This window comes from Schistocerca cancellata, chromosome 9 (genome assembly GCF_023864275.1).
Source record: "Schistocerca cancellata isolate TAMUIC-IGC-003103 chromosome 9, iqSchCanc2.1, whole genome shotgun sequence".
Taxonomy (NCBI): domain Eukaryota; kingdom Metazoa; phylum Arthropoda; class Insecta; order Orthoptera; family Acrididae; genus Schistocerca; species Schistocerca cancellata.
This window is the reverse complement of record NC_064634.1, coordinates 132,629,527-132,773,705: the sequence shown is the minus strand read 5'-3', so window position 1 is coordinate 132,773,705 and position 144,179 is coordinate 132,629,527. Positions and strand designations below refer to the sequence as shown.

Sequence of the window (144,179 nt, the reverse complement as noted above, 5' to 3'; positions counted from 1 at the left end):
TGACAGGGCACTGAAAGACCTGAGTCGAAACAAGGCCCCGGGAGCAGACAACATTTCATTGGAACTACTGACGGCCTTGGGAGAGCCAGTCCTGACCAAACTCTACCATCTGGTGAGCAAGATGTATGAGACAGGCGAAATACCCTCAGACTTCAAGAAGAATATAATAATTCCAATCCCAAAGAAAGCAGGTGTTGACAGATGTGAAAATTATCGAACTATCAGTTTAATAAGTCACAGCTGCAAAATACTAACGCGAATTCTTTACAGACGAATGGAAAAACTGGTAGAAACTGACCGCGGGAAGGATCAGTTTGGATTCCGTAGAAATGTTGGAACACGTGAGACAATACTGACGCTACGACTTATCTTAGAAAATAGGTTAAGGAAAGGCAAACCTACGTTTCTAGCATTTGTAGACTTAGAGAAAGCTTTTGAAAATGTTGACTGGAATACTCTCTTTCAAATTCTAAAGGTGGCAGGGGTAAAATACAGGGAGCGAAAGGCTATTTACAATTTGTACAGAAACCAGATGGCAGTTATAAGAGTCGAGGGGCATGAAAGGGAAGCAACGGTTGGGAAGGCAGTGAGGCAGGGTTGTAGCCTGTCCCCGATGTTATTCAATCTGTATATTGAGGAAGCAGTAAAGGAAACAAAAGAAAAATTCGGAGTAGGTATTAAAGTCCATGGAGAGGAAATAAAAACTTTAAGGTTCGCCGATGACATTGTAATTCTGTCAGAGACAGCAAAGGACTTGGAAGAGCAGTTGAACGGAATGGACAGTGTCTTGAAAGGAGGATATAAGATCAACATCAACAAAAGCAAAACGAGGATAATGGAATGTAGTTGGATTAAGTCGGGTGATGCTGAGGGAATTAGATTAGAAAATGAGACACTTAAAGTAGTAAAGGAGTTTTGCTGTTTGGGGAGCAAAATAACTGATGATGGTCGAAGTAGAGAGGATATAAAATGTAGACTGGCAATGGCAAGGAAAGCGTTTCTGAAGAAGAGAAATTTGTTAACATCGAGTATAGATTTAAATGTCAGGAAGACGTTTCTGAAAGTATTTGTATGGAGTGGACGATTAATAGTTTGGACAAGAAGAGAATAGAAGCTTTCGAAATGTGGTGCTACAGAAGAATGCTGAAGATTAGTTGGGTAGATCACATAACTAATGAGGACGTATTGAATAGAATTGGGGAGAAGAGGAGTTTGTGGCACAACTTGACAAGAAGAAGGGATCGGTTGGTAGGACATGTTATGAGGCATCAAGGGATCACAAATTTAGCATTGGAGGGCAGCGTGGAGGGTAAAAATCGTAGAGGGAGACCAAGAGATGAATACACTAAGCAGATTCAGAAGGATGTAGGTTGCAGTAAGTACTGGGAGATGAAGAAGCTTGCACAGGATAGAGTAGCATGGAGAGCTGCATCAGACCAGTCTCAGGACTGAAGACAACAACAACAACAACCCTGTATATTCACGTCATACATAAACACTTCCAAGAAAATAACAGGTTGTATCCTCGGTTATACTGACATGTGACCATCGCTTTAGAGTAGTGGGTTCCATGAGGGCGGGACCTCCCAACAGCGAACATTCAAGAGATCTAGGGGGGTTTCTGGTTAATGGATAATTTGATGAGTGGGAGGGTTTTTGGGGATGTTGATGACAAATATGCCATATAGACACCACACTAATATCCATCTCTGATGTAAAGAAACAACTGAAGAAGTTGGAAGCAAACAAGTCGCCAGGACTGGATGTAATCCCAGGTCGGTTTTGGAAAGAGTACTCTACGGCACTGCCCCCTTACTTAGGTTGCTGTTGTGTACATAGTTCCATGTAGTCAGCACGTACACAACTTTCCCACTAGAGCTTGCCCCGCTAAGCACAACAGCACAGGCGCAGCACTCGTCCGTCTCCGCACTACGAGATGGCGCTGCCATAGAGACAGACCAAATTCTGCTTTCGCCGATCCGCGTATTAATATGCAACGCAGCCAATGAGATTGCTGCTAATGTAGAACCTTTTCTCCTCGCGGATCACACTCGCGCAAAGATTCATGAACACGCGAGGTATTATAACAAGCGTACAGACCTCCAATTAGTCAGTCTGCATTTGTCTGCATCAGTCTGTACCAGTCTGCGTATTAATATGCAACGCAGCCAATGAGATTGCTGCTAATGTAGAACCTTTTCTCCTCGCGGATCACACTCGTGCAAAGATTCATGAACACGCGAGGTATTATAACAAGCGTACAGACCTCCAATTAGTCAGTCTGCATTTGTCTGCATCAGTCTGTACCAGTCTGCATTTGTCTGCAACAGTCTGTACGAGTTCTACATTTGTCTGTACCAGTCTATAGTCAAGTTTCAGTCTGCGCCTAATAAGATTACCATATTCCTGTACATAGCCATGAAGATAAATGTATAGACACTTTTGTCAAGTATCAGAGATATATGTGAGAATAAGATTAACGTACCAATACCAAAGGAACTTCAGATTGTCAATTGTAAACAGCATCCAGAAACAAGTTAAGTAATGTTTATGCTTGTTATTATTTTAATAAGTGTGTGTGAAAATTAATCAAGTTCTGTTTAAAGTTGGTCACCGTCAATCTGCTACTCTAAGCGTGCAAGTGGCATTTCTATCGTCTGGCCTAACAGCAGAAGATACACACGCCACGATAAGACCACGAGACATACTGCTGACACTCGCCTACTTCTTTAGAGTAACAAGTCAAATAATCTGATGGTGTGTGTACTGAAGGTCTTACAGTACGCACACCACAGTTGCATTTATCGCGAACCTCTCGCCCAGCACGAAGACCCAGGCGACTGCAAAAATGTGCAGGTGTCTCAAGTATACAAGAAGGGTAGAAGAACAGACCCACAAAATAACAGACCAACGTCCTTAACATTGGTTAGCTGTAGAATTCTTGAACAGGTTCTGAGATCGAATTTAATAAATTTCCTTCAGACGGACAAGCTTACATCCACGAATCAGTGTGGTTTTAGAAAGAATAGTTCGTGCAGAGTTCAGCTTGGCCTTTTCCCACATACACTGCGAACCGTGGATGAAGGTCAACGGCCAAATTCCATATTTCTACATTTCCGGAAACCATTTGGTGCTGTGTGCCATTGTACCAGGTGTATAAGTATAAACCGCAATTTCCTTATAGATGGTGCTAGCCGTCAGTGTAGGGACAGTGAGACCGCGTGTGCAGGGTCATGTGCTGCCTGTAATGGCTGACGACGAATGTCAACATACAGTAACCCAAGTTCCATACATCGGTATCTGTTTCAAACCCAGAAACATGACGATTTTTGTACCTACGAACTGCGATTTGCGGGCAGCGCTGGTTTTCCGTTATCATTTGATGAAAACTGCTGCAGAATCGCATCGAATGTTTATCGAAGCTTTCGGCGAACATGCTCTTGGGAAAACACAGAGTGGTTAAAAAAAAATTCAGAATTGGTGATTTTGACTTGAGAAACGACGAGTGCGGGAAACCACCGAAAAAGTTCGAAGACAACGAATTGCAGGCCTTATTGGATGATGGTGACACTCAAACTCAACAGAAACGCGCGGAACAACGGACTGTGACGCAGAAACCGTTTCTCTTCGGTTAAAAGCTATGGGAAAGGTACAGAAAATGGGAAAATGAGTTCCGCATGAACTGAATGAAAGACAGCAAGCAAATCGAAAGACCGCTTTTGAAATGCTGCTCGCCATATACAAAGGAAAGTCTTTTCTCGATCCAGTAGTGAAAGGTGATGAAAAATGGATACGTTTTGAGAATCCTAAACATCGCAAATCATGGGTGAATCCAGGCAAACCATCGACATCCACTGCAAGACCAAATCGCTTTGGAAAGAAGACAAAGCTCTGTGTTTGGTGGGAGCAGAAGGGTGTCACCTATTATGAGCTGCTAAAACCTAGTAAAACCGTTAACGTTGATCGCTACCAACAGGAAATGATCGATTTAAATCGAGCATTATGTGCAAAACTACCGGAATATGCAAAAAGGTAACACTAAGTCATATTGCTCCATGATAACGCCCAATCACACACAGCAAAACGGGTGAGGGAAACACTCGAGGCGTTCAGGGCATGCGGCTTATTCTCCAGAGTTGGCTCCGTCTGATTATCGTCTATTTGCATCACTGCTCTCGCTGAACAGCGCTTCAATTCGTATGAGAATTACGAAAATGGCTCGCTGACTGGTTCGCTTCAAAGGAAGATCTGTTTTTGTGGCGTGGCATTCACAGCCTGCCGGAGAGGTAGGAGAAATGCATAAATAGCAATGGATATTATTTTGAATAAAATATTGTTTATCAGTTTCAAACAATAGACGCGCACCTATGCAACAAAATTCCGGTTTCATACTACTACAAATGGTAGATTGTTAATGAAGGTACGAGCATGTGGAATAGGTTCACAGATATGTGAGAGGCTCGAAGACTACGTAATTTATAGAACCCAGTACGTTGTCCTCGACAGCGAGTGTTCATCAGACAAGGGTATCCTCAGAAGTGCCGCAGGGAAGTGTTAGGACCGCTATTATACCGACATTAAAGATCTGGCCGTCAGGGTGAAAATCAGTTTGCTGTTGTTTGCCGATGATGCTGTAGAGTACGGGAAGATGTCGATAGGAAGATACAAGATGACTTAGACAAAATTTCTAGTTGGTGTGAAGAAAATGTAAGTAATATGGATAAGTAGGAAAACCAAGCCTGTAATGTTCGGATACAGCATAAGTATTGCCCTGCTTGATACAATCATGTCGTTAAATGTCTAGGCGTAACTTTGCAAAGCGATATGAAATGGAACGAGCATGAGAGCATTGTGGTAGGAAAGACGAACGGTCGACTTCGGTTTATTCGGAGAATTTTGAGAAAATGTGGTCGATCAGTAGGACGCTGGTGCAACTTGAGTGCTGCTCGAGTGTTTGAGATCCACACCAGTTCAGATACAGGGAACAGCCAGATTTAAGGAAACATCGAAGCAATTCAGAGATGAGCTGCTAAGTTTGTCACTAGCAGTTTCGAACAACACGCAAGTATTTAGGTGCTTCGGAAACTGAAACTGGAATCCCTGGATGGCATGCGACGTTCTTTTCGAGGAACACTATGAACAAAATATAGAGAACCGGAATTTGAAACTGATTGCAGAACGATTCTACTGCCGTCGAAATATACACTACTGACCATTAAAACTGCTACATCACGAAGATGACATGCTACAGACGCGAAACTTAACCGACACGAAGAAGATGCTGTGATAAGCAAATGATTAGCTTTTCAGAGCATTCACACAAGGTTGGCGCCGGTGGCGACACCTACAACGTGCTGACATGAGGAAAGTTTCCAACCGATTTCTCATACACAAACAGCAGTTGACCGGCGTTCCCTGGTGAAACGTTGCTGTGATGCCTCGTGTAAGGAGGAGAAATACGTACCATCACGTTTCCGACTTTGATAAAGGTCGGATTGTAGCCTATCGCGATTGCGGTTTATCGTATCGCGACATTGCTGCTCGCGTTGGTCGAGATCCAATGACTGTTAGCAGAATATGGAATCGGTGGGTTCAGGAGGGTAATACGGAACGCCGTGCTCGATCCCAAAGGCCTCGTATCACTGTCAGTCGAGATGACAGGCATCTTATCCGCATGGCTGTAACAGATCGTGCAGCCACGTCTCGATCCCTGAGTCAACAGATGGGGACGTTTGCAAGACAACACCCATCCGCACGAACAGTTCGACGACGTTTGCAGCAGCATGGACTATCAGCACGGAGACCATGGCTGCGGTTACCCTTGACGCAGCATCACAGACAGGAGCGCCTGCGATGGTGTACTCAACGACGAACCTGGGTGCACGAATGGCAAAACGTCATTTTTTCGGATGAATCCAGGTTCTGTTTACAGCATCATGATGGTCGCATCCGTGTTTGGCGACATCGCGGTGAACGCAAATTGGAAGCGTGTATTCCGTCATCGCCATACTGGCGTATCACCCGGCGTGATGGTGTGGGGTGCCACTGGTTACACGTCTCGGTCACCTCTTGTTTGCATTGACGGCACTTTGAACAGTGGACGTTACATTTCAGATGTGAGATGTGTTACGACCCGTGGCTCTAACCTTCATTCGATCTCTGCGAAACCCTACATTTCAGCAGGATAATGCACGACTACATGTTGCAGGTCCTGTATGGGCCTTTCTGGATACAGAAAATGTTCGACTGCTGCCCTGGCCAGCACATTCTCCAGATCTCTCACCAATTGAAAACGTCTGGTCAATGGTGGCCGAGCAACTGGCTCGTCACTACACGTCAGGCACTACACTTGATGAACTGTGGTATCGTGTTGAAGCTGCATGGGCAGCTGTACCTGTACAAGCCATCCAAGCTCTGTTTGACTCAATGCCCAGGCGTATCAATGCCGTTATGACGGCCAGATGTGGTTGTTCTGGGTACTGATTTCTCAGGATCTATGCACCCAAATTGCGTGAAAATGTAATCACATGTCAGTTCTAGTATAATATATTTCTCCAATGAATACCTGTTTATCATCTGCATTTCTCCTTGCTGTAGCAATTTTAATGGCCAGTAGGGTATTTCGCGTGACGGCCATAAGAATGAGATACGAGAAATTAGGGCTCTGTCGGGGGCATACAGACAGTTGTTTCTCCCTCACTCTATTTGCGAGTGGAACGGGAACGGAAATCACTAATAGTGGTACTTAGTACCCTCCGCCAAGCACCGTAAGGTGGCTAGCGGAGTATGTAAGTAGATACAGAAATATCGAAAAATTAATATCACTGCAATAAACTCAGGTCTCTCACTAATAATGTAATATTAATTTTAGTAACGTATAGTTATTAATCATTTTAATCAACACGCCAATATTCTTAACATCCTTTGATAAAGTTATTTATAAACCACGATCTTTTTTTCTATACATAATATCCTTCACCCAATAGGAACGCGATAGAATCACAACGGTGGTATGCCGCGAGAAAGCTGAAAAATTAGGAATTGGCTTATTGACTAAAATTTGGAAGTCTCTGTGGTTTTTGTCTGATAAGCGGGGCTGCAGAACAAGAAAGTTCTGAGATTGAGTTAAGTCCTTGTGTTTAGGCGTCTCAGCGCAGTAACTATGGCAGCAGCTTGAACTAACAAACAGTCAGTTGTGGGAAACTCGTTGATTATGAGCAATCAGTTTTATGTAGTGGACGTGCAGCCGTAGTGTGTCAACGTCGTTGAGTCACAAATCGCAGTGGAGTAACAAACTAACATCTCTAAATCAAGTATTTAAAACATTCCACAGAATGTTTTGAAGAAAATAAAAGCGCGTGCAAAATTCGTCCCAAGGAGCTTGAATAGTTCAAAAAATAAAAAGAGACGTGTGGGTGCCAGCCACGACTTGATTGAAATGCAAAACGCGGACAGTTCTTTTCGGGAAAAAATCGTCATGGGTGACGATATTTGGTGCTGTCAGTACCAACCTAACACAAAACGACGAAGTGCACATATTCACAGAAGGGCCACTACTTTCACGACATAACCGACATTCGAGCCAGTGTGACATGTGATTCGAACAGCATTCCAAGGAAAGAGTTTTCTGGCAGTCTCGCGTGTTTATATGAACGTTATGTCCATTTTCCTCGAGTGCGTGGAGACTATGTAAAACACGTGAAGCATTAAACGAGTATCTTGACATTTTTAAAATCTATTTTGGACTTATGAGGTATGCTTTGAATTTCTAGGGTCGAAGATCAGTTAATAAGAAATGGTACACAATAATTTTTTGTCACAAGTCATTGACGAAATCAGTAAAAACAACCGAAAACGTTGCATGATTCTTCATCACTGCAAGGCCAGCTCTCACTCAGTACCTCAAACTAATCTCTATTTGACGGATAAAAAACATGGAATTAATATTTCATTGCCCCTATTCACCCGATATGACATGTAACAACTTGCTTTTGCTCCCTTACCTCAAGCAACAAATGCGTGGACAGAGATTTTCTTCACTTCAGGAAGCTCCTGAAGCCTCCCAAAACCATGTTTATTTAACGAACAAAAAACATCAAAGTAATACTTCATCGCCCGTATTCACCTAATTTAGCACGTAAAAATTTGTTTTCGTTTCCTTATGTCAAAACATTCATGGAAAGAGTTTGGTGATGGTGGACTCTATAATATGAAAATGCAACAAATGATTTCCATACACATAAACAGTAATAGGACTTCGCAGTAAGAAATTTAGATGCAAGATTCGACTTACAAAACCCAGATGTGTATACGATGGCTTGCAATCGACACGTCAGCAAACCAGTTGCATCCCATCATAGTTAAAAAGCTGAAAGACAAAGAAACTCTGTGTATTTCATTAGTAAAGAAATAAGGACCAATTACTTCTAAATAAAAACATAAATGAACATAGATAACAATGAATGCATTGCTTTCAGATGTATTTCTAAAGCCTTAATCTTGCCTCCATTTTAGAACTGAGCAATCCGCTACTGCGCTGCACGAACTCACACTTTATGGGCCGCATAAGGCTAACACCGCTGTGAGCACTGTGCCGGACCGTATCTCCATGGGCTCATGGATGTACTGAGAGAACCGGATTTCACACAGTCATTGTTTAAGAAATGCATGTTGATATACCACCTTCAGAAATCTTATAGTATGTGAGCATAAGACGTCTTCCAAAACCTCACAGTTGGTCGACGTTAATGAAGTTGTTGTTGTGGTCTTCAGTCCAAAGACTAGTTTGATGCAGCTCTCCATGGTGCTCAATCGTTTGCAAGCCTCTTCATATCCGAATAACTGCTGCAACCTACATCCCTCGGAATCCGCTTACTGCATTCATCTCGTGGTCCCCCTCTACGATTTATAGCCCCCCCCCCCCTCCAAATTCCCTCCAGTAGTAAATTGGTGATCCCTTGATACCACAGAATGTGTCCTACCAACCGATCCCTTCTTTTAGTCAGGTAGTACCACAAATTTCTCTTCTCCCCAATTCTATTCAGTATCTCCTCATTACTTGCGCGGTCTTCCCACCGTATCTTCAGCATTCTTCTGTAACACCGCATTTCGAAAGCTTCTATTCTGTTCTTGTCTAAACTGTTTATCATCCATGTTTCACTTCCATACATGGCTACACTCCGTACAAATACTTCCAGAAAAGACTTCCTGACGTTTAGATCTATACTCGATGTTAACAAACTTCTCTTCTTCAAAAATGCTTTTCTAGCCATTGCCAATCTACGTTTTATATCTTCCCTACTTCGACCTTCATCAGTTATTTTGCTTCCCAAATATCAGAACTCATTTACTACTTTAAGTGTCTCATTTCCTAATCTAATTCCCTCAGCATCACATGATTTAATTCGACTACATTCCATTATCCTCGTTTTGCTTTTGTTGATGTTCATCTCGTATAATCCTTTCAAGACACTGTCCATTCCGTTCGACTGCTCTTCCAGGTCCTTTGCTGTCTCTCACACAGTTACAATATCTCGGCAAACTTCAAAGTTTTTATTTCTTCTCCCTGGACTTAAATTCATACTCCAAATTTTTCTTTTGTTTCCTTTACTGCTTGCTCAATACACAGATTGAATAACGTCGGGGATAGGCTACAACCCCGTCCTACTTCCCCCTCAACCACTGCTTCCCTTTCGTGCCCCTCGACTGTTATAAATGCCATCTGGCTTTTGTACAAAGTTGTACATAGCCTTCGCTCCCTGTATTTTACCCCTGTCACCTTTAGAATTTGAAAGATAGTATTCCAGTCAACATTGTCAAAAGCTTTCTCTAAGTCTACAAATGCTCTAAACGTAGGTATGTCTTTGCTTAACCTATCCTCTTAGAGAAGTCGTATGGTCAGCATTGTCTCGCGTGTTTCTACATTTCTCCGGCAACGAGACTGATCTTCCTCGAGATCGGCTTCTACCAGTTTTTCCATTCTTCAGTAAAGGATTCGTGTTAGTATTTTGCGGCCGTGACTTATTAAAACTGCTAGTTCGGTCATTTCCACACCTGTCAGCACCTAGTTTCTTTGGAATTGGGTTTAATATATTCTTTTTGAAATCAGAGGGAATTTTCGCTTGTCTCATACATCTTGTTCACTAGATGGAAGAGTTTCGTCATAGCGGATCCCCCAAGGATATCAGTAGCTCTAACAGGATGTTGTCTACTCCTGGGGCCTTATTTTGACTTAAGACTTTAAGCGATTTGTCAAATTCTTCACGTTGTATCATATCTCCCTTCTCATCTTCCTCTACGTCCTCTCCCATTTCCGTAATATTGCCCTCAAGGTCTTCGGCCTTGAATAGACCTATATACTCCTTTCACCTTTCTGCTTTCCCTTCTTTACGTAGGAGTGGTTTTCCATCTGAACTCCTGGTATCCCTCTTTTCTCCAGAGGTCTCTTTAATTTTCCTGTAAGCGGTAGCTACCTTACCCCCAGTGATATACGCTTCTAGATCCCTGTATTTGTCCTATAGCCATTCCTGCTTAGCCATTTTGCACTTACTGTCGATCTCGACAGTTCGTATTCCGTTTTGCCTGCTTAATTAATTGCTTTTTCTGTTTTCTTCTTTCATCGATTAAATTCAATATCTCACGTGTTACCCAAGGATTTCTACTAGGCCTCATCTTTTTACCTACTTGAGCCTCTGCTGCCTTCACTATTTCATCTCTCAAAGCTACCCATTTTCTTCTCTTGTATTCCTTTGCCCTGTTCTAGTCAATCTTTACCTAATGCTCCCTCTGAAACCCTCTACAACCTCTGGTTCTTTCAGTTTATCCAGCTCCCAACTTCTTGAATTTCTGCCTTTTTGCAGTTTCTTCAGTTTCAATCTGCAGTTCATTACCAATAAATTGTTGTCAGAGTCCACATCTGGCCCTGACAATATCTTATAATTTAAAATATGGTTCCTGAATCTATGTCTAACCATTATATAATCAATCTGAAACCTTCCGGTGCCTCCAGGCCTCTTCCACGTGTATAACCTTCTCTCATGGTTCTTAAACAAAGCGTTAACTATAATTCAGTCATGCTCTGTGCAAAATTCTACCAGGCGGCTCCCTCTTTCATTCCTTTCTCCCAATCCATATTCACTACTACTTTTCGTTCTCTTCCCTTTCCTACTATCGAATTCCAGTCTCTCATGGCTATTAAATTTTCGGCTCCCTTTACTATCTGAATAATTTCTTTTATCTTATCATACGTTTCCTTAATCTCCTCCTCATCTGCGGAACTAGTTGGCATATCAACTAGTACTACTGTGGTTGGCGTGGGCTTCCTTTCTATCTTGGCTACAATAATGCATTCACTGTGCTGTTCACAGTAGCTTATCCGCATTCCTATTTTTTTACTCATTATTAAACCTACTCCTGCATTACCACTATTTGATTTTGTATTTATAACCCTGTATTCACCTTACGAGCAGTCCTGTTCCTACTTGCACCAAACTTCACTAATTCCCACTATATCTAGCTTTAACCCATCCATTTACCTTTTTAAATTTTCTAACCTACCTGCCCGATTAAGGGATCTGACGTTGCACGCTCCGATCCGTAGAACGTCAGTTTTGTTTCTCCTGATAATGACGTCCACCTGAGTATACCCCGCCCGGAGACCCGAATGGGGGACTGTTTTACCTCCGAAATATTTCACTTAAGAGGATGCCATCATCATTAAACCATACAGTAGAGCTGCATGCCCTCTGGAAAAATTACAGCTGTGGTTTCCCCTTGCTTCCAGCCGTTCGCAGTACCAGCAAAGCAAGGCCGTTTTGGTTGATGTTACAAGGTCAGATCAGTCTGTCATCCAGACTGTTGCCCCTGCAACTACTGAAAAGGCTGCTGCCCTCTTCAGGAACCACAGCTATCTCTGGCCTCTCGACAGATATATCTCCATTGTCGCTGCACCTACGGTACGGCTATCTGCATCGCTGAGGTACGCAAGCCTCCCAACCACAAGCTTTCTGCTTTACAAGATGGCCAGCTTCAGAAGATAACAAAAGCATAAATGCTAATTGGGATGCAGTTAATAAAGCTTTTAAGAGTGTCTGCAGAGAAAAGCGAGAAAGCTGTGATTAATACGATTTTGCAGTGCCTGTGTTGTTCAGAAATACAACGCAATGGTCCTTCACACAAACATGCATGTCGAAGAAACAGGCACTGCAGCGACTACAGGCATTGTGAAATACAGTAAATTCATTCGCAGTTGCGAATATGGACAACCATCAGCTATATAATGGAATGACGACAGTTAAAATTTGTGTCTGACCGGGACTCGAACCCGGATTTCCCTCTCATCCCGAGCGGTCGCCTTACCGTTTTTTTTTTTTTTAATCTCATTTTGTTCGCTTTTCTTCGTTGCATCTGCTCGGGGCGGACGTCGTAAGACGTCCAGTGAAGTTCGTTGTCGATCGATTAACTCAGTTTTTTTGTTACAGAGGGCACGTAACCCTCTGACCGAACACGCTGAGCTACCGTGTCGGCTTACCGTTAAGCTATCCGAGTACGACTCACGACCATGCATCTACAACCTGCACTCGAACGTTCATATGTATATTCCCGTGCAAGGGAGACATTTGAATTGTAAGTCGCTTTGCCCGGCGTCGGCAGATAAATGTGATGTTGTAGTCCTTGCGTTATTTTCGTGCATGGTTTTTCAGAAATACGATGCAATATACATATGAATGTACGAGTGCAGGTTGCAGACAAATGATTGACGGCATTTGGAAGTTTGGGTCTGACCTGAGTCGTGAGCGGATAGCGTAATAGTGGAAATGATCGTATGGAATTGTTGGCCGGGAAACCCCATGCGGGGGAGTTCGGCCGCCGTATCGCAAGTATTTTTTAGTTGACGCCACTGCAGCGACTTGCGGTTCGATGATGATGATGGCGGACACACACCACCCTTCCCCTGCCGGGAGCGAACACGGGCCCCGTGCGTGGTAGACGGAAACGCTACCGCTACGCTACGAGGCGGACAGCGCAGAAGTGAGGCGACCGCTCGTGATTAACGGAAAATCCAGGTTCGAGTACCGGTCGGTCACAAGTTTTCATTGTCGTCATTCCATTATACAGCTGATGGTTGCCCATATTCGCGACAGCGAATACATTTCATGTAGCTGTGATTAAATCCAAAGCAACAGGGATATTGCAAAAGCTTAGATAAAGATACTGCCCTAATAACTACTCGCACGGTAGCGTTCTCGCTTCCCGCGCCCGGGTTCCCGGGTTCGATTCCCGGCGGGGTCAGGGATTTTCTCTGCCTCATGATGACTGGGTGTTGTGTGTTGTCTTTAGGTTGGTTAGGTTTAAGTAGTTCTAAGTTCTAGGGGACTGATGACCATAGATGTTAAGTCCCATAGTGCTCAGAGCCATTAGAACCATTTTTCTAATGACTACAATATAGTGGAGTGTTTTTGAATATTTCAATGCAGTGAGTACAACACTGCAATCAGAAGAATTTGACATATCTGCAGCAGTTGAAGTTAATATTTCACTTCTTACTTTCATAGACAAAGTCCTTCGAAGTGTACAAAAAGTTGGGGGAGAGAAAACTGAAGACTACACAGCAACTTGTACAAATCAATGAAACTAAAGAGAAAGGTGCGAAGGGACGAGAAAGTTACTTGATGACTCAGGCTCTGAGTCAGAAAATGAAACTGTAGTTTGAAAATCTGATGGTGACATACTGAAGACCAGTTAGGTAGTTGTATTGGGCAGATCATCCACACGGTTCAATAAGCTTCTCGGTGTTTACAAAGAGAAGGTCTCGTTCTTAACCAGTTTGAGGAAAATGGACACTGATGAGGTCTCTAACCCTGCAAAACAGCTGCAGCATTTTTACGCGGAAAATATAGAGGAGTCTTGTGGAAGAGAATGTGTACGTCTCAAAAGTTTCCTTTTGAGCTCTGGATATGAGAACGGTCCTTCTTTGCCTGTCTTAAAGAAAATCCTAAGAGAGAAATATCTCTTTGATATTTATCCAAACCTCAAATCGGTCTTCAAATGTTCAAATGTGTGTGAATTTCTAAGGGACCAAACTTCTGAGGTCATCGGTCCCTAGACTTACACACTACTTAAACTAACTTATGCTAAGAACAACACACACACCCATGCCCGAGGGAGGACTCGAACCTCTGGCGGGAAAATAGGTCTTCAAATTTATTTGTGCGCACCAGCAACGAACTGCTCTGCTGAACGATCATCCTCAGCTCTTGGAAGAGCTAAAAACTACTTGCTTGCTTTTCAGACTCAGGAGTGTTTGAGTCACCTGGCTGTACTAGCAATAGAAAATCATCTGACTGTGAAAGTGGACTTTGGGAATATGACAAATGTATTTGCTGATAACAGGGCAAGAAAAAAGACATTGAACTACTGACTTGTCTTTGTTGATGTATTGATCCATTTTCTCTTTTTTTCTACGGTGTTATCCTTCGTGTGTTTGTGTGTGTGGTTAATAAAGGCAGATGTTTGGCGCCTCCATCCTGAATTCTGGACACGCTGCAACCAATCTTTCTACTCTGAACTCAAGGTTCATTACCCTAATTCTATACAGCATTTTCCACTTTAAATAGTACACACCTATTTTAAATAACCTGCTTACGATTTTGCTGACAAATGTTTTTCAGAATTGCTGAAGTTTATTGTTTGGATTGGGGTGGGGGGCGAAAAAAATTATTGGGCCCATAGTGTAACATTACCTAAATGCGGCCGGCCTGGGTGACCGAGCGGTTCTAGGCGCTACAGTCTGGAACCGCGTGACTGCTACGGTCGCAGGTTCGAATCCTGCCTCAGGCATGGATGTGTGTGATGTCCTTAGGTTAGTGCCGTTTAAGTAGTTCTAAGTTCTAGGGGACTGATGACCTTGGCAGTTAAGTCCCATAGTGTTCAGAGCCATTTGAACCTAAATGCGGGGCTACACACAACAGGTTTAGGAAATAATTATGGAAATGCTTATCAATTTCCTATGTGATATACGAGGCAAGTTCAGAAAGTAAGTGTACCGTGACCATAAGGGGCGGTGACTTCCTTGTTTTTTTACGGTTGACAACACTGACTGGTAAAGGGGGATCCCCTGACCATAGCGAGCATCGCAGGAATACAGTAGTACGTAAAGTCATGTTGTAGAGTCCAGATGCGTGAAAGCACTGCCCCAAAATGTGGAGAACTTGTCTCTACTGGCAGTGACCGAGCGCACTGAGCACACCATCTGCAAACTGTGGCTCATGTCAGCAAGGAGGACACCTACCGCCTGGGTTCAGGGGGCATCTCGGTTCCTAGAGGCTGCTATCCTGTTGTCTGCTTTTGCTAGAGACAGAAACCTGGCTGAAACCAGATGTTAATAGCAATGAAATTCTAAATTCCGATTGGACTGTATGTTGCAGAGATAAGTTGAAAGCCGGAGGTGGAAGCGTGCTTAAAACGCTAAAAAATACGTTAGTATCTATTAAAGTTAGCGCGCATGTAAATGCGGAGTAATTTGGGTGAATTGTTAAAGGGGGGATCAAATATAGTCATTGGATGCTCATAGGTCTATAAATCCTCTGGCTCAGAAGTAGTAGTGGTGGAACATTGAAGAGGAAGCCTGGTAAATATTTCGCGTAAATTTCCTAGTAATGTTATAGTATTGGGTGGAGATTTCAACTTGGCCAGCTATAAACTACAAGACTGGTAGTAAAAGCGGGCGTAATGGACAGGGAATGATGTGAAAGTCTTCTACATGCCCAATCCGAAAATTACCTCCAGCAGCTAATCAGAGAACAGACTCGTAAAAATAACGTATTAGGTATCCTAGTCACAAACAGACCCAAACGTTTCGACTTGATCTGTGTAGAGCCAGGATTTTGTGAAAGAGGAAGGGGGGGGGGGGTGAGCGCGATTTGGTAAAGGGGACATTAAAGAAGCTCACACACACACACACACACACACACACACAATTAAACTCGCAATTGGCCGGCCGGAGTGGCCGAGCGGTTCTAGGCGCTGCAGCCTGGAGCCGAGCGACCGCTACGGTAGCAGGTTCGAATCCCGCCTCGGGTATGGATGTGTGTGATGTCCTTAGGTTTAATTAGTTCTAAGTTCTAGGCGACTGATGACCTCAGAAGTTAAGTCGCATAGTGCTCAGAGCCATTTGAACCATTTTTTGAAACTCGCAATTAAATATTTCTTTATGTTAGCAACACGATAACTTCATTTTGTTGGCAAACGAATTAAAATTCGAATTTAACGAATTGCTTGTTTGCCAACAAAACACAGCTCAGTCTTCTCAAATAAGTTTCATTATCGCATAGCAGAAGAATCTTAACATTGGGTTGATTGACTTATGAAGTTAAACAGGTTAAAAGCTCTTTTGACAGTAGACACATTTCTTCTACTACAACGTTATATTTAAATTTACGACTTATCTGAAATCGAGTCCGAATTTCTTGAACACATGAAAGCGTCCCAAATTCTTTAATCCAATGTCTAGTAGTATTGAAGTTCCTCTGAATTCATTAAAGTTCTTCAGTTTCCCTAAGAGATCAAGAACTTTTTTTTAAAACTATTATTTCAACACTCATTTGGAAACTACAGTATCTAAATTTATTTATAAACCAAAACGGAATACAAAAATACTATCGTTTACACTGAGACATGCATTAATTTCAACTAGACTTCTAAGGCATGTGACGTAATGAATGAGTTGTATTAATGCATGATAATATAGTTGTGTAGTCTTCGATGCTAATGAAGTTCTCTACAATGTGCAACATACGTTGTCGTTGATATGATGTTTATTTATAAGTATGTTAGAGTTGTGACTGTTGGACTCACTGTTTCGAGGATACTACGAATTGGACATTTCACAACAGAACATCGTTCAGTAGTGAGCCATCTTTATGCAAAGATACATAGTACAAAACGACGAACGCTAGCCGCCTTCCAATGCAGGTACGGCTTTTAGTGACGGGAGTCTCCAAGAGATGTTGGCTCGCCTTCGATGCAGTTCTTCTCATTTAAGCAGAGAGGCTGCATTCTTACGGGCATTCGATTCTCTCAGGAGAGAAAGCAGTATGAAGGAACTGGCAAGTAAAGGACCAGACTTGATATTTACCTAAACTGAAAATTGGAAACCACGAAAACCATTTTTAAGGATGCCGGCGAATGGAATGGAACCACTTCGCCTCACGAACCCAGCGATTTGCTAGCTCTGCAACTCAAGACGCAGAGCTATCTCGGTCTGGAAAAACTGATTGTTATACGTTGTTCTCAAATAAAATAAAATGCTTCACAACAAAAGATGGAACTTTAGATGTTTTTTTCTATATTTGTGCATGTCTCGTCACTTGGTAGTGCATGAACGCGTACACATTTTAAGAAGTAATTGTGCACGGAATTCATGGCTTCAGTTATTATGGTATTATAAGAGCATAATTAGATCTTGGGTGAAATTGGGTGGGGGATACAGGCTCGAACGAATTGAAACAACCCGCTGAAAAATTCTTTTTTCAAACGAACAGACAACAGGTCGTCCTGTCATCACATACCCCTTCCGCTCTCCACAAATCCTTTTCCATCGATCCGAATTGGAACAGTTTTCCATAATCGAGTGCCACCTTGGTGGCCACATTGGGCGATATTACGCCACTTGGGCTAATAATGATCTAACTTTTAGCAAATTTTTTATAGAACTGCGACTATTTCCGTTGTATCAATGCGTTTTTTGGGCGACACGGGCACTGATGTTCACCGCTCCACTGCCCTGTAAAATATTGCTACCAAATGTTCTACCAGTCTCCAAGTAACGACTCCAGCGCTGACATTAAACTTCTGTAGACAGGTTATTAGGCAACTATAGTCGTTTTTTTTTTTTTTTTTTTTATTAGGCTTCTGAATGATTTGACGTCGCCCGCCACGAATTCCTCTCCTGTACCAACCTCTTCATCCCACAGTAGCACTTGCAACCAACGTCCTCAATTATTAACTGGATGCAGTCCATCTCTATCTACCTCTGCAGCTCCATCTAGCGCCTTGGAAGTTATTCCCTGATGTTTTAAAAGATGTCATATCATCCTGTCCCTTCTTCTAGTCAGTGTTTTCCATATATTCCATTCCTCTCAGATTCTGTGCAAGACCTCAAATTACGACCTATATCAGATACTAGTAGATTTCTCTTGGCCACGAATGCCCTTTTTGCCGTTGTTAGTCTGCTTTTGTTGTCCTACTTCCTATGTCCGGCATATATTACACAAATGGCCATTAAAATTGCTACACCAAGAAGAAATGCAGATGATAAAGGGGTATTCATTGGACAAATATATTGTACTAGAACTGACATGTGATTACATTTTCACATAGTTTGGGTGCATAGATCCTGAGAAATCAGCACCCAGAACAACCAACTCTGGTCGTAATAACGGCTTTGATACGCCTGAGCATTGAGTCAAACAGAGCTTGGATGGCGTTTACAGGTACAGCTGCCCATGCAGCTTCAACACGATACCACAGTTCATTAAGAGTAGTGACTGGCGTATTGTGATGAGCCAGTTGCTCGGCCACCAATGACCAGACGTTTTCAGTTGGTGATAGATCTGGAGAATGTGCTGGCCAGGGCAGCAGTCGAACATTTCCTGTATCCAGAAAGGCCCATAAAGGACCTGCAACATGCGGTCGTGCATTATCCTGCTGAAATGTAGGGTTTTGCAGGGATCGAATGAAGGGTAGAGCTATGGGTCGTAACACACTGTTCAGACTGCCATCAATGCCAACAGGAGGTGACTGAGACATGTAACCAATGGCATCACGCCGGGTGATATGCCAATATGGCGATGACGAATACGCGCTTCTAATGTGCGTTCACCGTGATGTCGCCAAACACGGATGCGACCATCATGTGGCCGAGCGGTTCTGGCGCTACAGTCTGGAACCGCGCGACCGCTACGGTCGCAGGTTCGAATCCTGCCTCAGGCATGGATGTGTGTGATATCTTTAGGTTAGTTAGGTTTAAGTTGTTCTAAGTTCTAGGGGACTGATGACCTTAGGAGTTAAGTCCCATAGTGCTCAGAGCCATTTGAGAGCGACCATCATGATGCTGTAAACAGAACCTGGATTCATCCGAAAAAATGACGTTTTGCCATTCGTGCACCTAGGTTCGTCGTTGAGTACACCATTGCAGGCGCTACTGTCTGTGACGCAGCATTAAGGGTAACTGCAGCCATGGTCTCCAAGCTGATAGTCCATGCTGCTGCAAACGTCGTCGAACTGTTCGTGCACATGGTTGTTGTCTTGCAAACGTCCCCATCTGTTGACTCAGGGATCGAGACGTGGCTGCACGATCCGTTACAGCCATGCGGTTAAGATGCCTGTCATCTCGACTGCTAGTGATACGAGGCCGTTGGGATCTAGCACGGCGTTCCGTATTACCCTCCTGAACCCACCGATTCCGTATTCTGCTAACAGTCATTGGATCTCGACCAACGCGAGCAGCAAAGTCGCTATACCGTAAACCGCAATGGCGATAGGCTACAATCCGGCATTTATCAAAGTCGGAAACGTGATGGTACGTATTTTTCCTCCTTACACGAGGCATCACAACAACGTTTCACCAGGCAACGCCGGTCAACTGCTGTTTGTGTATGAGAAATCGGTTGGAAACTTTGCTCATGTCAGCACGTTGTAGGTGTCGCCACCGGCGCCAACCTTGTGTGAATGCTCAGAAAAGCTAATCATTTGCATATCACAGCATCTTCTTCCTGTCGGTTAAATTTCGCGTCTGTAGCACGTCATCTTCGTGGTGTAGCAATTTTAATGGCCAGTAGTGTATTTTGCTGCATAAGTAGCAGAGTTCCTTAACTTCATCTACTTCAGGGCCGTCAATCCTAATGTTAATTTGTCGCTGTTCTCACATCTGACCGAGCGACATGCATTAGGGAGGACGACAGTTCAAACCCGCTTCCGGCCATCCTGATTTACGTTCCTAAATCGCTCCAGGCAAATGCCCAGATGGTTCCTTTGAAAGGGCATGGCCAACTTACTTCCCCATCCTTCCCTAATCTGATGGGACCGATGATCTCACTGCTTGATCCTCTCTCCCAAATCAACCAACCAACCACCCAACCCCATTTCTACTACTCATTTCTTTCGTCTTTCTTCAGTTTACTCTCAATCCATATTCCATCTGACTGTCTATTCCACTCAGCAGCTCCTGTAATTCTTCTTCACTTTCACTGAGGATAGCAATGTCATCAGCGAATCTTGTCATCGATATTCATTCAATTTGAATTTTAATTCCACTCTTGACCCTGTCTTTAATTTTCATCATTCCTTCTTCGATGTATAGACTGAATAACAGGATCGAAATACTAGATCCTTGTCTTACACCCTTCTAATCCGAGCAATTCATTCTTGGTCTTACACCGTTTTATTCCCTCTTGTCTCTGGGACTGCGTAGGCATCAGTCTACGCAGTTTAGTCCCTTTACTCTACAAGCCAACCAACCTCCTGGCTCTTGCACAAGTTGTATATTACCTGTCTCTCCCTATAGCTTACCCCTATATTTCCTCACATTTTCGAACATCTTGCACCATTTGACATTGTTGAACGCTTTTTCGAAGCCAACAGATCCTATGAACGTGGCTTGATTTTTTTAACTCTTGCTTGCATTATCAATCACAACGCCAGAACAGCCTCTCTGGTACCTTCCCATTCTTCTGTGTATTATTCTTGTCAGCAACTTGGATGCGTGATCTGTTAAGCTGAGTGTGCGATAGCTCTCGCGCTTGTCGGCTCTGGTAACCTTAGGAATTTCGTGGATGACATTTTTCCGAAAGTCAGATGGTATATCGCCAGACTCGTACATTCAACATACCAACCTGAACAGTCATTTTGTTGCCACTTTCTCCAATGATTTCAGATATACTAGTGGAATGTTATTTATCCCTTCGGCCTTATTTGATCTTAAGTTTTCCAAAGCTCTTTTAGATTCCAACTCTAATACTGGATGCTCTATCTCTTCTAGACCGACTCCTGGTTCCTCTTCTATCACATCAGACGTATCTTCCCCCTCATAGAGGCCCTCAGGATACTCCTTCCACCTGTCCGCTCTCTCCTCTGCATTTAACAGTAGAATTCCCATTGCACTCTTAATATTATCACCCTTCCTTTTAATGTAACCGAGTGTTGTTTTGACTTTTCTATATGCTCAGTCATTCCTTCCGACAATCATTTCTTTTTCGATTTCTTCGCATTTTTCATGCAGTCACTTTGTCTTTGCTTCCCTGAACTTCCTATTTATTTCATTCCTCAGGACTTGTATTTCTGTATTCCTGAATTTCCCTGAACATTTTTGTACTTCCTCCTTTCATCGATAAACTGGAGTATTTCTTCTGTTACCCATGGTTTCATCGCAGTTACCTTCTTTGTACCCATATTTTCTTTTCCAATTTCTGTGATCGCCCTTTTTAGAGAATTCCATTCCTCTTCAACTGTACTGCCTATTGAGCTATTCCTTAATGCAGTATCTATAGCTTTAGAGAACTTCAAGTGTGTCTCTTGATTCCTTAGTAGTTCCATATCAACCTTCTTTTCATATTACTTCTTCCTGAATAATCTCTTAATGTTCAGTCTTCTCTTCATCACTGCTAAATTGTGTTCTGAATCTACAGGGTGGTCCATCTGAAGTTTCGGATGAGATTATCTCAAAAACTATACATCAGGCAAAAATAGTGGGAATGACAAGTTCGTAAGCTCAAAGGGGGACATCAAATGATACTACACCTGACCATTAGCCCCTGTCCCCTTGGTCCCCTTGGATGGGGCAGGGGGTAACTCTTAAATTTTAAATGGAAACCCCCATTTTTTATTGCAGATTCGGATTCTCCATAAAAAAGTAATCGTTTTGTCTGAAACATTTTTAAAACCATTGATAGATGGCGCTGGAATCGAGAAAAATTAAAATTGGGAAGAACTCCGATTTATTTAGAATGATCCGAGAAGGATGCATCAAATCGTTACAAAATGTGCACCAATTCTTTCATTACGCTAAATTAAGCTATTTTTTACCAAATGTATCCTACCCGCCACAGTTTTTGATGGAGGGAGGCGGAATGGTAAAAAAATATCGTTAGGGAATTCTTCACAATTGCATTACTCACCCGACTGTAGCGCTACCGTGGCCAAACTGCGAACTATGGGTCACTATAAAGGTCGGTGCAATGCGATCGGACGTCACCAGTGAGGACAGCTCACCCCATTAGGTCACACTGCAACAAATAGATGACACCGCAGGAACAGCAGCCCCACTGCTTAAACTGCCCCTACACCTGGCATAGGTAGCCAGAGTTTTTGGTGCGAGTCGGACGTCACTTCACTTTCAGGTTATGAACAGTAAACATCAACTGACTTTAGCGAAACATGGCTCACTATCCTCCTACAGAGATTGTTGATATGATGCTAATTTTGATGTGAATGCCATAACAATTTAAGCTGCAGCTGCGCAATTGTATGTGGATCGTTTCCCAAACAGACGACATCCAAGCGGAAACATTATTCGAAATTGCACTCAACGATCTCGAAATGGATTCATGCACCGTCCACCACGTCATCGCGAATACAATGAAAATGACGCTCATGCCCTTACTGTTCTCACCTGTGTTCAACTGCATCCCGAAATGCCTAGTTGTGCGATTCAGAGACAAACTGGAATACCGAAATCAACTGTTTTGAGGAATTTGAAGGCACATAAATATATGCATATCATATCACACTGACACAGGCATTAACGCCGAAAGATATGCAACTACGCGTGCATTTCTACCAATGGGACTTGGAAATGATAAGAGGTGACAATGATTTTTTTTTTTTAGATACGTTATGTTCATCTATGAAGCCACATTCAAAAAAAAAAGGCGTATTAAATCGTCATGATTGTCATTATTGGTCCCCTGTCAATCCACACTGGCACAGACCCGTTGTCAATCAACACAAGTGGTCGTTAATGGTCTGGTGTGGAATTTTAAATGGTTAGTTGATAGGACCGTATTTTTTTGACTGAAATGTTACAGGGGAATCTTATTTACAACTTCTCCGCAATGATTTGTTGGAGCTAATGGAAGATGTAGATTTAGAAACTAGGCAACGAATGTGGTTCCAACAGGACGGAGCAGCTCCCTATTATGCTAAAAATATGCGGAATGTTTTAAATTTACGGTACCCTAGTCGGTGGATAGGACACGGTGGACCAATTCAGTGGCCTCCACGTTCACCAGACCTAACATATCCTGATTTTTTCTTGTGGGGTTATTTAAAAAATATTGTTTGTGACAGATAGCCCACAATCCGAAACGATATGGAGCAATGCATTCGAAGAGTGTGTGCAGCCATACCAGGGGACGTGCTGCTCAAAACTGTGGACAACTTTCGCAGACGATTGAATTTATGCATCGAAGCAAATGGGGATAATTTTGAACAATTTCTTTGTGGCTAATTTCATTAAGCACCCCAAATTGTGAGAGGCAAGGGGACTCGCACTAATGTGAGAGGCAAGAGGGCACACAATAATGAAGCACCACAACATGTGAAAGGCAAGGGGACTCACACTAATGAAGCACCCCAACATGTGAGAGGCAAGGGGACTCACACTAATGAAGCACCCATGGGAACATCATTCTACTACGTCCATGTCGTTGTTCCTGGGTAACGCTACATTTTTGTACAAAAATAGCTTAATCTGGCGTAACAAAAGAATTGGTGCACATTTTTATCGCTTTCATGCGTGTTTCTCGGATAATTCTAAACACGTAAATCAGAGTTCTTCCCCAATTTTACTTTTTTCTCGATTTCAGCTGTCAATGGTTTACAAAAATGTTTCAGGCATAACTTGATTACCTTTTCATGGAGAATCCGAATCTGCAATAAAAAATGGGTGTTTCTATTTAAGATTTAAAAGTTGCCCCCTGCCCCACCCAAGGGGGCGGGGACTGGAGGTCACGTTTAGTGTCATTTGATGTCCCCCTTTGAGCCTACGAACTTGTCTTACCCACTATTTTTATCCGATGTATAGTTTTCGAGATAATTTCATCCTAAACTTCATATGGACCACTCTGTACGTCTACTCCTGTGTACGCCATACAATACAGTATCTGATTTCAGAATCTAACTGAAATTCTCCCGTATCTCCCGACCTCATCCTAATATGCCTCCTCCTTTTGTGATTCTTGAGCAGAGTATTCGCTATTACTAGCTGAAATTTATTGCAGAGCTCAATTAGTCATTCTCCTCTCCCATTCCTCGTACTCTCTTGTATCTCTTCTTCTACTCCTTCCCCTACAACTGCATTCCAGTCCCCCATCACTATCAGATTTTCATCTCCCTTTACATACTGAATTACCCGTTCAATATCCTCATATACTTTCTCTACCTCTTCATCTTCAGCTTGCTACATTGGCATGTACACCTGAAATATTGCTGTCGATGTTGGTTTGCTGTTGATTCTGATGATGACAGCCCTGCCACTTGTTCACAGTAACTCACTCTCCGCCCTATCTTCCTATTCATAACGAATCCTAGTCCTGTTATATCATTTTCTGCTACTGTCGATATTACTCTATATTCATCTGACCAGAAATCATCGTCGACTATTAAAGGCCTTTTTTATGGGTCCAGAGGCGTAATAATCACATGGGGAGAGAACCAGCTTATGGGGCGAGTGCTCGAGTATCTTCTGCTTGAGTTGGCGTAACTTCTGCGTTACATTTCCGATATGCGATGTGCGTTATCATGAAACGGCAACATCCGTTGTCGCACCATTCCATGACGGTGGTTTTCAACAGACATGTTGCCCCTTACACACTATTTATTCTCCGATGGATGCCTGCCAGTGTTTGATCTACGGCACACAGGAAAAGAATAACAGCACGTTGGTCCTGTTTAGACGCATTTGATAACAACGTCGCTGTACTTCAAGTTTCCGCATTTACTGCACGCACGTTGGGAAGACACGAATGCCACACTGCTGCCTTGCCTACATGTCGGTGCTTATATACCCACTTCGGAGTCGCGCTACGTAGCATATAACCTGCAGCAGTGTCCTCAAACGGAAACTTTTTGATTCCCCCATTTTGTCTTTCAGTTTCATTACATGGCAACTAGGTCGTGTGTAATTTCATTTGGGTGATGAGGAGGGTGGGGGGCGGTCTCCACTTGGGCTATGTCCTTGGTAGAACAGGGAAACGGTGATCATAAGATGTTACAGCATTACTGAATATGGTTGTAAATAGGAATAAAATGAAAGGTACGAGGATTCTTCTGCATGCTACGAAAGCAAAAATACCCTACTACAAATCGAAACGTAATCAAAGCTTCAGTGACAAATAAAAACTGAACGAAGCCAAAATTAGCGTAAGACGAGACATATGAAGTGTTCAAGGAATTAGAAAGTAAAATTTTATCTACCAACTTGATAGCCTACAAAATCCTAAGAAGTGTTGGCCTTATGGTACAACAGTAGAGAGATTGAAGTCATGCGTTCAGACATTCTGTAAACATAATGATATCGAAACGGAGAAAGAGAGAAGGCCAAAGTACTAAAAAAAAAATAATTCCAAAGCTGTTTCACTGAGGAAGATCGCACTGCAGTTCGCCCTTTAAACTGTCACACGAACATCAAAACGAGAGATTTCCAAATAAGTGACCATAGGATAAAAAAAACAACTGAATACACTCGACAGAGGAAAGGCCACTGGACCTGACGAGACACCAATACGATTCTACATAGATTATGCGAAAGTGGCCTCTCTTGTAGCAGCAGTGAACCACAGGTCACTGGAGAAGCGAAGCATTTCCATCCAATGATTGGAAAAAAGCGCAGGTCATTCCCGTTTTCAGGAAGAGCCCTCGAACAGAGGTAGGAAACTATAGGCGTAGCTCTCTGATTATTATGTGTGGTCGTATGTTATCACATTTCTATAGAGCGCATATCTACTCTGTAGGAATAAGCGTAGGTTCAATAAACAATGATCATGTGAAACCCAGCTCACTCTGTTCCTCCACGAGACCTAGAAAGCTGTAGATACCGGCACCCAGGTTGGTGCCGTGTTCCATGATTTCCAGAAAGTATTCAATACAGTCACCCACTGCCACATACGTACAAAAGACAGGTGTACGGAATATCAGACCAGATGTGTGACTCGACTAAAGTGTTTCTAACAGATATAACATAGTATAGTAGAATGGGGAGAAACCTTCAGATGTAAAAGTAACTTCAGACATGCTCCAAGGGAGTGTTACAGGAATATTACTTCACATAATACGCTATGTGATCAAAAGTATCCGGACACTTGGCTGATAATGACTTACAAGTTCGAGGCACCCTCCATCGCTGATACTGGAATTCAATATGGTGTTGACCCACCCTTAGCCTTGATGACAGATTCCACTCTCGCAAGCATACGTTCAATCAGGTGCTGGAAGGTGTCTTGGGGAATGGCAGCCCATTTATCACGGAGTGCTGCACTGAGGAGCTGCATCGATGTCGGTTGGTGAGGCCTGGCACGAAGTCGGCGCTCCAAAACATACCAAAGGTGTTCCATAGGATTCAGGCCAGTCCATCTGTGCAGGCCAGTCCATTACAGGGATGTTATTGTTATGTAACCACTCCGCCACAGGCCGTGAATTATGAACAGGTGCTCGATCGTGTTGAAAGATGCAATCGCCATCCCCAAATTGCTCTGCAACAGTGGGAAGCAAGAAAGTGCTTAAAACGTCAATGTAGGTCTGTGCTGTGATAGTGCCACGCAAAACAACAAGGGGTGCAAGCCCCTCCATGAGAAACACGACCACACCATAACACTACCACCTCCGAATTTTACTGTTGGCGCTACACACACTTGCAGATGACGTTCACCAGGAATTCGCCATATCAACACCCTGCCATCGGATCGCCACATTGTGTACCATGATTCGTCATTTCATACAACGTTTTTCCACTGTTCAATCGTCCAAAGTTTACGCTCCTTACACCAAGAGAGGCGTTATTTGGCATTTACTGGCGTGATGTGTGGCTTATGAACAACCGCTCGACCATGAAATCCTACATTTCTCACCTCCCGCCTAACTGTCATAGTACTTGCAGTGGATCCTGGTGTAGTTTGGAATTCCTGTGTGATGTATAGATGTCTGCCTATTACACATTACAACCCACTTCAACTGTTGGCAGTCTCTGTCAGTCAACAGACGAGGTTGACCTGTACACTTTTGTGCTGTACATGTCCCTTCACGTTTCCACTTCATTATCACATCGGAAACAGTGGACATAGTGATGTTTAGGAGTGTGGAAATCTAGCATACAGATGTATGACACAAGTGACATCCTATCACCTGACAACGTTCGAAGTCCGTGAGTTCTGCGGAGTAACCCATTCTGCTCTCTCACGATGTCTAATGATTACTGAGGTCGCTGATATGGAGTAACTGGCAGTAGGTGGCAGCACAATGCACCTCATATGAAAAACATATGTTTTGGGGGGGTGTCCGGATACTTTTGATCACATAGTGTAAATAGAACTGCTCAACTTCCTTGTCCAGGCTGCAAAAGCCCAAGGGATGTCAACCAGCTGCTGTCTGATCCTCAGCCTTACGATGTCGTGCGGATGCGGTATGAAGAGACACGTGGTCAGTTCGTTACTCTCCTGGCTGTTTTGCCGACTTTCCAGACCATGGAGCCACTACTTATTCAAGCAACTCCTCAATTGGCATCATGAAGCTGAGTGCAGCCTGTACCAGTCCTCCAACAAAGTAAAAATCCTTGGCCTTAGTTTTGGGGAGGAGACCAAACAGTGAGGTCATCAGTCTCAACGGATTAGGGAAGGATGGGGAAGGAAGTCGGCCGTGCCCTTTCGAAGGAACCACCCAGAATTTGCCTGGAGCGATTTAGGGAAATCACAGAAAACCTAAATCAGGATGGCCGGACGCGTGATTGAACCGTCGACCTCCCGAATGCGAGTCCAGTGTGCTAACCACTGCATCACCTCACTCGGTCATCAAGGAATAGTCAATTTCATAATGTGGTATGAGAAGGGAGGCTAAGAATGAATACCACCAACATCAGGAAGAAAAGAGTACTGCTCCTGGATAGTAGTCATGGCAGAGGTTTAGGCCCTCAGTTACAGGACAAGTCAAAGGAAGAGAATCATCAGAATTTTCAAGCCTTAGTGTTCTGCTGAATTCATGTGATAGAACTTTTAGGGCCTTTGTGTGAAGACTTCACAGAGTATGATCAGATAGTGGTCTAAAACTTTCTGGCAGATGAAGAAGATTGTGACTGTGGATGAGGCAGTGGGCTGCTTGGATAGCAATGAGGCACACATCATGTGTGGTGAACAAGTCAGTTTCCCAATTGGTAGCACAAATGTGGGTCCACTTGAACTGCACAATTGGCCTCATCTTGGCAGTGCTGTATAGTGAGTTAATACGGAGCTGTCAAGAATGCTGACGAATGTTGACCAGGCACAAAGTGATAAGTCTCAGTGGGGATTGCTGGGGGATGGGATTACATCCGGCATGGTCTGCACCTAAACAGAATTGGGAAGGGGTGTTTGGTGGAGTTAATTAATGAGAATATAGTGGGTGGGAAATGGACTACATATGGTCAAATATCTGTTGTCTTAGGTAGGATTAGGCCTGTTTTGGAATAAATCATGCTAACAGTCTCCCCTCCCTTTGAAAGTTCTCAACTTGTTTAGGGATTTCTTCAACATTTACCACAGAAGATAGAATGCACCACACCTAAGTGCACTCTCACCATTTATCATAGAGAAAAAGAAATCTTAAGGGTAAACAAACACCACAGAAATTTGCTAGAATTATCTATACTTTGACAAAATGTGTAGTCTATTAAAAATAAAGTATACCATCTCAAAGCTGAATTAGAGACTTTGAAGAGTTTAGTGGTATGCATTACAGTGCACTGGTGTAGAGATACTGAAATGCAGCATACAATGCTACCTTCATGTGAACATACAAGTTGCTATTCTACCTTAATGGGTGAGACACCATGTATTTGTATCAGAAGTGGAATTTACTTTAAAGCTAGAGAAGATCTGATCTCAATTAGGGTAGTTGGATATTTTGAATTGACAGCCTCTGAACTAGCAAAGATAGATCTCCATAAAAAGTTAATCATTATGGGTTGTCACTGTTGACCTAATGGCAACATGGACAGATTTTTCCAACAAATTTTCTAAAGTTTTGTAAAATGTCTTAGCCCTCAAAACTAAGATAATAATATGTAGAGACATGATTATAAACACAAGTGTTGAGGATGAAACTAGTAAGAACTTCCTGAATATTTTGAATTCCTTAAGTAGGGCATAAACAGAAAACACTGTTACTAGAGTTTCAAAAAGTGCAGCATCAGTCTTAGTCCATGTAATTACATATATTGACAGAGCCAGTTTTAAAATATAGACAAAAGATCTTTGCCTCTCTGATCACTAATGCCAGATAATAAAGCTAAAAAGTGGTTTGGTAAAACCCACAAAGCTGAAGGTCTACAAAAGGATATGTTCTGGATGTACCATGATGGCAAAACATCGTGATTAAGTCTACATGGAAAAAAAATTGATGCCAAAACTAATCACTTCAACAACATCAGCTAGGGAAAATAGATGGATAACTGCAGGTATTAAAAAGCCTTCCCAGACATTTAAATTTCTCAGTTCTTTACAAAACCAGTACACTAATTCAGTTTCTAAATTACTATCACAGATACAAAAAGATATACCGAACACTGCTACTTGCTGCAAATAATAATAATAATAATGATGACAATGCTTAAAAAAAAGCAAAGTAGTCTCCAATGTCATAAAAGTGGAAAAGGCAGGCACAGATATATGAGGGTGGTTTGAGAAGTTCTCAGAACAGAATAGAACAAAAGTACTTACTTCACTTAAACTTTTTTATTTTTCAATGTAGTCTCCTTGAAGATTAATGCACTTCGTCCACCGATGTTCCAGTGCCTTGATCCCATCTCAAAAATGAGTTTCCTCCAGGTCTGCAAAGTAGTTGTCAACTCTGGCTATCAATTCTTCGTTTGAAGCAAATCTTCGTCCACCATGAAAAATTTTCAGTTTTGGGAAGAGATAGAAGTCGGATGGAGCCATATCTGGTGAATAAGGTGGGAGTGGCAATAATTCATACCTTAATTTGTGTAAATTTGCCATGGCAATGGCACATTTGGGCAGGCACACGTTATCTTGATGGAAGATGACTTCTGCCTTGCTAAACCTGGCCTTTTTTGCGTATCTTTTGTTGCAATTTGTCCAAGAGGTTATCATAGTATTCTCCAGTAATTATTTGCCCAATGGGGAGATAATCTACAAACAGAGTCCCCTTTGGATCCCAGAACATTCATGCCATGACCTTTCCTGCCGAAGGAATTGTCTTTGCTTGCTTTGGTGGCAGAGAATCAGCATGTTTCCACTGCTTTGATAGTTGTTTTGTCCCTGGGGTGTAGCAGTGCACCCAAATTTCATCTGTGGTCACAAACCATCACAAAAAGACTTGTTCATTTCTCCTAAAGTGGGCCAGAGTTGCGGCACCCATCTTGCAGATAATTTTTTCATTTCTAATTCTTCAGTTAAAATGGGATATACCCTTTCAGATGACATCTGGCAAGCATGGGCAATTTCAAGCACTTTCATTCAGTGATCCTCCATGACCATTTTGTGCACTTTTGCAATGATTTCTGGAGTAGCGACACATCTTGGCCGACCACTGTGCGGATCATCATCTAAGCTCTCCCGACCAAATTTAAATTCATTTGTCCATTTGGCAACAGTTGAATATGAAGCAGCACAGCCCCTCAGTCTATTCTGGAAATCAGCATGAATGTCCTTTGCTTTTATACCTTTCTTTATGAAGTACTTAATCACTGCTCGAATCTCGATATTTTTTCCATCTTCACAAATCACTACATAGGAACAACAACAGAGCCACATCACCGCCACAATTCTCTTCCAAGAGCACTGATGTGCAATGTGTTTATGGGCAACAGTCCAATGAATATCACGTGAACAACTCGTTGCCATAGTGCTGACCTCTTGTAGTGATTCCAAGAACTTTTCAAACCACTCTCATAACAACATGCAAATCAAATATTGGAGTAGAGTAAGAGAAAATCAACAGGAACTGGCAAATTGTACAAGTGAATGTTTTTCTGATATTGCAGACGAGTTGTAACAAAATCTCGATAAAGCACAAAGCACTCATGATGAATTACACAGCAAGCACAATGATGATGTTTCCTATGACAAGATAAAGAGATGTTCAATGAAACACCTTTGGCTGTCAAGGGTTTCAGAAAACCAAAAGAATCTTTGGTTGTTTAGAAAGGCTTATAGTGGCACCAAAGTTAATAAAAGCTTACAGTCGCACCAAAATTAGTACCTGTCACTCATGGACATGACAGGAACTGAAACTTAGAGTAGCAAAGCAAAGGCAGATATGATTAATACTGTTTTCAAATGTTTCTTTACAAAGGAAAATGCAGTATTGCACCAATTTCTCATACCATGAAAATATGAGTGAAATAGATATTAGTGTCAGTGACATTGAGAAACAGCTGGAGTCATTAAAACTGAACAATGTTCCACGGCTTCATGGAATATGTATCAGATTCTGTGCTGAATTTGCAGCCTAGCTAGCTTCTCTTTTAACTGTAAACTACTGTAGATCTCTTGAACAAAAAATCATGCCAAGTTGCTGGAAGAAAGCACAGATTTACAAGAAGCAAATCACAATATTACTGTCCAATGTCCTTGACATCCATTTGTTGTACAATATTATTTTGAGCTCAAGTGTAATGAGGTATTTTGAACAGACTTACACAAACGAGTATGGATTCTGAAAAGACAGATCATGTTAAATCCAGCTCACACTTTTCTCATGTGACACCAAAAGCCATGGATTGTGGCAGTCAGGCAGACGCAGTATTCCTAATTTGACTCACAAGGGGAGGCCACATGCATTTAATTCAAACTTTGTACACCTTTAGTAGACCATAAGAACAACAAAACTGTGCCAGCAGTAAGGTTCACTACTCTTGTAATTCTGAAAAAATTGCAAGAGAAGTTTTATGCATCTGTTATGAAACTAAATTATTTGTGCTAAGTTACCTGGGCTAAAAAGTCAATGTGGTCAAGTGGTTAACATTAGCACTTTGCAAGAGGGTTGTGGATGAGGCAATGGTTCGAATCCTGCTAACACCTACTTTTTAATCAATATTTTTTTCTTCACTGGTCTCATTATTTAATTTATATGATATCTGAGAGGTAATATAATAAAAAAAATGCGTGCATTTTCATGAAGTTATCGTGAATTTCAATTGTTATTTGACTACTTACCATTTGTAATTAAACTGTCAAAAACAGGGACAGGCTTGGAAAGTCCAAGTCAAACCTTGATAAATAATGATGTGAATGATGTTACTCACAATCAGTAATATAGTCAGTCACAATGGCCAGACCACAAGAGTAATGTACAATTACTCGGCAGATGTGTTCTCAACATCACACTTTGCAGGACTGTACTTGTCATACAACACGGAAAACATAAATTGAAACTTCATGCAAACACTCATGGTTTTTTCATTGAATTACTACTCAAATATCAAATAATATGACCAGTGATGAAAAAATAGATTAATAATTAAGTTCAAGCAAGAGTTGAACCCCCGCATCATACACACTCATCTTACAATGATGGAATGCTGATCATTTGACCACCATGAAGTCTTAACATTTGGCACCTACGCACAGGTACATAAGCCACACAATAGACACGTAAAACTTCTCTTGCGATTTTCTTGGAATTGCAAAGGTAGTGCACCTTATTACTTGCACATTACGTTGTTTTAATGACCTACTGAAGGTGTACAAAGGAAGTAAATCTATGATTCTGGCATCGTGACCTTTCCTCGTCAGTACCACATCTGAACTTTATCATCAAAAGTAGCATTATACGTAGTATTATATGAGATACTAAGATAAATCTGTGACTGGACTGAAGATATTCTGATAAGAGACAGTGCAGCATGTAATCTTGGATGGAGAGTCATCAACAGATATAGAATTAACTTTGGGTTTCCCCAGGGAAGTGTGTTGAGGCCCCTGCTTTTCATGTTGCATGTTAAGGGCCTTGCGTACGATAGTAATAACAACCTCGGACTTCTTTCAGACAGTGCAGTTACCTATAATGGAATATTATCTGAAAGGAGTTGTGCAATATTCAGTCAGATCTTGATAACATTTCACACTGGTGAAAAGACTGGCAACTTGCTTTAAATATTCAGAAATGTAAAACTATGTCCTTCACAAATGAAAAAAAAAACATAATATCTTATTACTATAATACCAACTAGTCACAGCTGGAATCTTTCAACTCATACAAATTACCTGGTTCTAACAATCTGTAGGGATATGAAATGGAACAATCAAGTACTTTCAGTCATAGGCAAAGCAGGTGGCAGACTGCAGTCTATTGGTAGAATATTAGGAAAATGTAATCAGTTTACAAAGGAGACTGCATACAAAACACTTGTATGACACATCCTAGAATATTGTTCAAGTGTGTGGGAACCCTACCAAACAACACTAACAGTGGGCATTGAACAGATACAAAGAAGGGCAACATGAAAGGTCATAGGTTTGTTTGACCTGTGGGTGATTTCACAGAGATGCTGAAGCAACTGAAGTGACAGAAGATAGACATAAACTATCCAAGAAAATCTACTAACAATGTTCCAAGAGCCGGCTTTAAGTGATGACTTTAGGAATATTTTACACTCCCACAGGGATTGCAATGACACGATTGATATAATTACAGCACACACAGGGCATTTAAGGAATCAATCTTCCTGCGAAACCAAGAACAACTGGTATGGGAAAAGGCACTAATAACTGGTATAATGTGATGCTCAGACTGCTGTGCACTTCACAGTGGTTTGCAGAGTATAGATGTAGATGTACAACAGAGCTCAAAAACTGGAAGACAATACACAAATTAAAAAATAAGAAGCCATCGGGCATAGATGATGTACCAGTCTCTGTTCTGAAGGTGTGAATTGACAGGGTACAAACTCTACTCACAAACATAATAAATGAGGCCTTTAATTCACATATTTTTGTGGAGTATTCAAGCACTCATGACTTGTGTCCTTGCTAATGAAAGGTAATGCAGAGAGTATAGAAAACTACATGCCACTTCTAGCACTGTCAGCCTTCCCAAAAATAATTGAATCAATCATGAAAGATAGGCTAATGAGTAGGAGAAGTACAATAGAGGCACAGAGGTCTCTTTTGACAAAGATATCTGTGTTACAGGCACGTTCTTAGACTTTGTCCATGAAATACTGCTAATGAAACTAGAGAGACTAGGTGCAACAGGAACAGCAAATGAGTAACTCCAGTCACACCTGGAAAATAGGATGCAAAAGATAAGAGATAGTTCACTCTTCTGTTGATGACAAATTTTTAGTAAATAATTAATCACAAGACACTTAAAAATGTTGGTGTTCCTCATGATAGTATACTGGGTCCAACTCTATCCTTAATGTACAGTACATCAAAGACTTTTCAGGCAATGTAGCACACCGAGAAAAACTTCTCTTTGTTGATAACAGCAATATCATAATCACTGAGAAAACACCAGAACTCCATGCACAGATGGAAAATGAAATCATCAAGGATGTTCACAACTGGGCAGTACCTAATAAATACTGAACAAAAAGAAAACAAACAGCATACACTTCAGTATAAAGCGATGAAACAACTCTGTCATATTAAGCACACACAACTGTTGTGGCACTGTCTGATGTCAGTATGGAAAACAAGTAGCTAGCACAACATTACTGTAATCTGCTGTGGCACCACTGCCCAGAGGCCACTGGTCATCATGAGTGGCCTCTGGCAGGATTATATCGGGATATGGCATTCTGAATCTGTTGTGATGTGATTTGTGAAGTGGACAGTGAATGTGCTACTGGTCTGGCTCAGGTTCTAATACTGTGTCTTCCGTTTGCCATTGGTAGAACACCAATATAGGGTGAACTGGACTTTGCTTTGGCATATGGATTTAGGTTAGCTTGTACTGTTTCTGAGGAGTGTATATGTCTCTTGGCTGTAAAAAAAGTAATCCCCTCTAGCTCATGTGTAACTTACCTTAACAAAATTGGTGACGATCAGGCCTGTTGACACACGCAAATCAGACTTTGAACATTGTTGTGATTTGCCTAGTGTGTGGAATTTTCAACCATGGTGGAACTATAACTACAACTAATGCAAACTGTACAGGGTTATCAGGAGCTTATGACTGCTATATTACAGGCAGTGTCAGCATTAGCGAACATAGCAGGTACACCTCCTGCACCACCTGTGTTTAAAGCTTTTCCACCATTTAATGAACAATCTGACCTCAGATGGTCCGACTCCCCACTTAGTCTGCCCATACCATTTCCAGTGTTTTATTTATGTACATGTGCCTCTGTTAGTCAGGTCTGGGCTTATCAAGGACTCATCATCTGTGATACGTGTCATCAGCAGGCAGTTGACCACAGCTAGGTGTGATAGTTAGAACAGTTTTAGTATGAAACAGCTTGTTTCTAACTCAATCAATGTGTTATTGTCCATGCATTTCTTCCATAAATTAGTGACAGTGTTTCTCTTGACGAATGAATAAGTGTTGATACTAACCTACTATTCGACGCAACTCTGTGGACCCTATGGCTCATCAACCTGCCAATGGACATGCAGTTCACCATAAGCTGGACCACTCGATCAACGACTCCTGCTTGCAAATTGTCTGTTCTTGGTAATGTCATCGACACACCATTAACACACAATGCTCAAATACCCTGCGCTAAGCCCAGCAAATGATGCGCTTCCCACCACCCGAACCACGCCTAGCTTCCACAACAGCTGACGTAGGCAGTGCCACATGGCACTCGCCACTGGCACCACACCATTCTACACCACAAACACCTTCAGCGCAAGCACCTGCCACATTGGAAGATATGACTGGAGCTGAGCCTTTGGTCTACTGGTTTCATCACCAGTTAGGACAAGCCACGTGCAAGTGCCACATACCCTACGGATATCACCCAAACATCAACCATGGGTTGAATCAGATAGTCTGGTCCATGCTAACGACCAAACCCATCTACACCTCTCCAGTATCACTCAAATACAGGACACTCAACCAATGCTGCCATGCAGACATCTTTTCGTCCTTGAACTCACCATCCAAATGTACTTTCCATTGGATACAGAGTCAGACGTTAGCTCACTCCAGTTGGTAGTATGCCAGCATTTCAACTGATGTTGACCTTATGCTAACAATACCAAGATACAGGTATAGAGCATGATGTCAATCACTGTTCACCTCGCAGCAAATGTTACATATCAGTGGGACTTCTACATAACTGACATCACAGAGCCAGTCCTCGGAATCAACTTCCTAAGCACCAATCAGCTTTTACCAGATGTAGTGTGAGCCTCGGTCAGACAGTATACAACAGAATATCGTGCAGTGTCATCGCTCCCCATCTATGACCTGATGTAACGTGACCTGCCCACCGGAACATTACATCTTTGACAATGCCTGTGTGAAGATGCTCTGCAAATGTGTTCACACAGTAAACAATATTCCTACAACACATCAACAAATTCCCGAATGTCAGTCGCAATCACAAAACCTACAGTTAGAATATGTCTCGCAAACCATATTAAAACCACCATTACAGCACTCACATCAGCACACGACTACCTGTGGTCATTATTCTGACAACAGCTGGTTACACCAAATGGGCTGCCAACAGCTCCACTCACAACAAAGATGCCACCCTACTACCATCAACACAGCCACCACGGACAACTATCACGCCCATATTAGTACAAGGCAATGTATGATGTTGACAAACAATGCTTCCCATACCTCCACTTCTTGCTCTGTAGCACTCATCTATGTGGCTGAAGATGGTACAATGCACTGTATCAATATGACAGAAGGTCCACCCAACCATCACAAACCACACCACCTCTGTTCAATGCATCTGCAGATTGCAAAGAACACTATTGACAAACTGCTCCAAGCAGTGATCTTGTGACAATTGGACAGTCTGTGGGGCTCTAGGATCAAACTTTTCCCAAAAAGGTCATTACTATGAGGGGCACTGATGATTACAGGGGTCTTAGTTCCAGAACAATTCATGGCAGTTACTGGATTCCTAACATACAACATTTTACTCACACACACGCAGGTGCCACAGTGTTCACTGTCATCAGCTATAAACGTGCGCCCCAGCAGATTCCAATGCACCCAGCCAACATTGTGAATACCACCATTATTCAACAATGACACAAGTTTCCCCCAAGTGAAATTCCCTGATTTCCAGACAAATTTTAGCATTTTTCATAACAAATTTTGAGATCTCAAGGGTAAGTAAAGACATAAGTTGACAAGAAATGTAAGGATTTCTGTATTTTGAAACGTGTGAGCAAAACTCTTAAGTACTAACATCAAATCTTTTGTAATTAACTGTTTTTAGTTGGAGAAAGCAAGACAAATGTTATACATATTTCATTAAGACCACTGACATTATTTTATTTCAATAAAGCGAAACACGTTTGGTGACAAAAATAGGCATTTTTTTTGAGTCGCAAGACAGATTTAAAATGCCTTCACTGCCTTCATAAATAACCTCAGAAAAAATTAGGCCTCTTGAAAGAAATGTATAAGGTGGAGAAGAGTTATGTAAACCAACACTATAGGTGACCACCAATAAAACATTGGTTCTACTATGTTCGCTACTGTCAGTAGCTAGCCACGGTGTTATGTCTATTATTATAGAGGTATTCCGTGATTTTTCTTTCAAGAAATACACGAGTACATAGCGTACAAACTGCCAGCGACTGCCATAATTTTCTTCTTCTTATCGTCCATACTATCTAATATATCAATTACTTTTGAATTGCCCAAATGCACTGGAATAGATAAAAGTCTATGAAATGCCACACTGTACAATGTACACTACTGGCCATTAAAATTGCTACACCATAAAGATGATGTGCTACAGACACAAAATTTAACCGACAGGAAGAAGATGATGCGATATGCAAACAATTAGCTTTTCAGAGCGTTCACACAAGGTTGGCGCCGGCGGCGACACCTACAACGTGCTGACATGAGGGAAGTTTCCAACCGATTTCTCATACACAAACAGCAGTTGACCGGCATTGCCTGGAGAAACGTTCTTGTGATGCCTCGTGTAAGGAGTAGAAATACGTACCATCATGTTTCCAACTTTGATAAAGGTATGATTGTAACCTACTTTGATTGCGGTTTATTGTATCACGACATTGCTGCTCGCGTTGGTCGAGATCCAATGACACTTAGCAGAATACGGAATCAGTGGGTTCAGGAGGGTAATATGGAAAGCCGTGCTCAATCCCAACGGCCTCGTATCACTAGCAGTCGAGATGATAGGCATCTTATCCGCATGGCTGTAATGGATCGTGCAGCCACGTCTCGATCCCTGAGTCAACAGATGGGGACGTTTGCAAGACAACAACCATCTGCACGAACAGTTCTACGACGTTTGCAGCAGCATGGACTATCAGCTCGGAGACCATGGCTGCGGTTACCCTTGCCGCTGCATCACAGACAGGAGCGGCTGCTATGGCGTACTCAACGACGAACCTGGGTGCACGAAAGGCAAAACATCACTTTTTCGGATGAATCCAGGTTCTGTTTACAGCATCATGATGGTCGCATTCATGTTTGGCGACGTCGCGGTGAACGCACATTGGAAGCGTGTATTCGTCATCACCATACTAGCATATCACCCAGCGTGATAGCATGGGGTGCCATTGGTTACACATCTCGGTCACCTCTTGTTCGCATTGATGGCACTTTGAACAGTGGACGTTAATTTCAAATGTGTTACAACCCATAGCTCTTCTCTTCATTCGGTCCCCCCGAAACCCTACATTTCAGCAGGATAATGCACGACCGCATGTTGCAGGTCCTGTACGGGCCTTTCTGGATACAGAAAATGTTCGACTGCTGCCCTGGCCAGCACATTCTCCAGATTTCTCACCAATTGAAAACGTACGGTCGATGGTGGCCGAGCAATTGGCTCATCACAATATGCCAGTCACTACTCTTGATGAACTGTGGTATCGTGTTGAAGCTGCATGGGCAGCTGTACCAGTACACACCATCCAAGCTCTGTTAGACTCAATGCCCAGGCGTATCAAGGCCGTTATTACGGCCAGAGGTGGTTGTTCTGGGTACTGATTTCTCAGGATCTATGCACCCAAATTGCGTGAAAATGTAATTACATGTCAGTTCTAGTATAATATGTTTGTCCTATGAATACCCAGTATCATCTGCATTTCTTCTTGGTGTAACAATTTTAATGGCCAGTAGTGTACTTGTAATGTGACAGTTGCAATTCCTGAGATCCATCGCCAGTGGCATCTCACCTGCTGAGGAACACCACAGTCCTGGGTCCATGGCCATGAAAATCCCTGAATTATGCCACACAGACAGACCTGGCCTGTGGGCAGATTGGTGAGACCAGATCTGACAGGTAGGGCCTGCACATTAGTGGAAAACTATGGGCTTCAGATCGACAGAAATGGCCTGTGGTTTTGGCCTGTCATGGAAGTCCACTCGTTTGGCAAGCTATTCACGTCACAGACACTATGTTGATGAAATGAGACCACGGTGATCACCCACGCAACAGATAACTTGCGCAAATACTCTGACAATCGATGAGGTTAGGTAGCAACTCACCGTAAAGATGAACACTGAGCCACAGACAGGCACATAGAAAAGAATCACTCTCACACAACTAAATGTGTGCAAAAATGCACACAGGATCGTTGTGTCTCTGACTGCTACGTCAACAAGCTCTGAGAATTAGATCCAAACAAATAACTCCCCACGCCTCCCTGCCTCTCATCAGCAGCTGTGAGGCTAGCAGCAAGTAGTGGTGACAGCACTGACTGCAAGCTGAGGGCAGGGGTAGGAAGGGGAGAAGCAGTAAGAATGAGAGAGTAGAGAAGCGGCAGATGTACTCAGTTGCACCCAGCCAGCGATGAAGCATGACATCTCAGTAAACAAATAATTGCATGCTGCTGAGACAAAAAAACAGGTTTTTCCAATTTTTTCAAATTTCTCTGATATATTTTAAATTCTCTGATTTCCAGAACTTGTGGAAACCCTGATAGTATCCCATTTGGGCTTTTTGAGTACCTGTATATGCCATACTCTTTAAAGAATGGGACCCAGACATGGCAGCAGTTCATTGACAGACTCTTCTTCCGCCTCCCCACTGCTACACATGATTAGACGATATTTTGATCTACTCCAGTTACCTCGAAGATCACTCGGTTCATTTACAGAGGGTCTTAGTTGCCCTCTGCAAATGAAGGGTTATCATTAATAAGGCTAATTCTCAAGTTAAGTAACCTTAGGACAAGTTCCTGGGCCACATCCTGAACACCGATGGCATCCACCCAGGGCAGTGTGTGTATGTATGGTCCAGAGCCTGCTTCTGCAGGTGACACGTTTCCTTGGCAGACTAAACTTTCACAGCTAAAACTTACCACAAGTGGCTGCTTCACAGTCACTGCTAATAGATGTGCCAGCTGGGAAGGGCAAACTTGGCAATAAAAAGAACGAATGGGATGGCCAGCTTGAAAGAAGCATTCCAGACCTAAAAAAATTGCTAGTTAACATGGTCCCCTAGCCCATTCCAACCCAAACACGCAATTCACCCTTATGACAGATGACAGTAATACCATGATGGATGATGTACTGTCAACAACATACAGCAGCCACTTGGATTCTTCTCCAAGAAGCTCGTGCCTCCACAGCCCAAGTGGTCTGCTTCGATTGTGATCTGCTTGTGATCTACACTGCGATCAAACATCAAGATGACACAGATGGGCAAAACATAACAGTTTACCCGGACCATAAGCCCCTTGTGAATATGATTAAGAACTTGCCACATGACATCGGCCTACACCATTTCTGCCACCTCACTTTACAGTAAGCTACTGACTTCCGCCATCAAGGGGCAGACAACATAATTGCAGATTACCTCTCAAAGACTGGTGCAATTTCGTTGCAATACAACTATGAACTCATGGCCACAGAGTAAAGCAATGACCCTTCCGTCAACAAACTCGTGGCATATCAGATGATGAATCTTCAAAATGAATGCTGAACCTTATGCAATATTGTGCTGACACTGCTATGAGATGTGTCCCAAGATAGTGCCCCATTGTGCCACTAGTATGCAACGGGAAGTGCTCAACAGGCTGCACAACTTGAGCCACCCAGGAATTAGAAAAATGACACACCTGGTGACAGACAGGTTCGTGTGGCATGGAGTTCATCAAGACTGCAGGTGCTGGGCACAGGGCTGCCTAGCCTGTCACGAAGCAAAACTGGTTGACAGGCCCAGCGACAGGCCAGACTCTTTACGATACCCAAAGCATGTTTCAAACGCATACATACTGACTCTGTAGGACCTCTTCCTCAATCAGAAGGCTTCTGGTACCGCTTTCAATCATTGACAGAATATCAAGATGGGTTGAGGCAGTACCAAGATGCGATATTACAGTGGAAATGACGGCGCACACATTTATAAATGTGGGTCCTGCACTTTTGAATCCCACTACAGATAACCAAGGACGAGGGCTGGCTGTTCAAGTTGCATCTGTTCACAGCCCTGTGCAGTATCAATCACAATCACATCACATCTTACCCCCCTCCCCCCAAGCAACAGGCTGGTCGAGAGGTAGCACAGGACTATGAAGGCAGCTCTGACATGCCACAGTGGCTCCTGGACCACCAAGTCAAGTGGGTGTTCCTCAGCATCTGGTCAGCAGACAAAGTGACATCCAGGCATCGCTTGCCAAGATCCTATATGGCAAAACCCTAATGACTGCCTACAGGCTATGCACAGCCTATGCTCAACACAGCACACACAGATGTGCAGGCATTGGTGGACCGAGTTTGCACACATATAGAAAATATTCAATTGCTACCATCATCACCATGCACAACCAAAAGTCTTCATTCACAAGATCTCTCACAACTTGGAGTGCATAATGATACATGACAAATCCATATGTTCAGCCCTCCAACCACCATACAAAGGGTTTCACAAAGTGCTGTCCTGGGGTAAACAAAATGTTCAGTGTACTAGTGTCTAGCACAACAGTGTTGTTCGTGAGGCTCAGACCTGCGAGGGTTCGGCAGGACAACCACACTACACCCCTTACAAACATCAGACCACACGATTCCAACACAGGCGAACAGATTAAGCCAATGCCTGCCCTGTACCAGCTCCACTTAGCGAGCTACTCACAGAGCTAACATTGCTGTCACCAGCACTGCGTGCCACTTCCAAACTGTGTTACACCTGTGTCAGATGGTCACCTCAACACCTGACGCAATATCACCTGTACGCCATTCGCCAACACGCATGTCCCCTCCGTGATAGATATGAATACCTATGCACACTGGAGGCCTCAAATGAGGCATCCATCCAACACATGCCTAAATGAGAAATGGTCTGACCGTGTCTTGTTCATGCACCAGCCATGGCAGCCAGTCCCAGCACTCGCTGTTGAAGCAACCCACAGTGCTCCGCAGTCCCCCTGAGGAGCTTTGTGGGAACACTGGCAGGTCGAAACCTCTGACATCTCAGAGAGATCATTGGGGGAGAAAAAGCAGTGACTAACAGTACATTCTTGACAGACAGAGATAAGCAGTGTGTTGTTGACATTGGAACAGAGTGGAAGCTCTTTACATTTGCTCTATGCAACAAAACAATTCATGTATAACCATGCTCTATATCATTCACTAGTGGTTCTAGTATGCCTTAGTACCCTTCCTCCACATGTCTGTGACAATTTAAAGCTTACTAAATGAGCTTGTGGTAAAATGCATACTCTTCTCTGTTCCCTCTATCAATCCTTTTTCACTGACGCAGGTCCCAAGCTGATGAACAGTATTCAAGTATCAGTTGGATAAAGGTTCTTTTGTGAGCTATATCCTTTACAAGTGGACCTCCCACATATTTAATGGATGAGACTGCTTACATAGCCTGTCCAACAATCATGTAAGCACGTAATAATGTCCTATCCACCTACTTAGGTATAATACGTTACATTTGTTTATGTTGATGGTGAACATACAAAACAAAACTAGCATAGTGAAGACAACAGTGAATGATGATAAAATGCTGTACACAGTGCACTTTATGCTGGGCTACAGTTGGTAGTGGTCCAAAATAAAGTTAATATCAGTCCAAAGTCATATACGGTCTTGAACCTTTTGTCAATTCTGCAACTCCCATCAGTTACTACACCAAGGGTCTTTTCAGAGTGGGTGATCAACACATTTCTTAGACAGACGTTACCAACCACACGTTCATTATCACTTACCAGTGGAAAAATGCTCCTATCAGAGCACAATAAAGGCGAATATGCTCTTGTTTAAAACACCCTGACTGAAAAATGGGGTACCAGCTGTCTTATTCTGCCTTCAACACCTTTACAAATTTTGGCAGGCAAACATATTCACACTCTTTTATTCACATGCAACACCTCTCACCCCCCAGGAGCTCCCGTAATTGTAACTCACTCACATTCACTAGTCCATTACTGTAAATTGCTCATACCCGTCCACTTCCACTTGCCCATTCTCACCCACTCATTCAGACCAACTCGTTGTCATTGTCTCTCCCTAACTGCCAATGTCTCCTGTCTCATAGCCACAGTCCCCATCATCCTATACTACTACTACTACTACTACTACTACTGTCTCATCTCATTGTTACCGTCTTCCTAATGCTCTCTCTTTGGCTGCAGTCACAGTGGCTCCGATATTGGTGGATTCTGCCAATGACCAACATCAGCCAGAGACGGCCGATCTTTTCAAATCAGTACACCACTATGTGCACAATCACACTATAGTCGATCTTATCTCCTGAACGTACAGACTTCAGACCGTATTCAGTTAAATTCAAATCGCTTTGTTTTCTTCGGCCTAATCAACTGACGTTTTCGCACACAAAATATGGAGCGTGAGAAACTGATATGTTTAGTCCAAGAAAGAATGAGTTTGTGGCATCCTGAGGATGAAATTATAATTTGGATGTAGTTTGGAATCTATGGGCTGAAAAAGTACGTTTATTCGAAACCTCAAATATCCAAAACCTTCATTAGAAATTTTAGGCTTAGGTTATAACCTCAAAAAATAATTTCTTCAAGTGACAAGGGTGGCATATCTCACATGCTTATAGCTACTGTACTGGACCTTTTTTGTTGTAGGTTGTCTGCAAATTATTATTAGTGCTTACTGGTATTTTATACCAGTAGGGTAGTGATTCCATCAATAAGAAGTGGTTTCAGATGTGGGATGCTACGATTTCCACTTTTAATGCTTTAGGTTTTCAGAGTATCATACGCTACACTTTATCTCTGTCTTTCACCCACATGCTAAACGACTGTTACTGAAGGTTAATTGACGTACGTGTCCATAACCAGGGTGTCTACGTGGACAAGGAAAAAAAATTCCCGGATTTCCCGGTTAAAAACACACTTTCTCCCGGATGACAGTGTATTTTCCCCTATCACTCCTTTGAATGGTTATGGTTTTGTACACGGGCGTACAATTTCCCGGCACTTTAGAAAACGAAACTCAGAGAAGAAGACACGTTTTGGAAATATCTTTGATGTGCAGCAACATGTACGCTGCGTATTTTCGTATTACGAAAACATACATTAGAAAATCCACCAAACACAGCATGTTACTTTCCGAACCATTGAAACCGAGATTTCGAAGCGCTTTTGTAAGCCGTTCGTAACTCATGTCACGTGATCTCGCCAGCCGATGACAGAGGATATTCAGAGCATAGGACACGTGATGTAGTCAGCCAATAGCAACATCAGTGTTAAGTAGCGCGCCAAACAGGGAAAGTTAATAGTTTAAATTAATATACATAGTGTTGTTACAAGAAAAGCAAAGCTTTCACATAAAATATTGGTCTCAAGCCGCAAGAGAAGCTAAGCTTTCGCATATACTGTTGATTTTTTTTGCGCGTGTTACACTTTAAGAGATATCATACAAATGTGCCTCTAAAATTTTTAATAATGACATAAATGTCTGATCTTCAGGGTTCGAGGGTTCGAAATGCTTCTAAATGGCTCGTCATCAGAAGCCTGATTTTTAAATGAGAGTCAAACGCTTTGTGATTTAATAAATTCACGGTCCATTCTTGTACGTAGTTCAACTTACGTAAAAGGATATTTACTTTGAAAGTAACGCTTTTCAAACCACCAATCGTATTATTTTCCCGCGACCTGTTACAAATAGGTTCGTTTCAGCAGTTGCCAGAGAGCTCAGGTAACAGGCGACACTGCGCTTGGGTAGATATCATGACTTAGGAAGCCCGTATGTACGTACGTGTAAAAGATCATCAATGAAAGATGATACTGCAAGAGCATCGGAATTTCGTGAACCATATTAAAATGTGCACATTTAAAGTGCATACTTAAAGGCGCACTCGTATGTCCAGATTCCCAATGAAGTACCGTAGACCCCGACCTGATATTAAGCTTTTAAGTGTGGTTTTCAGGATGTAAATTTTCTTGGAGCACCAGTACTGTATTATATCATGTTTGGTTCTTTATTATGGCATAATGCCATACGTGCTAGAAAATGAAAACGTGCACTTCAAATGCAGCGAACAGTTGAAACTACCCAGTACTGTGGAATTAAACATTTCGTTTCAGATACACTGACTGCCTCTGCGGAAAAGATTAGCAAAAGTCAAATTTCTTTAGCAAACAGACAAAAAAAACTTCATTGTTCCGCAAGGCGATTAATGCTTGACTGTCAGAAAGGTGGAAATCAAATAAAATCTGAAACTAATGACATATTTCAGCCTTTAGTAATTATGTGAATGTGTTTTAATTCACTTGATAGGTCCCGGCCACGTATATCCGTTTTGTTTTCATTTGACGTGAGAGTAAACGAAGGGGAAACAGCAAAATCACTGAACGTAAACACGGGTCACGTGGAGACTACCCACTATAGCTCAGATTGTTCTGCGCATCAGCCCCGGATCTACGACATTTGCGAACCGGGTCAATAGTAAAAAAATCGAATTTTCAAAATATGTTCATCTTGTAGCGCACATCTTTCTGAAAAGTCTGAAACCTAAAACGTATGTATTCGAGGAAATGTAAGACATATTATTTGGTCTTAAGTATGCCCAAGTGCAGTTCCATGCCTCTTTTTCTACTGACGTCCAAACTATATTCAGGAGAGTGGAAATTGAAATGTCCTGTGGTGCCTCTCCTTCTCCCAGTCGGCCGGTTTGGCAGCCTGCCTCTCTTTAAAAAAAAATCTCGCAAGTAATAGCGGATGGGATTATTTGTAATCGAGAGAACAAGAACTCTTCGGAAAATCTGACTCTTCATTGCCCATTAGTTAATAACTTGCTGTTTTGTGTGTCATAAAATTAAATATAGGATACATAAAACCAGTACTGACAAGAGATAAGCAAGAAATTACACATTTCTTCAAACCTTAGCTCCTAGCATTTTTCTCTCTCTAATCTTGCTACAGCTTTACATGGCGTGTTTTCCTTTCTGTGAAAGAATCTTTTACCTCATCAAAGTTTGTCAAACTCTTTGCTACATGGAAAATCGAAATGTAGTTATCTAATACTGAAAAAGCTGTTAATACAAATAATACCCAAGACTGGTGTGGTTTCTCGATCTGATTACGTCTATTTTGTCACTGTCTGCTAGATAAAACAAAATAGGCCTTTCTAATACGGCAGTAATTTTATAACACACCAAATAAACGAGACTGTTTTGGCACAAATGGTCATTTTTATAACACGACAGAATATAATCCAATAAGTATCAATATCAAATACCTATTAGGCCTACTACAAGCAAAAAGCTTTATGTTAGTAAATAGTTTCACGTTTCATTCATATGCACCAGCTTCTCTAGCATGGCATCGAAAACTAGTATTACGAAATTTTTATATAAATTTGGAATCGTCTTATTCTTCCATAATTTGTGTGATGTCCTCGTTTCTTCTCCGTCCTCATTCTAACAAACAATCCTGTCATCACCAATTCTTTAGCTATTGCTGCCACTGTCAAAATTTGTTCGCCGATTAACTTCACTAACCCTGCCAGAATCACTGGTTTAGTTCTCCCGCAATTATTCTCCGGTTAGGCGTTGTTACGTGTTCGTACAACACGTTTTCCGCGTTACTTCCATAATAGAACTTAAGCGGCTGGTAGCCGGGGACTGTACTACTGGTCCTTACTAGTGTAGCGATCTGGCCAAACATTTTCTGTCAAAACTTCATTTTCTTGGACACACCGAGAAGATAATACATAATCTTTCTCACCTGTTATTCCTGTCAGTCGTTTATTTCCATTCTGATAGTATGAATCTATGGATTTCGCTAGTAATTATAACAACGCTGAGCCGGCCGCGGTGGTCTAGCGGTTCTAGGCGCGCAGTCCGGAACCGCGCGACTGCTACGGTCGCAGGTTCGAATCCTGCCTCGGGCATGGATGTGTGTGATGTCCTTAGGTTAGTTAGGTTTAAGTAGTTCTAAGCTCTAGGGGACTGATGACCACGGATGTTAAGTCCCATAGTGCTCAGAGCCATTTGAACCATTTTATAACAACGCTGATCATTCCCACACTCAATCAGCCACATAATCAGACAGCGATTGCCATTCATCCATTCGGCTTTACTCCACTCAGCTCGTATAGCCCCGTCCCCTTTTGTCTGTAGAAAGTTTATTTCTAGATGCGACGAGGATTCTCCTGACAGACACATCACGTACACTATGCATGCATTCAAAAGTCAGCTTATGATTCATTCAGAAATCAACTTAAAATGTGAGAAGCGTTTCAAAATCATATGACTAATTGATAGGCAAATGTGCGCTGGATGCTAGGTGCTTTGTGAAACAAGTTTTTTTCCCCTCAAGAATATGAATTAGGCTCCCCTTTTCCCCGGAAGTATCTAGCTGCTTGCTGCGACTGCTTGCACAGCCAACAGCCACATTGCTGTTTACAGAAGCGGGAGAATCTACTACTCAAACGTGACACTACTGCGCATGCGCCCGCGCGTTAACTGCTAAAACAAATCGAATGTAAACAGTTGCGACTCCACACTCATTGGAGGCAATTTGTTGTTATGAAGCGCTGCATAGTCTTCCTAAAGCCTTTGACACATTTTCAATCGGCAGACGCTTGCATGAGCACTTGTGTCGTCGTTTTATATGGCGCATTTCCTTTGCAATTTAAGTTATTTTCTTTTTTTTCTCTCGTTTATGTTTTATTGTTGAAGTATTATTCTGCAGTAGCGGGATACAGTAATATCCTTTGTTAGTGCGTCGGTTCTTACTAGTCAAAATTACAAAAATGTAACTGAAAACTAAAACAATGAAAAATTCCCGGAATCTAAAAATATCCCGGGGTTTTCCCGGTTTTCTCCCGGATGAAAAAAATCCCGGGTTTTTCCCGGATCTCCCGGTTGTCCCGGGTCGTAGACACCCTGATAACTTTAAATAAATACTGTGAAACTGTGTGTTTATAACTTGCTTTTCAAGGTTGCCATGAATTATCTCTGTAACAGAATGTTTCTACCGTCATCTCATATATTCGTAAAATTTAGCCGGTTATTCCGATAAGTAAGGAGAGAGTGTTTAGTACTTGCTACATTCTTTACAAGACAGAAAGCTCATTCACGCACATTCGGCGTCTCTCTAATAGCACAAGCTTCTACAGAGCACTCACATCCAAGCACAGACATCCTTTACAAGAGAAGAAAGCTCATCCACGTGCATTCAGCATCTCTCTAATAGCAGGAGTCTCTATGCTGCACTCATATCCAAGCACAGAGGCCTCGTGGTATCCACCCCACCCCAAGAGGCTGAAAGCTAGCCTATTTCATATGTAGGATAGATTCTAACTTAACCAAACCTCCTTTGACCATGCAAAAAACTGATGGAGATTGGACGCATTATGACCACAGTACCGGTCGACCTCTGGTAACAGTGTCTTTGTTGGTGCCTCTGTAAATGCAGCCTTACTGCTACTATCTCACCCATTCCTTCCTACTGCTGCTGTCACTTCTCATTGTCACTATCTCTCTGTTCCTTGATGTGACTGACAGACTCTGCCTCTCATTATCACTGCCTGTAACTCACTTCCACTTTTCCCTTCTCTTCAGTCATGTCTCAATGGCACCGCCTCATTCTCTCCTTTCCAAAAACTGTTAATGTCATGTTCCACTGAAACTGTGTCCCTCTCTCGCACACCACCAGTCTCCTTCATTCTCTCTATACCACAACCAGTGTCTACTATGTTCCAGTATTTATTACTTTGCAGTCTCTTTTTCCACTGCCACTCGCTCCTCCTCTCCGCATTAAAAAGTGTATGTTTACACGCCAAAATTTTTAAAGGTTCTTAGGAAGATAGAATGATACAGCAGATACCTCACTTTCCAGTCAGTCAGTTCTTAGTCGGCAACAACATTAATACAAAACATTTCATTTTACGTGCACAAAAATTTTCAGTGTGCTTCTGTACCACAACATGAGGTTCTTATAACACTTCTGATGGTAATGGAGACACTAAGTATATCTCTGAAATTGAAATTTTCAATGTTGTTCAAGATCGGGATCTCAGGAGTGAATCATAAAAATTTCAGACACTTGCTGTGTGTGATGGTCTTGGAATCCGTGGCTGGGTTTTGGAGAAAAAGGTAAAAATACCATTTTCTGGGGTTTTCTCAGGAACCTCCAAGGCACTAATGGTGCCTCCGCAAGTTGTTGCATTCATATCGACAGTTTCAAAGAATAGCAGACAAATCTAACATAATTCAGTTAATATCTAACAACTTCCAACAGCTTTCTGTGTTATAATTTATTTTGCAAACAGGATGGTAGGATCCTTCACCTGTTTCTCCTCAAGCAGATAAAAACTGAAGAACTCCCTAGGGTACATCATCTCAATCCTACACTGCTCATAAATTATCCTCAGCAAGCATATGTTCACCAAGTTCCGTCTACCCAATGAAAAATGACACTTCTAAACCTCATCCAATATACAGAGCTTCTAGGACTGCCTCACAATCAGTTATAAACTTTTTGAAATCTTTGCTTAACTTATTCACATTTTCCATTTGTATATGGTTTGATTCACTCTCTTCTTTCTCTGCTGTATGTCCTAACTTTAAATTGTCTTTTAAATTATTTATCTTTCTCTTCTAATTTTCTGCCAGCTTATTTTATAAGATGCACAGAACCTTTGCCTTTATTGCTTAGAGTCCACCACATCACAATTTTTCTCACATAGATTGTACTCTACAAAAGCAACAGCATTTGGTATTCTTTCATTGACACACATCACCACCTTTAAAATCATCTTAATGAACAGTCTTCAGGAATGTGGGTTGTTGCATAAAATAAATTAACAAGGAGAATTGGCTCCTGCAGAAGACAACTTCTGAAAAGAAGACTACACACAAAACAGTGACTAGGGCTCATTTACTTATATAAATAATTATTTCTGAATTGGAGGTTTCCAAGTTTTAAGGTTTGTACCCAAATTGTCATTCCATTTGACTAACCCAAGCAGCAATGCAAAATCTATTTTTACTCCTAATTTTGTGATTGTGAATTACACATTACAACCTATTTTCACCCTTGTTATACTTTTAGAGAATAAGCATATTGGCATTAACATGTGAGAAACTTCAGTCACCAACTTTGCAAAATATCCTTAATGCAATTCTTTTTAGAATAAATACTTCTTTGACCTTAATTGCATGTCCCAGAAGACCACGCCTTACATCTTTCCATTCTGGGCTGCACTATCATGCGTTTGGTTTTAAATTTGCCACAGCTCAACTACATCACTTTTCTGTGCCACTCCAGACTGCAATGATTGAGTGAGTTCTGAGCTTCTGTTTAGCAGCTGTCTTGTTTCACATTGTGATCTCCTGAGAACAACAGCTCATTTCAAAATTCAACCAGAAGACAGGAGGCATGCATCCCCAAGGTAAATACATTATATTTTCCTGCATTTGGTTAGTTTAAAGTAATTCCTGCATTATTTTAGACTGGGAATATTTTTTTTAACGAACTGTCACCACGAGATTTTTTTCAATATTTTAATCTGATTCTGCAGGTCATAATGTATGGAAATTGCTACATGTCAGATAAAGTTTAAATTTTTTTTTTTCCCTCAGGATGGAACTGGGTATGACAATGAGTGAAAGTATGTTAGCAATCCTGCCTACAGTCAACTAATAAGTTACACTTATTTTTGTTCCTAATCAGTTTTATTATTCTTGCTTGACTACAATCTAGATCAAACGTCAGTTAAAGTAGTCTTCTTGCCTTCTCTTAACTTTTTTGTTTTTATATTAATATCTATTTGATTCTCCCCCTTCCCGATGTCCTATATGACCATCTACTTTTTCTTTCAATATCACGACTGTCTACTCTGAAACCTTTTCACATTTACATTATTTACGCTCTATCCTACTCTACCACAAAGTCATCTTTCAACCTGAATGTGATCTACCCAAATACATGACAACACTGCCTAGTCTTTCTGTAAAACCCAGGAATACTTCTGTACACATTCTTGGAAATGCTACAAACATTTGCCTTACCCTACAAGGATATAGTCAGTGCAATGGTACAATCAATCAATCATTCAGTTATTTCATTTATGATATGTGGTGTATCCTACACCATGTTGTCTTTAGTTTGAATAGCATTTAGCAATCAGATCTTCTTCAAATTCAAACAGACTTTCACATGAATCGACCACTAAATTGGCCATTTGTAAGCATTCTATAACATAACTTTTAACAAAGGACTTTTTTCTATTTCTGGGAAATAAGCCGGCAAAGTTACATTTACCTTTTTCGTGTCAGTTGACTAGGTAGAAATTCCACATCCACTGTAGTGGGATTTGGAGAAATTTAACACTTTGGTTTAGCTCCACAACCTATCAAATTAGTATTCCCATCAGTGACCAGTTTTGATACGTGTTGTGCTAGCACTGGACAGTGCTCTTTTACTTCAAATTCAGGTTGGGCATTACCATCAAAATGATTCAATAACATACATCAATATTTAAAAGTCATCACTTTCATCATAATTTTAACAAATTTTATTGATTTTATCATCATTTCAAACTTTTTTTGTAGCTTTCTACGACAGTCGATTAGCAATGCATTCGGTATTCAATAATTCACTTCTGTAGCATTGTTTCTGCATCAACCATTAACATTTACTGGATTTGCCACATGCTTCTGTAGTTGTGCCAATATTCAAATGTTGCCGGAATGTTCATCTCCCTATGTGGGCAGTTAGGAGATCCGACTACCACAAAATACAGTCTTTTTTGAGAGGACTGGAAGGAGTCCAGCCAGCCTCATGAGGACAACTGAGGAGTTATTTTGAAAAGGGACAGGAGCTCCAGTTTGAACAGTAAATGTTCAACTTTAAGGAGAGTGGTGTGCCAGCACATATCTCCACTGCTTTCATCCAATGAGGCCTTACTGACAAAGTGAAGCAGTGTGACCTGCAACACGTGATCCCCTAGGTCTAATCATGGATTTGATTAGTTCCAAAGAGACAATGCACCAACCCATATGATTGAAACTTCTATCCAAATATCGCTGCCTCAATTTATTTGTGAAGTTTTTAGTTGAACTATTACAAAACTGGAAAGATTATTTATTTTGGAGCCTGAGGCAGAACATATACTTAAGACAGTTTTAACTATTTGTTTATATGTAACAAAACTGAGAGTCAAGATAGAGCTGCTCAACCAAATTTGGATCTTAAAGAAGGGTCTGAAAGAAAAAAATACTCCATCTGTTGCAAAGAAATCAGGTCTTGGCCATACAAGATCATTTATTAAATTGCTCATAAACAACAGGTACACTTAAGCACATCTTACACACAACAATAAAATTTAGACTACATCGTATTTAAATACATTTCACTTTTCTGACCTGTAATAAATAAATATTCATAGATCTAATATATGCTTTACCACTAAAAAGGGATGAAATGATAGAAAATGTAATATCTTTAAACAATATGATTTTAAGACATCCTGTTATTTGAAATACACCATTGCACTGTCTCAAAAGAAGTACAATATGAAGTCAGTGTGAGTATACAAACCATTTTAGAAAAGAAAACTGATACAAAACATCTTAGGAAAGGAAGTGAAACAAAAAACAATTTAGGGAGCAAAAACAAATGTTTTTGTGGGAGGTGAGTTAATGCCTGCCACATCAGGAATGTCAGCCTCAACAGGTCTTGGCGTTGTGCCTGTAAACATCATTTCTTTAACAACAACAACATTAATACAAAACCTTTTTTAAGTATCCAATAAAGAGTTTTTTCTTCTTCTTTAAGACACTGCGAGCAATGAAGAAATGATACATTTACTTCAATGCCACAGAAGTGGAAATAACAGAACACTGGATTAGACAATGGTCTGTGTCCTACTATCATATCAAATTGCTGTCCCTCCACTTGCAGCAAATAATGTGTCTTCTTGATAGTTAAAACATTTTTACTGTCTATGACAGAAAATTTTAAATCATCACTTTGAAACAGACAACCAAGAGTCAGAGTAAGTTAAAGACCTTGTAATACCTGAAAAATTTTTAAGATTGTCTACACTGCAGAAAACATGACTAACAAATCATTGCGGTATATTATGTACATATCATTTACAGATTCAAACAATATTTCACAGGCAACAGGCTGATAATGAGAAAATGAAGAAAATATAAATTACAAATACAAAGCTTTTATATAACTTACACATCCATTGTTACATATTTCTTAGTGGGCAACCAAATGTGGATAAGTAACAGATATACCAGTGTAGTATGATAAGTATAATATATAGGCACTACAAATAGCATGTGGTGCTGGAAAATGTGAGAAATGGGAGTAAACAATCATATTATGTGGAAATCAAAGATTTCTCAATGCCCCCAATGCAACACCTGTTTCCCTATCCCTGATCTTATAACACAGAACAGAACTAAAAAGGTTGGTAAGACACTGTTCAATTGACGGACAAAAACATAACAGAAACTAAGATTACAGCAAAAACAAAACAAAAAGCATTACAATGTAAATTATGTCCCATTATTGAGGACATGCCATTTGAATGCTGTTGTTTCAGCTTGTACACAAAACATTTTCCCCCGTGTGGTAATTCCTCTATAATATTATGAAAAGGAAAATTGCTACTCGCCATATAACAGAGATGCTGAGTCGCAGATAGGCCCAACAAAAAGACTCAAAAAGTGAGCTTTCAGCCAACAAGGCATTTGTTGGAAATAGACAAGATATACCAACATTCTCTCATGCAAACACAACTCGCGTGTGTGTGTGTGTGTGTGTGTGTGTGTATGTGTGTGTGTGTGTGTGTGTGTGTACATTGCCTATTTCCAATGAAAACCTTGTTGGCTGAATGCTCACTTTCTGACAGTCTTTTTGTTGTGCCTATCTGCGACTCAGCATCTTTGCTATATGGTGAGTAGCAACTATCTTTTCCGTAATATTGTCACACTCCATCTTAGATTTTCCATTGTTTGAATCTTCTACAATCAAAACTTAATTGCATTCTTGCTTTGTTTTACCAATTATTTCTGTAAACTGTTAAATTTTTCCATTCCAATAGTTCTGCTGTTCTCATATTTACTGTTACCTCACAAATCAATAATCTTGAGTTTGGCACAAAGGCATAATTCAGTAAGTGCTCTATTGTTTCTTTGCAGTGTCACCATGAACACACTCTTTTCCCAGCCACACAATTTTTTTTAGTACTGCCATTAGGGAGGAGAGGAGAGGGGTGGGGTGGGGTGGGGTGGGGTGGAGTTCCTTCGCCTGCCACAGCTAGTGTTAAACCTGAATTTCCAAAAGTTGCTGAAAGGATACAATAGGTAAAATCTTGGAAGTATCTACCGCAAAATTTGTATCTATCTAAAATAGCTGGATAACTGAAAGGGAGTGGGAGGATTGGAAATAATTTATAGTTTAAGAGTCAATTACTTCATTCAAAAATAGAGTACAAGCAGTAATGTCAGAGGATTTCTCCAATGTTTCCTTTATGATCATACTACTGATAACTGTCAAATATTTAACTATGTACTGTACACATGTTAACTGTGTGGAATATAACAGTGAGGAATGCAGCCAACCAGATATATAACTGCAACACTGACTTGAGAAAAACTGTGAACCTTTCATTCTCATCAACCAACATAATCTTCCAAGCTGCATACAGAGCTTGCTTGGTAACTGGAGACAATAACATGATTTTAGAATGCTGTCTCAATCTAGAACAGACGTCTTAATCTGAAGTGACTGCAAATCTGTCAGTGTTTCCTCTGTGATCTGCAGATTGCTTGAAGAGAGGGATGGGCTGTGCCAACACATATATGAAAAATCTACATATAAGGAGAGAGATATAGAACGTATGTCTATACATTATGACATATAGTTCAATCCCTGAGAATAGTTCATACACGTTTTTCATCACAGAATCTGGTAAAAGAAACAAAGCAGTCACACACAAAATGGACAGCTATACAGGCACATGAAATGCAATGACAGTATCTTAGGAGGAAAACTGAACAATAATGTTACAATTTATTTGTTAGGACTGCATGCAAATTAAACTCTTAAATATTGGCTCTTCAGGCAAATGAATAAAAAAAAATTGTAATAAAATGTATGTCACATTTTAGATACTGACACTATATCAACTAACACACACACACTCATGTTTGTGATGTTACAACTAATAAATTCATAGAGATCGAAACATTTTTAACACTGACACAAAATTACACACAAGGTGACTATGATAAAAATTTAGTTTTAAATAGATTTTCAGGCATCTGACTTAGAATCAGTGAAGTCAAATGTAAATTACAGAAAGAGCCAACTTTATAATATTAAAATTGCAATAAGTAAAAATATTTATTATTTTTCCAACGACACAACGGACTATGAGCTGACTTCTTGCATTATTCTAAAGACTGCATACATGATTCATGAGAACTTAAAAAAATTACCTTTACAACTTCCAAAAATGAAAACACGTCAGATTCCTCTATTTACAACTTGGACAGTTATACCCAATCATGTGCAGAAATGTATTACAGCTAGGAAAACACTGCAGAGGCCCCTTACATTTCTAAGCTACTGAAGTTCTAGTGTAACTGCAATGAGTACGGCAATTTACTTCTGCCCATAAGCACACACACAAATAATGGTCATGTAACAGTGGTGCGGTGACATAAAATGTGGACAATATTTTAACAGAGGCAAAAGAAATATCTCTTAGTACACACATTTGTTTAGCACAAGTTACTAAGCATGTTATGTCATATCAAAGCATTATGAAATGAGTTTGCAATAATATAAATATTGTATTGTGAAAAGAAGTTTCCTGCTATCATGCTTGAAAAAATGTGTTCCAAAACAGTTTTCTGTGAAGTCCTAATGAAGTCAATCATCTTTTATGCAGGAACTAATACCACAAAACAGGTATGACCTCTCCGCTTATAGTAAAATAATGTTCACATCAAAAACGGAATTATTCTCTGAAGCAATGTATCAAAATTAATACTGCAATATGACCCCCAAGCAACAAAAGTGAATACCAGAAAAGAAAGAATTTGAAATGCTTATTTATAAATGTCGCATGCTAAACATCTACTGTAATAACCACAACAATCTTTCAACTCCAAACAAAAATGTGTGCAACATGACGACGACGATACTGCCAACAACAATAAACTGGTGTCAACAGAAGTCACTGTTTTGGCCTGTTTCTTATCCTACTTTGATTGTAATAACTTTGTTAACATGTATGAAGTTGTTGCAACACCCCCCCCCCCCGCCCCCCCCCCCCAAAAAAAACCATACTGAATGGTACAAGTGTCAACATCACAACAATACAGAAAGTTTCACCTATTGTTTACAGTTAAACTTGTCTTTTGCCAACTGAGTTTACATGAATAAACTTTCCAATCCATAAACAATTTACTAAAAGAGCTTACAATATTTAAATAAAACATTTAGACAATTACATGTTACAAAGTTACATTGAATCAGAAACATGCAAACCATTGCTTGAGGGCCATGTCATTTACTATACTGTTGCTACGTAATTATCAATACATTCTATGTACCTAATTAAAACTACATTGCAAATATTAATTATACTGCTCTTTACACAACAATCATTTACTCAAAAAACACTAACAATGCCAAAACAAGGACACTGAGCATTAAAATTAATGGTTACAGTTTTTAAAAGAAATAAATACACCAGATTATCAACTTAACACAAAATTTTGGAAAAAAATTTGATAACTCAAAAATTTATACATTAAAAATGTGATACATAAGGATATGACTTGAGCAAAAAATGATTTCAAGCACATGATAGCCACTGCCGTTTTGCCATACAGTTATGTAGTAGGTGCCATCCAGTGATCTTTTAGGGCAGAGAAAATAACAGGTACATGAAATTAGACTGCCTAAACAATTCTTCATGTAATAATGCAATAACTCTATAAAATAGGTACTGAATGTCATTAACATCAACCTATGACAAACCATTCATCTCCTCTTACTACTGTCACACAAATATCATAGCAGCAAACCTTTTGTAATTCTTCCTCTCTACTAATAAAGAAGGGGATATACATTTGCGAATAAAATGAGCAAAATGAGCATCGACTAAAACTTTCTATACGTAATTCTGTGAAGTCAAAAATGTTAAGTCACTTAATTGCTACATTCTTCATAAGCAGGAGTTAGTTCTCATTCAGCACTATTTAATCAGACTCGTATTTTAATACGTGTAATGGTAAATCCTGGATGGAGAATAATGAAAACTGTGGAGGACATACCTCCAACACCATAGAGAAGTGTCTGAGAACATGAAAATGCTGCATTTGTCCATATACTACTACAACAAACAGCATTTTTGAAAGATTAAGCTGCTATCATCATTCTTATACAGCATACCTGCCGCCTAACACTTCTGGATGATGCTTAGTGATTTGTCTCCACATTTGAATCTGTGTAATCTTTAGATGTAAAACAGAAGTATGGTTTTAAAACTTTTAAAATATTGCCTTTATGTCATGAAATACTTCATGGATAAAAATACAAACAACATTCTTTCCACGCATGTCCATGTGAAAACACACATATGGTGAAGGCAACTGATAAATATGACAAACACTGACAGGTAGAATGAGCCATAGAGGGACCAAATTAATTTAGAAACTATACTTATTGGAAGAACAGATATTCTGCAATTAACTACAGTGACTCTTCAATTTATTAAGGGAGAAAACACGACAATTTGTCCTACATGAATATCTTACTATTTTCTCGATTATCTCCAAACATTAAACATAATACATTCCTTAACATTCCTGTCCTTACTTACTTTCGTACAATGTTAGACCTCTGTCTTTTGAATGGACCTGGAAATGAGGTTTTAACAAATGACACTTCCAGGGCAATTTACTTGATAAACACAAACAATTATAATTTATGCCCACACTTAGACTCAATTAACAAAATTATACGGAAGCCATAAGCATAAAAATTAACCATATCTACATTGCATCTGTTGCATGAAGTGTCAATCATAAGAGAAAGTGCTGTCAAAGTTGCCAAGCATCTTGAATTTTCTTTCTTCACTTTGGTTTCAAATTTCCACACACTGCACATTCCAGAACATCAGTATTCCAATAGGCCAAATCTCAAAATTAAATTACTTGCCTCTACAATTCAGGGCACAACATTACAATTGGGAAACATATAAAAGTAATTAATATTTATGTTATGATGTAACATTAAAAATCACTTGTAAGAAATGGCACCAACCTGACTTAAAGGGTTGGAATGAGTTACATGGGGATGTTACAAATAAATACTCCATAGTTAGTGTATCACTTGTATCAATAAACTTTATATTTTTAACAGCCAAAACTACATGTCACCACAAATATTTTTTTGCATTATTTTCTTAAAAAATTCTAAATACCATTGCTAAAGGCCTGAAAAGGTAAAATGATTTTCTAGGGCTGGACTCTAGAATAGTTTCAGGTACATTTTTTATGATTGATCTGTGTGAAGCTATAAAAATATGCTAAATTACTAAAATCATCAAAAGTATGGTAAGGGCAATATTTAAAAAAATTTCACATGAATAGAACAATAAAGTAAAAAACTGCAATCACAAATGATAAAATATAAACATAAAAGTGTTGTTTTTTTTTAAAAAAAAAACTTACCCAATGAAGTTCTAAATGTCTGTGATGGATGCCCAATAGATAAAGAACACATGCTCAGCATCACAAAAGATAAAAATGACACCTGGTATATCACTACCAGTACATTTACCGGTATGATTATGTGGATTAAATCTTTCTGGTATGTCTTGGCTTGTCAAAAAGACTTAAGAGATTACAGTTCACAAAAAATAACTGAGTAACAGATGTCCCTCTTCATTGTGCCAAATGAAGAAATGCAATACACATACCACAATAAAATATATCAGATGGACTTGTTATGGAGCCTTTGGTCATGGGAATGTCACTGATGCAGATAAATCAAGCAAGTGACGGACTGTCGGTGCCGCTACCGCTGCCTGTGCCACCACCACTTAGACCATCCTTATTTGCAAGTAGACCTTGCCTCTTTGTGCTCTTGGAAAGTGTTGCTACTTCCTTCTGCAGTGATTTAACCTTCAAGTGTAACTGTTCCACTTTGTTGTCATGCTCCTTCTGCATTGTCTTCATTTTATTCCTCAACTCACTCTCAGTGGTAAAATGTTTCGCCTTGAGCTCTGTCATCTTTAAACAGAAAATAATTTATTTATTTACTTGTTCATTCACTGATTTATTAATTCATCTGCAAGACAATTTCCACTGCATAGGTGTAGTTAAGACATGCACAATCTCAATTAGATTTAGGTACGTAACATATAACACAAATATATCTTAATTCAGTCAGAACTTAATCACTGCTTGATGGTTATCCAACACCAATCCCCTAGTCCTTAATATATGCTGGGTAAGATGAAAACATGATTAGTCACACTTTGAATGTTAGCAGCAACTACCTGAACAATAACAATAACAAAATTTAACTACTTTTGCTGCCTTTACAGTGTGTGTGTGTGTGTGTGTGTGTGTGTGAGGTGCGCTGCTGTTGCTGCTTTTTGTGGAGGTTGGTGATAATGTAGGATGTCAAAAATAAAATACAGTTATTCTCATTTGTTACTGTATAAACAGTTTACAGTCTGACTTTTCTCGATACATACTGACTAACTACAAACATTGAGGTATGATAGCACCACTTTAATATAAACCAGAAACAACACAAACTGCCTTTGTAATGCTTTTTTAGCGAAAGTGAAATGTGTTTGATGTACCATCAGGCCTGTTCAGTCATTCAATCGAGAAAATATTTGTTTGTAAAAATTGCAATGAAGAACTGGCAAGGCGAAGAACAAAAATTTTACTGTTCAATGTTTTTTCTTATTTGTTAAGGTGGCAAACAGTTAACATTTAAAACACACACACACACACACACACACACACACACACACACACACACACTAAAAATATTTGTTTAGCCACATACAAAAAAACGAGCTCTAATATAGGAAGTAATGTAATGAAGAACAAATGTAAGGACTTATTTATGCTAATGAGTGGGCATTATCTGAAACGCTTAGTACAAAAACAAAATCAAAATACTTGTTTGTATCCCAACTTGAAGGAATCTTTGAAACACCCTACAGATAACAAAGTCATCAGAGAAGCTCTCGCTTCAATTATTATGTAACCACTGAGAACTGTGGAAAATCTAATTCATATACTTTGTGGGTATGATTAGATAGAATGTCAATGGAAGGCAAGGTAAAAAGGGCTGGAGGGAGGGGGGGGGGGGGTAAAACATGGGTGTTCGTGTTGTGGAATATTCCACAAGAACATAACTATATCTACAAAGAGACAAAGTAGTGTATTGTAGGCCATTCATAAATATTTTTTATGATGAGTTCGTATACAAGGTAGTCACTTTGGTTAGGAATACGTTCCATCTGTAAGAACAGTTGTTTATAAATGTGAACAGATTTGTTACAGCTTCCTCACAAACGGTCAGCAATGAGTCAAACCAATCGTTTGCAATCAGAGGTAACTAATTATTTTTGCTGGGAGGAATCCTCTGACCTTCAAAAAAGGACTTACCAGGCCACTAGTTCTTGATATGTATTGACACAAAATAACTGAAATAACACTATTCACACAATTAAGAAACTATTTTGATAAGGTGTATTAGTGTGCAAATGGTTTCTTGACCATGCCCTGTATGCCTTTAGACTGCGGCAAGTTTCATCAGTATTGATGAACTCAATGGTATTGAATGAGTAATGTACCACATGAAAGTTCTTTTGCTGTTCCAGAAGACAAAACTGGTAAGCTTCTGCACCACCTTGAATGCAATATCTCTCAATGAATAACTCAGGCTACAGATTCATTTCACTAAATACAATCTACCATAAAGTTTGCAACTATTTTATTTTTTAAGAAAAGAAAGCCACCTGTTGATATTTTATGAGGGCTTGGCAAATACTACTAATCATTTGGATTAGGTCTATTGATAAGTCTGCCTGTGGGAGTTGATTATAACTAATACTGCAGCACTGAGTCAAAAGTGCCAACTCACAGCAAACTGGTAATGGCTTGGAAAGTGATGTGACGAAAGAATAAATGGCTACTGAAGATCAGTTATCAAAGAGTTTAATGATACAATCTGCTCATATGCTTTGTGGGGATCTTTCACATTTGTGAGTCACTAATTGGATTCACAACTAGTTCTTCTCACTTCCAAAGAATACAGTAGTTACGACAGGGAGGTGAGACACACCTGGTTCGTCAGCATGACAGATTAATGACTGTCGGTCTGGTACACCAGCCAGCTTCAGTGTAGTTTCAGGCCCTTTTCTACATTTTAGACAAATGCTTGTCTGGTCCCCAATCTGCGCATCAGAAAATATGATACATAAACGATTAAAATACGTATTCGCTAATACGAAACTTCCTATCAGATTTAAACTGTGGGCCAGATTGAGATGCTAACTAGAGACTTTCACCTTTTGTGGCCAAGTGCTCTACCGACTGAGTTACCAACAAGCCATTCTCAGATTTATTTCTGCCATCACCTCATCTCCTATCTTCCAAACTTCACAGAAATTCTCTTGTGAAACTTGCAGCACTAGCACTCCCAGAAGAAAGGATACTACAGAGATGTGGCTTAGTCACAGCCTAGGGGATGTTTCCAGAATGAAATTTTCAGACTGCAGCTGATTGATGAAGGTGCTGAAGGAGCTAAGGCTGCACGAGACCGATATTATAGTCAGCTTTGATATCATTTCACTTTTGACACAAGCCCCATTGGAAGACTCCAGAAACTTGGCTGACAGTTTTATATACTTGTTCCAACATCGACCTATTTTCTTTCAACAGACAACATTGTGAGCAGTGATGCGTAGCGATGAGCAGCTCCCTCTTGCCAATTGTAATTAATTTCTTCACGTTTTCATTTCCAGAGCACTGGAAATCACTGAACTAAAGCCCGTGTTTCTTTTGGTATGTTAACTACACACGTCATCTGGCCACATGATCCCAAAAAACTTCAGAAATTCTTAGAACATCTGAATTCCATCCAAGAAAGAAACCATTGAAATTACCACTGAAATAGAAGACGAGGGCAAACTTTCTTTTCTTGACGTCCTAGTTCCATGTAGGCCTGACGCCTCGCTTGCCCACAGGTTTACCGTAATTCAATGCATACGAATTTGTATCTCATGCCTCCAGCTGCCATCATTTCTCACAGAATTGTGAGCTCAACCCTCAAGTACACATGAAATACTCTATTTCAGACAAATGATGTCTGACAGCAGAGCAGGGAAACGTGGGACTCATCTTCCATGAGAATGAATACAGCAACTGGCAGGTTCAGATGGCCCTGTGACACGGGAATAACACAGAAGCCAAAAATACAGAAGAAGAAGATCTGTTGACAATGTATCATCAAAAATTGACAAACTACTGTAAAAACAGTACATAATGCCAGTTTTCCGCATCAGCCAAAATACAAGCTTTATTCAGGACAACGAAAGATGACCTGGGTCTCAAAAAAGTGGTGTACCAAGTTCCATGTTAATGCAGAAAAAATTATACTGGGTAAACGATCTGCACAATTGAAAACTGATATAGAGAAGATGAGCACCCCACCTGCTTACTGCTGCCCAACAACTCTGCTGTAGCAGAACATTGCATTGAAAGTGGACATAAAATGAACTGCCAACAAATGGAAGTCCTGGCTACTATTGATAAATTTTGGTGCTCCATTTTCAAAGAAATGACTGAAATCTGTGTGACATATAATATAGGGCTAACAATGAGCAAAATGAGCAAGGCATGAGAGCCAATGCTAAGCTCCATCAAAACAGAAGGTGACATCCGGATGAGAGATTCGACAGGTCAATGTGTGGAAGGCAACTGAAACTCTCATCTCCCACCACCGCAGCTGCAGCCTCCCCCCCTCCCCAACCACCGAGCACAGTGCACTGGTGTGGCGGCTTGAACTCTGGACTGGCAGGTGTAAATACTGCCAGCATGCAGGAGACACATCATTCCACCAGCACCACCTGATGATCGCTGAACAGTTGTTCACCGAAATATTGTGGCCCTTTGACGACTGGTTCTGGCAGTACACCAGATCCTCTTGGAAGCAGAGTATATATTGGGAAAGTCTCAGATCACAAGGAAATTTGTATAAATGGACACTTCAACATCACACGAAGGCTTCCTAGAATTCTTACAAAAAATATGAGGTGGTATTTAAAAGATCCCGAGATCTTGAAATTAAAATTATTATTTCTTTTTACGGGGGCCCACAGGAATTTCTCCACAAGGGGAGAAATTGCCAGTTTTCATATAACTTATCAGCAAGTTTGAAAATTGACAAGAAATACACAAAATTTACTATGTCTCAAAATACTGATGGTTATCTACTTAGTATTTTCACAGCAGACTGCTTTGGTACCGAAACTGTGTAAGCATATTTCAATAGTACATGCAAAGTAATGTACATAAAAAGCTGCGACACTCAGTGCTTTAAAAGTTTTTACTGTCTGACAGTTGGAATAACACTAGCATGCCTAATGGCAAGGAAGCCAGTATTAATTGCATTTGAAGCATCGGTAAATTATCAAGGGACATGAATTATTGTGAAATAAATGTAACATGAGCTGATCTAGTGACATAAGGTACAACTTATTCATGAAAAAAATACTTTTGAATATGCGTATAATTGCAGTTTATCTTGCTGAAAGCAAGAGCATATGAATAAGTATTCAAGCATAAGAAGCAAATATTTCTGTAGGCACTTTCTTGACACAGAAGAATTCTGTATGGAGTCTATTGATTCACAGATTCTTACGTTTCACTTCACAGACTTTGAGGTGGTCCCACTCATGCAGAGGACATCTACTCAACCTCAAAATTCCATTCCTTTTCCCCCTCTCTTCCAGAGAATAAAATGGATTAAGTATAGATATGCACACATATAGTACTGCATGGCTGTATTTTTGCAAGTGTACTACAAAAACCCAATCTCGTAAAACTGAATTAAGAACTGCAAGACTCTGGGTTTTCCTTGTCCACAGACACACAGAATATTACTGTTGAGATTCCTTTGTGAAGCAAGGAAGGAGGGGGAATCCTTATGAGGAATGGGGAGAAATAATTGGACATATACTGCTGCCATGTTGGTAACTGCCAAACGGAATTCATGCACAACAGTGTTGGGCCTTTCTTCAGCTCAGCAAGGGCTGAATGTGGTGGTGGGAAGGTGTGTGTGTGTGTGTGTGTGTGTGTGTGTGTGTGTGTGTGTGTGGGGGGGGGGGGGATATGAGGACACTATATTAGCATTGTTCTGCAAAGGTTGGCATCCAGGTTGACTACAGAACATTGCCGAAACCACAGCTCACAGAACTGGCATAATTTCTTATGAACAGATTTATAATTAAGAAAAGCCACAGATTCACAATTAAGAAAAGCCATAGATTGACAATTAAGAAAAGCCATATATTGACAATTAAGAAAAGCCAAAATGTAAAGAGATCGTAAAGTTGCAGAATTTCTATTGTGGGTGGCTATGTTAAATCTGTGTATCATAATACAAGGGGAAATAAAATAAACAAAAGAAATACTTTTTTTATCTTTACTTTGTTTTTTGCTTACTATCTAACCCAGTTGCCAGCAGTAGCACACAGTTTTTAATCTTAATTATCAGCAGCTCACACGTATAATTATCTTCTTTTGTAAGTGTGACATTTCTTCCTTCTTGACACTCGTCCTTTAGTATATCACCATCTGGGCCGCACAGAATTAGATATGTAGCACTTTTTGAATCCTTTCATAATAGATTTACTTGAGATCCTGCCCCATCCACAGGCCAAACATAGATACTGAGGGTCTCTAACTCCCACCTCTGTACTGGAGTGACAAAATGGTCTCTCTGAAGGACACATACACTATAAAACTATCACTGGTAAACCTTAAAATGCATGTTCAAAACAACACCTATTACTTGAAATTGTGATGCCATGCCACAAAGGAATTATTACCAGGTCTGCATTGTTCTTTGCTATCAGAAACTTAAAATTTCTGGCCGAAGTGCCCCTAAAAGAAACCAGCACCAACATTTATCACTGAAAAATTCCCTGACTGGTGGAAATATGCTGCAGTTAAGCATGTGTATAACAAAAGAGGTAAAAGAATACCATCCAATTTCACTTTTGCCAGCAATATTGAAAATTTGAGAAAAGTACGTATACAAGCAACACCTCAGCTATTTGACAACAAAGAATACACTACCTAAGTCAGAGTTTGGATTACTAAAGATTTCCAGTACCTACAAGGCTATTTACACATAAGGTGAGAATTCAGTTAATTCATTAGATAATAAATTACTGACCACTGATATATCAGTGATGCATCAAATGTGTTTGACTGCTTTTAAGTAAATTAGAATGTTAAGGAGTGAAATGATTCAATCATATCTATCTAAAAGGAGGCAAACATAGTAAGGAAACTTTGGCAGAATGTAAATAATTTAAGAGTAAAGGAGACCTTTCACTGAACAGCAGAAGCACTGAGGCACAGACAGACACACACAAAAGGGAATGAACACTTGCCAGTTATCAGCAAAAATCCATGTAGAAGACCACCACACACACACACACACACACACACACACACACACACACACCTACCTGTACCCCTACAATGGGCTTGTGTCAAAGGATTTTTTCCCCCCGAAAGCTGGCAAATTTTCATTCTCTTCTGAATGCGCTTGTCGATGACTCAACCCTTTTGTTATTCAGTGAGTGCATTCATTTATTCCTAAATTATTTATAAAAGTAAAGAAAGAGTATCGATAGGAATAAACCTTGTATTACGCTAGCAATCATAATTCAACCGAGAAAAAAAATTACATGTGATAACGGAAAGATTTTATTTTAGGGCCCTTATTTTTTTTCTCCTGTACTTAATTACCTTTCTTCAATAACATTAAAGATGCTATGATTGTTATGTTTCCAGATGATGCACAAAATTGTGATAAATGACGAACAGTGTCACTTCATCAAGAGCTGTTAATGACATTGGTATCCAGTGAATTCTTTATGATCATCATCTACAATTTACAGCTCTTACCTGGGTCTGTTTAGAATACTGGCCTCTCCATTTTTTCCTGTCCACCCACCATGTTTCTCTCTCCACTCCTCTGTCTTCTCCTCTCATCATCACATATTCCTTCCTTCAAATGACCCATCTGTCTCTCGGTCTTCCTGTAGGCCGCTTGCCTCCTATTATCATTTCATTAGCCTACATCAGTATACCGCCAACTTCCATTCCTTTCACATGCCCAACTTATCTTTTTTATGACCTCTTTCATTGACTTCCCTTTCACTATCTCTCTAACCATCTCATTCCTTACTCTTCCCATTAAAGGTCCTATTCTGCTTCGTTAAAATTTTGCAAGACTGTGTACTGCTCACTTGTTCATTCCTCGCATTTCTGACACATACGTGAGTATTGGAGCATTATATGCTTGGTATAACACTTGTTTAGCTTTTGGTGGGTCATCCTTGTTCCAGATCATTCTTTTTACATTCTGCAGGAAACACTGGGCTTGCATTCCCTTTTCACTAATTTCCTTATTATTCCTCCCAGTTTCTTCTGTTATGCTCCCCAGGTACTTGAAACTTACCACTTCTTTAGGACTTGGGGCGTAAAACTTATATCCTTTATACTCTCCTCTTATTCCTCATTGTCACTATCACTTCACACTTCTTTGCATTATTTTCCACCCATACAGTCTTCCCATGTGTTTTGCCTTTCTTTTACCCCTCCTAATTAATTTCCCACCCTTAAGTCATCTGCAAACGTGTTTAACCCTAGAGACCATATCCATAAGTAGTGGACCCGGAAATGCTCATCAGCAGCTCCTGGCTGTTGAAGGGTAGAACAGAAGTAAAATACTTCCTGTGGACCAAATAGCCAGAAAGGATACTCTGTTAATAAGTCCAGCTACAGTGGGCCCAGCAAGCCAGTAGTGGATAAAATACCTGCTTTCTAACACTGAACAAGCAAATTCTTTGTCACTAAACTTCAAAGAGACAAAGTACATGCTTTCCCAACTTATAGGTGGTTTCCACCCAGCATGTGTCTAAAATATGATGGCAAGCAGATGGAGGAGATGGCGGTTTAGAATTCTTGCGATTACAGCTTGACGATAGAATTCAGGTGGGAGAAGCATACCACACAACTGTCAAAATGCTTCAATAAATCTTCATTTCTAATATGGATGTTGTTAAACACTGCAAGGTCCTGAAGAGGCTTGCCAAGTAACTGGAAATACCAACTACTGCTTTCCAGTAAATTTATTCCTTAGTGAAATTTGTCATAAATAATACTGCATGTATCTTTTTACACATCTCATTTCATGGAATCAATGCCAGGTAAGATTTAAAGTCATTTACTGTGGTCCAGAAATGTGTCAATTACGCAGAAATACACATTTGCAAAATACTGCCAGTAGACATTTAAGTTTAGCTACTAATACAGTGCAATTTAAAACCAACCTAAAGGATCTATTGGTGACCATCTCCTAAGACTTCACTGGCAAATTTCTTAGTAGAAGCAACTGATGTAAATAATAATAATAATAATAATAATAATAATAACAATAACAATTATTATTATTATTATTATTATTATGACAGAGTTACGTCAACTCTGCACACCTCTGGAGCAGTAATGAAGTCTGTGTAAATAAGTGATTTTATTATATGCCTTCCCGTCCAGCTCAGTTTGATTCAGTGCTACACATCATTGTGGTCACTGGAGTTTAATCGTGGCTGCTTTTCACAGAGCAGTTACCTGTGACAGTGGGAGAACATAACAAGATAGCAACTGTAGAGAATGATCTTACACTGTGAAAATGTGGGCCAAAAGCACATCATTCTCTAAATCAAGCTTGCAAAAAGCGCAGGGCGTATTTGGTAACTGTCGGGCAGCCCTACTGCAAACATTCTGAGCATGCACAGGATCACTGACCACGCATGCTTGCAGGTGCTCAGCTAATACGCTACGACTGGGAAGGGCACAGTCCAGCTGCCTGATTGGCCATGAGTAAGCACTTTAACAGTTTACTCTAAGTGGGTAAATTACCCAATGCTATGTCCCTGGCACAGATGGACACACAATGTGTTCTTACAATAAAGTTATTTTACAGTTTCAGCTAAAAATTTCTTTCATTTCACAACATTTATTAATTTCTAACACATCAATTATGTTGATATGTAAACTGAAGGTGAATTTGGGGGGGGGGGGGGGGGAGGAGGAGGAGGAGGAGGAGGAGGAGGAGGAGGAGGAGGAGGAACTATTGACGTCAGAGGGACTTTATGCAGAACCAGCGGTGACAAGTGAAAATGTGCACCAGACCAGGATTCAAACCCAGGATCTCCTGCTTACTAGGCAGTTGCATTAACCACTGCACCACCTGGACACAGTCTGCATGGACTATCTCAGCTGACCCACATTCCCACTTAGTGCCACCTATCTGCAGTCCCCATCCATGTCCTACATGCTCGCTATTTTCAGATTCCCACAGGACGACAAACGTATTGCGCATCCATACTCATGGTCGGGAATTCGTTGCCCATCAAGGCGAATCAATTATATGAATGTGTGGTGCCTGTTCTTTTGGACATGTCTGAAAGAACAGGCATTCATATAACTGTTTCACCTATTTTGCTTTGAGTTATGTAAATAAAGGAACAAACATATTAGATAAAAACTTCAGGAAATGTGTGATGAACACTGAGAAACAAAGATAGGAATATACAGAGTGTGTTTAAAAATAGTTGCAATTCACAGGTAAGTAGTCACATGTGTTAAACAGTTTGGTCACAAGAATAGGATCCAGTTTCACTTACAGTGTGACTCATCAGAGCTCTGTGTAATGTCATTACTGTAATTGGACAGGTAAGACAATTCACACATCAGAGGGTATAGGAGATTACACATTCTACAACTTACAATTTACAGTAAAGCCATTACAATGTTCAAAGCAACCTTTGGATTGACAGCTGTGCTGCTCCCCATATTTTACCATATTTACCTGATAGTAAGACGAGGTTTTATCTCCAAAATACGTCATTTGAAAAATACAGGCTCATCTGACATTCTCAAAAATTTATGTTATGTAATAGTTTAATACAGGCATCATCATACAGTTACAGATAAGCTTTTGTGACTGAGGTCACATGAAGATTCATTTTGAAAAATTTGGAAAGGTTGTGTGGTGTCACAAAATTGCTGACACTTGGGTTTGTAATCCTGCCACTGGTGCAATCACAGCAACATCTAATTTGACTAAAATTTGTTTTACTGGACTATTATTTAATGCTTTTAATGCCTGCTTACATGAGAATTTTTTTATTTATTTATTTAACTTCACGTGAGATAGGTGAGTGCTGCAGCTGACTGCTGTCCATCCGCTGCATAAGGCTGTGTTCACAGTGGTGCCGACAACTGTAGTCGGATGCCATCACCAAATAACATTGGCTGACAGCTCGCTCCCATTACATCCAATCTCTTTCGTCAGTTTTTGGGGGAGTTAAGGAGGTTAGGTTAGGTTAGAAGCTAATCTATGTATGATCTAGGTCAGATTTTAAGCTGTAGATACCACAAAGCCTCTGTACTTGGAGCCGAGTGTTGCACTGCAGCTTTTGCTATTAAAAAGATGTCAAATGCATGTGAATGTCTCGGAAAGCACCCAGCGAGTGTGTCTTCAAAAGTACACAGAATAAGAGAATACTGCACTCTTTTTTCCTCAGTTATTAGAATAACCAGATTCCAAACAAAATGAACAGGTTCAAATAAGTTCAGTAAAACAGACTAAGTCAATTAACCTTCAATGACTCTCATTCGGCATAGGTTTGGACAAACATGAATTTTAGAATGAGATGGTTTGAACATCTAAAACACTGAAAGGGGGAAAAAACAGACATCACATTTGCAAACTGTCTCATAACAGAATCACCATGCTAGTGGCATAAAAACACCAGTAAATAAGACAGCTAATGCTCCCTTACCACAACAAAACAAAAACAAAAAAAAAAAAAAAAAAACAAAAAACAAAAAAATCCACAACAATAACTATGTGTAGAATATGCCACCCTTCTCACATCATCAACAATTTATTTTTTGAGATTATAATTTATAATACATATGTTTTTGGATGGGATCCACCTTTAGCAAAACACAATTTTGTTTTTATCCCAAACATGTTTCACTGCAGTTGCAGCACCATTAGTGGGCTTTTATTTTATGGCTTTTTACCACATGGTTTGGTTTTCCTGATGTGTTATGTTTTTATAGTGTCAGTTTTCTTTCACAGTTTGTAATGTTTTCATTTTTCCTGATCTTCTTCACTGTGAAGTTCTGCATATTGAGCTGTCATTGTCACTGTTTACCAGCTGTAAAAACAAGATGGCCATCTGAAAATACAGAACTTCACAGTGAAGAAGATGAAAAATGAAAACATGACAAACTGTGAAAGAAAACAGGCACTATAAAAACATAATACATCAGAAAAACCAAACCATGTGGTAAAAAACCATAAAATAAAAGCCCACTGATGATGTCGCAACTGCAGTGAAACAGGTTTGGGATAAAAAACAAAATTGTGCTTTGCTAAAGGTGGATCCTGTTCAAAAACATAGGTATTGTTAAAGCAACACAGACAGAAGAGCTTCAACTTCAAGATAATTATTATAATTTATGCCTAAAATTTTCGAATTAAGATTTTACCTACTTGTGATTTCCTACAAAGCTGTGATTTCAATTCATATAGCCATATAACGACTTATTATCCTCAGGATTCCACAAACCCCTTTCTTGAAGGAAACCTAGTTTCTTATAGTCCATATTTCATGTGTGATAACATTGGCTGAATCTACCAAAGGAAACACACTAATCTGAATTTCATCGATTCCCATCCGAATTACGTGCATGTTTGGACGCTTGTGACTGTGCACACCCTGCCACATTGATTTGAAATGCTCGGCCATCTTTGTCCAAAGCCGGTCGTTGCTGGAATCTACCAATGTTGATGCTGATTGCAGCCTAACATACACTCATCCAGCACCTGCTACACGCATGCCAAAGATTTTGAGAGGACGAGTTCTATGACCCTGCTTCAATCTAATCTAACCACCTTGCACTACTTCAATACTGTTCCTTTTTTAACAATAGAATATTGGTAATTGTTTTTTCTGGACTGATTCGAGGAAGTTATCCGAAAAGCAATAATACTTGTTAATAAGCTATACCGAGCAAAATGTAATATTGATTTTATCAACATATCATATACACTAAAAAAAGAAAAAGCTAGACTATTTTTGTAGTAGTGATGAGAAAGAGATTGCAACTAAAGAGTTAACTACCTTTTCATTTGTAGTCAGGATTGAGCTGACTTTAAAATTGGACAAATACTCAACACCAGCATACATTTATGCACGAGATGGTAAAAGCCCGGATCCGGGCCAGTGATGTACTTGCATGTTTTGTACACCAATTTTGTCAATGCTGGCCATTATGCTATCACAGGAACAAAAGAATGTATGTCAGCTGCCGGTTCTATGTAGCCAATGAGAGAACAGCAGGCAGACGACATATTTGGAAGTAAGAGATTAACGAAAATATTCTCATAGTCTCACAGCATTATCGATGTGAAATCCACTGTGTATTTCGGGGTGGGGGGTGGAGAGCGAAAAGTTGTGTTCTATGGTCACACCGCAACCACAACCTGAGAAATCACAACATATTTGGAAGAAACAGCCAAATATTTCTGGCAACCAAGATTATATATTTCATTGGTACACATATATAGAAATACACTGCTTCTTTTCTCAACTTTCATTGGTTAGGTGAAATTATCATTCTAGATAATGATGTCAGTGATTACTACTACTACTACTACTACTACTACTACTACTACACATAGTAATAAGAGAGACAACTGGCTTAAGTAGTAAGCAATGAAGGAAGTGGATATAAATACTACTGCCGACAATGTTTTCTGTTTGTTTACCTTCAAATTGTCAGAATGTAGAAAATCAATTAAAGGCATAAGTTAATTCCTAAAAGACTGCTCAGAACATGAAAGCAATATCTTGGCCCACTTGTATACCACTTCTTTGAGCCAGGATATCTTTCCAGCAGAATGAAATATGTGGGAGGGTGGGAGAACACGTATGGGATGCCACACAAAAATTCTCAAATTCTAACGCTAAATACAATCACATCACACCAGATTTTTATTCGGCGCACCGTCACCTTCAAAGTAATCCAATTTGGAGCTCAGACATTGATTCCAGAACTTCTACCATACACAGAATGCATCCTGAAGTCTTTTTTTTTGGTCAGTGTGTTCAGCATCATTTGTGATTCCACTCAAATCTCCTTTATCATGTCAAATCTTCATCCCTTCAAGCCCATAGCCTATTTTCAATTTGGGAAACAGCAAGAAAGCCCATGGAGCCAAGTCGGGTATACAGTGAATGACGAAGAACTGCTGTGTTGTCTTTTTGCCAAAAAACTGCCGCATGGTAAAAGCTGTATGTGGCCTCGCACTGGCATGGTGAAGGGTTCAGTCACCACTTCTCTTGACGTTCCCTACTCACAGCCTCCCTTAGCCGCCTTAGGACATCATCAGATGTCAGGGATGCTCTGCCTATTCTCTTTCACAATCACATTCCTAACAGCACTGTGATTTTCTCTTGTAATGCTGGTAGATGGTTGTCCTGAACATTCATCATCTTCAGATATCCGGTCATTTTTAAAATGTTTAAACCAGTCATACGTTTGTGTTTGGCCCAAAGCATCATTACTGAATGCCTGCAGTAACATTTTGCGTGTTTCTGCAGCTGTTTTACCACGATTAAAACAGAATTCAATACAGCAACACTGTTCTTGCGAGACGGTCACTGCAAGATCACAAACACAAGCAAACATCACAATTGAAAACTGTGGGCTAACAATAAACACGCACACATAGATAAAAGCCGCTGTGCATACTGACACACAAAACATATTGTACACTGCTCATAGCACCGTTTGGTTGTACTACTGTTTGTAGGTGTGGGTCACATAAATTTCAGAAACTTTTGGGTAGCACCTAGTGAATCCCCAATGCATAACATGATTCTCACTACAGTAATAGTAATTCACTCATTTAAATAAGCTCAAATACTGTCACAAAATTAAAAGTGATTTTCACAGTTACACATATGGAGAACAAAACAATGCCGCCTAATGCTTCTCACAAAATGTTTCAGTTTAAGCTAGTGACATCATACCTGTTTATCTTTAGAAAGCAGCAGGGCATCCTTTTGGGTGAGCTGTTTCTGCAGAGATGCAATTTGTTCTTTGAGCTGTGTCATCGCAACAACATGGTCTGAAGAATTCGGATCAAGTGGATCTCCCCTACTGTTTCCTGAGGAGCGAGCAAGTTTAGCTGGAGGAATGCCATCTGATTTGTCCATGCCATCTGGAGCAGCAGTAAGTTTAGTAACATCAACACGGTGCGGTCGCTTGCTGTGACTTTTGTGCCTGAAAATGCAAAACAGAAATCATCAGATACGATTTTTTTTTTTTTTAATCTCTATACTTCAAAGTAACTCAGTTTAAATTTGATAAGCTATGGTATTAGCAAAATGGCACAGCTGAATTTAATAGATCCTAATTTGATGTATTAAGTAGGATAATACAGATATCATATGTTCCCTCAAAAAAGTATTAATTTCTGAACAACATGTCCCAAGTCTGATTGAATCTGTATTCCTACATATTCATAAGAGAAAATATTTACAGCAGTTTAAAGTTCTACTACAGTTTCAGCACATACATCTCCTGAAAAGTAAATAGTGGAACCACAGTTTCCAACAACTCTCATATCTTCATCTGCATGATATTCTGTTTTCATCCAGAGCACCTCCACATTTAACATCACTCTAGAAGGGCAAATACTAAAACCTTGCACATTTATTATCAGGTTGTTTACACAGACAAGGAAATAAATTCCCAGATTTTCCCAGTTAAAATACACTGTCTCCAGGTGAAAGTACTTTTTTCCATGTTAGGTGACTATATACATTCCCTTGGAGCTACAAAACTTTTCAATCTTTTGAATAGTAAAGGTTTTATACACCAGCGTAGAACTTCCCGGCACTTTAGGAAACAAAAGCTAGTAAAAAAAAAGGTTGCTTTTTGATAAGATCTTTGATGCACAACATGTACACTGGAAATTTTCATTATTACGAAAGTATAAACACATATTCACCAAATACAGCATGGTAGCTTCCGAAGCACTGAAATCAAGATTGTGCTGAGGTTTTGTCAGCCAGTCATAGCCCATGTTACATTATCTTGCCAGCCAATGATAGCAAAGATTAAGAATATAGGACAGGTGATGTAGACAGCCAGTAACATCACTGTTAAATAGCAAGAACATCCAAACAGGAAAAGTTAATGGTTTAAATTGATATAAATACACTATAGCTACAAGAAAAGCAATTTTTTGTGAGGGTGTGGTTAGCCAGGATCCTAAGTGCACAGCTTAAATTGCAGCAACAGAATAATTGTTACAAGCACAATTATAAATTTCGCTGCTGCACACCAAACATTTCATGGGTTACCAGGCTGAATACACATTCCAACGAGTACTTCGACTTACTCGTGTATTTTTTAAAAAAAACCTGTGAAAATGCTCAAGAACTCATCTCTCACATTTTTTAGGGATAGTTATACTTTTTGGCATTGTTACTGCATAATTTGTAATCTACAAGAGAACTATAACTTAACCTTGAAGCTTAGTCTTTTTTTAGTGTGTCATATATTTAAGGTACATCAAATACAAATTTGCTTGTAAAATTTTAAATAATGGCATAAATGGCTGGTCCTCAAAGTGTTAATTCTGAATGAGAGTCAAACATTCCACGATTTAAGATATTCATCACACATTCTCTAGTATAACATAATTCATTTGGTTGAAAATAAAATTTACTATGAAAGTAGTACTTTGCAAACTACAAATCACAATATTTCCCCATGATCTGTTAGAAATGTAAACAGTTGTGACATCATACCCATTGAAAGCAGTTTGTTCTCACGAAGTTAGCACAATCTTCGCCCTAAAGCCTTTGACCCATTTTGCTTTTGGCCGATGTTTGTGTGTGCTCTGACTTTTGTTGCTGTAAAGGGTGCATTTTCTTTGCAATTTAAAGTTTTATTTTGGTGTTATTCTCTTGTTCATATTTTATTGCTACCGTATTACTCTGCCATGGTGGGCTAAATTAAAAACCCTAGTTAGAGTTTCAGTTCTTACCAGTCAAAATTACAATAATTTAACTGAAAACTAAAACAATGAAAAATTTCCAGAATTCTAAAAAGTTCCTGGGTTCTACCCAGATGTAAAAATTCCTGCATTTTTCCCAGCTTTCCAGGTTGTCCCGGGTTGTATACAGCATGATTATTCATTATTTTCTCATGACATTGCATTAGTCAGCAACAAAGAAAAAAATCTCATTTATGTCATGTTACAAAATTGAATGTAATGTTAGTCACCCTCCTGCAAGGTGCACACAGGTTGCTTCACGTGCTACAGATACCATAAAACTGCTGCCGAACCGTCATATCACCCTCCACTGCTAAATCATGGCAGTATAGTGGTGTTATCATCAGGTTATACGGAATCAGCACAGTAAGATGGGTCGACATGAAGATGTGACACAATGGCAGAAAGAAGCTACCGCACCTGAACAGCTAGTTAGTTAAGCTATACGTGTAGGGAAATTGATCACAGATTCTAAGTCATATGTCATTAATAACACTTCTAGTTCACTTTTCCTGTCAGAACTGCTTAGAAAGTACACTAGAATCACCACAGATTAATAACTATTTCTTTCTGTCTGACAGACAGCATATAAGGAATCAAACTTTTTTTTATGAATAGCTCTCAATCTCCTAATGAGGACCTGTACACTGTTGCAAATGTCAACACTTCATTACCTAGCTGTAGTTCACATGCACAAACTTCCAACATGCTGACAGAAGCAAAATTTGCTTACTTCTACAGTTCTTAAAAAAAAATATCTGTCTGCCTGGCCCCCATTAACTACAGGGATCTTCCCTGTGTGACTGCCCCCCCCCCCCCCCCCCCTCAGTATCTGCTAATTGAGAAGCTAACTCATCTTTCCCCTTCCTATCTAGCTCATGACCACACTACGAATGAGGTTGTACAATTAGTTAATACATCAACACAGACTGCCTAACACCTCTACAAGGATGGCGTACCAACTGTAGCCACGAAATATGGCGAAGAACAGTGAACATAAAAATGTGCTAAACAATAAAGGCCTGAAACGAGTTGTACACTGGCACAAGACAAAACTCACATGTTGTTGTTGTTGTTGTCTTCAGTCCAGAGACTGGTTTGATGCAGCTCTCCCTGCTACTCTATCCTGTGCAAGCTGGTTCATCTCCCAGTACCTACTGCATCCTACATCCTTCTGAATCTACTTAGTGTATTCATCTCTTGGTCACCCTCTGCGATTTTTCCCCTCCACGCTGCCCTTCAATACTAAATTGGTGATCCCTCGATGCCTCAGAACATGTCCTAACAACCGGTCCCTTCTTCTTGTCAAGTTGTGCCACAAACTCCTCTTCTCCCCAATTCTATTCAATACGTCCTCGTTAGTGCTCTACCATCTAATCTTCAGCATTCTTCTGTAGCACCACATTTCGAAAGCATCTATTCTCTTCTTGTCCAAACTATTTATCGTCCATGTTTCACTCTCGTACATGGCTACACTCCAAACAAATACATTCAGAAAAAACTTCCTGACACTTAAATCTAATCGATGCTGACAAATTTCTCTCCTTCAGAAATGCTTTCCTTGCCATTGCCAGTCTACATTTTACATCCTCTCTACTTCGACCATCATCAGTTATTTTGCTCCCCAAATAGCAAAACTCTTTTACTGCTTTAAGTGTCTGATTTCCTAATCTAAATCCCTCAGTATCACCCGACTTAACTCGACTACATTTCATTATCCTCGTTTTGCTTTTGTTGATGTTCATCTTATATCCTCCTTTCAAGACACTGTCCATTCCGTTCAACTGCTCTTCCAAGTCCTTTGCTGTCTCTAACAGAATTACAATGTCATCGGCGAACCTCAAAGTTTTTATTTCCTCTCCATGGATTTTAATACCTACTCCAAATTTTTCTTTTGTTTCCTTTACTGCTTGCTCAATATACAGATTGAATAACATCGGGGATAGTCTACAACCCTGTCTCACTCCCGTCCCAACCACTGTTTCCCTTTTATGCCCCTTGACTCTCATAACTGCCATGTGGTTTCTGTACAAATTGTAAATAGCCTTTAACTCCCTGTATTTTACTATTGCCACCTTCAGAATTTGAAAGAGTATTCCAGTCAACATTATCAAAAGCTTTCTCTAAGTCTACAAATGCTAGAAATGTAGGTTTTTCCTTTCCTTAATCTATCTTCAAAGATAAGTCATAGGGTCAGTATTGCCTCACGTGTTCCAAAATTTCTATGGAATCCAAACTGATATCCCTGATGTCAGCTTCTACCTTTTTTTCCATTTGTCTGCAAAGAATTCATGTTAGTATTTTGCAGCCATGACTTATTAAACTGATAGTTTGGTGATTTTCACACCTGCTTTCTTTGGGATTGGAGTTATTTTATTCTTCTTGAAGTCTGAAGGTATTTTACCTGTCTCATTCATCTTGCTCACCAGATGGTAGAGTTTTGACAGGGCTGGCTCTCCCAAGGCTGTCAATAGTTCTAATGGAATGTTGTCTACTCCCAGGGCCTTATTTCAACTTATGTCTTTCAGTGCTTTGTCAAACTCTTCACACAGTATCATAGCTCCCATTTCATCATCATCTACATCCTCTTCCATTTCCATAATATTGTCCACAAATACATCGCCCTTGTATAGACCCTCTATAAGCTACTTCCATCTTTCTGTTTTCCCTTCTTTGCTTAGAAATGGGTTTGCATCTGAACTCTTGATATTCATAGAAGTAGTTCTCTTTTCTCCAAAGGTCTTCCCTCGTCTTTTTACCTACTTGATCCTCTGCTGCCTTCACTATTTCATCCCTCAAAGCTACCCATTCTTCTTCTACTGTATCTCTTTCCCCCATTCCTGTTAATCGTTCCTTAATGCTCTCCCTGAAACTCTGTACAACCTCTGGTTTTGTCAGTTTATCCAGGTCCCATCTCCTTAAATACCCACCTTTTTGCAGTTTCTTCAGCTTTAAGCTACAGTTCATAACCAATAGATAGTGGTCAGAGTCCACATATGCCCCTGGAAATGCCTTACAATTTAAAACCTGGTTCCTAAATCTCTGTCTTACCATTATATAATCTATCGAAACCTTCCAATATCTCCAGGCCTCTTCAATGTATACAACCATCTTTCTTGATTCTTGATCCAAGTGTTAGCTGTGATAAGTTATGCTCTGTGCAGTAAGGGTTTATTTCTTTTCCATTTTACATTAATATTGATGTATATACAGGTTGTGCCTGTGCCTACTATGATTGTGTGAAACTCTTATCAAGAATGTTATCACCTAATGCTTCCTCCACATCAGTGGTTCCCAACCTGGAGGTAATCACCCCATGAGGGGTAAAACAGAATTATCTGAGAAGTAAAAACTGAACAATATTATTATAATTTTGTAAGATTCTAATACTAGTTATGTAAGTTACCAATAATTATTTTTTCTCAATTAGTAACACTGGTGCGGTGGAGGTTACAGGTTCCTCACATAGTCAACCCACTACACACACATTGTGCTTTGTTCCATACATTGCTGATAACAGTGACATACAGATGTAACAAATGCTAAATATCTGAAGAAAATGACTTCCCCAAAATGTACATAGTACCTACTGTAGTCCAGAAATTGCTTCATTATTCACTTCAAAACAGATAAAAAATGAATTCATTGACAGCACAGCACAGCGTTAATTACATATGGGCTAATATAGAACTTTATACAATTTTATTATTATTATTATTATTATTATTATTATTATTAGGGTGGTTAAACACAAAGCATTATCAGCCTGAAGTTGTCCAATTTCTGCCAGTTCAGATGTATGAAGTGCAGCAATCAAGTGATTTATGAACAGTAAGTATAGTGCAAAAATCGGTAAGGAGAGGAGTAATGTAGGACAAGCACGTTTTGTAATATGTGTGTACGATCACTGTGGATAGTTATAGCGTTCATTTCCGAGAAAGTTACAGGTAGCACTTGCAGTGCACCACAAATTCCTTTGTCATTCATTCTGGGGGGGAAAAAAAAAAAACACACACACACACACACACACAAACTAAATATCATTCATCTTTCATAATTTTAAAAATAAAAGTGATCCAAGAAAAGTCTTTCATTCTGCAGTGTTTAGTTAGGTGATAGTTGGTAAAATGTGGGGGAGGAAGGAGGTGGGCGGGCAACAGATAGCAGGGGCGGGGGTGGAGGGCAGGTATATTAGCTATTGTGTGATTGCACTCAGGGGTAATGGTCTAAGAAAGATTGGAACCGCTGCTCCACATGGATGTGTAGAACATATCATGCTACATGAATTACAATTTCTGCAAGACGAATGTACATTACTGAAGTTTAGTTTGAGTGCAATAATGTGAAGAAGCAGACAGGCTCAAACAAAAGTACCCACAATTGTTTTACGGTTCAGTGTGACAGTGCAAGAGCTACGAAAGATGATGATGGAACTATTACTTTAGTGAACAGTTCTACAAACGTATACATGAGGGCTATCCAGAAACCCACAGATGTTTTTGTCTATCATGGCGGTGGGCGGGGCTCCAGCCACCATCTTGGTGCCACAGAATTTCCTACTCAGTATGCATCCAACAGTGGTAGTGTGTGGTCTATGCCTCTGATAATTTGATTCCTTTGACATTTTAAAATGTGCACTGCAATAGAAAACGTTTCGCTTGTGAGATGTGTTCTGTGATAAGGTTTTCGTTCTCAAAAATCTGCAAGCCAATTGAAATTTATTGCAACCTTCATGATAAACACAGAAAAGAAATAATAAGTTACAAAAAAGTTCTGCTTTTTCTTAACAATTAACGCCCACACATGGCCAATGCTACCTGAGAGCACATATGGGGTTTTGGATGGGAGGTATTTGATCATCCACCATACAGCACGGATTTGGCACCATGCAACAATCACATGTTCCCAGCAATGAAGTCATGTCCTGCTACGCAACACTTCCATACTAACGGCAAACTGCATGCCAGTATAAACCAATGGTTGCAATTGCAGGTGGCAGATTTATAGAGAGAGAGAATTGAGAAACTTGTTGCACGGTATAAGTACCTCAATTTCATTGCACGGTGTAAGTACCTCAATTTCAATTGTGATTATGTAGAAAAATAGCTTAAGAGTGAACGTTTAAAATGTATATAATAAAATTTGGTCATCCCATACCGTAATTTTTTTATTTCAAATAATAAATTTAAAAAATTATTTTGTGAACATTATTTTGGCAAAACACAATGGTTCACATACATACATGCTGATGTTTTGTGGCTATATACAACTTTATGATGTATTAGTATAACATCTAATATTATTATTATTATTATTATTATTATTATTATTATTATTTACCTACATTACTGTAACGTGTTTCGGTATGCCCACAGCCCCGGATTTACGAATGAACACTGCATTTTCATATGTCTTCCCAATCTTGACATTACAGTTATTTGATGTTTTACAGTATAACCTCGATTGTGCGTGACCTCAGTTTAGTGTAAACCCGCATTTAACGGAAGAAATTTCAAGTCCCGAAAATTAGTCGATAAGTGCAATGCAATTTTATATTCAATTTAACGTAATTCGAATTACGGCAAAACCTGCATTTAGCATTAAGAATATTAAATATCGAAAACAATACAATAGTGGCTTTTGTGGCCCGAATGCAAGCCGCACTTTTTCCGGTTTTCGGAATCCAAAAAAACCACCTGCAATTTACATCCGGGTTCAAAGCCTAAGAAGTTCCGAAAAATGCTGATAGTTGTCACCGTAAGAGCTAGCGGCCATTATTGCTGCTTTTTGCCTCTAGAAGCCGCCACAGGAGCCACTGTGTTAGTTTCAAGTAATTAATGTAAGGTATTTTTTATCATGGCCGAATTTAGCAATTTTTCAAATATTCATGGCAATTAAAAAAAAGCTCTTTACATTTCGACAATGCTCATAAAAACGTTTGTTACAATCTGCTTTTGAACTTCGGTAAGACATGGAGACACCAAAAGTAACAACTTTCAGCTTGTTCCAGCAACAGAAAAGCGTTTTCTGGTGCAAAATGTGGCCACCACTATGAGGTGGAAACCGTAATGAACGATTTCGTGAGGAAGCAGCAACAATGCTTACCTGCAACTGCAGGAAGAATACAAGTAAAAGCACATCAGAAAACCCAGGATTTTAAAAGGAGCCGCAATTGGGTCTGAAAAGTACGGGGAAAGACTCGTCACATTTCAGCGCTACATCATCAAACTGCGCACCGAAAACTTATGCTGGCTTGTACAGCCGATGGCCATAAACTGCCACCATTAATTTCAAACGGAAGACTTTACTGAAGTCCGAAGTGTTTCCTAAAGATGTTATTGTACGTGTTAACGAAATTGGCTGGTTCACGGCGGACATGGTTTTAGAGTGGATCACACCTGTCTGGCAACATCGTCCTGGTACCTTGCTAGGTTTGCCACGTATGCTCGTGTTAGATTCGTGCACAGGTCACTACACCAGCTGTGTAAAAAAATTAGCAGAGGGTAAAATGGACTTAGTTGTAATTCCAAAATGGATGATGTCCATTCTGCACCCATTAGGTGTTTGTTTAAACCTTTTATAGACAAGCGGAAATATATGTATACACAGTGACTAACGAAAGAAGATAGACAATTAACGCCTACAGGATATGTTGAGTGTGGAAGCTTGTCTCAAGTGTGCGGATGCTTTAGTCAATCTTGGAAATGTCTCCCAAGTGAAAATGTTCATCATGCGTTTAAAAAAAGTACTGTATTTCTAATGCGCTCGATGGCGCAGAGGATGGTGCTTTGTACGAAAGTAGCGGCAAGGAGTCTCTAGCGTTAATAATAAAACATGAAAAATCACAACTGTGTTCCGGTATGCAGTGCAGTGAGCTCGCCTGCGAAGTCACTGCTCACAGATCACATGCGGGTAGATCTGGAACACTGTATTTCGATAGATATTGTGAATTTTCACTGTTGTCAGTGTTTTGCGATGTAATTGTGATTTTAACACTCCTCCACAAAAAACAGAAGGGCCATGCAAAAACACCTGTCCATTAGTGCTATCGACTTTCATATTAATGTTGTCAACAGCTTTATACACTGTCTGGCGTGTATGCCGCCTCCTCATGTAGTAGCGCGGCATCTCTGTGTGTACGTGCTGCTGCTCGTGCGGCTGCTCGGCGACTGACACCTTGTGACAAACGTTGCTGGTGCGGCTGCGTTATCAAAATCACAACTTCCGGTGCAGCTCTCTGTATCTCCTCCTTGTCCGAACAACATCGCTTTGGTTCACTCCGAGACGTCTGGAGATTTCCCTTATTGAGAACCCTTCCTGGCACAAAGTAACAATGCAGATGTGATTGAGCCATGGTACTGACCGTCTAAGCATGATTGAACTACAGACAACACCAGCTGTGTACCTCCTTCCTGGTGGAATGACGAACTGATCAGTTGTCGGACCCCCTCCGTCTAATAGGCGCTGCTGATGCATGGTTGTTTACATCTTTGGGCAGGTTTAGGGACATCTCTGAACAGTCAAAGGGACTGTCTCTGTGATGCAATATCCACAGTCAATGTCTATCATCAGGAGTTGTGGGAACCGGGGTGATGCAAATTTTTTTTTTTGTGTGTGTAGCTTCAGGGAGCTTCAAGCGTGTTTCTTAATACTTCGGTACTTCCATATCCCACTTCCTTGCGCACTGGTTCTTTCTGACAAGTCTCTCAAACTTTACTCCACTCTTCATCACTACTAAATTGTGATCCAAGTCAATGCCTGCTCCTGAGTACACCTTACAATCCAATATCCTATTTCAGAATCTCTGCCTGACCATGATGTAACCTAAATGAAGTCTTCCCATATCTCCTGGCCTTTTCCTAGTATGTCTCCTCCTCTTGTGAATCTTGAACAGATTATTCACTATTACTAGCTGAAATTTATTGCAGAACTTGATTAGTCTTTCTCCTCTCTCACTCCTCGTACCACGCCCATACTCTCTTGTAACCCTTTCTTCTACTCCTTCCCCTGCAACCGCCTTCCAGTCCCCCATCACTATTAGATATTAATCTCCCTTTACGTAATGCATTACCCTTTCAATATCTTTATATATATTCTCTATCTCATCATCTTCGGCTTGTGACATTGGCATCTATACTGGACCTATCACTGTCAGTATTGGTTTGCTGTCAATTCTGATGAGAAAAACCCTATCACCGAACTGTCCACAGTTACTCACTTTCTTCCCCTACCTTCCCAATCATAATAAATCCTACTCCTGTTATACCATTTTCTGCTGCTGCTGATATTATCCTATACTAATCTGACCATTTCCTAATCTGCTTTCCATTTCACTTGCTTAACATCCACTATATTCAGATTGAGCCTTTTCAGATTCTCTAGTCTCCCTACCACACCCCAACTTTTAGAACATTATTACTTCATTGATTATTCAGTCTTTTTCTCATGGTCACCCCCCCCCCCCCCTCCTACACTCCCCTCCTGGAAATCTGACAACAGAAAGGATAGATTGCTACTCTCCATAAAGATGACATGTTGAGTTGCAGACAGGCACAATGAAAAGACTGTCATGACAATGTCAATTACAGGCCACATGTCCTGTGGATACACATTAGTGTCTTTAATGCAGTGGTTTGCAATGTTACAACTACATATTTAATTAACATGACTGTGTCAAGCAGCACACTACTAATGCTGTATTCGAACATTTACGGGACTGTTTTTTTCCTCTCATCTGCATTAACTTACATTTTCAAACAATGAAAAGTTCGGGTTGGAATATCAACAATAACAGAAAGGATAGATTGCTACTCTCCATAAAGATGACATGTTGAGTTGCAGACAGGCACAACGAAAAGACTGTTACACATTAGTTTTCAGCCAAAGCCTTCATCAGAGAAGAAAAAAAAAACACACACGCATTCACAAAAGCAAGCACACCTCACACATACATGACTGTTATATCTGGTTGCTATGCATGTGTGTCTCTCTTTCCTGATGGTTTTGGTTGAAAACTTACAGTGTAACAACCTTTTAACTGTGCCTGTCTATAGGTCAATGTGTCATGTTTCAGGGTGTATACGAGGACAAGAAAAAAAATTTCCACATTTATCCCAGATCTGCCAGTTAAATATGCACTTTTTCCCACGTAAAAATACACTTTTTCCACAGCGAAAATACACATTTTCCATGATAATGTGACAGCATACTTTCCCTTAGAGCTGTAAAAATATCAATCCTTCAGATGGTAAAGGTTTTATACAGCAGAGTAGAATTTCCCAGCACTTCAGAAAATGAAAGGGGGGGAAAACGTGTTTTGGAAATATCTTTGCTGTGTATCAACACGTACGCTGCATATTTTCATATTACAATACGCTGCGTATTTTTGTTTTATGACAGTATAAATTCGAATTCCACCAAACACAGCACGTTTGTTTCTGAAGCACTGATATCGAGATTTTGTAAACCAATCATAGCTTATAGAACATGATGTAAAAAGCCAATAGCGACAGTACTGTTAAGCACAGGGAACACACAAACAGGAAAAGTAAATGGATTAAATTAATGTACATAATGTAACTACAAAAAAGCTAAGCTTTCACACGCACGTCACCCTTTTAAGACACATCACACAAATGTGCAAAAAAAAATTTAAATGACATTAATATCCAATTTTCTGGGCTCGAAGTTCTTCGAAGTGGCTGTTCCTCCAAGTGTTGGAAGTTTCAAATGAGTCAGATGCTGTGTGATTTAAGAAATTCATTGCACATTCTCACACGTAACATAATTCATCTGTGTAGGTTATTTACATTGAAAGTAACACTTTTCAAAGCACCACTTGCAGTATTTTCCTGTTACCTGTTAGAACTAGGTTCATTTCAGCAGTTGCCAGAGAGCGCCAGAGAAGAGGCGTTACTACACGGGAGCGGCTACGATGATGTAAGAAGCCCATATGTTCATACATACAAGGTATTCCATTTATCTTTACCACCCTTAATAAGTGTTTGTCCAGATGCAAATTAAGAAATGTTTCAAGCAAATGTTATTTAGCCATCGGGGGGGGGGGGGGGGGGGGGGGGGACGACACATCAATCAGCATTGCCTTCATTGTTGCTTTTTTTACAAAGGTGTGAACAGCGGTATGACTTTTTTGAACGGCACCCTGTATTTTTTATTCGGTAATTCATTTCCTCTCCTAAAGACCTATTCAAAAATGTATTACAGTGTACCATTCACTGAAACACAATGTTACTAATTACATAACACAACATTAATGCTGACACTCCCAGTGCTTAGAGCAGGTACTCGGGACAATGGAACACATCCATGTGCTGACAGCGACAGAGGACAAATGTAAACATAAGTAGAATGCACACCTGTCATTCCGTCAACCATCATCAGTTGAAGAGTTGTGAGAGTAGAATGTACACCAATGAAGAGAAGGTAGAAATGCTACTCATCTATGGGGAATGTAAGTTAGCAGAACAGTAATTGCAATACTGTTTTCTTATGTACGGGTACATTTGGTACAGTAGTTTCGTCCTTTTAAATACTGTTGTGTACAGTAGGCATACAGTAAAGGCTGTCCTTCCTACAAACTTCATCAACATAATGTTTCTTATATTGTTGTAGTTGAAGGTAGGTGAAATGCTATGCAGGCAACAGAACTATACAGGGAGCGATATCCTGACAAGAACCCACCTTCCCAATGGATGTTTGTCTTGTTGTGACGCTTCACGAAACGGGAAGTTTCAACCCACGACAATGCAATCATCATAGGCACTTGCACAGCCAAAGCTGCCAAAGTTACTATTCTTGCTTCCGTTACCATGAATTCACATGTGAGCACACGACAGCTTGAACACGAGATTGGTATTCCTAAAAATAGTGTACATCGTATTCTTACACGTCACTGGTTTCATCCTTACCACGTACACCTACATCAAGAATTCCATGGGAATGATTTCCAGAATCGTGTACAGTTCTGTCAGTGGGCACAGCAGCAAATCCTCGCCAACCTGAACTACTTCTCCAACGTTCTATTTACCGATGAATGTTCCTTCTCAAACAAAGGACAGGTAAATAAAAGGAACATGCATTATTGGTCCAGCGACAATCCACGATGGCTTAGACAGGTGGAACATCAGCGTCAATGGAGAGTTAACATATGGTGTGGGATGCTCGGTACTACAATTATTGGCCCCTATTTCATCAATGGTAGTATAAACGACACAGCATATGCCAACTTCCTCAGATGAATTGTTCCTCCTCTTCTGGATGAAGTGCCACTAAGAACCAGGATGCTTATGAGGTATCAACATGATGGATGTCCAGCACATAATGCCTTGCATGCGTGTTGCATTCTAAACCAAAGGTATCCTGGCAGATGGATTGGTCAAGGAGGAACAGTTACTTGGCCTGCTAGGTGTCCCAATTTAAATCCTCTGGACATATTTTCTTTAGGGATGTATTAAATACGTTGTCTTTCGCGATATTCCACCAACTCCAGAGGACATGCAGGAAGGTATCGTGCTTGCTTGTAATTCTCTTCAGCAGGCAACAGTTCTTTCATTCAACGAACGAACCAATGTATCGGTGTCCAGGGTCACCACTTTGAGCACCTTTCAATGTTCTACTCCTGGTCAATGGTACAGGAGAGTCAAAGTCAATTTTGTGTTTTGTTTTTACTTGGTTTTCAATTGTTTTTTGACAACTCCAGCAAGTGGACGAGTTTGCTATCCCGGCTCAAAGTCAATTTTGTGTTATGTAATTAATAACGTTGTGTTTCAGTGAATGATAAAGTGTGATACATTTTTGAACAGGTCTTTAGAAGAGGAAATAATTACTGAATAAAAAATACAGGGTGCCATTTAAAAAAGTCATACCACTGTTCACATCTCTGCAAAAAACAAAGCTACAATGAAGGCAATCATGCTGATTGATGTCCCCCTGACAGCTTAAGAACCATTCTGTAATCTGCATCTGGACAAACAGTTATTTAGGGTGGTTAAGATAGATGGGACGCCCTGTATATAGCATTGAGAGATCTTACAGGACATCAGAGGACACTCCAAGAGCATCTGAATTTCGTAAACCATACTAAAATGTATAATTCGGCTTAAAGTGCATATTCGTATGTCCAAATTAACTATGAAGTAAGCTCCAAAGTACTAAGCTCTTCAGTGCTGTTTTCGGGATGCAAATTTTCTTAGTGTACCAGTACTGTATTATCTCATATTCCATTCTTTATTACGGAACAATGCCATATGTGCCAGAGCCCCCTTCCCTATTATATCACAGACTGCTCTGCACCTGCGTGAATCTGGTAGCTAGGGTGTACCAAAAAAATTTTTCCAGATAGTATCTGGCTGCTTATTGTTACTGCTGATACAGTTAACGGCCACACTTCAAGCAGACCAATGCAGAACACACTCAACTGTACTCGCAGCACATTAGCCCACTGGCAACTGCTCAAACAAACTTAATGTAAACAGTTGTGATGTCACACTCATCAGAAGGGATTTTTTGTTGTGAAGTAATCAACCGTCTTCATACTTTGACGCATTTTGGTGTTGGCAGATGCTTGTTTGTGCACTGTGCATTTTGTTGTTGTAAATGGTGCATTTCCTTCACAATTTAAGTTTTATTTTGGTTTTTTTCCTCTTGTTTATGTTTTATTGCTGCAGTATTATTCTGCAGTAAGAGGACACAGTAAAATTCTTTGTAGAGTATCAGTTCTTACCAGTCAAAATTACAAAAATTTAACTGAAGACTGAAGCAATGAGAATTTCCTGGAATTCTAAGAAATTCCCGGGTTTTTCCTGGACTTCCCACAGTGTATATACACCCTGTCTTTATGGTGAGTAGCAAACTATCCTTTCGATAATTGTTAACCAACATTTTTCTACATTTAGAGCAAGCTACTCTTCATTACACAAACTAGAAATTCTGTCCAAGTCATCTTGTATCTTCCTACAGTCTCTGAACAATGACACCTTCCCATACACCACAGCATCATCTGCAAACAGCTACATATTGCTGTTCACCCTCTCTGTCAAATCATTTTTGTATATACAGAATAGGAGCAGAAATTTCACATTTCCCTGAGGTGCTCCTGATGATAGCTTTGTCTCCACTGAACATTCATCATTAATGACAACATACTGGATTATATTACTTAAAACATCTTCGAGCCACACACACAGCTAAGAACCTAACCTGTATGCGCACACCTTCATTAAAAAGTCTGCAAAGGGGCAGCGTCAAACACTTTCCAGAAATCCAGGAATATGGACTCTATGAAGGTGTAATTGAAACATAAAGTGATTTTGTTCACGTTATAACAAACAAAACCAAGATTGCACAAGAATTTATCAATGATAATCTTGCAAAATCAGTACAAACTAATTGCACTGAGTCAAAACCAACTGTTTCTAGTGTATTGCTTTGTGCATTACATGAGTTATCTTCAAGAGGAAAAATGAATTCAAACTGTTTTACATGATTTGCTGTACTTTAGAGTAGAATCAGGTGACGATACTTCACAGAAATGCTTTGAAAGTGTCACTGAAAATGCCACTTGCATATCTCATATAATCGAAAATTATTTACATTCTGAAACAGTAGTTTTATGTTATGCACTATCCCACAAGCTCTGTGTGAACAAGAACATGATTAGTTTCCACATAACTCAATTTGAAAATCATGTTGAAGCTCATGGCAGTGGTTGAAAAGTGTAAAATGCTGGAAATGTTACTTAATTTTAGTGGCAGCAGGAAACAAACTGAGAAAATATAACTTACGAAGGGGCCACCAGAAAATAATGTAAATGGCAGGAAAATAAAATCTTGGAATGTAATTACAGGTTTTACTGTAATTATACTGCTACCTCGCTTATGTTTAACACACTGATCAGATACTAAAAGGGCAATGAAGAAACCGATAGGAGAAAATAATGAGCAGATAACAATATCCTCAATATTTCAAAATCACATGTATGGAGAAAATGTTTTGCCCTGCTGACATTAAAACCTACAGGCACCCATGTCAGTGGTACTGAGCAACAGCTGTAGCTGCTGAAATTGGACAAGGCCCCAGGGGCAAATGCAACCCTTGTCAGATTCTATATAGAATATGCAGCCAGATTAGCCTCTATCACAACCATAATATACTGTACATTATTCGAACAAGAAAATTGTGCCCAGAGGTTGAAGCAAAGCACTGGTTACACATGAGAACAAGAAGGGAAACAGAACTGATCCACGAAACTACTGCCCAGTATCACTGGCACCCATCTGTGGTATAACCTTTTAACTTATTCTGAGATATTTCTAACAGAATTACCTTCTCCAAGCCAATCCCAGAACAGATGTTGAAAACAATGATCACTCAAACCCAAATTGCACTCTTCTTACAAGAGATCCTGAAAGCCATGATGGATCCCACAAATGAGGAATATCTAATGCTAGCCCTCTGCAGAAGGCTAGGTAGTTTTTTGTACAAGCATTAAAATATGTAATATCATCATTGAAGTCTGTTTAGGAAAGGGGACCCTGTCATGTTAGTTGTGCCAGACTGGGATTCAATACTGGACCAACTAGCTGCAGCTGCCTTAACCATTAAGTTATCTGATTAAGTTTCCAAGCCTGACTCAAACTTGCATTACCATTGATGTTTTCTCCAATTACTTCTAAATAAATATAACTGAATTTCTCCTACAGAATTAGTGGAATAGCAACACTGGGGAAATGAATTTGATGGAGGGCTGTGGCTTATCTTGCCCTAGGGATAAATAGCAACTGAATTAAACTCATGAAAATGATTGGAGTCAATGGGGATTAAAATATTTGTGGTGCCCAGTCATACGATCTCTTGTCACACACTGGCCAGAAAGCCTGGATGAAAACTTCTGCACGAAGTCCTACAGTCTGATTGTTTAGTTATCTATCACTTCATTTTGGAAGTAAATGATATTGATTGGCAACTCAATGGCGTGTTGTGTGCACCATGACCAAATAGTGGATAGAATTGGAAGGAAAATCAGCATTGGCTGTATTTTGTTGTTTTATTGTCAGCAAAATCGATTTTCAGTCACTTAGCGACCATCCTCAGTGCTTTAATATACAATTAAAATTGGTAGGCACTGGTATCAAGCTATAACCACAAGCTTAGAGCGATCACATAAACTTCCATAAATGAGCCAGAAATTATAAACTTCATGCTGTGATTGTCATGAAGCTGCTTCCAAGTGGTGTTACAATTTACCAATTAATTCACTACTATTATTTCTATCAGAATGGTGTATGAAATCACCAATCAAGAAGCTATGATCTACTTGTCACTTTAATTACTATCATTTATTCTATTAAAATTTTCGCTTTCAATAAAGAAATGAACAGCTGCCGACATCCAGGATTGATAAGAATTTTGTCAAAATCTTTTTTGCCCAATTTGGCGTTATTTTCTGACAAATTAGTTTTCAACTATGTTATTTTTGTCATATTTTATTGTTTTTAAGTCTTATACTGAAAATGAACATTCATCTATCAATTATATTTATTAACATCACACATCTCATTTATTACATTACTTAAAAAAAGCTTTACTTCAAACCTACTGAAACCAACCAATTAAAGAACAAATAACTTTGTATCAAAAAAATGTTCAATTTTTTCTAAAGAAGATATTCCTTGAAATTTCAAATTCCTATTCAGGGACAATTTGCTGTCAATCATTTGTTACAACATCGTACTTATCTTCACCACAGAAAATGGCTTTTTGGTTCAGAAGAACAATAAAAAAATTTTTATTGAGCAACATGTTTGTTGCCAGGGCGACATTAATGAGGATGATTTCCTTTCTTGTAACTTTGTTAGTTACAGAGATATGAACAGCAGCATGTCTTTTCACATAACCATGACATTACTGAAAATGTAACACAAAACTCATTTTGACTCTCCCGTACAAGCACTCAGGGTAATGTAACTCATTCACTCACTGGAGTTGATAATAAACGAAAACACAAACACAATGCATGCCAGTCATTCAGTTGATGACCTGTGGAAGTACACTGTATATGAACAAAGAGAACATAGAAAAGCTATTTATCCAAGGAGAATGTTAAGTTAGCAGAACTGCAACTGTTGTAAGATGAGAAATTGGATTCCAGTCAGGATACTGCAATCTGTAGAATTCCTATGCCTGAGTAGTACAAGGTGGCGCAGATAAACTCAGCCCATGTAAGTATAAAGGAGATGCAGTGAAATTACAGAAACTAAGAGTTGAAATGGACTTACTATTTTTTTATTTACAGTGAGAAGACAGCGAAAAACACATTCATAGAAGAATGTTGAAAGTGATCCCCTACAACAACAATACACAGCTGTGCATGTCTAAGCATATTCAGATACACCATGCATAAATTTCGGGTATCAATGGCAGCAACTTCACTGCTGTGCTGTCTTTCAGTTCCTGTTTTGTGTGTGGATTTGTTTCATAGACATTACCCTCCAACTGCCCCCACCTCATGTTCTGTGACTTCACATGACAAGAAAGATCAAATCATGCTTCATCACTCACGATGAAATGGAAAGGGTCTAACAAACAACTGCTGATGTTATTCAAAAGCTACATGGAGTAATTTACACATTTATGACTGTCAGCCTGCCGTAACTGCTGCACAACTATCACAGATTAGATTAGATTAGATTAGATTAGATTAAATACTAGTTCCATGGATCATGAACACGATATTTCGTAATGATGTGGAACGAGTCAAATTTTCCAATACATGACATAGTTAAGTTAATTTAACAACATACTTCAGTTAATATAGCAACTTTTTTTATTTTTTTTTGTGTTTTTTATTTATTTTTTAAAATATTTTTTGTTTTTCTTTTTCTTTTTTTTCTTAATTTATATCTAAAAATTTCTCTATGGAGTAGAAGGAGTTGTCATTCAGAAATTCTTTTAATTTCTTCTTAAATACTTGTTGGTTACTTTTGATACTATTTGGTAAGTGACCAAAGACTTTAGTGCCAGTATAATTCACCCCTTTCTGTGCCAAAGCTAGATTTAATCTTGAATAGTGAAGATCATCCTTTCTCCTAGTATTGTAGTTATGCACACTGCTATTACTTTTGAATTGGGTTTGGTTGTTAATAACAAATTTCATAAGAGAGTATATATACTGAGAAGCTACTGTGAATATCCCTAGATCCTTAAATAAATGTCTGCAGGATGATCTTGGCTGGACTCCAGCTATTATTCTGATTACACGCTTTTGTGCAATAAATACTTTATTCCTCAGTGATGAATTACCCCAAAATATGATGCCATATGAAAGCAACGAGTGAAAATAGGCGTAGTAAGCTAATTTACTAAGATGTTTATCACCAAAATTTGCAATGACCCTTATTGCATAAGTAGCTGAACTCAAACGTTTCAGCAGATCATCAATGTGTTTCTTCCAATTTAATCTCTCATCAATGGATACACCTAAAAATTTGGAATATTCTACCTTAGCTATATGCTTCTGATTAAGGTCTATATTTATTAATAGTGTCATACCATTCACTGTACAGAACTGTATGTACTGTGTCTTATCAAAATTTAGTGAGAGTCCGTTTACAAGGAACCACTTAGTAATTTTCTGAAAGACAGTATTGACAATTTCATCAGTTAATTCTTGTTTGTCAGGTGTGATTACTATACTTGTATCATCAGCAAAGAGAACTAACTCTGCCTCTTCATGAATATAGAATGGCAAGTCATTAATATATATCAAGAACAACAAAGGACCCAAGACTGACCCTTGTGGAACCCCATTCTTGATAGTTCCCCAGTTTGAGGAATGTGCTGATCTTTGCATGTTATGAGAACTACTTATTTCAACTTTCTGCACTCTTCCAATTAGGTACGAATTAAACCATTTGTGCACTGTCCCACTCATGCCACAATACTTGAGCTTGTCTAGCAGAATTTCATGATTTACACGATCAAAAGCCTTTGAGAGATCACAAAAAATCCCAACGGGTGGTGTTCGGTTATTCAGATCATTCAAAATTTGATTGGTGAAAGCATATATGGCATTTTCTGTTGAAAAACCTTTCTGGAAACCAAACTGACATTTTGTTAGTACTTCATTTTTACAGATATGTGAAGCTACTCTTAAATACATTACTTTCTCAAAAATTTTGGATAAAGCTGTTAGAAGGGAGATTGGACAGTAATTGTTGACATCAGATCTATCCCCCTTTTTATGCAAAGGTATAACAATAGCATATTTCAGTCTATCAGGGAAAATGCCCTGTTCCAGAGAGCTATTACACAGGTGGCTGAGAATCTTACTTATCTGTTGAGAACAAGCTTTTAGTATTTTGCTGGAAATGCCATCAATTCCATGTGAGTTTTTGCTTTTAAGCAAGTTTATTGTTTTCCTAACTTCAGAGGGAGATGTACCTGGATCCTACTATATCCACAACATTTAGAAAATGATTATTAAAAATATTTTCAACTTCTGACTTTTTGTTCGTAAAGTTTTCATTCAATTTGATGGTAATACTGTCTTCCTCTGCTCTTGGTTGACCTGTTTCTCTTTTAATAATATTCCAAATTGTTTTAATTTTATTATCAGAGTTGCTGATTTCAGACATGATACACATACTCCTGAATTTTTAATAACTTTTCTTAATGTAACACAGTAGTTTTTATAATGTTTGATAGTTTCTGGGTCACTACTCTTTCTTGCTGTCAGATACATTTCCCTTTTCCGGTTACAAGATATTTTTATACCCTTAGTAAGCCATGGTTTGTTACAAGGTTTCTTACGAGTATATTTAACTATTTTCCTGGGGAAGCAGTTTTCAAATGCATTTACAAAAATGTCATGAAATAAATTATATTTTAAATTGGCATCAGGTTCACGGTACACCTCATCCCAGTCTAACTGCTGTAGGCTTTCCCTGAAATTTGCAATTGTTAAATCGTTGACTGAACGTACTACTTTAGAGGACTGTTTAGTATTGCTGAATGGAGCTATGTCATATATTGTAACTATCTGTGCACCATGATCAGAAAGACCATTCTGAACAGGCTGAGCATTTATCTGGTTAAACTTATCTTGGTCTATAATGAAGTTATCTATCAGTGAGCTGCTATCTATATGGTTTCAAATTAAGACTTTTCAATATCCTCTGGCAACTCCTCTTCCTCACATGTGCCTGTTGGGCCAATTATGTGTAGACTTATTTCAGCTCTGAGTAATTCTTTGGAAAATGTCTGCAATAACTTCTGGTGCAAAACTGAAGGAATTCTTTGTAATTTTTCATTTTGCATAGTTCCATAGATGCAGCAATTTTTATACAGATCCTGTATTGCTCTCTTTGCTGGTAGTGCTCTACCCGGGTACATGAGCCCAAAAATTTTGCAAGTTTCCTTAATCAAACCTGTTTTCACATATGCTTCCACATTTCAATTCTTTCTGACTGCAAAGATATAAACTGATGAAATAAACTGAATTACTGACAGAAGAATGCTAATAATCTACTATTATATAAAAGTGTCCATTGTTGTAGCTCTTTTTTGCAGAAGTCAAAATATTGCATTCGCATTCAGAGGGGAGGTGGCCTACATTTAACTGCATCATCCTGTATCATAAAAGAAAAGTAATGATGATGAATTTTTTAATAGAGGACTGCCTTCACTGTACACAACATACTGTTGAGAAGTACTGCAGCACTATACTACACATACCTACATCATGAGTAACGAAACATTATTGCAATTTTTGTTCTGATAACTTAAACATTCTCCATATATCAGTAGCATTTCTACTCTCTCATCATTGGTGTACATTCTACTCACACAAAAATTGAGCTGGTACACTGAATGTGGTGTGCTGTTTTCTTGTATTCTCATTTGTTTACTTTTAATTGCAGCAAATGGACAAGTTACATTACCCCCTAGTATCTGCATGGTGTGCTAATACAGGACAGTCAAACTCAATTTTGACACTTGTGATATTTTTGAATAGGTCTTGAAGACAGGAAGTGTATTACCGACTAAAAAATATAGGTTACCATTTAAAAAAAGATGCACTACCATTAGTAATGAACAAAGTTACAAAAAAGGCAATAATGCTTGTTATGTCACCCTGGTAGCTAAACAACCAATTTCACATTGTGTCAGTAAAAACTGCCAATTTCATGTCATTTGTCATTTTATCATTAATTCGAAAATTTCCTGCCCCAAATTATTGCATAAATAGTCCATAAAGGTCAACTTTGACTTAAGAAATGATTTATTGAAAACAAATTTTTGTGGCAGTGTCACTGAGACTGATAGAAATATTTATTACAAGCATGCATTTCTTAGAGGCAAGGTTTTACTGTATCAATGTTTGTTCAACAATCCATCTCAAACTTGGGTGTAAACAAACATTTGGTTTCTACTGATGGATGGGTTCAAGAGTCAGCTGTTATAAATTTTGTGCAACAGAAATGGAAATGTCTACCTCGTGGCACCTCCTTTCACTTCAACAATGGCAGGAACAGATATGATCCAAAGCTCACTCAAACACGTGCAATTTACTTGATGGTATACCAGATGGGCTCAACAGGGTTGATGAGGACATGTGACTTGGTAAGACAAACAAGCACTCCATGACTGTCAAGTGTTGCTCAAAACATTCTGAGACATTTTGGCATCAGTGGGGCGGTGCATTGATGTGCTGAAGGTGCAGATCATCTGCAGACTACTTTAAGCATATGAATGGATTCACACGATTTGAGAGTGGGTTCCAGTATGGTTCATCAGTTAGAGGTGAACACGAATGTATTAAGGCCCCACTTTATTCGACATAAACATCACCTCACATAGATTTGTTCCACCATGTGACTGAAAGATATCCTACTGGCAAGTGCGAGGCATCGACTCATTGTTTCTGGTAAAAATGTACATTACCAATGGGCATCATCATCATCATCATCATCATGTGATGTATGCACTCACATGTTTTTTTAAATCCAATTTTAATGTCCTATGGCAGTGTAGTTAACCATGTAATGATTTCTGTGCCTTATGCCTGGCTGTACATCTGCCATGGTGGCTTCCGTACTTAAGTTCACGGTTTGGAAGATATGGCTATTCACAGATATCCAGCACTAAAATGGTTAGTGCTTTGATGCACAGTGACTCTTTATTGCCCATTTAGCCCGAGCCAACTAGGGCCTTAAGGCCCTCTCTTACAGCTTTCCAGCAACAATGCATACCGACAATATTACAACGAAACATTAACAATAATAATAAAGGGCATTAAGAATTATGTACAGCAGTTTAACACAGCTGATGCCTTGTTTAACATAATCGGAATCTGAAGGGATAGAGAAGGAGGTGAAAATTGAAATGACAGTAACAATGATGGTCAGGACAGAACACAAGTTAAATAGAGAAATCTGTAAACGAGAGGGAAGGAAAAGTTGTAGGAGAGGGAGGGATTGATAAGAGTGAGCAGCATACAAGTATGTGGGGAGAGATTGCTACTGTGATACAAGAGGGACCATTAGCTTTCTTTTGAAGATTGAGGGGAATTTAATTTCTCCGATATTCTGAGGAAGATTGTTCCATAGATGTGTCCCGATACCAAAAATGATTTAGAGAGCACACCAATGTTATGCAATGGCACAGAGAGGATTTTACTTTGTTGAGAACAAGTATTTTTTCTGTGCTGTTCACATAGCAGTGTGTGAGCTGAAGATAAATAAGAGGGAGTGCAATGGCTGAACAGATGATAGCGCAAACAGAGTACGATAGAAAGGAGTGATATGGTTGAAAAAGTGTACACCACATAAATTGATCTTACACAAGCATTCAGCACAAGCTCCAACCAAAGTGAGCTCTAATACGAAAGTCCTTGAATAATAGGATCACCACAATTAAGTATGGGAAGCATTACTGACTTCGTGGGTTTCTTTTTAAGCTCAAAATGGGACTTTTTGTAATATTTCTGTCGTGAATTAAGTGACACCAACATAATCTTACAGATTGCAGTTGTGTGCAAGTGATGGTCGAGAATTATCTACAGATTCTGTGTATAAGAAAGGAAAGGTTATTTCTGTGCCATTTAGGATTAAGGATGGAAGAGATTCTCTGAACTGAGGGGTAATAAGTCTATTATATATGACAAATACTGCTTCCGTTGTAGATAGGTTAAATTTCAAACCTGTGCTTTGCACCTACTTTCGTAAGCCAAGAAAATTAGCATTTACATGCTGCATGGCTGTGCTCAGGTTTGTTGGACTTGCACTTAGTCGTACCTGAAGATGATCAGCATTAAAGTAATATATGCAATGGAAGAAAACAGTTAACATATCATTAATATACAGGGTTTGGTTCCGGTTTTGTTTTGCTTTAGAGTGAAAAAAACAAATGAGGTCATATGCGCCCAAGTCACAACTATAGAACACGAAGACAGAGAGGAGTTGAAAAACAACTGTATGTCAGTCCCAATTGACATATAAGAAGACAGATAAAAACAGGGACGTGTATAAAGTGCTAAAAAAGACACCATACAGAAATGGAGGTCCAAAGCTAAAAATTAAATGGCCTTTGTCATAGTGGTTTGGCCGATAAAAAGTAAACCACAGTCGACAGCACAAGCATCATTTGATAAAATGGTCGATAACTCAAGACGGCAAACCCACGCGGGAATGTAAACGGTTAAAAAATGGGCATTCCGTCAGGAAGTGGCAAACAGTCAAAACTTCTGTGCAATGCGTACAAAGTGGTGGGGTAGCGTCACTTATCAATTGACGATGGCTAAAAACACAGTGCCAAATACGCAGCCTAGTTAAAATGACCTCTCAGTGGGAGGGCCGAGAGGAGGTCGTCCAAGCTGCTGGGAGAGGGTTTAATAAACTGGAGCTTATTCCTGTCAAGGCAGGACCATTGTTGATGTCAAGGGACACCACCTCCTGATAGACAACAACTCAGAGATCATCGGAGGGAATACAGGAACCAGCAGACTGAGGTACGTGGACTGCAGCCTTGGCAAAAGCATCAGCAGCCTCATTTCCTGGCAGACCAACATGACCAGGAACCCACATAATCATCACAGTGGCTCCACCAAGAGTGAGCAAGTGACAGTTTACCAGGTCCTGCTGCACTAAGGGATGGGCAGTGTACAGCGCACTTAGACTTTGAAGGGCGATGAGCAAGTCCGAGCAGAGGACACAATTGAAAAGTCTGTGTCACCGGATGTACTCTGTGGCCTGATAAAGGGTGAAAAGCTCGGCTGTAAATACTGAGCAGTATTTACTGCCGATATCGAAAAACACAGGTGCCAATGACGAAGGCACACTTGACTCCACGGTCAGTCCGAGAGCCATCAGTGTATACGATACTATCGCGAAGCTCCATGCGAAGGTCGTGAAACTGAAGGTGATAAACCGAGGCTGGAGTAGTATCCTTAGGAAGCAAATGAAGGCCAAGGTTGGGCCGCTTCACAGAGCCTAGCTGGTGAAGGGTTCACACACACTGGGAAAACTGCAGGTAGTGTGAAGGTAAGCCACCATAGGAAGTGCCAAAAGCGAACTCCAGGCGGTAACAGAAGAGCAAAGCGTCCCATACTAGTGATCAAAGGAATCATCGAAGGAGGAGGCATAGGATGGGTGACCACACATGGCAGACAAATGGCATGCATACCTGCTGAGGAGAAAGTCACAGTGGTAGGACAGTGGTAGCTCAGCAGCTTCAGCATACAGACTCTCAACCGGGTTAGTGTAAAAGGCGCCAGTGGTCAAACGGATGCCACGATGGTGGATAATGTTGAGACAGCGTAAGAGGGATGGATGTGCAACCGCATAAACAAAATACCCATAGTCGAGTTTCGAACGGACAAAGAACCAGTAGGAGGGTGGTTCGATTGGAACCCCAGGAAGTACCACTGATGACATGTAGGACACTGAGGAACCGCATACAGCAGGCTGCCATTAAGACACATGGCAAGACCAAGAGTGTTTCCTATTGATCATGAGCCCCGGGAATTTTGTAGTTTTAACGAATGATGGCAACAGGCCCAAGATGTAATGATGGTGGGGTAAACCGATGGCATCACCAGAAATTCAGTGGAAAAACGGAAGCCACTGTCAATGCACCAGGAGTAAAGACGATCAAGACATCGCTGAAGATGCTGCTCAGTGAGACAGGTCTGTGGAGAACTGCAATAGGCAGCCAGAGATGCTCGGCAGAGACAGGCCATTACAGGATTAATGCCAATGGCAAAGAGGACGACACTCAAGACGGAACCCTGAGGCACATGCTTTTCCTGGATAAAGGTGTCTGACAAGGCAGAACCCACATGCACCGTGAAAACTCTTTTAAAAATTCTTGAAGGAAACAGGCAGGCGGCCAAGGAAGCCCCACGTGTAAAGAGTACGAATGATAACAGTTCTCCAGCAGGTGTCGTTGGCCTCCTCCAAATCGAAAAACATGGTCATAGTCTGGGATTTCTGTAGAAAACCATTCATGACATGGGTAGACAAAGTAATGAGACGGTCAACTGCAGAACACCATGCTCAAAATTCACACTGTGCATTTGTTAGTAAATAGCGATACTCGAGCCACCATACCAACCGGGCATGAATCATACATTCCATCACCTTGCAAACACAACTGGTGAGACAGATGGGGCAGTAGCTAGAAGGAAGGTTTTTGTCCTTACTGGTCTTAGGTATGGGTATGACAGTGGCTTCACGCCAAAGTCCTGGGAATGTGCCTTCTGGCCATATGCAGTTGTACGTGTTAAGCACGAAGTGCTTGCCTGCAAGAGAAAGGTGCTGCAACGTCTGAATGTGGACAGCGTCTGGCCCTGAGGCAGAGGATCAGGAGGAACTGAGAGCATGATCTAGCTCCCACATAATAAAGGCGGTGTTGTAGCACTCCTGATTCTGAGAAAAGAAGGGTATTGCCCGAGCCTCCTCCACATGCTTCCAATGGAGGAAGGAAGGGTGATAGTGGGAAGAGCTCGAAACGTCTGCAAAATGGCGACCCAAGGTGTTAGCGATAGCAATAGGGTCCATTACGACATTGTCTGCTACTGTCAGGTCGGGAATTGGCAAATGGATCTGGGTCCCAGAGAGCCATCGGAAGCTGGCCCACACGACAGAGGAAGGCGTGAAACTGTTAAAAGAACTAGTGAATGAAATCCAGCTAGCTTTTCTGCTATCCTGAAGAACAGGAAACAATTTGCACGCATCTGAATGCAGTTCGCCATTGTAGAATGATGGTTACAAACGTGGAGAGCACACCTCCGTGTGCGAATTGCGTCACGGCATGCCTCAATCCACCAAGGGACTGGGCCACAGCATGGTAATGAGGAAGTGCGAGGAATGGAACATCCCGCGACAGTAAAGACAACATTTGTGAGATATTCCTCCCGGTCATCACAACTGGGGATATCTTGTTCTTTGAAGGTTGCCAGGGAGGAGTAAAGCCGCCAGTCAGCCTTAGTAAGCTGCCAGCTGAGTGTGCACGCAGGTGAGTTAGGAGTTGGCAAACAGATAGCACAAGAGAAATGGTCGCTCGAGTAGGCATCAGAAAGAATGGACCACCCAAGACAATGGGCAAGCTGGGAAGTGCAGAACGATAGGTCCAAATGGGAATAGGGGTGTGAGGAGTCGGAAAGGAAAGTAAGTGCTCCAATGTTAAGGCAGAAGAAGTTAAGTTGGTTAAGGTCAGCCAACAGGGCACCTCTATGACAGTTTCTGGGAGAACACCAAAGGGGATGATGTGCATTAAAGTCACCTAGTAGCAGAAATGGGGGAGGTAGCTGCCCAATAAACTGAAGGCAGTCTGCTCTGGTGACGTTGAATGACGGGAGGAACATAAGTGGTACAGATGCAAAAGGTAAGGTGGGGAAGAAAAAGGCGAACTGCAACAGCCTGAAGATGGGCAGTCAGGTAGATGGGTTGATCATGAATGTCATCCCATATGAGCAGCATGACACCCCCATGAAATGGAATGCCAACCTCAGGGGGAAGGTCAAAACGGAGCGGGGAAGAAATGTGAAAGCTCAAAGCAGTCGTGAGGGCGCAATTTCGTTTCCTGAAGGCAGAGTACAAGGGAATGTTGCGATGCTAAAAGCGGCAGTAAATCCTCTTTGTGGGACGGAAGGCTGTGAACGTTCCATTGGAGAAGAGTCATGATGAGGAAGAGATGTCATCTCGGCGGCTACTGAGTGACAGCCTGCGTAGAGTTGCTGCTGCAGCACACAGACATGGGAGGATTCTGGTCCATGGGGTGCACAGAAGCATCAGCTGGCTTGTACTGTCAGTCTGTGGAGTCCAACGCTTAAAAACGGTTGGTAGTGTGCACCGGTGACACGGAGGCTGGCTGGGCTAAGGTATCACGTGGCAGCAGTGTCAATGAGGAGGAGGAGAAGAATGTTTGCTGGAGGGACGTAGGAAGTCTTCACGGGAGTACTCCTGTCCTTTCCAGTCTACCGTTTGTGTAGGCTACACCCCTTGAATCGAGTTTGATGGCTTGCTGCACAGTTGGACGGAGGGATGGGGATGCTACCGTGACACTAGGCAATTTCACAACCTCAGAGCTGAAGTTGAGGTTGCATGTCTGCGTGGCCATATCCTTCATGGAGCGAGGGTAACAAGAACAGAACTATAGGTGCCAGACAGGAGAATGCGGGGTTTGTGACTAGCCGATAACTTGCGAGGGACTGGGTAAGGCACTTTTTCCTTTACCAGGATCTCTTGGACAGCCCGCTCATCAAGATACACAGGACAATCCCGAGAGGAGCTGATACCACGGGGATGAGGCGGCGGACAATAGCCCTCGTGTGCATCCCTACCACAGGTTACACATTTGGCTGGGTGTTGACAAGACATTATAGTGTGGTTGAAACGATGACACTCGTAGCACTGCATCGAGTTCGGAATGCACGGCTGGACTGTGATAATTTCATAGCCTGTTTTGATCTTGGACGGAAGCACCACTCTATCAAAGGTGAGAAAAAGAGTGCGGGTGGACACTATGGAGGAATTTACCTTTTTCGTCACCTGATGGACGGCAATGACATCTTGATCAGAGGTAAGATTGGATTTCGGCCTCGGTTAGACCACTGAGCAGCCTCGTGTAAATAACACCATGGGAAGAATTCAAAGTTCTATGGGACTCGACACAAACAGGATAGCCATGGAGAAGCGAGGTGGCAAGCAGTTGTGCTTGAGAATCAGAAATAGTCTCCAAAAGTAAAGTGCCATTCCATAAACACGAGCAAGATTTCACAGGGCCGGCAATTGATCAACCACCTTTCTGAATAATAAACGGATTTACCGTGGTGGAGGACTGAACCACGGTGTAGCGGGGAGGGTCTCTGAATCATTGGCCTCATTATATTTATGTTTTGTAAACGTTGACTGGGAAGACGATTGGCTCATTGTCATAAAATCCCCCAGGATTGCCAGCATCTCCAATGGTGCGCTCCTTCCCCTTCAAAAGGGGGCGCACCCGCATTAGGTGATTATTCTCATCTCTGGTCACACCTCCCAAACACCTGACAGAGGGACAAATCAGCAATTTGGGAAGGATGCAGCTCAGGCAATCACCCCTCCCTGGGCCTGGCCTCACCCCTCCCTGGGCCTGGCCTGTCCCAAGGGGTACGTGCAAACCCTACCTGTCAACTAAGGGCTGGGAATTAAGTGTTCCCAGTCACCTGTTACCTATCAGATACGTGGGCTGGCCTTCAGGAGTGCACAGGGAGGAAGAAGAAAAAGAGGAACCTCAAACATCGAAGCAGAGGAACAAGAGGAGAAGAGAAATAAAAAAAGGAAAAGGGAGCGAAAGAACAGTGTTCTTAGTCAGCGGCAGACAATGCGGAACATTCCCAGTAACACCCCAGACACGCTGCACAAGGGAGAGGGAAAAGAATGGCAAGAGGGCAGACATGCAGCACGTAAGGCAAAAGATGCTCCGGCCCCGTGGTAGCCAAGCACGAACCCACCAAAGAGTGGCGGGCCCCCTGGGGTTAATATAAAGGGTGATTCACGGACATGCAAATATTTCAATATGTTATTCCACAAGTAGAAATAAAGAAAAAAAGTTCATATAAACGTAGGTCCACAAATTTTTAGTAACGGAGTTACAGATAATAAAAGATTTTGCCTGAAATTTAGCAACTTCGCTAATACGAAGCCATCGCAAAACTGTACGAGGTTACAGTAAAGCAGAATTTCCATTTATTTTGTTGTTGTTAGTGTGGTGAATCTAATAAAACATGTCCCAGACGTGTATCTGCAGTAGTTGTCCAGAACATCCGGAGTTCACAATCTAAGGTATGGCATACACTGAAGTACAATAATCTGTATCCTTACCATAAAAAAAAGTGCTTCATTTACACCCGGGAGATCCTGCCCTTTACTTGCGGAGTTGTGCAACTGGTTAAATACTAATTCGGCAACAATTAACATAACAAGCACATATGGTCTGAAGCAAACCCACACGCAACAGTGCACCGCCATTTCCAGCAGCGATTTAACAAATTTGTGGTGTGGTATAATCAGCACACACTTTATTGGACCATTCATTTTCCCAGGACGTCTAATTGGTGAGACATACTTCAATTCCTTCAAGAAGAAATGCACCGCTTGCTCGAAGATGTTCCACCTATTACGCAATTGCAAATGTATTTTCAATATGATAGCGTGCCTCCACATTGCACCAACACCATTACTACACATTTAAATGTAAATTTTCCCCAGAAATGGATTGGTCGTGGTGCTACCCATCTGTGGCCACCCTGATTGCCTGATTTAACACCGATGTATTTTTGTGTATGGGGATGGATAAAAGACATAGTTTATGAGAACAAAGTCAATACACGTGAAGCATTACTTGTTCACATTATGAATGCAACAAACGAAATTAAGAACAACCCGGTGAAGCTGAAATGAACAACAAAATCTGTTGTTCAATTTCCTTAACACTGAGCTTTGTATATTCTGGTTTAACATGAATTCAAGTGTGCTGTGGTATTAATAAAAGCAGATTAACTGACACGTTCATACAGTTTCAGTTAACGTTATTACCATCATTTTTCCACAATTAAATTCTCCACAACTTCTGTTGAAAGCTTTGCACAATTGTCTGGAATTTAAAAAAACAAATTGGGCCAAGTAGTTAATAAATTAAAAATTTTACAACATTACCTCTTTGCTTCTCAGGATGTTCTGGGAAACTACTGCAGATAGACGTCCGGGGCATGTTTTATTAGATTCACCACACCAATAACAACAAAATAAATGGAAATTGTGCTTTCCTTTAACCTCGTACGGTTTTGCGGTGGTTTCATATTAGCGAAGCTGCTAAATTTCAGGCAAAATCTTTTATTAGCAGTAACCCCATAACTAAACATTTGCGAACCTATGTTTATATGAACTTTTTTTCTTAAGTTTTACTTGTAGAATAACATTAAAATATTTGCATATCTTTGTGAATCACCCTGTATGACAGAAGTAATGGCCCCATAGTGGAACTGTTGTACTGCACTTGAAAAAAAATTTTGCTTGTGAGTTTAGCAAGGCCCCATAGTGGAACTGTTGTACTGCACTTGAAAAAAAATTTTGCTTGTGAGTTTAGCAAGTAGAACATCAAAGTCAACAATGTGGAAAGCTTTGCTGAAATCCAAAAAGCCCTTAAAACAGACACCTTCTGCTGTACAAAGCTTGTTTCAATTTGTCAGTCACTTTTATGAGAGCTGTCTTCATCCTGTGATTTTGCCAGGAAACAGACTAATATTAATCCAAAACATTATTTGGTGTTAAATATCTAGTAGGCTGTTCTACAGCCATTGGTTATCTTGGCAGAATGCAAATGGCCTATAGTTGGAGGATTGTTTGTCAGATTCCTTCAATGGGTAATTGTTTTATATATATTTCCTGTTACAATTTCTGATAATTGACAGTAAGCCTACCAAACATGATGCTGCATATGGTACTCGACACTGGCATTGGTAGCTTTCCCTGAATCAAGATACTCAAGCCACACCTTTGACACAATGGCATGTGGTGCATAAAAATCTGATTGCCTGCACAACCTGTGATGAAACATCCCACAGGAGTGCACCTATAAAGTGGCCATGACCAAGTAGGTTAATTTCTTGTGTGCTCATCCCACACTACTCTATCATTAGGCAAAAACCAGAGCTAATGGAAAGGGCTGGCCACATGATGATAATGTAACATGCCAAACTCAGGGTGTATACAGGGACAAGGAAAAAAAATTCCCGGATTATTCCCGGATTTCTCCCGGATATCCCGTTTAAAAAATATGCTTTTTCCCGGGCGACCTGCTGTCACTTAGCACAGAAAAAGTTCCCTCGGAACTGTAAAACTTATCAATCCTTTGATCCTTTGAATGGTTAACGTTTTATATAATTGCGTAGAACTTCCCGGAAAAAAAAGAAAAGCCGGAGCAGAGAAGTTTTGGAAAGACCTTTGATTTGCAGCAACATATAAGCTGCATATTTTCGTATTACGAAAGTATAAATTCGAATTGCACCAAACACAGCTTGTTAGTTTCCGGAGCGTTGCAACCGAGGTTGTGTTGTCCTTTTGTAAGCGAGTCATATCTCAAGCCACGAGATCTCGCCAGCCGATGACAGCAGCTATTCAGAGCATAGGGCACGTGTTATAGTCAGCCACTAGCAAGATTACTGGTTACATAGCGCGAACACACAAGAGGAAAAGTTAACGGTTTACATTAATGTACACAGTACCGTATATCTACAAGAAAAGCTAAGCTTTCACGTGTAATATTGGTCTTTTTTTGGTGTGATATACTTTAAGATACATCACACAAATGTGCCAGTAAATTTAAAATTGTGACATAAATGCCTCGGCTCGAAATTCTTGAAGTGGCTGGTCCTCAAACTGTTCAGTTTCGAAAGCTCTGTGATTTAGATATCCATCCCACTTTCACACACGTACCATAATTCATCTTGCGTAAAAAGAAATTTACTTTGAAAGTAACGCTTTTCTAACCACCGTTCGCAATACTGTTAGTTATAGGTTCGATTTACCAGTTGCCAGAGAGCGCCAAAAACGAATTATTGTGCGTGTGCAACTGCAGTGGTGTAGGAAGCCCGCATGTTCGTGTGTATAAAGCACTAAGAGAGCTTACACTACACCATAAAAGAAACAGGGCATCAGAGGATACTCCAAAAGGCATCAAAATTTCGTGAATCATACTAAAATGCATAATTCGGCTTGAAGTGCACATTGGTTTTTTCCAGATTCACAATGAAGTAGGTCCCATCTGATATTAAGCTTTTCAGTGTGGTTTTTGGGATGTAAATTTTCTTGGAGTACCAGTACTCTACGATCTCATGTTTGGTTCTTTATTATGGCATAATGCCATACATGGCAGAAGATGATAACGTGCACTTGAAATTCACCGAACAGTTGGAAGTACCCAAAATTGTTAAATGAAACACTTCGTTTCAAATAAAATGATTGCCTCAGCGGAATTTCTTTAGCAAACTTGCAAAAATAACTTCATTCTTCTGCAAGGCGATTAATGCTTGACTGCTACTAACTTGGAAAGAAAATAAAATCAGAAACTGAAATTAATAATATATTTTTGCCCTCTGTAAATATGTGAATGCATTTTAATTCACTTGATAGCTCCCGGCCACAGAAATCCGTTTTGTTTTCATTTGACGTGGGAGCTGTACACGAAGAGAAGCAGCGAAATAACTTAACGTAAACACGGGTCACGTAGAGACTAACCCCCTCCCCACTACAACTCAGACAACTCTGTGCAAGCGCGAATCTGGCAGCTAAGGCGCGCGAGAAAAATTTTTCTCGTTTGCATCTGGCTGCTTGCTGCTACTACCGATGCAGCTAACAGCCAAACTTCAAGAAGCGGGAAGCGAGAGAAGGTACTGCTTATACGCGAGTCAAATGCGCATGCGCAACAGACCGCTGGCAACTGGTCAAACGAACCTAATGTGAACAGTTGTGACGTCATGCTCATAGCAAGCAGTTTATTGTTACGAAGAATTACAGTCTGCGCCCTACGGCCTTTAACATATTTTTGCTATCTGTAGACGCTTGTGCGTGCACAGTGTTTTATTGTTGTAAAATGCACATTTCCTTTGCCACTACAGTTTTATTTTTTTCCCTCTCGTTTATATTTTATTGCTGCAGTATCATTCTCCAGTAGCAGGATACAATAACATTCTTTGCTAGAGAATCAATTCTGCAGTCAAAACTACAAAAATGTAACTGAAAGCTAAAACAATGAAAAATTCCCAGAATTCTGAAAAATTCCCGGGTTTTTCCCGGTTTTCTCCCGGATGAAAAAATTCCCGGGTTTTTCCCGGAATTCCCGGTTGTCCCGGGTCGTATACACCCTGCAAACTGTTCCATTTTTCTTGGTAACATGGGTGCCAGTTCTTCAACGTACCTCGAATTGATCATGGTATATCTTTCCCCTTTTGGAGCTTATTATAATATTCTGAGCCTCTTTTGTGTACCTTTCCTTTTATGTACTTTTTAACTATTTTTAATTTGTTAGGCACCTTGGCCCCATAAACAGTAACATGTAGACACTATTGGAAGTATGATGTCACATGCTCAGTACTTCTCATCTTGTTACAGCCAACTGAGCCTAGATCTGAGACAAGTCATCTTTTTTAACCAACCTGTTAAGATTTAAAAAGCAGTACCTCGATTTAAGAAAACTGCCAGATTCACAGTCATAGTGTGAGGAATACAGGGGTATTCTAAGAGAGAAGCAGAATGATTCAGAAGCATCTACTACATGTCGGGGTACATACAGCTACTGTATGATGTGATATATGCCGGTGTCATGGTACAAGTGTGTGTACCATTAATACTGATGGTACTATATTTATAGGGTAATTTTTATGCAAGATGAACTGGGGATGCTGAATGACCCATCAGCATCACACAGACAAACAGTGCAAGGACATACTACATATACCTGTCTGACCTTGAACATCATTCAGCTGGAGACCTGTGAATCCAAAACGACAATATAGCCTATCATTATCAGACAGAGTCAGACTGGTATGATGAACAGTTCGTGGACTTCAAATTTGTTCAGGAAGTGAAAGCACTGGCACGAAAGATGTACACACCTCGCTCTGATTGATGTCCAGATGTTTGGAGAAACTAATAAGCACCCCTACGTCATGCTTCCACATCACATCATGAAATGCTAAAAGTATCAGGGAAACAGAGATTACTGCATAATAGGTGTAAAAGAAAGCATGGGACTATAGATACAGAGATACTGAATGAGACGGGTTTGTCTGTAAAGAAAATAATGTGTGATGTGAAGTGGCACCAAAGTTAAGTGTCCAGGCCCTACTGCATGAGACAGGAAATGAAACTGAGGGCAGGAAAGCAAAAGCTGAAATGCTTAATTCCATTTTCAAATGCAAACCCCAGGAGAATTGCCCCAATGTAATCCTCATACCACTGGAAAGATGAATGAAATAAGTATTAGTGTCACTGGTGTTGGGAAACAGCTAACGAAAACTACTGTCCAATATCCCTGACACAAATTTGTTGCAAAATCTCGGAACATATTTCTAAGTTCCAACATTATGGCCTCCTCAATACCAACCAACACAGATTCCGAAAACATAGATCATGTGAAACCCAACTTGCACTTTTCTCACGTGATCAGGTAGAGGCAGTATTTCTTGACTTCCGAAAAGCATTTGACTCAGTACAGCACCTACAATTATTGTCAAAAGTATGATTATATAGGGTATCAATCCCCTAGTAACTTGTAAAGTAGGGCATACCCTCTGCCCTGCTCCTCCTGATGATCTGCAGAGTATAGATGTAGATATAGAAGTAGGTGATCCCTACAAACTTAAAGGTAAGTGTCTAATTCCAATGTCCATTTGAGTATAGTATGAAATTTTCACCAATATGGAAAGAAGCATAATTTATGTTTTTAAATAAGTCACCCAAGTACCCTTAAACTGGAGAAAATTATCGATGGAAATAATGAGGGAAAAAATCTCTTAGGAATTATCATCACTTTGTTTTATTCTGAGCATGCTTGGTAATTAATGGAACATGTCAATTTCCTTCTGTAAACCTCATGCACCATTTTGGGCCATAATTTCAACTGACTCTCCAGCCTCAAGTAGTGGCAGATTTTTCTAGCGTATTCCTTTTTGTATGATTTCTTTTGAACCTAAGAAATGGCTGTGTGCAAGCCACTATGGCCTTGATTAATGTATGTTTTTAGAATCTCCATTTTAAGTTTTCATCTCCTAAATATTTTGGAAGTATTTTTCGGTAAACCAAGACCACAAAGGCCTGTACAGTCGAATTTACAGCGCTCCGTCATTATGCACCAAAGACTCCTACATCACACCTAAAATGACAAGATGTATGTACCACACACAGGTAAACTCAATTGCATTGATACTATCTCAGCATCGGTACCATCAAAGCCCTGATATATTTATGATTTACTTATGTACTCTGTATGTAAAAATGGTTGCATATAAAGCAGTTGGCATAAAACTACTTTTTTAACTCAACATGGAAACTTCAATGTAGAATTGAGTCTAAAAATCAGAAAACAGTTTTTTCTTCGATGTTGGCCTATTAGCATGTTCCAGTTGAAACCAATTCTCCACATTGTTCTAATAAATAAATTTAATTAAACTGATACTTCATAAATTGATTCTTCAATCCTTACAATAATATCTGTTCAACTGTCTTTAGATTAAGCCATTGGATTTGTTGCACACTTAACAGAAAGCTTCTGACACTGATAATCTAAATTTACACTTCACATAAATTACTAAACAGACTAGAAGCTACAAGGTCATATAACAATAATGTTCTTGGCAGAGCTGTCTCAATATCAGTCTCAGCATCTGTCAATGCCAATTTATGAAATGATCCTTGCAAAAATTTGCAACTGCCAAACTGAGAAACAAAGTAACTGAACAAATTATTTCACTCTTGCTAGGAGTACAAAAGATTTTGCAGCTGCTTTGGTGTTAACTATTAGCCTGTGAAAAAAAATGCTAAATCTGCTCTTATTAGTTCAACTTAACCTGGCTGGTCAAACAGATACAAAGAAAGGTAGATATCCTTTTATCGACCAGCCAAAATGGCTCTGAGCACTATGACACTTAACTTCTGAGGTCATCAATCCCCTAGAACTTAGAACTACTTAAACCTAACTAACTTAAGGACATCACACACATCCATGCCTGAGACAGGATTCGAACCTGCGACTGTAGCAGCAGCGCGGTTCGGGTCTGAAGCGCCTAGAACCGCTAGGCCACACCGGCCGGCTCGACCAGCCAAGTTTTATTAACCACTCACTATATATTCTGATCATTAGTTGCTAAATTTGGCGTGGCAAAATGTACATTGCTTTATTTGCCTCTATACGTACATTGGGTAGAAATTACAAAAAGACTATTACACCACTTACTTAATATCTTTCCCCTTTGCGGCTCGTTGGGCTGCAAGTTTCAGGTGAGCTCTTCTTTCGGCATCTGTTTGTTTTGTCTTGGCAAGAGCTCTTTTGTATGACAGTGTGCACAGCCAACAAAGAAGTTTTCCATCGACCTGCAAACAAATCATCGAAGTTACATGTACAGATGTGACAAGGCTTTTTCTCTGAAAAATGAGGCTGTGCTTGACACCAGATGAAATTAGTAAGATCAGGATATCACGGAAAAGAAGTAACTACCTCATGATTTACGTGGAATAATTAATTATCTTTAGTGTGGATTAGGCAGTTTGTACAATGTTTTATGCATGACATTCTACGCATTGGGCCACAATATCACAGCTTCTATGGGAATCACCTTATTACCAATTCTAGCAAATTACAATTATATTATCATATGATAGCACAAATAACATCACACAATAACACTGCACAAATTGTGCAATAATATTTTAGGACTTTATAAGCAGATGAAGAAAAAAAAAAGATACGTGCGGAGGGTGGGATGTGTAAGCTAATGGCTGAAACTTCCATATTTCTCCTCATATTTTAAAACCCTCCCTTTCTCCAACCCTCAACCTCATGTACTCCAATATTTGGTATTTATTGCAGAGAAGGAGGTATGTCACCCAATTACATACATACTTTATAGCCATATTCTAAACTGATAACATGAGAACTAAAAATTCCAAAAGGTTGACATTCAATCTCAAATTCTACACCACATAATCAAAGAACTCTATGAATTCATTAGTATAACTGTTCTTGGTAATACTGCATAGTATGATTATTGTTGTTCTGTTTCCAACTGCAACATGCTCTCTCTCTCTCTCGACTACATGGTCTTGGGTGGCAAGATCTACCACACATCACAACTGCATCTTGAAGTGTATCAACATCAAAAAGTTTTTCAATGTTATTGGATGACTGGTAACCACGGAATATTAAATAAATGATGCCACTGATATATCAGAAGAGAAACTCCAATTGTTTTTGGGCATTGGTTTGTTATTGTCCATGATTCATAGTGTGTGACTCAAAAGTCTGTTAACATTTGAAAATGCACTAATTCAAGGAATAATGAAGACCAGAGGTAAAAATTGATACACATGCTTGAAATGGCACAGTGTTTTACTGAAATCAACAAGTGCAGAAAAACTGGCTATCAGATGGCAATGGACAGCAAAATGTCAATGATATCATACGAGAATCGTATATAAAATGAGCTGTAGTGAGAGAGGGCGTCAGATGCATCAGCAATCGCGGCATGTTGACTTTACCAGGAAAGACACTGTCAGTGAAGCTTTACTATCAGAATGAAGAATCCGCTTCTGCAGGTTCAAGATCCTATTGTCATGAGGGTATTTGAACTGTTAAAGGTCCTGTAACAAGTGTTATTGAGAAGAAAATTATCACACAGTCCAAAGCAACATTTTGTTTAGATGATCGGTTGCACAGTGGGCGACCAGTCATAAGTGCTACTGCTACTCAGACAATTAGGAAGAAATGGAGACATTAGCGGGTTCAACTCCGCACAGTTAAGTCAGCACTTGTGAAGACACACATGGCACCAGGATTCCACGCACTACTGTTCAACGGAGTGCTAAGACACACCCTCAATGTTAGCTGTACAAAATCCAGTATCATCATGAACTGTTAGCCACACTTTTTCGACTCAAGACAGTATCTGCAGTGTGGGCACTTCAAAAAATGGGAGATGATGATGATGACTGGTTGTCTAACATGTTGTGGACTAATGAAGCCCATTTCATAATCTGAGGATCTCTCAACAACCACAACTGAAGAACTTGAGCTGCTGAAAATCTTTGAACTGTTGTGAAAACCACACTGCATGACGAGAAAATCACGGTGTGGTGTGGATTTAGTACATCAATGATAACTATACCCTTTTTCTTTGAGGAAATGCGGGACACTGCTATTCAAACAGTCAGTGTGATGGAAGTGAGGTATGCCAGTATGTCACAGAATCACGCCATCCCTAGCCTGGCTTATAAAACCGTGTTAGAATGTGAGGTGGTGATTAGCCCTGTACTGCTAAACGTGCGAAATATTTCTTGCGAACATCATTTGGTGAGGATTGCGTGATGAGCCGCTAGTTCCGTCATGCTTGGCCACCCAAGGTTCCTGAACTCAATCCACATGATTATTTATTTTTTTTTTTTTTTTTTTTTTTTTTTTTTTTTTTGGGGGGGGGGGGGGGGTTATCTTTATCTGAAGCCTTAACTCTACCATGATTTATCTCATTAGGGATGCTGAAAATCATACCTACTGGTAAGTCGTACAATGCTGTTCACAATATTGTCCCTCAACCACAAATATTGATGATGAATGATGGCAGACACAAGCATTTGTTATAAAGAACATCATCTATGCTAATCATCAATTACTATGCTAATTATAGCTTTTTTTATCATATGTAGCACCATCTGTTGGTTGTTTTGTGAACTTTCTTTTTAGTGTCAATGAAACGTCATGTCATTTCAAGCATGTATCAATTTTTACCTCTTTATCTACATTATTACAAGAAGTATCGAATTTTCATACATTGACGGACTTCTGGGTCACGCTGTATATCCATCACTTCATGGTGCAGAGAGAGAGAGAGAGAGAGAGAGAGAGAGAGAGAGTGTACAGTATATGAAAGCCAGTGGACCAGTCCAAGAAAGCAAAGTACAATCAATTCACTGAGAAGGTTAAGCCCAGTCTTTCATTGATAAATAAGGGATCATCTTATTGACTACCTTTCAAAGAGAACAGTAGCAAATGGCAAATATAGTACAAGACTTCTGACCCAACTGTACAAAAAAAAGAGAGAAGATTGGCTTGCAAAAGCACGAGGAGTAGGTGGAGAGGGGAGGGAAGGAGGGCGATACCTTCCAACTTCTCTCAACTCCAACATTTTAAGAAATTTGCAGCTGGAAAACATTTTGAGGCAAATGAAGAAGTTATGGCAGATACACGGAGATATTTTAAAGGTAATTCACAACTGCTCTTCAAGAATCAAATACATCCACTGGATACTTCTTGGAGCTTGGAGAGCTGCATCAAAACAGTCTTTAAACTTAAGTCCATAGAAACATGCTGGACTAAATGAATTTACGTAAGTGGTAAACTGTGAAATAATTGACGTATATTTGAGCTAAAAACAGTTTCTCACTGACCAGCTGACAAATTTTAAACTAAACTTCGTATTTTACACTGCTCAGAAGCTGTATGTGATCCTGAAATTCTAAACTGACAGGTCTAATAAAATTTACAATATAACATATTCACTTCAACAAAGGTCTGGACGACACCACAGAATAAGTCTACTTGTACGAAGATGGTCTGACATGAACAAAAAATATGAGGATTAAATGGCGACAAGAAAACAGATGACAGTACCTTAAAATGAGAACAAGAAAGAACCCTGAAATCATGAATTTCTTTATAAATATCCAACTAAAAATGATTGTTTAAGAAATAACATGTAATCAAAGACTGAAACAACATGGACCAATTCTAAGGAAAGCTACATACAAACAATAAAAATGCAAGTTGGAATGAAAACTTTGCTAGCTTCCAGACAATCTTGCCCAACGCAACCCTTCACCCCAATCTACCCGCCGAACTGTCGTCCCAGCATTTTAATTTCAGCTAGCACAAAAATTGCACATGTATTTTTGTGTGTCTATCAACAGCTCAATGCTTCTACTATTCAGTGTAAAGTTAAGTAAACTGAAAGAATATAACAGCATGCCACTGGAATTGTAACCAGTCAGTATTATTGCATTAGAAAGCTACAGGACAAATTTTTTTACAGGAAATATTTGAAGTAAGATAATTATAATTTTGGGACAAGTGGTTATGTAACTTCAATGAACCATACTTTCAATATACCGTAAATTAAATCTGTACCTCCACTTTCACTTCTGTGTAAAATTCATGAGCACAAAGTCCTCTCTCATTCTTTTAAAAAATTCCATTCTAGAATGCAACAGGTAGGGAAGTAATCAACCACAATATGTATTCTATGTACAGCATACAGCGGACTGCAAAGTATAGTGAATTCTTTATTATAGCCTACTCACAGGCATTCATCAAAATCTCCTCATCCCTCAAACGAGAGGACAATTCTACATATGTTTTAGTGACCATAACTAAACCTAATGTATCATTTGTCGAGCAATCTACATCTACATCTGAGCTGTTCATCCACAGAAATGCATGTTCCAGGAAACTGAATTTAAGTACCAAAATGCACCATTACCCTTCCAGACTGACAATTTGCTTTGCCAGTGAGTACATGTTCTCACTGTCAAAAAAGGAATATCAACAATGTAGGAAAATACAGATTGCTAATGACCATAAAGAAGACATTAAATTGCATACAGGTATAATTACAAGACACCTGCATATGAATACATATAGATTTTGGCCACAGCCTTCATCAGCAAAAGAGAAACACACAACATTCTTACACACAAGCAAGCACACCTCATGCACTCATGACTGCCAACCTTGGCATCTAGTGCCGGAATGCAGCTATCATGTGGGATGCAAGGAGCAATCTGGACAGAGTGGAGAAGGGTAATAGCAGTGTACATGTGGGTAGACAGGTGAACGCTGTCTGGTGGAGTGTGCAGGGACTAGAATGACAACGAGTGCAGCATTAGGAGATTGTGGAGCAGGAAGGTGGGGAAAAGAGGAGCGAGAAAAGAGAGGACAGGGAAAGATGGGCAGATGCGTTGGCAGAGGATGGTAAATAAACACAGTGGGAGATGAGAATGGGAAGTAGTTGATAGAATAGAGGGGATGGAAATTGTTGGGCGGAGGGTTTAAGGCAATATGTTATCTTGGGTTGAGGCCGGGATGGTTGTGGAAGTGGAGAATGTGTTGTGAAGGTAACTCCCATTTGCGCAGTTCGAAACAGCTGCTGGTGGTAGGAAGGATCCAGATGACTCAGGTAGTGAAGCAACCACTGAAATCAAGTATGTTATGTTCAGCTGCGTGTTGTGCCACAGGGTGGTCTCCTCTGCTCTTGGCTGCAGTATGGCAGTGGCCGTTCATTCTGGTGGACAGCTGGTTGGTAATCACACCAACATAAAAAGCTGCACAAGGATGGCAGCAGAGCTGGTAAATGACATGGCTGCTTTCACAGGTGGCCCTGTCCATGATGAAACAAGGTAAACCTGTGACAGGCCTGAAATGGGGAATGCTGTGTGGGTGGATTGGGCAGGACTTGCAGCTTGGTCTTCCAAAGGAATATGATGCTTAAGGCAAGGGGCTGGGATAGGGAGTGGCACAGGGGCAGACTAGGATGTTGTGGAGGTTGGGTTGGCAATGGAACACCACTTTATGAAGGGTGGGATGTTTCTTGGGTAGGATGTTCCTCATTTCAGGGCATCATGATAGGTAATCATCAAAGCCCTGGTGAAGGATGTGGTTCAGTTGTTCCAGGCCAGAGTGATACTGGGAGACAAGTGGACACTCCTCTGTGGCTGATTCTTGAAAGTGGTGGGAAGATTGAGGGTGTGAGGTGAAATGGCATGAGAAATCTGTTTGCAGACTAAGTCTGGGGGACAGTGCCTGTCTGTGAAGGCCTCAGTGAGATCTTCAGCATACTGAGCAAGGGAGTTCTCTTCACTGCAGATATGCTGTCCCTAGGTGGCCAGGCTGTTATGGCAGGGGTGATTTGTCATGTCATCCCTTCCATACCAAAAAATTCTTTAATTACCTATCGTTATGCCCTGAAATGAAGGACATCCTACCCGAGATGATTCCCACCCTTTCTAAGGTGGTGTTCTGTCACTCATACAACCTCTAGAACATCCTAGTCCATCCCAATGCTACTCCCAATCCCAACCCCATGCCACAAGTATCATATCCCTGTGGAAGAGCAAGGTGTAAGACCGCCCAATCCATCCAACCTGCACTTCCTATTCCAGTGCTATCACAGGTTTATCCTACCAAATACAGGACTGGGCCACCTGTGAAAGCAGTCATGTCATTTACCAGCTCTGCTGCAATTATTGCACAGCTTTTTATGTTGGCATGACTATCAACCAGATGTCCATTAGAATGAACGGCCACTGCCAAACTGTGGCTAAGAGCAAAGGAGAATACCTGGGCACAACATGCAGCTGAACATAAACTTGATTTCAATGGCCGCTTCACTACCTGAGCCATCTGGATGCTTCTTACCACCAGCAGCTTTTTCAAACTGCAGAGATGGGTGTCATCCTTACAACACATTCTCCATTTCTGTAACTATTCCGGCCTTCATCTACAGTAACATACTGCCCCACAACCTCCACCCATCATTTTCCACCACCTCTATCCTATCTCCTCCCCATTCTCATCTCCAATCCTGCATATTTGGCACCATCTGCCAACACACCTGCCGATCTTTTCCCACTCCTCTCCTTTTTCCCCCACCTCCCAGCCCCAAAACCTCCTGATGCTGCACTTGTTGTCTTTCTAGTCCCTGCACACTTCACCAGTCAGCATTTTGCCTCTCCCAGCCTGTACACTGCTACCCATTCCCCTTCCCCACCCCATCCAAGTTGCTGCTTGCATCCCACGTGATAGCTGCATTCCAATACAAGATGCTGAAGTTGGCGATCATGTGTGCATGAGGTGTACTTGCTTGTGTTTCTTGTTTACTAATGAAGGCTGTGGCAGAAAGCTTTATGTAAGTGTCTTAGTAGCAATCTGTCTTTTCCTACATTGTTGATATTCCTACTTGGACTTTCCATTGTCTTTACAAACAAGAAGTCAATTTCAAAAAACAATTGCACAAATCTGCATCCCCTTTTCCTGATACATAAAAGCAGCAGCAGCAGCAGCAGCAGCATTAACAGTAGTAAAACATGCAGGAGAAGCTTCAGCAAAAGTGGCAGTGGCAATAGCAATAATAGTACTAATATGAAAAGCAACAGTACAAATAAGTAAAACTATTCAATTTTGTGCTGATCAAATTAAAAACAGCTAAGGAGTGTTTCCTTAAATCATAAATTAATTTCTTGTGTTTCCAGTTAAACAAATCTTCTCAAAACAAAATGCTCGTTCCATTGTCCACAAGTCACACATTATATGCGTTGATCATGTTATAGTAATAAATGTTATACAGAAATTAAACTGGATAATTTTACTGGCTGTTTATTTTGTGTTTGCTTGTAAGCTTATTTCTATTGGAAATTACTGACATTGCCACCATATTCCAGTTATGATTATTCCCATTTTCAACATAGCAATGCCACAGAAAACTTATACACAAATATAGAAAATCGTCAGAAAACTTTTCAGATAGCAGTAAGTAATATTTGATATCGAACTTTATATTATATTCACCAATGGTGAGAGATCAAACACATCCCACCCCTATTTTCTTTTTCTTCTTTTTTTCTCTCTCTTTTTTTGCGGGAGGAGGGGGGGGGGGGGGGGGAGGCATAACCTTTAACAATGCAATATACAGCAAGAAATTTCTCTGTTTGAAAGAATAGTGATGGAATCCAGCACGTTTCAATCACTGAACTGTTACGATATTTTTGTTTCACTGAATTGTTACGATATTTTTGTTGTCAATTTACAATGAAAAAGAGAGTAAGCATTTGCAGATCATCATCAAATCTACTTATCCCAGCTTTCAATGCTGACAAGTAGGACATTTATACTCTGTTTCTCTTTCTTGTCTGAATTTTTTTTACCTACTCAATGCTGAAGACAAGCCGACCCCCCCCCCCTCCCCACCACCCGTTTTAACAGCTGCGTATTACAGAAAAACTGTGGGTCACATTTTCCATATTTTTCAAAATTTTCTATGGGTTCTATTTCCCACTGTATTTTATCACCTTGCAAATTACCAAGCTTAAGATATTCAGATTAGATTCTTGAAAAATGGCAGGATGGAGGAAGAAATTTACAATCCATCAGCCAATATCACAAACCTAATGAAATCTTTTAGTCACATTAATATATTGACAACATCATTAAAACACACTGAACTTAAGATGAACAACACTATTCATTGTACTGTTATCTGTTACTCAACACACTACAATCAGTTTCAGTAACTACAGTATGCAAGTAATACTGGTAACTCTATCCCAAATTAATTATACAAGATACAACTAAGAGCATATTTCAGAACTGCATACATTGGGTCATCATAACAAGTAGTAGCTCGACAAAAATTTGTTCTCCTATTAGACCAGGGGTTTTAAAGGTGAGCCTCACATAGTTAACAAGTCAAGAATATTTTACTGACCAAAGTTTTGCAATAAAACGTTATATTGAACTATTCTTTTGACTATCACATACTTCTATTAATTCACTAATTTCTCCAAATCATGTTACGAGTAAAATGTTGCCCTTAGGAAGGTTGTGATATGAATAACGTATGTTGTTTTCACTGTTGATGCCCCCTTAACAAACCAGATGTATTCTCAATCTGCTGGACAGTTCTACATATTCAGTGAAAAAAAGATCTAATTTAGAAACCACAAGGCTCTCACTACACACATTTTAGTGTGTTTCATAAATAGCCAAGATTCTTCAACTGATTCATTACAACAACACATTTCTGTTGTCAGATGACTTGGGGGGTGGGGGGGAAGAAAAATCTGGTACATCCAGAGACTTGTTTATAACCGTGTTGTTAATATGCACCACATTGTAACACTCTAATCAACAGTAGTTTCCTGCACCAGTAATATTAAACCATAAGTATATTTTTTAATTCTCTTGTAGGACAAGGACAGTTTTGAAACTGAACTGTATTCAAGTATAAATATATTTTTTTTTACCATCATATCCAATAATATTAAAATTGCACCATAAAGCAATAAAATTTGTACAATGAATGTTCTTAAATGTTAATTACAACAGTTTTACAAATTTCTTTTTTTTTTACAAACTTTTCACTTTTTTGTACAACTTATCTGGCCTATAGAGACTACTTTCATATCATCTTTGTATCTGTTGTTGTTTCACACGTAGTGGTGTAACTATACCTTCTTATCTTCATCTTTCCTATCAAAAGCACATTTTTGTTTGCACTGTTCACAAGTCACCGGAGGACCGTATTTCTTCTCAGAGTTGGTACAACGTTGACACTTGTTCCCGATGAATGCTGCTATTGTATTGCAATATTCACAAGCTGAAGGTTTACCAAACTGCTTTACATTCTGCTCACATTTTTTACAAATTGCACTGGGGCTTCCTTTACTGAGAACAAAAGAGAGATACAATCTGTGTTACTGGGGTTGTCTTTAAATCGACACTGTATCACAAAGTAAGTCAATACATTCCATACAAAACACAGTATATTACGTCAGATTAAGCTATGCACTTTTCAAACTAACTGGAATCAATAAATCAGTTGATACTGTAACCGAAAGTTTAAATTTGTATTAATATCTAGGAGAAGTGAAAGTCCAGGATGGAACAATGACAGTATTATGAAATGGATAGATTACTACTCACAACATACATGAGACATTGAGATGCAAACAGGCATAATGAAAAGACTGTTATACAGTTAACAGTCTTTTTATTGTGCCTGTTTGCAACTCAACGTCTCCTCTATATGGCGAGTAGCACTCGATTTTTTTCATAATACTGGTGTCTTGCAGAACTAATTTACAAGATGCTTCAGCACAACCACATTAATCCGTAACTGTGATTAGGCTATAACATTTTTACTGTGCACTACTATTCTTTATGTTATTGGCAGGTATACACAACAGGATATGAAGGTTAAAAAGGGCAAGGGAAACTGCAAACAACTCTATACATGGCACCAAGTCCAAGGGGAAAATACAAACTGCACTTGCAAGGGAAAGCCAGAATATAGATGCAAAAAGATACAAATTGCCTACAGCATGATAAATAAGGTACCAAGTTTGACTATAATTCTTCATGTACGATTTGAAGGAAAAACCAAAGAAAGGAAATAAGAATCTCACCCTGATGATTCACCCATAACTACAGTTTTAAACACATAGATGAATTAATCAAATGAATGAATCAAATAGTAGCAAGCACAGAATTTAACTAACGGAGAGAAACAATCACAATCAAAATTCTGATTATTTAGTGAAGTCCTGAACAGGACAAAACAATCAATAAATCATATTACAAAAATAGCACTTGGCAGGAGAAATACCCTAAAAACAACAGATGGGCAAGGAAATGAACACAAGGTGTCTAAAAAAGGAGAGGAAAGGGTGGAGGGGCAAGCGTTGGATAAGATTTGGGTGTGTTAACCAAACTTCACAGTACTGCCCAAATGCTTTCATCCGTGATGTAACTGCTTTGTGCGACATTATGATGGTGTGGTGTATTCGAAATGAATTGTGTTTATATGGACCATACTGCAGTATGTGGTGATACTCAACAGCGTGGGAAGTTTATGTTTCTACATTGTTTGAGGCTGACAGTTATTCTCTGGCTCCTTGAGAGCTGTTGTTGAGAATAATGCTGGAAGAATTTTTGGTCATTCGTTAGTGAGTTATTTTATTGTTGGCAGTTGTGGGTAATAGATTTGTTTTCAGGTTTGGTATTATTAGAGTAGTATGTTGTTCATTGTCAAGGGATTAATTTCATGTTCCAATTTTTGTTAGTTATGGATACAAGAATGAAGTTCACAAGTAGGATTCTGCATGCTGCAATGGGGGACAACATGTTAGCCCTGATTAAATTCCCTCTGTTATTCGGTTTAATTGCTGACTCTGTGAAGTTCTACATTTACAGAGAAGTATGAGAATGTCCAAAATTGTTGCATTTCAGACGTGGGAGCATTAGTAGTTATTTTGGTATCTCTACATTATTAAGACTACTACATGTCTAGTTTGACCCCACCCACAACCCACCTAATTTCTACAGTTACCCCATCAGTTTCATGTTATTTCTGCAATCAAATGTATTTAATATTATTTGTAACTGTTCGCATGCATATTGAAAGCTATAATTGTTGCAATGTTATACAATCTTAAAATAGTCCTCCATCTTGATATCAGCATATCTTAATCTCTTCTATCCCTGTCTGAAGCTGCCAAATTGTTAATTATATCACTTTATTTTCCTCCCAACTATTTACCATAATCTTGTTCCTATGTTTCCACCTTAATCATCTCTCCTCACTGGTTATCCTTTAAACCATTTTGCCTCTGTAACATTACACATAACATCTCTCCTAGAATTTGTTTCTTGGTCACTGTAATTTCATAATCTTGATTCCTATTCCGAATACTATTGTTGCGACCTCTTCTGGCATCTTGGTTTTTATTATTTTTATTTTTATTTTTATTATTATTATTATTATTCTTTTGGCAACTTCCACAAGTTAAGGTTAAGGTACGTCCACACGATGCCTCTTTTCTCATCCGCAATCACAGACGTCTGTAAACAAAAGCGCATGCACAAAAATTAGTACAAAGAATGAAAGGTAAGCACATGTATTGTACTGTCCAAACATTGCTTCACTGTGCAAGCAGGCTGCTAAGAACCCATTTGTCTGCTTGGCTGTCTGTACTGTCTTTATTGTAATTAAGGGCAACAGAAAAAGAAAACATTAAAGTGGTAATGGGTAAAACAGCACATAAGTGTATGAGAAATACAAACTTCGTGAGATTCTGTTGACAAATTTCAGGAGGTCACAGTGAGATTTGAAATTTTCTGCTAGGGAAACTGCAGCAATACGGCTGGCAATAACGTATCATTATCTGGCAACCAGTGACATATCAGTTTGAGCTATTTATTTCATACTACAGAACAACAGCATTTCGGTAAATGGTAATGAGCTTTGGCATCATTGGCCGGGAGGCCCCTTACGGGGCATGTCTGGCAGCCTTCGTTATTTTTCCTCAAACTGAGAAATACTTAAGGGAGGTTCTAAGATGTTACATTATGTGAAGGTAGATTGACTTTCAGTATATTATTAGTATTTAATTTTATGAAAAGTTGCCTACACAACTTCAATGAAAAAAGATTATACACACATTAAGATGCCTTGACTCAACAAACTTGGGAATGCTACAGACCCTAGAATCCATTAGAATGGAGGTTGTGTTTTCATTTTTTATCAATGTCCTTCATTCCGATTTCTATTGGTTTGTTGAGGAGCTACTCCGACTTCATATTTTTTTTCTTTTCTTTTTCTGGTATTACGGCCCTCACTTGCGTAATTAAATCACCATAACAGGAATACCTATGCACAATTTTCTATGCACTTTTCGTAAGTTTGTAGTCTCCTCTCTTGATTTCCTACTTTGAGACTTATCTTCTTCTTTACAGTAATACGATCAGAGACTTTATCCAACACTTGACGCTAAGCGCATCACACCTCAAATTTCTACTCAAATACTCTTTAGAAGTGGCATTCCATGACTCCTCCTGGTTTTCAGTGTGCTTTCTTTGGAGTCAACAGACATTACTGCTCATAAATCGTCTTAAAGCTTAACTTCAACACATTACACAACGAAACACATATTGGCCCCACCTGCCTGTCGTCAACTGAACAGTGCACGAGATCACAGCCAAACTCGGGTTGCAATGCACTGTGACAAAGACCCTCCAATTCGAAGAAATAATGCAGCCACAATTATGCTTACCTGCTTGCACTGTTGGAAATGTAAGCGGATGTGCACAGTTGAACTGAAAAAAGGCATTGTGTGGACACACATTTAAGCAAGTAGGTGTCACACTGGAAAGACATCAGACTCAGATTTAAGAGGACGGTTGTCCAAATAGCTGTCCACCCATCCAAATTTAGATTTTCTGGTGTTTCTTAAGTTAAATGCTGGAATCGTTCCTTTGTTGTCCCAGTTTGTTGTCTGTTTCACACTAAATTCTTACTGCTATTAATCAAGCTGATACACGTACCCCTTTCAATTTCTAGACAGCTTAAATTCTGATGACATTTTAACCTCTCAGTTCTGATTGTGAAAGACAGTAAATAGGACTATATTATCTGTTTATGCACTTCCCAGAAGCGTACGTCTCCAGAGAGGATTTTTAAGCCTCTATTTGAATGTTAAACTACCTTGTGTTTTCAAGAACTGAAGTAAAAAGTTGTCTTCACACCATTCGTATAGTTACTTTAGTATAGAGAGGGTGGGCATCTATGAGACAGCATGATCTGTAGTGAGGATAAGTGTCATCTCTACAAAAGTAGGACGTCCTTTTTACATGTAGTGTATTAACTGGAGGTACTATATATTTTGCCCCCTAAAGAAAGTACTCGCCAGCAGTTCTGTCTCATAACTTATTACTTCAAAACGTAACACTGATTACAACCATCCTATCCTTAACTTGTAAATTTCAATGTTAAAAAGAAGGAACTCTTAAAACTTCACAGAATAACTGTATTTAATTCCCTAGATTATATGACAGTTCTGAAGATTTAGGTAGACCACTTTACATAAACCTGTAAAAGAAAGGAAGAGTATGCCACACGTACTTTCTGGAAAAATGTCATAAGTCATACTGATCCCACTGCTCATCTACAAGTAACAAGCTTCCAGAGTATCACGTATCTGTTGATTGAGAGACAGACAGTATGCAAGCTTAAGATAAAACGAAAAATAAAATTAATTCACAATGAATAAATCTAAATATGGCAGATGGTATCTAGAGAGAGTACTTGGACTGACAAGCTATTCTTTAAATCAATACCTTACTGTAAATGTTCAGCTTCAACCACCAGCTCATTATTATTACAAACTTCAGTTCCTTTCAATTGTGTTGCGAGAGCACCCAACTAAAATCATAAAATTTACAAGAACGGAGCAATTTAGAACACAATTACCATGAACTTGTTGTATTAAATTTTACATCAATTCTGGTAAATGTCCTTGCAGAAAGGTGTTTACTATTTTAATTCTAAGAAGACAGATTTCAGCTTGCTTGTTGTTACTAGTCAAGAAACTAACACAGATAACTCTTGAGCCTCTGATTTCAAATAGAAGTCAGTACATCTTGTGAAACTAAAGAGCAATTTGATGGTCTATTGAACCAACAGCAATAACATCAGTGAGTTACATACTGGACATTGCCATAAACCAGTCATGAGATGTTTTTGTTGTGTGGTACAGGAAAATAATTTTGATGATATGTAGAAGGCGCAATGTCACACATAAGGGCCTACTGTCTAATTATGGCCCAGAAAACAATGTATTTTTACTTTCAAATTCCTGAGAATCTCTATGTATTAAAGCTACTAAACTTGACCACAAAAGAAATAATGCTAAAGAGGGCCACCCAGTTCCATAAATAAATCAACATTGGTCGAATACTAGGGAAGAATTTGTATTCAATATAAAAAGAAGAAGACACCAACTACCCACAAGATAAAATAATGGCTACAAGATCTATGTGGATAAATGAGACCAGAAGCATCAGACAAAAGAGGTATCTTGAGGCAATATTCTTTTTGACCAGTACAATGGCGTATCACAGAGCCTAATCACCACTGCAGACTGAAAAATTTGCTAAGTTACAGAATCACTTTCAGGCTGTGCAACAGAAGTAATACAAACACATAATCAGAACTATTGCAAATAAAAATAAGGATGATTTCATCTCAAATCATACAGGTCTTGTCAACTCGTGGTCATGAATTTCCCCGGGAAAAAATATATATTAGACCTCTATATCGTAAGTGTTAAGAAATAAAGTATTTTCATTTTACATTAATTTTTGAAAAACATATGTTTTGTAAATAACTTTTAAAACAGATATATATCAAAACAAAAGTACTGGAGACCTGGCAGATGTTTAGCGTTAAAGCTCCCTCTCAAAGTGTTGAAACTTAGTTGATACTAACACATATATGGGCTTCCTTTAACTTACAAATTTAAGACAAAAATATGAAATTTAAATTAATTTTTCCACTTAAAGAATATTGTAAATATTTATCACTAAAAATTTAAAAAGTTGCATCTTTGCAAATTATTTACTCGCAATCCCCCATCCGAAAGCTTTTGAGAATTATGCGAAACACTGTTTGGTTAATACATTAGTATTTACTATGAACACAGTGTGTAAAGTGTTAAAAAAAATTTCAACATTCTACATATTTTGCATCACTGAATTTCTAGCATAAAATATGCATGTTGGCAATACTGTTTCCAGTGCTCTTCTGTTTATAATAAACAAATGAGAACTTGCACAAAAACCATTCTGCGTCGAGTTTTGTGTCTGGTTTGAATTATTTTGAAGATACAATGTCAATGAGGAGATGCAGAAGTGAAACAGTGAGGTGTGTGGACAAGAGCCACAAGAAGGTGGTGTTTAACAAAAGTGAAAAACTCTTCCCAGTGGTCGGAAATAAGTCAAGAGGTATTGCAGAAATATCTTGGTCCTCATGTAACGATATTAGCATTACATCCATTGTGCAGGAATTGCTAACTAACTACAAGAAGAAATTTAGTGACAATCCACCTGAACGATCACCATCACCCGAATGTGAAACTGAAGAAGACAATGCAGACGTTTACATTCCTAGGTGTGAAGTAGTTGATGTGTTGAATGTTAGTACTTCTTCTGTAGCCCCTACCACATCCCCCCTTAAATGTCCACGAAAGGTAAGAAGCACAAGAAGAAAACAGTATGTAAAAAGAAAAGTGGAAGAAATTGAAATAAGTTTTACAAAAGTAACATGTTCAAAACTGTGACATGTATAATGTAGATGCACTTGGTGCAGAACCTGAAGATAGTGATATGTACACAAAATGTGATGTGCTGTTTCAGAACCTAAATATTGCTATCTCAGCAACATCCTATACTGAGAAGGTACAGATACTGACCCTGATACCAGGTAGCTATTCTAAGCAGCAGATACAGATATACATATCCACTTCCTCACATTATCTGATTTCAAAAGCTCATAAAATAAAGAATGAGAAAGGTACCTGAGCCTGCCCAGATTCTTACTGTGGGCATCCATCGTAAAATGATAAGCTTACTGTTGCTCCAGAATATTATTTAAGTGATAACAAAGATTGTAGCAGGCAAAGTCCTAATCAAGCTCATGTAATCTCTGTTAGTGAAAATCATGAAAAAGTTAGAAAGATATACGGCAAGATAAATATGAGAAGCATAGCTCCTAACGAAAAAGGAGAACCCGAATTTGAAAATTGGTCTCACAAAATTCCACTCCTTACGCCCAAAATGGCTAAAATGCCAGCCAGTTAAGGAAATATACATATATATTTAAAACACTAATTTGAAATTTGTTTTTCAATTAAGCAGTGTCACAGGAAATAAGTAAGCCTATACAGAGATGGACCTGATGCTTTTGTGTGTACATCAAGAGCTGCAAGATAAATGTTAGTTGTAGGAGGGCGCAATGTGTCCTGGTGCTGTCTTGAAGCATCACACCTTCAGGATACTGACAAGGACATAACCTGTGCATTGTGGTAGGGAGTAGAGTTGGTGAAGAAGACAGTAGAGCCAGAGAAGTTTATTACAGAGGTTAGGCATTGGGTCATGAGAGTAATAGCTCACCATCACATCTGGAGGATCCCGAGCTAGGCCATACATAAGTTTAAGAGAAGCCTAAAGGATTTATTGGTGGCCAACTCCTTCTACTCCATTGATGAATTTCTTAGTAAAACCAACTGATTTGTATATAAGTACAACATAACTTCTGCACAATTTCAGTTCAGTAATGTGTTCACTGAAAATTTGTGTGTGTGTGTGTGTGTGTGTGTGTGTGTGTGTGTGTGTGTGTGTGTGTGTGTGTAAGAATAAGCTAACTTCTGCACCATTTCAGTGCAGTAATGTGTTCATTGTAAATAAGAATTACAGTAGTTGTATTACATGTTTATTACCTTATAAATAAATAAAAAACTTTTTTATTTTAAATTCAGTGCATTAGTAGTTGTAAAATGACTCTTAGTGTTCATTAAAAAATGACGATCATTCCACTTGGGACCTGTGGAATGGTACATTAGCTTATTTGTTTTAGTTGTAAATATTTGTCAAGTATTGTTGTTTTTCTGACATGTTCCACATCCTGGAGGACCTCCTCACTACGGATCAATTAGAATGAAAGTAAATCTAACCTAATCTAAGTAAAATCAGCCATATCCCAGACCATAGCAGAAGTAAAATCAGCCATATCCCAGAATACTGAGACATTAGTTGTTGTTCATTTCGACTTTGCTGAGAACTGGTCGACTACTTTCAGAACGAAATTGAAAGTTACCACTGGCACACATTAAATGTATCAATATTCACACGTGTTGCTCACTTCCTTTGGAACATCACACTGTTTTGCTATTGTCAGTAATGATCTCATTCATGACAGTGCACATGCATTCTATGCTGTCAGCATAACTGATAACATATCATGCAGAGGGAATGCATTTCCTAAACATGTGTATTTGACTGACGATGCAGCATCTCATTTTAAAAACCACTTTCAACTTTATGATCTTAGTCAACATTGTAGTACAGAAAAAAAAAGATATTTTCAGCAACAGGTCATGGAAAAAGTGCATGTGATGATGTAGGAGGTCTCTGTAAACATCTTGCAACAAGATTTGACATCCAGTATGAGGCTGTTGATGCTGTAAGAGATGCTACTGCACTTGTACACACTGTATCAACATTAGTAACAAACAAGAAACTCTTAATTCTAAATGAAAGTACATTAAGGGAATTCCATTTAAAAAAGAGAGAAACCTGTGGCAGGACTTCAATCGAGTTACTATTGGGCTGTATCCCAGAGTGGCACAAACATTGAAAGAGCTGATTAACCACAAAATGCAGCCTGTTACTGTGTGTGAAATGCAGGGACCACAGTATGTATTAGAAGACTTTGCAGTGAGCCACTTCATTTCTTGTGTGTATGACAATCAGTGGTGGGTGAGACAGAGCTGCAAGATATAACACTGTCCTCTTTGTGACCCCACCTAGTCCTGCTAATGCTTTCACATGGCCATCATCAAAAATCAGTGTGCAAATTCAGCTCGGCTATTCAAGTTCAAAGAGAAGCAAACGGGTGAAAAAATGAACTCTTTTCAACAGTGCAGTTTTGACTGTTACATTGTAGGCAATTTTAATTCATGGAAAGTCATGAAGAAGTAAAATCATGACAGAAGACAATAATAAATTGACTCTATACCTCATTTTTGTTATAAAATGCCTTTGACGAAATTTATTAATTGTTTTCCCACCCAACTATAATGTTGCAAAGTAATTATTTTGATTCAGAAATACCAGTTTTGCACGACACTTACTTAAAATCAGCAATCAATTTAAATATTTAAGTGTCCATGATCTTCTGACCTTGAGAGTAGAGCTAGGCCTACCTAAAAAATTTCACAAATTTTTACAGACAAGTATTGCCCACTCTGATCATACATACCCCAAGTATTATGACCAACTAACATACCATGAAATTTTAGAACATTTAGGATTTTCTAAATACCAAAAAAATTTCAGAATCTTTCATCTTTATGTACAACGATTTTGACAGTTTAAGAATTTCATGTGTTAATGTCATTGCTGTCAGTTAGCAGTCCTTCCACTTTATCATTTCTCAAGGCAGTTAACATTCAGCAACTATTCATATTTTCAAAACATAACTTTGAGATTCGCAAATAGTTGAGAGAGAGAGAGAGAGAGAGAGAGAGAGAGAGAGAGAGAGAGAGAGAGAGAGAGAGGTGGTGGAAAAGGGGGGGGGGGGGGGGAGCGCTCAGTAGTGTGTATGCACTTATATTTCATAGTATTGGAAACAAAGTATTTATTGAAAATAAGTTCAGATCTCTTATCACTTTTGGTTTCTTTATTACAATTTTTCACTTTCCCTTTTGTTACAACATATTCACAAATAGGCTCATTTAGAGAGGTATCTAACATTTTCCAACAAATCATCAGAAAATCAAAATATTGTAGTTTTGGAGAGGTATCACGTGGAAATTCAACATAGATTTTTTCTGGCAGCAAACTTTGAAATAGCAATGTGACACATTCACTTTTGACCTCTATGATGCGAGATAAAATCGCCCATAAGCTACGAACAAAAAGTATGGAAATCATACTTTTCGGGAACCTCACATTAGTTCACTGGTACCACAAGAATGCAAATGAGACAAACATGGTTACAATAGTTATTGCGGATAGAGACAAACCTTGGGAACCTGCTGTGTATTACCAGAATAGAGTCATGGGCAGCTTTGCACTGCTTACACAACACAAAATTTTGTTCTTGGTACTAATATAGCAATAAAAATGTCTATTGATATCTTCATCATGTAGGATAAGATAGTTTGTTGTCAGTTGTTCCTTATGGGGTTTGTTACATAAGATTTATTGCTCTCTAAAGTAAATCTATATGCCAAACTAAATATTTAAATATATAACTTCAACATACTTAACTTACCTTACCTACCAAAATAAAAAAGGGGACAATATGAAAATTTCGCTTATCTCATCAAAGGAGCAGTCTATAGGATTCGAAATTCAATTTATACACTAGTTTAATGCGAGACGTTGGTAGTCATCATCATCATCAAACCTAAGGCAGGTTTAGGGTCAAAACTCATTCAAGAGTTTAACCCTGCCACATATCCGCAAGTTATTTAAACGGTAACAAATATCCTACACCAACAATAATACGGAAGTGATCTATAGTTCGCGATAAGAATGAAAATATAGATCAGAAAAGTTGTCACTAAGCACTTCTCTGAGATTCACTGCTTCGTCAATAATGGTCTGTTTTCATTCGATCAGCACAAAATATTTCCATGACGGAATTATAAATTGCTCATCGCATCATAGCTTATAACTAATGTAGCAAGCAGCAAAATGGTTCAGCTAAAACGTCTTACCTTGTCTGCTGAAATTCAGACCTGCAGTAAGTACACTTCACAACTGGAAAAGCGCCACGGCATTCCTAAAACCAAGTAACAAACTTATAACACCTTCACTGAGTGTTGACGGTCTTAACTCTACAAACGCATATCAACATCACACTAGAAGAGATGAAAACAACTCAAGTAGAGTCGATTCCATATAAATAACTGGTAAGAAAACATGGAACACCTAAAACTACACCAGTAAATCTATTTCGCAAGACTTACTTTGCACAACTGTTGGCCAACGGAAAGTTCCTCGAAAGGATGCCTCGAGAAACACTTAGAGCACGCAAATAAGGCGGACATGTTCATTTTCTAGTCTGTTCCCCCAAGAATCATAACAAATTTTAATTTACAAATTTGTACAATTAAAACACAATGCGAAACAAACTACAAATCCACCAACCGACAGCTTCAGCAGCTACAACGCCACAAAGATATGACTTACGGAGCAAAGATGAGCAGAACAGAAGATGAACGTGCGGAGTGGAAAACATTCGCTCTATTAGATGTGCAAGTTTCCTCCTGTTGCTGAGTAACATCAAGGAGTATTAAAACAAAATTCTATATCTGAAAAGACAAATGACATTGCATAACGTCACAATTGCTATGTGACGTTCAAAAATTGTCATTCGTTTTGGAAAGTATCTTGAGCTGTTAGGCCTTTTGCGGACAGTGTTATTAAGTTAATGTTAAAAAAAAGAACGATGTAAGAGGAACCCAAGCCTTCAACAATTCGAGAAGTTCAATATTTTACATTCTTTCAACGTGAAGAGGAGAAAGTAACTGCGCCACTGTCTTTTCCAATCTCGATGTAAAAAAAGCCTGACCAACAAAATCACTGCATCATTGCTAATATCTACCTCCACGAAAAACCTACTGATTTTTATTCTTCTGAACCGGAAAGAAGTTAAAATGAGTGTGCAGCTGGATGTCACGCAACCCTGGGTGGACGATGCAGCCGAAAATTGCAGTGACCAAAGAATTGATGGCGGAGGTAAATCAAGTCTTTTGTAATTGTTTAAGTCGACTATGGTTTCCTTTATGGAGATTTAAATGTTACACATTATTTGTTCTGTTAAACTGAATGTTTGTTTCGCCACTGCATAATTTTACCCTAAGTATAAAGATCTAATTAGTATTATTTTTACTACAACCTATAATGTAAAGATGTCATTATAGAAGATGACTACATAAGCATAAATATGTGCACCCTAGACAGCTAGAAATCAATTATTGGTTGTCATATCACAAGCTAATCAAAGATTTCGACTTACTGCCTTTTCTGCATACCTTCTTTTAAATTTTGCTACTTCAATGAAGTTACATATTGTACTTAACTAGCCTTTATTTATTAATTAATTAATTTCGTCTTAAAATCAACTATGCAAATAACAAAGTGATTATTGTTGACTGCCCTAATGACAACGGACTTGACGTCATAAATATTGCTGGCTGCAAGATCATTAGTCACTTCGAGTATTTAGGAGCTGTTGTCAACTGTACTGGAGATTGTGAGCCTGAAATCCGTAGGCACATTTCAATTGAGAGAAATTACACAGCAAAACGTGCTTGCATCTGGAAGGACACCTCCTCACCTCCGAGAAGAATCTCAGGCTCGTGTGAACTCTAATCTTCCCTATCATGACCTATTCAGCAGAAATTTGAACAATGAAGGTGGCGGATCCTCTCAGGAGTGATGCTGTGGAAATATGGTGTTATAGAAAACGACTTCTATTACCTTGGAGAGCACATCAAACAGATGAATAGATTTTGGGGCAGCACAGCATCAGAACAAGACTGTCAACTCTTTTCAACAAAAATCTGTTGAAATATTTTGGTCACACTGCCAGAAAGCAAGAAGCAATGGAAAGAACATCGATAGCGAGAAAATTCGATGGCTAAAGACCTAGAGGATGCACACCATTATGGTGGATAGAGCAAATTCCACTACACTGTTGTGTAGATACACATGTGACACTTTCATCATCTTTGCGATATACCCACATCACAGATGCATGTAACACAAAATACAAGTAAAATATTGTTATAAATATTTTAGCAAGCACCCACTAATATTAGGAACATAATCCTCAACAATATGTTTTGAGAGTCAAGCTCATGCCATCTGGCTTCATATGCTACATAAGGATGCACTTCAGACACACACAAGGTCAAAAGTGATTTTGAAGTGCATGTTTATGCAGGTTTAACCTAAGACAGCAGATGATGTCAGCATGACTCCAAAACTCATTGCTGAGGATTATGTTCAGAATATTAGTTGTTCTATACTAAAATGTCTACAACAATTATCTGAACAAATGCTGCCTCCAGTAGTTAAGATAGGCAATATTGGTATAATTAAAACATATTCTGCTCCCTTATCAAGGCTAAGTGTACTGCATTTCAGGAGATTCGAAACTAATCACTGGACATGAGTAATGGACATTTGGGCCAGTAATCAGCATTGCTAACCATTAAATCACAGTGGCAGTAGATGCCCACATTTCAGTGGGATTATAGTCTACAAGATAAATGTCAAAGTAGTCTTATTTGTTTATTTGTTACCAGTCTGTGATGTATTTACCACATACAGGAGTACTATATATGATGTTTTGAAAACAAATACTTCAGAAAGAGAACATATTAGCTTATATCAGATCAAAATAATATGTTATAGTGGCTGGCACAAATTCAGTCCTTCAGTATTATCAGAGTATGAAATGAAGGCAAATAATACTCCAAATATACTAATTTGTTCTATAGTGCAACTGCTGCAGACATTGGCTGCGGTGTGTGATTGATTTCAATCAATGCCTGCTCGCTGCCAATGTCTACAGTTCCTTTGTGTCTTCTGAGTTGTGTCCAAAAAGACTTGAGTATCGAAGTCATGGCTTTGAAGTTGCACCCACAATGCAAGTGATGTATATCAAACATTTGATTGCTGAGGTTGCAGGTTTGGATAATGTTTTGCGGATTGACAATGGAATATTGTTTAACATTTTGAAGAGCCATGAGCAAATCTCCTGTAACAGTGAGTTCTAATATTATTACATGGCGCAATTTAATTTCATGAATATGTGCAGTAGAGAAATAGTTACAATTCTGTTGGGAATATGGTTTATTGCTGAACCAAAATCAAAGAAATTGCAAGGATTGTCAAAGAGGATCATGTGTGAAACTCTAGGAAAAAGACCGCTGAGCTGACTGAGACTCTCTGTTCTAGATTTATTGTTCTCAATGCAAAAAAGGACCTCAATTAGAATTATATTTGGTTCGAAAACTTAAAGTTCAGCATTGAGAAAAGTGCAACTATCATTTCGTGATGGATAAGAGATTATACATTGCGAGTGGGTGCTTCAGAAAGTGACATATCTGTGAATACCACCTGTGATTATTATGGATTTAGTCAGGAAGTGTGCTGCATAATTGTATCTAACGAAAGTATTCCCACCAGTGGCAACAATAAGATTGTAGAGGTTGACGAGTTGCACATGACTACTTGCAAGTATGGGAGAAAATGCCACCTTAAACATGATGTAGAACACATTTGGGTGTAGAGCGGGATCAAAAGGGAATCACAAAAGTGTATTATAGCTCGTGTTTGTTCTTGGGATAAGACAGTTTTAGTGCCACTTATAAAGCCTGTCATTCTTCCGGGTACAAAAGGGATAACTGATGTCTTCAAACACTATCAAAAATTGAAGAATGAGGGTTTCAGTCACGATTTTGAGTATCACTCAACAAAGTTTGTATGTTCAGACGATCCATTTGTGCACATCCAAAACAAAGAGCTGCTGCAGAAGTCATAAAAGTTACACATTGAGAGAGAGGACCGACTGGGGGGGATAGAGATGAACTATAGATTTTCAAATACCTGTATATCCGCAATTTATGACTATCAGAAAAATCTCATTCGTTAACAATCCCCTTATATATCGCAAAGACATTTCACTAGTTTATCCCAGATACAGAAATAAAGGAATGATCCCAGCTCCCTACACCTCATGCAGCATTACTCATGCTGAGGATGTCGCTCATGACTGAGTAAGTCAGTCTATTAATTCCTTCATTACATTGCTGAAAATGAGAGCAGTAGAAATTTTTATTATTCATTTTAACCCTGTTCGTAATTTAATGACTTTGTATTCACCGCCAGGTTTGTTATCTGAGTTGTCAACGAGTAAAACAATATCAAAACCTCCCAACTTGACAAGAGAACATTCTACATATACCGCTCTTATGGTGGGTGCCACTTCGATACCCAAGGATTTTTGGAAGTTACCGATCCTGCAATGGTACAGATGGCATCTGTGATGTCAAAGAATCATATACACAGATAAAAATAAACGTGACAATTATGTAAATTGTTTATATTCTGATGTGAAAGTAATGCTTATATTGGTGGGAAACTGATCTTTACTTCCCATGGTCACTGCACAGATTGGCTTATTTGTCGTGATATTACTCAGTCTAAAATAATAAAGAACTGAAATCACCAACAGAAGTATAGTTTCTGATTAACAAATTGGGAAGCCACTGACACCTATCCTTTGGAGGAGATTTAGGAAGTTACTGAGACAGAAAAACATTCTGTGACTATGTTTTGTTCTATCTCATTTTTTTTTCTTGACTGATAATTATGTTGGTTGCTTTTTCTTTTTAACTGTGTATCGCAGTTTTAATTTTCACTACATAATTATGTGTATATGGTTTTTCTGTGACACATCCTTCAGTTTCTGCCAATCCATACATCCAGAAATTTCACTTCTTAAATGATATATGCTTGTTGCCTCTACAACTGTATAGGTGAAGACTTTTTATATTATATGTACTTCGACTTCCTTATGTTCATGTTTTTCTATTTGTAATATGTAGGTCTACTGTCATCATAACAGGAAATATATAATTTGACTGAGTAAAATCACCTGGGGTTTCTTTGCCACACAATTTCGCAGAATCTACGTCATTTTCCTTCCATCTTCTAATGAAGTGCCAATGCCTCTCTTCAAAATTTCATGTGCTGTTAATTTGCAAGGAAAGCATTATTTCTTGTATGTCCACCCATCCTGGGGTGGGTCTTCTTTTCTTCTCTTTTCAGCTACTTTGCTGACTATCTCTTTCTGAATGACATCAAAAGTACAGTAGGTCTGGCCATTTTGTGCTTTGAGGCTACTACATGTGATGTCCTAGATGGGTGGTGGTGCCTCAAAGTTTGTCTTCTTATGCAGTATTCAGCGATATTTAATATTTATATGTGCACTTTTAAACATTTTACACAGCTTGAGCCTCAGAACACTTTATTCATTCTGAATACTGTGTTTAATAGTCTATCTGTTACACAACTACTCTACAACACATCAACAATCAGTTAATGAACTCAAATTAAACAAAAGTATTATAATCAGTTAATGATATCGAATGAAATAAAAGTATTGTCAGAAACCACTTACAAGTAAACTACATTTCGAAATGGAAGGTATTCGAAACAGGGTCAAATTTCCATTTTCAAGACAGCTAACACTTTTGAAACATTAAAAAAAACTCTTGTTATTTGCAAATATCACATGTCCCAAGGTAGAAGATCTTCTTTTATTTCAAGGTAAAAGACGGATCCCAACGGACAAAGTGTGGCTTAACCATTCACGCAGTTTTAAGAACCCAGAAAGAGATTTTCACTCTGCAACGAAGTGCTTGCTGATATGAAACTTCCTGGGAGATTTAAACAAGACTCGAACTCGGGACCTTTGCCTTTCGCAGGCAAGTGTTCTACCATCTGAGCTACCCAAGCACGACTCACGATCCGTCCTCACAGCTTCAGTTCTGCCAGTACCTCGACCCCTACCTTTCAAACTTCACAGAAGTTCTCGCAGACGGTTCTCACGGGCTTAAGATTAATTTACAGAGCATTTAAGGAGTGATACCCTGCTAGAGTTTCATAAAGCCAGGAGCGTTTATGTGAAACTTTGTGAACATGGCTTGTGTCATCTTGGAACATAGGAGTGTATACTCACATCTTACCAAAATGTAGATGTAGCAGAAAGGACAAACTTAGTTAATGAGAATGTTGAAATAAAACATTTTGGCTTAACTCCACAGTGACCTCAATGAGTGGCTCCAAGCCACTATCTTAAAAACACTAACATTACAGAAACACCTACAGTTTGAACTATGTTCTCCATAAACTGCAGGTTAAATGCTTCGTTGGACTGTTGGTGCACTTAACACGTTTCATTTTTTGAGAGCAGGGAAAGTCGTGGCCTTTTGTTAGGTGGGCGACACCGAATGTGTGACACACGTCTCTGGTCCCTGTCAGTTACATCTCCTTATAACCACTGTCCTTATGATGTGGTACATGACTATGAATTGTACACCATTTCTTGTAGACGTGTTGCATAGTCCATGTTCATTCATCAACCAATCTGGCTACATGATTCACAGTGAAATCATGTGTTTCTACCAGTCTGTCACTTATCCATATCGACCCACTTCTGAATTCAAACAACTGAATTGCATACTCGTTTACACTGTCTGACTAGCATGACTTACATTCCCTATGGAGGATCATATGACAGCCTAGTACCAGGTCTATTTCATCTAAATTAGTTCAAAGTGATCAATGCTCTCTTTTAAGTGGCTGATTAATATTTTGCCTATCGAATTTATTGATAGTTCTCGTAGCTACTGGCTCTATGATTATGCACAAATCTATTTGTCAATTTGAATCAGATGTTTCTAGATATTATCATACAAAAATTATTGTCCCATACAAACACTCCAAAGCAGGCTCAGGATTTTTACTGACAGCAACATCAGATGACTATACTACTATAAATTTTTCTGAGGGCTATGTTTGTAAATTTTCAACATAGTTTAACTAAAGGAGGTGTGAATCACAAAAAATTATGGCATTTTCTTTGAAAGTCTTCTAGTGAAGAGTTTTCAGTATTTCTGTTATACTATTGCCCTCTCAAGCATACGAGAAATTGCTCCAGTCTTCATTCACTATGTTTACATGGGGCTTCCATAACCAGATTTCGCAAGCTGATTTCACATTACCGTCTCTGATTAGTCATGTAAACACTCCAAACTCTGGTAATACTTTTCTAGCTTTTCCACTTCCACAATCGATTTTCGCTCCTATACAAAAGCACAACCGCTTTTGTAATGTCCTTGGTTTGTCAGTTTACGTCTTGTTTTCAAATATTTGACTAATATCAATGGGGTGACTTATTGTGCAGTGAAGGAGCAGCGGAAATATTATACTGAAGCTGAAACTGTCTACCTCTAATGTTTAAGAGAAGAGAAATAGCGGTTGAACTGACTAAATCAGAAACTGGAACAGCTGTTTTCCAGCTGCCATATATAACTGGGCTATCAAATCCGCTTCGGAACTCAACATGTAAACATGACAGTGATAAACGGTTTCTGAAATTCGGGTTTCGTCTTTTGGAAGAGATGTCGCATGTAAACATAGTGATTGTTTGTGCCGGCTGGTGTGGCCGTGCGGTTCTAGGCACTTCAGTCTGGAACCGCGTGACCGCTATGGTCGCAGGTTCGAATCCTGCCTCGGGCATGGATGTGTGTGATGTCCTAAGGTTAGTTAGGCTTAAGTAGTTCTAAGTTCTAGGGGACTGATGACCACAGATGTTAAGTCCCATAGTGCTCAGAGCCATTTGATTGTTTGTGCTTGACATACCCGGCTAAGCAACAGCCAACAGGCAACTATCCGCCTGCTCTAATGTCTGCGCACATCACACAAGCGCAAATATCTGTGCAAATCACGTCTGCACAGACAGACTGTAGTGCCCTGACAGGAGAGTGTTGCAAATCTGGCGTGCAAAACGTGTTTAAGTCACTATCGTTTTGTATTTCTCGTCTGTGAAGATACAGTAAATTTTAAAATGGCTGATACACATTGTTTCCTTAGGATGTCTATGGCTGAATTTAGTGAAATATATAGATGATACACACATTTGAGGAAAAGTAAGATTACAGCATTCAGGATAAGCAGACCGCTGCTAATAATGCTTTAATAGTGCAAACAAGAGCAGTAGACCCCTCAGCAAATGCTTATTTGGACATTAATGTTTTGAAAAATTCAAAATGTTTGTATTTCTTCCCATTGCCAGGAGTCACAATGTTGGTATTAATCGTTCGTGTGGTGAAATTACTCACCTCATGCAAGTATTTGCTGAGTTACATGGTGTCACTATAAACGTCTATATATCCATTCATAGATAATTTAGCCATGTCGTTCTTTGCGCCTCTGGCACTTTGTTATCGTTTTCGAGGCTAGTTTCGAACGCAGACCACAGCATAATTTCCTACATTATGAGTGTCCTAAACTGAAATATCCTTTGTGAGAGGGTAGATGCTTGCTGCTGAAAGTTTGTTCCTTGACCAACAGTTGACAGGGATGCAGTAGCTTGAAACTGTCGTGTGGTCCAGAAGTTTTGTGGTGGTTCAGTGCATGTATAGACATCTGCCCAGATAGGTCATTGCATATGGAGTAGCCTTTAGCCTGACCATACATTAAAGACATTTTCAAGTATGGACTCTATAACTTTTGTGAGTGCACTCTCTTTAGTACGCAAAATGCAGTTCCAAGGATCTTATCAACTGTTTCCCTACAATTAAATGTCGGTCCAGTTCATATTTCAACACATTCTTACTCTTATATTTGTATGATATGATGACTAATTATCTTCATTTTTTTCGCTTTCTGTCATTCCTTAGTTGCTTCAAAATGTCATGGAGCTGTGTTCCATCTTTTCAATCAAATGAAAGCCAGTTTGTTTTTTTATCACATATGCTTCACTTCTTTTATTTATAAAACATATTCTGTGGGCTTTAATGCTCGTTTTCTTTTCACACACACACACACACACACACACACACACACATATATATATATATATATATATATATATGTATCCGAAAAGTTATGCATCAGCCTGGGTCCCAGAACTCCACATTGACTGTGGATGTTGTATCACAGACACAGTCCCTTGGACTGTTCAGAGATGTCACTAAACCCACCCAAAGATGTAAACAACTATGCACGAGCAGCGTCTATTAGACGGATGGGGTCCAACAGCCAATCAGTTCCAGTCATTCCACCAGGAAGGAGGTACATGGCTCGTGTTGACTGCAGTTCAACCATACTTAAACGGTCAATATCATGGTTCGATGGCGTCGGCATTGTTACTTTATGCCAGGAATGGCTCTCAACAAGGGAACGGTCCAGGCGTCTTGGAGTGAACCAAAGCTATGTTGTTCAGACATGGAGGAGATACAGAGAGACCCCGAACTGTTGATGACATGCCTCGTTCAGGCCGCCCAAGGGTACTTCTGCAGTGGACGACCGCTACCTACGGATTATGCCTCGGAAGAGCCCTGCAACCAAAGCCACCATTTATATATATATATATATATATATATATATATATATATATATATATATATATATATATATATATATATATACTTTGGTGGCATATCTTGAAGAATAGAAAGAACCCTCAAAAGGCTCGCCTCAATTGCGTTTTTCGGCCACCAGCAAAATTGAGGTATTTAGTGTGCTTGGTCAAAGACGAGTTTGGCCTTAGGAAATGTGGCGTGTATAAGATCTCTTACCAATGTGGAAAATCTTATATGCCAAAACGTGCAAGGACGGTTTGTCAAACACCAGAACACCATCGTTCAAAAAATGGCTCTGAGCACTATGGGAATCAACTGCTGTGGTCATCAGTCCCCTAGAACTTAGAACTACTTAAACCTAACTAACCTAAGGACAGCACACAACACCCAGCCATCACGAGGCAGAAAAAATCCCTGACCCCGCCGGGAATCGAACCCGGGAACCCGGGCGTGGGAAGCGAGAACGCTACCGCACGACCACGAGATGCAGAACACCATCGTCATACACGCCTGGAGAAACCTGATAAATTACCTGTAGTGCAGCATTGATTAAACATGGGACATCGTATGTTTTACGAAAAGACTGAGATATTATCCCCAGCGTCATCTTTCTGGAACCGTGGTGTTAAGGAGGCCATACATATCCGTACGGCGGACAATATTATCAACAAGTATACTGGTTTTCAACAAAGTGCCGCCTGGAATGCAGCACTAGCCGCCATTAAATCAAAACAGGGAAAACAAGAACTTCCGATTCATCAGATTCAGTTCAGATTTTAACCACAGGAGCGTCCAGCAGCACAGTGATTGCCCACAGCACACGCATGGAAGGCCTTTCTGCGGCTCCCAGCAGGGGGCACCAGAAGCACCGTTTTCCTCCAGCTGCGAGCGTCTTCCCGCGAAGCGTATTGCCTGCTCCCAGCCTGATAAATTTCGACGCCGCCGCGCGATAATTATTCTTTCGTATCAATCCTTCCAAGGCCGAGGCAATCAGCATCATAGGCCGCAATACGCGCTTATTCCGTCACCATGATTTCTGCCTAACCATTTATGGTCGTCCCATCCACCTCACCCCCACCTTAAGATACCTTGGCTCACCCTCAACTGCCACCTCACCTGGCCCCCTCATTTCTTACCATCCAGCTGGAAGCCCATACCCGCCTCCACCTCCTGAAACTCCTGTCCAGCCGGATATGGGGATGGCATCCTTCCACCATCCTCCACACCTACAAATTCCTAAAGGCCGTCCAAATCCTTGAACGCCACGTGCTCTGCCTTGTCATTCGTATCCACCTTCCATTCGCCACACAGCTCCTGTACGACCTCACCCCCTTCCTCCACCACCTCCTTTTCCACCAATATATCTGCATCTCTTACACTGTCTGCAGGCTTGATTCTCCCACCCTCTGATGTCCTCCTTCCTCTCCGCCCTCTATCTGTTGGTGTGCCTCTATCATTGTATCCCCCCTGTCTCCATCTCCACATCCTCCATATCCTTCATCAGCGTAACTTCCAACACCTCCTTTCCAGATGATGAACTTTTCCATGACATCAAACCTTCCTACCAACTGTAGCCTGCCCTTGTCTACCCCCCTTCCCTCTCGAGGACCCCCCTGTCCCTCCCCTTCTTTCTCCAGAGCGGTTTCTCCTCCTTTGCCCTTGAGTCTCTGCACTCCCTTTTCAACTGTTTTCCTCTACCCCCTTCCCTCCCCAACACCCTTCGGCGCTCCCCTACCCCATCTTCCCCTTCTCTTCTCCTCTCTAACACCACCTCTTCCCCCCTTTTCTGCTCTTCTCCCTTGTATCCCTACCCTTGGCAGATGCTCGCAGTTTGTTCTTTGTCATCAGTGTGCTACGTCACTGTTGTGTTCAGTGTCAATCTACAGTGACGTCAAGTGCTGTGATTTTAATCGTGTGCTTGACTTTATACTCCAGCTGTACTTCGCTTTGTGTTCTTTTTATAGTTACAGTGTGTGGTTTTTCGTCTAATTTACTTTTTTTGATTTTTACCTCCATTTTTACAGTCATCCCCTTTTGTACACTCTCTTCCATAATATTCCCCCTTTTTATATCTACGTCCTGCCATATTTTCTCCTTTATGTTGTTTTAAGTCTTCCTGTTACGTACTTATGGTCTCTTGGCTGAAGAGCAGTGCGTGCGCTGCAGCCCGGCCATCCCAGACAGGGAATTGAAATTCCATAAACAACAACAAAAAAATGAGATTATCATCAGTCGCACCTTGCAGCAATGACAGCAGCAACTACCACCACCCGAAGATGTCGAGCAGTTGCACCTATAAAATATTTTGCTATTTACACAATACCATCTGGCGACAAACCCGAGCAGTGTATTTGTAACAGATCTGTCAGGAAGGCATGAAAAGTCACACACCAGTAATTGTTATCACATAGCACATAGGTAAAATTCACAAAAGGTAATTACTGTCAAATATTGTAGTACCTATTCCTTGTAAGCTACCAGACAGCAGAGTGGATTTTCAGATAATTCATTGCCATCAGTGTTGCTAGCTATGTGTAGAGCCTTATGATAAATGAACATGCTGTAAATATATTTTGTTATTTACGTAGTTTTACTATTCATGTGATGAAGTCAGTTCCTAATTAGAGTGTATGAAATTCATTTAACTGCACCACAGAATGAACCATGATTTTACCAACTGGCGAATTCATTTTTATAAATGCTCACGTATGGCACTGGATACTAATAGGAATAAAGTTATTTTTAAGACGCTGTCTTGTGCTATAATACTTTTCTCCTGTACGTTTGGTTGCTTGATGTACGTAGGTACAAAGGGGCACAGTGGACACTGAGACTCTAAAGGATAGTCCTGCTCAATATCTTCTTGTTGATACCAATGAAATTCTTCAAGAGGCAGAAAGAAAATTGACAAAGAAAAATATCTTGATGGTTAGCAGCAGTTAAGTCGTCGGTGGACTAGTTATTTCTAAAACAGAAAAATAAAAAGGGGTGAGCAGTGCGACTAAAGGAATTTCTTTCTTAGTATACAAAACTTATAGGTGACAGATTCTGAGCACAATTAGAAGATACAGTCGTCACAAATGG

At 39.7% G+C, this 144,179-nt stretch overlaps 1 protein-coding gene across 1 annotated transcript; it reads right to left on the bottom strand.

Moving 5' to 3' along the window:
* Positions 1-57,099: 57,099 nt before the first annotated feature.
* On the bottom strand, positions 57,100-132,108 carry LOC126100375 (protein FAM76A). The gene is made up of 6 exons (XM_049910983.1): positions 131,898-132,108; positions 131,646-131,710; positions 120,819-121,032; positions 111,784-111,920; positions 74,237-74,489; positions 57,100-60,083 (listed from the first exon to the last, which is right to left on the bottom strand). Exons 1-6 carry the CDS (start codon positions 131,982-131,984, stop codon positions 59,841-59,843), a joined length of 999 nt encoding a protein of 332 aa, XP_049766940.1. The 5' UTR covers positions 131,985-132,108; the 3' UTR covers positions 57,100-59,840.
* Between the last annotated feature and the right edge of the window lie 12,071 nt (positions 132,109-144,179).

What these genes read in the sequence shown, in the direction of transcription:
- LOC126100375 (XM_049910983.1), bottom strand. Translation starts at nt 131,984, where the DNA reads ATGAACATGTCCGCCTTATTTGCGTGCTCTAAGTGTTTCTCGAGGCAT. An exon ending in TTGGCCAACAGTTGTGCAAA is followed by an intron (nt 131,711 to 131,897) that starts GTAAGTCTTGCG and finishes ACTTGGTTTTAG; the next exon opens with GAATGCCGTGGCGCTTTTCC. An exon ending in GCAAAGGGGAAAGATATTAA is followed by an intron (nt 74,490 to 111,783) that starts GTAAGTGGTGTA and finishes TTGCATTTTCAG; the next exon opens with GCACAAAAGTCACAGCAAGC.